Raw genomic sequence first — 144179 nt, forward strand, 5'->3', positions numbered from 1 at the left:
CTTACCCATCCATGTAAATTCTGCAAATAACTACCGTATATACTCGCAAGCAAGCCGACCCGCATGTAAGCCGACCCCCCCACTTTTACCCCAAAAAACAGGAAAAAATGATTGACCCTCATATAAGCCGGGGGTAGGAAACGCTGGCCGCGTGATCCCCCCAGTATAGCTAGTATAGTGCCCAGTATGGGTAGGTAGTGCCTCAGTATAGCTAGTATAGTGCCCAGTATAGCTAGTATAGTGCCCAATATAGGTAGGTAGTGCTCAGTATAGCTAGTAAAATGCCCCAGTATAGCTAGTATAGTGCTCAGTATAGCTAGTATAGTGCTCAGTATAGCTAGTGAAGTGCCCCAGTTTAGCTAGTATAGTGCTCAGTATAGCCAGTATAGTGCTCAGTATAGTGCTCAGTATAGCCAGTATAGTGCTCAGTATAGCTAGTATAGTGCTCAGTATAGCTAGTGAAGTGCCCCAGTTTAGCTAGTATAGTGCTCAGTATAGCCAGTATAGTGCTCAGTATAGCTAGTATAGTGCTCAGTATAGCTAGTATAGTGCTCAGTATAGCTAGTGAAGTGCCCCAGTTTAGCTAGTATAGTGCTCAGTATAGCCAGTATAGTGCTCAGTATAGCTAGTATAGTGCTCAGTATAGCTAGTATAGTGCTCAGTATAGCTAGTGAAGTGCCCCAGTTTAGCTAGTATAGTGCTCAGTATAGCTAGTATAGTGCTCAGTATAGCTAGTATAGTGCTCAGTATAGCTAGTGAAGTGCCCCAGTTTAGCTAGTATAGTGCTCAGTATAGCCAGTATAGTGCTCAGTATAGCCAGTATAGTGCTCAGTATAGCCAGTATAGTGCTCAGTATAGCCAGTATAGTGCTCAGTATAGCTAGTATAGTGCTCAGTATAGCTAGTGAAGTGCCCCAGTTTAGCTAGTATAGTGCTCAGTATAGCTAGTATAGTGCTCAGTATAGCTAGTATAGTGCCCCATTATAGCTAGTATAGTGCCCCATTATAGCTTGTATAGTGCCCCAGTATAGCTTGTATAGTGCCCCAGTATAGCTAGCATAGTGCCCCAGTATGGGTGGGTGGGTGTGTAGGTGCTGTCCCTCCCCACTCCCCCCGCGGCTGCCGCTGCTATTACCTTAGGCGGCGCCGCTTCCACTATCCCCGTCCTCCTCCGGTAACTATTTAATTCACAGCAGCGTGCCCCTCGCTGCTGTGATGACGCAGGAAACCATAGAGAGCGGTTCCCATAGTAACGGCCGCTCTCTATGGTTTCCTCCGTCATCACAGCAGCGAGGGGCGCGCTGCTGTGAATTAGTTACCGGAGGAGGACGGGGATAGTGGAAGCGGCGCCGCCTAAGGTAATAGCAGCGGCAGCCGCGGGGGGAGCGGGGAGGGACAGCACCTACACACCCACCCACCCACCCATGACTCGCAAGCAAGCAGACCCCCCAACTTTTGGCCCACCTTTGGGGGGTCAAAAATTCGGCTTGCTTGCGAGTATATACGGTAATCACTTTTCTCATGTAAAGTTCCTGTGCCTTACGTCCTCAATGTATCCAGTGGCTGTTCATATGACCCTCCTAACCACAGTTCTAACTAGACCTGTCTCACAACTGTCTGCTGTCAGGTTTATTTTGCACAGTACTATATTAAGTTTGCTACAAGATAGAGGCACCTTCTTTATATCACCATTTAACATAAAAATGGGGGGGGGGGGGGGGGTTAGTGCCCCTAAGGTACTTACCTCAGGAGATGGGAGCCTCTGCCCTCACCAAAAGGAATTCAGTGTTGGGACCACCAAAGATTCCGCTGACATCGGCTTGTAAGCGGTGCACGCAGGCGTAGTAGCTGCTTTCTGATGGGCTCCTGCAGAAATAGAGCCAGTTCAGGTCCTCTTTAATACACAGGCACAGCCAGTTCATGCATGTGCAGTAGAGCGAACCCGACTGAAATTAACTATTGGAGGAAGCTACTAATGTGCCTGAGTGCACCACTAAAAAGTAAATATTGTGGTCAGTGTCACTGCAGGGGGGCCAACGCTGGAATGAGCTGTCTGAGGAAGACATGGGAAGCCTCATTAGGATTCAGAGGCTTCCACCTCCTGAGGCAAGTACCCCCAGGGGCCCTTTGATCCCTGCAGGTTTACTTTAAAGTTCAGCTCCAGGCAGAAATAACATATTGGCAGCACTTTGCGTGCGCTTGCTAATCACCAGCAATTGCTGTAGAACCCAATGAGGATGATCCCACTAAAGCATTTGAAGAAATTACAAAAGCGATGCTTGCAGCATTTACAATGCAACTGCGATTAAAAGGAATGCAGGACAAAAAAAAAATCCCATACCTTTAAACTGCTACTAAAATGTTTAACAAATGTTTGTGGTTCCAAGCCTTTTGATTATGAGATCTGCATCTGTCAGAGGTGCCGAGTGTTGTTTGTTTTGCTAGATGCTGTAACTCCTTTTTCTATTGCCTGAGGAAGCAGGCACTGACCCGTGAAACGTGTTGCTTTGTTTTATCTGGAGTTCGTTAATAAATAGACTAAATGTACAGTCGTGTTGTGTCTGCTTGGAGGAGGTAAGTCCACCACTGCCTCCTAATTTCCAAATTTTTGGCTTTTAAGCTCATTTAAAACCCCTTATATCCTTTTAGCGCCTCTGTTCTCTCCTATATAATATCAAGATCAGTGTTTCAGGTAGACTGAGAAAGAGAGGAATGTGTTCTACCTGATGGACCACACCTTTCCTGATTCAGACCCATCAGATAATTTGAGCTGTGCCAAAAATGTGTGAGGACCTTGGCCCTGGAAGGACCGGTCTGACATCCCTGCTTTATGGTCACTGGTTTGGAGTGTCCCAACACAATCATCCATACATCACTCTCCCCATAAAACCATCTAGTTGTAATTAATTGGTTTTCATCTCCTATTTTCTATAATTGCTTCAATAACTGAATTTTGCAACAGTATTTTCATGCTGCAAGAATGTGCTTAAAATAAGTTTAAAAATTTTAACTAAGAATTATTTGCATCTCATTGACTATCCCTACAGGACAGAGATGGACAATTGGATGCAAGTGATTCCATACAAAATTGTATGCTACCTAAAAATGGACCATTCAAGATCAACAGGAAGTTATGGTCCAGTTACAAGCTGCATGAAATTTGAATGCAAGATGGATTTTCAGATCACTGACCATCTCTGAGGCTAAAGTATTTTAAAATCTAAAATGTACTCAAGCCAATTAATTTGAAAGCAAAGATGAGCTCCGTAAGCCACCCCCTACATACCTTTAACATGTTTTCTTTTTTTCGTTAAGTAGAACAAAATTTACTCAGATGAACAGATGTCAATCTAGCCAATATATTTTAACACTTTTGCAATTACAAAGTTTGCAATTGTTCAAAATAAAAGGTTTACTCTAAAATAATTAAACAGTGGAGAAGAAAAAAGCTGCACAGTATTAATCTCAAAAGAAATCAGAAACACATAGAATCAACACAAACATTTAAAGTATCTCAGTCACTAGCTTAAGGTCTAGTAGTGACAGGGTTAAATACAATGAGAGGAACAGCTGCAACAGACTCCTCTGACACTGCATTGAATGAAAAGCTTGACAACACTTCACAGGGAGGTTACATTAAGTTTGAAGATAGATTGAATTTAAAGGATACCAGAGCCCAACCGCCTGTTAAAAGAAAAAAACATTGTGCTGGTGGGAGGGGGTTTGTTGTCACTTACCGCTCCCTCTGTTCGCTGCTGCATGCCTCCGTTCTCCCCATTCCCAGGCCCGTTCAGGTCAGGAGCCAGAATGGGCCCAGGAATGGGGAGAACGGAGGCACGCATCGGTGAACAGAGGCAGTGGTAAGTGACAACGAACCACCTCCCACCAACACAATATTGTTTGGGCTCTGGTATCCTTTATGGATACTTTAACACTATACCCGTTGCATTGCACAACCTGAAAAATACAAGTACAACAACAGTGATGAAAAGTCATGCTGCTGGTGCGATGTGACATATGATGGAGCATACGTAGACCTTTGCGTGCCCTGTAATTTGGGCACAAAGCATACTGCACGTTTATTCACTTGCCGACCGCGCACTCATACCGCGCGTCGGCAAAGTGGCAGCCGCAGGAACAGCGACGCAGTTCTGCATCGCTGGCTGCAGGCCAATTAATCAGGAAGCTCGCGCGAGCGGCTGCTTCCTGTCAATTTACGGCGGGGGACTCCGTGAATAGCCTGCGGGCCGCCGATCACGGCTCGCAGGCTAAATGTAAACACAAGCGGAAATAATCCGCTTTGTTTACATTCGTACAACACTGCTAACAGTAGCAGCGTTGTACCAGATCAGCGATCCCCGGCCAATCAGCGGCCGGGGATCGCTGTCACATGACAGGCAGGAGCCTGTTAGAGGCTGCACAGGACAGATCCATTCCTGTGCAGCCTCGGATTTCCGGGGAAGGGAGGGAGGAGAGGGAAGGGGGCTTTGAGGTGCCCCCCCCCGCAACACCCAGGCAGGCAGGAGCGATCAGACCCCCCCAGCACATCATCTCCCTAGTGGGGAAAAAAGGGGGGCGATCTGGTCGCTCTGCCTGCACCCTGATCTGTGCTGGGGGCTGCACAGCCCACCCAGCACAGATCAGCTAAAACAGCGCTGGTCCTTAACCACTTGAGGACCCACCCTTTACCCCCCCTTAAGGACCAGCGCTGTTTGAAGGGATCTGTGCTGGGTGGGCTCTACAGCCCCCAGCACAGATCAGAGGGCACGCAGAGCGATCAGATCGCCCCCCTTTTTTCCCCCCTATGGGGATGATGTGCAGGGGGGGTCTGATCGCTCCTGCGTGCAGGCTAGTTGCGGGGGGGGGGGCACCTCAAAGCCCCCCTCCGCGGCGACATTCACCCCCCTCCCTCTCCTACCTCTCCCTCCCGGTGATCCGGGCTGCACAGGACGCTATCCGTCCTGTGCAGCCAGTGACAGGACGTCCCCTGTCACATGGAGGCGATCCCCGGCCGCTGATTGGCCGGGGATCGCCGATCTGCCTTACGGCGCTGCTGCGCAGCAGCGCCGTACAATGTAAACAAAGCGGATTATTTCCGCTTGTGTTTACATTTAGCCTGCGAGCCGCCATCGGCGGCCCGCAGGCTATTCACGGAGCCCCCCGCCGTGATTTGACAGGAAGCAGCCGCTCGCGCGAGCGGCTGCTTCCTAATTAATCAGCCTGCAGCTGGCGACGCAGTACTGCGTCGCTGGTCCTGCAGCTGCCACTTTGCCGACGCACGGTATAAGCGTGCGGTCGGCAAGTGGTTAAGGGGGGGGGGGTAAAGGGTGGGTCCTCAAGTGGTTAATTTCTGCTCCAGCAGAAATTGTTGCACTGCAAATGCACTTGTGTGGAAGCACCATTGGAATATAATTACATCGCGTTTTGTGAAAGGACTAATCCAAACTGGCTGTGTTTGCATTTTTAAAAGCTCATGTCTCATTCTCTTGAATGCGAATAGCGGGAAATCTCTGCCATTGATTTTGCAGCAATTTTTCTAAATACGCTTTTAAAAACAAAAACATAGCCAGTGTGGATCAGCCATGAGAGTTTTAAAGTTCTGCAGCCTCCATGTACTGATTGCGGTGAGAGAGCTCTATAGCAGTCAGTCTTCTCACTGTGTTAACCTAGTCACTAGTACCTTAATGAAGTGACAAGTGCTTTAAAAAGCAGATTCTGACTTAAGGTGTGTGCACACATCCAATCTTGATTGGTCACCTCCATGTAGTAGGCGAATCAACAGATTTTTTGAATACTTTGAACAGGCTGTGTGGTTTAGCACTCATCCTACATGGAATTGGTAAAATTGGCCAATTATGATTGAATGTGTTTACTCATCTTTAGGGGTGACAGTTTAAATAATCAGACAGTCGCTCGTTGATTTCCTAGAGTCTTGTTGGTATACACCTACACCATGCAAAAATGACCAGTCTTAAAACTGTGTTTCATTTGTCATGTTGCAACAGAATAAAAAAAATTGTGTTAATCACAGACAAATCTGATTAAAAATGTGGCTTGTGTGGCATCAACTCTTCTTCCAAATTTGTCAATCCTGTGATAGAAACAAAGGAAGTAGTTAATATTTTTTGAAACTTTGTCCTGTGCATGTTTCACAGCATAACATACGTTCCATGACAGTGTGGTTGCATTTAATAAGGTCTGTACCTTCACCTCTAAGGGCCCTTTTACACTTAATCAGTTGGTGTGCGTTAGTACGTGTTGGTACGCATTTTTTCCATAGCGGTGCATTGTGAAAAAGATTTCAGTTAAAACGTGTTAAGTGTGAAAGGTGCCATAGGAAAAAATGGGCATTACCTTGAAAATCAGTTTTCTTTCAGTTATAACTGAGAGCAACTGATTAAGTGTAAAAGGGCCCTAAAACTAATTAAGCATGTCCCTTCTCAATGTTTCTCAAACGTTTGCCAGAACTTCTGAATGATTTTGGTTACAGATCAAGATTATGATAGTATGACAGAACAATTTAACTAATAACACAATCCTATCTATGCAAAACACAGCTATAAATTGAAGGTTGCTAGACCCTTTACACAAGTGACTTATTCATGCAAAATGTATATTGATAAGAAAACATTGTTTGTATAGATACAGTACATATAAAAGTATCATCAAATACTTTTTGTGATCACAAATCATTTGCTCAGAACAGGAATTTTGTTCAAAGTAAACAGTAGTGGGGTAGTGAGCAACTAAATAAGCCGTCCAACAACTTAGGTATACATTTCCGACACAGGATCGATTTTGGGACGGTATCATCGAAAAACTGATCCAGTTTTCAAATCGGGAGCAGTTTGGACATATAAACACAAAGCAACTTTGTCAAGTTATTTGTCAATTTGACAGTAGATTGCATGGTGGGTGCCCAGCATTAGAAAGCAAGGGGATATAACAAACGGTGACTAATAAGAACGGGTCTCTAAAGGATAAATCCGAGCTTAAAAAAAGAAAAAGAGATCCACTTACCTGGGGCTTCCTCCAGACCGTGGCAGCCGTCCTGTGCCCTCGCCGCAGCTCCGGTGGTTCCCGGACTTCCCTGCTGGCGCAGCCGCCCTCGCCAGGTCGGGTTCCAGGTCGGCTTCTTCTGCGCTCCACCACGCGGGTCACGTGGTCTCTCCGACGTCATCAGGACGTTACTGCGCAGGCTCAGAACTACTGCGCCTGCGTAGTACCGTCCTGATGAGGTCGGAGAGACCACGTGACTCCCCTTAAACTACAGCAATTTTCACATATCACCCACCTTCCCATTAATTCGCCAATAACTTTATCACACCGATATGATCTATCCATTTAGCCACAGACTAGGCTTTCTTTGGGTGCTACTTTTTGCTAAGAATGGTTTTATTTTATATGCATTTTAAAGAGAATAATTAGACAAAAACCATTATCTTAGTATTCAGCTTTATAGATTTAAAATAAAATGTGCCACTATCGATAAAACTCACATTTTCTTTGCCCATTTGTCCCGATTCTTACAACATTGAAATTCTGTTCCTAGTATTTTATTTGGAAATGAAGGTATATTTTTTCAGTTTTTCATTTCTTTATACTATATCAATAATTACAAGCCCTTATTTGCAACAATAACAGTAATATACCCTCATTTCATACATATTAAAAGCTGAGATTCTGTGGTAATGTATTTTTTTAATGCGGTCTTTTTTTTTTTTTTTTTTACAAGTGTTTTATTTTGGTAACTGTGAGGGAGGGGGTAGAAAGGGTTAATAACTAATGGGGGATTTATTTTTTAATGTATGTTAATGTTTTTACATGTACTTTTACTTTTTGACCACTAGATGTCCCCACACGTAATCCTGTGTACTGAATAGTACACAAGAAATGGTGTTAATGGATGTGATTACTTTTACTTTGTAAATGACCACAAGCATGTCGCTAATGCCGGCGATCATTCGTTACTTTGATTAGCTTTGGGAACACGTTCCCATTCAACTATCGCGGGACAGCGACAAGAACACGTGCGGCGGTAAAAACGCGTAAGTATGTATATATACAGTCTATGTAAGTGTCATTCGGGCTCTTTTTCACTTTGGAATTTACAATAGAGGTCCACTAAAAACTGCAGTTATTAGACTGAATGAGAAAATTCATTAAGTCCATGTTGCTACATTACATTCAGTTGCACACTTTTTACAATGTACACAATAGCAGATACCTAATTATGCCAATAATCCCAAGGCACCTTCACTCCTTACCTTTTCCTCTCTGAGTCTATCCTCCAACAGTTCATCTTCCTCTTCTAGTATACCATCTCCTTGGTATTTGTCATGTGTCCATTTTGGGCTGTTACCAGACTTCTTAAAAGGGAAACGTCCCCTTCCACGCTGGAAATTTCCACGACCTCTTGCTCTCCTTCCCCAGTAATCCACTCCGTCATCTCTATCGTCGTGCTAGATAAAGAGCAATCAAGATTATGCTACAGGCTAAAACAAGGCACACAATAGAACATCAACCACAACAATGTATATTATGACCACAAACTAACACTCATGTAACAATGAACAATGGTAACAATAACAATGGTACCAAATAGGGGAATCAAGGAGATGCTAACAATTCCAACTTCCATGCACATTTAATGCATATTATATACTGCCTGGAGATGAACCAATTAAAATCATCAGGAAGTGCAACTGATTGGCCCAATTCCAAGATGCATAAAATGATGATTAAATTTGCATGTAAGCTGAAATTACCGACATCTCATTGGCTGTTGTAACAATTGCCTTTACAGCACTAATAAAATAAGCACTATTCTTACAATGTCCTTGTCCAATCGCAAGTAAGCTACAAATCTAATACCACTGGGAATAACAAATGATCTCTTTTCCTCATGCTTTGTCTGTCGGGGTTCCTCAAGGCTCTGTCCTTGGTCCCCTCTTTTCCATCTACATGCCCGGCCTTGGTAACTTAGGGCTCGTTTCCACTATCGCGAATCTGCATGCGTCCAACGCATGCGGATTCGCACATGTAATGCAAGTGGATGGGCCTGTTTCCACTGTAGCGTTGTTGAGGTGCGTTTTTTTCAGCGGTGAAAAAACGCACAAAAGAGCCACAGAATTTGCCTGCGAGTGGAATGCATGCGAATCGCATGCAATGTATTTAATAGGGAAATCGCATGCGTTTTCCCCATGCGTTTTTTGCCACGAATTCGCATAGGTACCAATGTAAATTCACACAGGCAGTGACATGGTTAAAATCGCATATACCCTCACCTATGCGAATTCGCGGCAAAAACGCATGCGGAATCGCATCCGCATGCGATTTCATCAGCGGTGGAATCCAGGCGATTCCGCACCGCAATAGTGGAAACGATCCCTCAATTCATTCGGGTTTCAATATCACCTGTATGCAGACGATACACAACTGTACCTCTCGGACCCAGACCTTAACTCCCGTATCAAACGTGTTCCTGACTGCTCGTCTGCTATATCCTCCATATCCTCTCGCTTCCTAAAACTTAATAGGAGTAAAACAGAACTAATAATTTTTCCACCGTCTCTGGTCACCTCTCTGCCTGAAGTAACTATAAATGTTAATAACACTCCCATAACTTCAGTTCCCAAAGCACGGTGCTTGGGGGTAATATTCGACTCATCTCTCTCTTTTATTCCTCATCTTAACTCCATAACCAGCTCCTGCCATCTCCAACTCAAAAATATATCTCGCATCCGTCACTTTCTCACTCAAGACACAACCAAAATGTTAATACATACTCTTATAATTTATCGTCTGGACTACTGCAACATACTACTTTGTGGACTACCTTCTAACAGACTGGCCCCTCTCCAGTCAGTACTGAACTCAACTGCTCATCTCATTCATCTTTCTTCTCGATCTTCCTCTGCTGACCCTCTCTGTCAAGCTCTTCACTGGCTGCCAATTAACCAGAGGATCCAGTTCAAACTCCTAACCCTAACCTACAAAGCTCTCCACAATCTCTCTCCCCGGTACATGTCCTCACCAATTTCCAGATACAAACCCAATCGCAATCTCAGATCTGCATACAATCTTCTGTTGTCCTCTAGAATTACCTCCTCACATTCACGCTTACAAGATTTTGCACGCGCTTCACCCCTTCTCTGGAATGCCCTCCCCCAACACATCCGTCACTCGCCAACATTTGTTACCTTTAAACGCTCTCTAAAAACGTATTTGTTCCGACAAGTATATGCGCTACCTTAGGCCAGACTGCACTCCTACTAGGTATCCTAATTTAAACACACTGCCTTTATATATTTTATCGTATACTACCCCTCCTCTCATCCCCCCCCCCCCCATTCCCTTTAGATTGTAAGCTCGCAAGGGCAGGGCTCTCTCCCCCTTTTGTGTCTTGGAAATCATTATACATTTTATGCATCATGTTACTTTTATCACTGTCATTAACAATTCTGTATTTTATATTCTGTATGTTGTATCATTTTTTTTTATTTTGTCACTAATTCTGTATCTTGTATATTAGTGTACACCATTGTCTGTATTATGTGCCCCATGTTTGTTTCTTACTTTGCACAGCGCCACGGAATATGTTGGCGCTTTATAAATCAATAATAATAATAATAATAATAATAATAATAATAATGTACCTCTAGGCCCAAGCCACTGACTAACATCAACTGAATGCTTTGCATAATGTACTTCATCTTAAAGAGAACCCGAGGTGGGGTTCTAAGAATGATATCCGCACACAGAGGCTGGGTCTGCCTATACAGCCCAGCCTCTGTTGCTATGTAGTGTCCCCCCAGGTCCCCCCCCCCTGCGCTCTATGCCCCCATAAATCACAGCCGCACTGTCGACACGCAGCGTGTCGCAAAGGGCTGTGTTTACCTATGTAGTGTCACTCTCGCCACTCCCCCCGCCTCCTGCATAGCTCCGGTCCCCACCCGCGTCCCTTCCCTCCAATCAGCGGACAGGGAAGGGACACGGGCGGGGACCGGAGCTATGCAGGAGGTGGGGGGGAGTGGCGAGAATGACACTACATAGGTAAACACAGCCCTTTGCGACACGCTGCGTGTCGACAGCGCGGCTGTGATTTATGGGGGCATAGAGCGCAGGGGGGCCTGGGCGAACACTACATAGCAACAGAGGCTGGGCTGTATAGGCAGACCCAGCCTCTGTGTGCGGATATCATTCTTCGAACCCCACCTTGGGTTCTCTTTAATGCTGGACCCCCAGTGCAGAATGTCTGCTGCAGTATTTTATTTGTAATTGTAAAAATGTGGTGCTCTGTAATGAACAGTCATCACTGGCCATCATTATCAATATTGGTTATTAGTTTTTGACACAGTAACAGAGCCAATTATACTGCAAATATAACTGTACAATATAATCTTGTTCTAGTAAATGCTGATATAGTAAAACTTTGGGTATAGAAAACGAAATCTCCATGTCCCAGCCAAGCTCCATTATAAGTATATTGGAGTAACCCCCTGTATAGTACACCCAGATAAAATATAACTTCTATTATCATAAATCTGCTTTTTGGCCCCTGCGGTATTCTGTATCCAGCTATAGTGAAAAGAGGACGGATGCATATGTCATACATAGACCCATGAGCCGTGGTCGGTAGGCAGACTGGCAGCCACTTGAAGCCTGCTCGCTATCTGCACACAAGTCTAGGCCTCCATGGATTACCTTAAAGGGAACCTAAACTGAGAAGGGTATGGATTTTTCCTTTTAAAATGATACCAGTTGCCTGACTCTCCTGCTGATCCTGTGTCTCTAATACTTTTAGCCACAGCCCCTCAACAAGCATGCAGATCAGGTGCTCTGACTGAAGTCAGACTGGATTAGCTGCATGCTTGTTTCAGGTGTGTGATTCAGCCACTACTGCAGCAAGAGAGATCAGCAGGAATGCCAGGCAACTGGTATTAGAGCTGAACGATTTTAGATAACGATTGAAATGCTTGATTTTTGTCAGAAATCGCGATTTCGATTTGCTTCATGATTATTTTTTTTTAAATCAAGCTTTAGCACAAAAAAAAAAAATCACAATGTGCAGACTCAGTATAGGTAGGTAGACAGCCAGGTATAGGTCCCCCCAATATAGGAAGTCAGGTGTAGGTGATGTGGATGGCCTGGCACGGTGGATTAACAACTTTGAGGCGACAATGAGTTGAGCTGCAAAGTAGACATAGCATGCATGTGTAGGGCGCGAAGCCTGCTGAACACTGTGTTGACTGCGGAGCCTACAAGTCTCACCTATGAGGGTGGATCAGTTTAGACCAGCCTCACAGCTTCCTTCTGCCAATCGCTGGCTCTACTTTGTATAACGACGGCAGTAGGCGGCACCATATTGAGCAGCGCAGCTTCTGCCAATCACTGGATCCTCCTCTTGTATGGTGGCGTCGGTGAAAACCACAGCTAGTGACAATCACTAGATCGTCTTAACTGGTATCGCAGTTTCGATTTAAAACCACAAAACCGTTCAGCCCTAACTGGTATTGTTTAAAAGGAAACATCCATATCCCTCTCAGTTAAAGAGACTGTAACACATTTTTGAGCCTTATTTCTTCTGTCCTATAAGTTCCTATTACTGTTCTAATGTGGTCTGTCTTACTGCAGCCTTTCCTACTTGCACCGTCTCTGTAATAAATCTTATCTCCTTTCCTCTGTAGTGTCTGTCGGGCTGAGGCTGGAATGTGTGGAATCCGCAGAACTGCTTGTCATTGGCAGAAGCTTTACACACACTCTCCAAGCTCTGCATGAGTCACACAGTAAGCTAGTTCTCAGCCTATGATACTCTGGTTAGAAGCCAGTCTTGTTTGTAAACACTGCCTAAAACTGTTAATTACAAACCAGGATTGCACAGAGGGGCACAGGAGAACATAAGGAATAGAATGGTATGCTTTTTATTGAAAGAATTTTTAGAGTACAGAGTCTCTTTAACCACTTCCCGACCGCCCACTACACAGGGGCGGCGGGGAAGTGGAGCCCTGCAGGACGGCCTCACCCACAGAGGCGGCGGTCCATTTAAGGGCATGGGCGGAGCGATCGCGTCATCCGTGACGCGATCCTCCGCCGGCGCCTGTCACCGTTCGCTCGCCGCAACATCCCGCCGGCTATACGGAAGCGCCGGCGGGATGTTAACCCCGCGATCGCCGCATACAAAGTGTATAATACACTTTGTAATGTTTACAAAGTGTATTATACATGCTGCCTCCTGCCCTGGTGGTCCCAGTGTCCGAGGGACCACCAGGGCAGGCTGCAGCCACCCTAGTCTGCACCCAAGCACACTGATTTCTCCCCCCCCTGCCCCAGATCGCCCACAGCACCCATCAGACCCCCCCCCTGCCCACCCCCCAGACCCCTGTTTGCACCCAATCACCCCCCTAATCACCCATCAATCACTCCCTGTCACTATCTGTCAACGCTATTTTTTTTTTATCCCCCCCCCCTGCTCCCTGCCCCCTCCTGATCACCCCCCACCCCTCAGATTCTCCCCAGACCCCCCCCCCCAGACCACCCCCCCCTGTTTACTGTATGCATCTATCCCCCTGATCACCTGTCAATCACCTGTCAATCACCTGTCAATCACCCGTCAATCACCCATCAATCACCCGTCAATCACCCCCTGTCACTGCCACCCATCAATCAGCCCCTAACCTGCCCCTTGCGGGCAATCTGATCACCCCCCCACACCAATAGATCGCCCACAGATCCGACATCAGATCACCTCCCAAATCCATTGTTTACATCTATTCTCTCCTCTAAACACCCACTAATTACCCATCAATCACCCATCAATCACCCCCTATCACCACTTGTCACTTTTACCTATCAGATCAGACCCTAATCTGCCCCTTGCGGGCACCCAATCACCCGCCCACACGCTCAGATTGCCCTCTGACCCCCCCTTATCAATTCACCAGTGCATTAATTACATCTGTTCTTCCCTGTAATAACCCACTGATCACCTGTCAATCACCTGCCAATCACCTATCACCCATCAATCACCCCCTGTCACTGCCACCCATCAATCAGCCCCTAACCTGCCCCTTGCGGGCAATCTGATCACCCACCCACACCATTAGATCGCCCGCAAACCCGCCGTCAGATTACCTCCCAAATGTATCGTTTACATCTGTTATCTTCTCTAAACACCCACTAATTACCCATCAATCACCCCCTATCACCACCTGTCACTGTTACCTATCAGATCAGACCCTAATCTGCCCCTTGCGGGCACCCAATCACCCGCCCACACGCTCAGATTGCCCTCAGACCCCCCCCCCCTTATCAATTCGCCAGTGCATTAATTACATCTGTCCTTCCCTGTAATAACCCACTGATCACCTGTCAATCACCTGCCAATCACCTATCACCCATCAATCACCCCCTGTCACTGCCACCCAACAATCAGCCCCTAACCTGCCCCTTGCGGGCAATCTGATCACCCACCCACACCAATAGATCGCCCGCAGATCCGACATCAGATCACCACCCAAGCGCAGTGTTTCCATCTATTCTCTCCTCTAAACACCCACTAATTACCCATCAATCACTCCCTATCACCACCTGTCACTGTTACCTATCAGATCAGACCCTAATCTGCCCCTTGCGGGCACCCAATCGCCCGCCTACACGCTCAGATTGCCCTCAGACCCCCCCTTATCAATTCGCCAGTGCAATATTTACATCTGTTCTCCCCTGTAATAACCCACTGATTACCTGTCAATCACCTATCAATCACCCATCAATCACCCCCTGTCACTGCCACCCATCAATCACCCCCTGTCACTGCCACCCATCAATCACCCCCTGTCACTGCCACCCATCAATCAGCCCCTAACCTGCCCCTTGCGGGCAAACTGATCACCCACCCACACCAATAGATCGCCCGCAGATCCGACATCAGATCACCACCCAAGCGCAGTGTTTCCATCTATTCTCTACCCTAAACACCCACTAATTACCCATCAATCACCCCCTGTCACTGCTACCTATCAGATTAGACCCCTATCTGCCCCTAGGGCACTCAATCACCCGCCCACACCCTCAGAATGCCCTCAGACCCCAGCCCTGATCACCTCGCCAGTGCATTGCTTGCATCCATTCCCCCCTCTAATCACACCTTGAGACACCCATCAATCACCTCCTGTCACCCCCTAGCACACCTACCCATCAGATCAGGCCCCAATTTGCCCCGTGTGGGCTCCTGATCACTCGGCCAAACCCTCAGACCCCCTTCCGATCACCTCCCCAGTGCATGGATTGCATCTATTTTCCCCTCTAACCACCCCCTGAGACACCCATCAATCACCTCCTGTCACCCCCCTAGCACTCCTATCCATCAGATCAGGCCTAATACAACCTGTCATCTAAAAGGCCACCCTGCTTATGACCGGTTCCACAAAATTCGCCCCCTCAGACCACCTGTCATCAAAATTTGCAGATGCTTATACCCCTGAACAGTCATTTTGAGACATTTGGTTTCCAGACTACTCACGGTTTTGGGCCTGTAAAATGCCAGGGCGGTATAGGAACCCCACAAGTGACCCCATTTTAGAAAAAAAAGACACCCCAAGGTATTATGTTAGGTGTATGACGAGTTCATAGAAGATTTAATTTTTTGTCAAAAGTTAGCGGAAATTAATTTTTATTGGTTTTTTTTCACAAAGTGTCATTTTTCACTAACTTGTGACAAAAAATAAAATCTTCTATGAACTCGCCATACACCTAACGGAATACCTTGGGGTGTCTTCTTTCTAAAATGGGGTCACTTGTGGGGTTCCTATACTGCCCTGGCATTTTAGGGGCCCTAAACCGCGAGGAGTAGTCTAGAAAACAAATGCTTCAAAATGACCTGTGAATAGGACGTTGGGCCCCTTAGCGCACCTAGGCTGCAAAAAAGTGTCACACATGTGGTACCGCCGTACTCAGGAAAAGTAGTATAATGTGTTTTGGGGTGTATTTTTACACATACCCATGCTGGGTGGGAGAAATTTCTATGTAAATGGACAATTGTGTGTAAAAAAATCAAACAATTGTCATTTACAGAGATATTTCTCCCACTTAGCATGGGTATGTGTAAAAATACACCCCAAAACGCATTATACTACTTCTCCTGAGTACAGCGGTACCACATGTGTGGCACTTTTTTACACCCTAAGTACGCTAAGGGGCCCAAAGTCCAATGAGTACCTTTAGGATTTCACAGGTCATTTTGCGACATTTGGTTTCAAGACTACTCCTCACGGTTTAGGGCCCCTAAAATGCCAGGGCAGTATAGGAACCCCACAAATGACCCCATTCTAGAAAGAAGACACCCAAAGGTATTCCGTACGGAGTATGGTGAGTTCATAGAAGATTTTATTTTTTGTCACAAGTTAGCGGAAAATGACACTTTGTGAAAAAAAACTATTAAAATCAATTTCCGCTAACTTGTGACAAAAAAATAAAAACTTCTATGAACTCACCATACTCCTAACGGAATACCTTGGGGTGTCTTCTTTCTAAAATGGGGTCATTAGTGGGGTTCCTATACTGCCCTGGCATTTTAGGGGCCCTAAACCGTGAGGAGTAGTCTTGAAACAAAAATGACCTGTGAAATCCTAAAGGTACTCATTGGACTTTGGGCCCCTTAGTGCAGTTAGGGTGCAAAAAAGTGCCACACATGTGGTATCGCCGTACTCGGGAGAAGTAGTACAATGTGTTTTGGGGTGTATTTTTACACATACCCATGCTGGGTGGGAGAAATACCTCTGTAAATGACAATCTTTTGATTTTTTTTACACACAATTGTCCATTTACAGAGGTATTTCTCCCACCCAGCATGGGTATGTGTAAAAATACACCCCAAAACACATTGTACTACTTCTCCCGAGTATGGCGATACCACATGTGTGGCACTTTTTTGCACCCTAACTGCGCTAAAGGGCCCAAAGTCCAATGAGTACCTTTAGGATTTCACAGGTCATTTTGCGACATTTGGTTTCAAGACTACTCCTCACGGTTTAGGGCCCCTAAAATGCCAGGGCAGTATAGGAACCCCACAAATGACCCCATTTTAGAAAGAAGACACCCCAAGGTATTCCGTTAGGAGTATGGTGAGTTCATAGAAGATTTTATTTTTTGTCAAAAGTTAGCGGAAATTGATTTTAATTGTGTTTTTTCACAAAGTGTCATTTTCCGCTAACTTGTGACAAAAAATAAAATCTTCTATGAACTCGCCATACTACTAACGGAATACCTTGGGGTGTCTTCTTTCTAAAATGGGGTCATTTGTGGGGTTCCTATACTGCCCTGGCATTTTAGGGGCCCTAAACCGTGAGGAGTAGTCTTGAAACGAAATTTCTCAAAATGACCTGTGAAATCCTAAAGGTACTCATTGGACTTTGGGCCCTTTAGCGCAGTTAGGGTGCAAAAAAGTGCCACACATGTGGTATCGCCGCACTCAGGAGAAGTAGTATAATGTGTTTTGTGGTGTATTTTTACACATACCCATGCTGAGTGGGAGAAATATCTCTGTAAATGGACAATTGTGTGTAAAAAAAATTAACAAATTGTCATTTACAGAGATATTTCTCCCACCCAGCATGGGTATGTGTAAAAATACACCCCAAAACACATTATACTACTTCTCCTGAGTACGGCAATACCACATGTGTGGCACTTTTTTGCAGCCTAACTGCGCTAAGGGGTCCAAAGTCCAATGAGCACCTTTAGGCTTTACAGGGGTGCTTACAATTTAGCACCCCCCAAAATGTCAGGACAGTAAACACACCCCACAAATGATCCATTTTGGAAAGTAGACCCTTCAAGGTATTCAGAGAGGGGCATGGTGAGTCCGTGGCAGATTTCATTTTTTTTTGTCGCAAGTTAGAAGAAATGGAAACTTTTTTTTTTTTTTTTTTTCCTCACAAAGTGTCATTTTCCGCTTACTTGTGACAAAAAATAATATCTTCTATGAACTCACTATGCCTCTCAGTGAATACTTTGGGATGTCTTCTTTCCAAAATGGGGTCATTTGGGGGGTATTTATACTATCCTGGAATTCTAGCCCCTCATGAAACATGACAGGGGGTCAGAAAAGTCAGAGATGCTTGAAAATGGGAAAATTCACTTTTGGCACCATAGTTTGTAAACGCTATAACTTTTACCCAAACCAATAAATATACACTGAATGGTTTTTTTTTTATCAAAAACATGTTTGTCCACATTTTTCGCGCTGCATGTATACAGAAATTTTACTTTATTTGAAAACTGTCAGCACAGAAAGTTAAAAAAATCATTTTTTTGCCAAAATTCATGTCTTTTTTGATGAATATAATAAAAAGTAAAAATCGCAGGAGCAATCAAATAGCATCAAAAGAAAGCTTTATTAGTGACAAGAAAAGGAGCCAAAATTCATTTAGGTGGTAGGTTGTATGAGCGAGCAATAAACCGTGAAAGCTGCAGTGGTCTGAATGGAAAAAAAGTGGCCGGTCCTTAAGGGGGGTAAAGCCCTAGGTCCTCAAGTGGTTAAGGTTCCCTTTAAAAGCACCAGTGGGTGAGACCTATGCTTCCTGCGTAAGCTGCTGCCTGATTACTCAAGGAATTGCCTGACATCTGTGATTTGCTTGATCATGGCTGCAACATTACAGCATCATCCAGACTCCAAAGACTTCGGAGGAGCCCTGAAGACACAACATTTCAATGGGGACAGAGTTGAGGATCGGGAAAGCTCTATTTTTCTCTTAAGTTTTCGCCTATGTGATATTTATTATTAAGAATAAAATGCCCTTTAAGCCACCAGCAAGCAAGAAAATACTTGGAATAATTTTTACAGCACTTTTTCATATACGGTACTTTTTGATATTCTTTCAAATGCAGAGTGCAAACGTTATTTCAAGCAGAAGATGAAAAATGATCTCCTAGAAGAAAACATGAATTGAACCAGGACCTTTTTGTTTTATCTCAAATCAGGTTTGCTTTAAAACCCTCTATTTAGCTAACTGATAATACTGCAAACCTAGACCTGTACTTAAAGGGACCCTGAACAGTACCGTATAATCAAAAATGTCACTTACCTGGGGCTTACTTCAGCCCTCCATAGGCTGTAAGGCCCCCCAGCGTCCTCCTGGCTCCTGTCCGTGTCCCTCCGGCGGATCAGTTACCGGCGACACCCGGATCAGGTGTCGGGCCAGCTCTTCCTGGTTCTTGACACTCCGCGTCATCACACTGGCCGGTACACGTCATTGCACGGTTTTGAGTTTAAAAACCGCACATGCGCAGGACTGTCACACCGGCCTCCGTGATGACGTGTAGCGGCCGGCGTCATGACGTCGAGCGACAGGAACCAGGAAGAGCTGCCCCGGGTGTCGCCGGTAACGGATCAGCCGGAGGGAAAGGGACAGGAGGACGCCGGGGGACCTTGCAGCCTACGGTGGGCTGGAAGAAGCCCCAGGTAAGTGAAATTTTTGATTATACGGTACTGCTTAGGGTCCCTTTAAACAGGCACCGCAATGACACATAGTAAAAAGTAATTATTCAGGATATCCATTATTACATTAATTCTCCCGGTTTCAGAAACACTTCCTATATGTATATATTGCTGTATATTGGTATGTACGGTAATCCCACCCTCCCAGTGATGTTTTAGCCTAAGATAAGATGTCAGCATTGTGTTCCAGTGGACTCTGGGAGACCAGATGTTTCTGCTCCTTCAATAAACAAACATCCTACAGTGATGCTCTTTGCCAGCAGTTAAGATGTTGCCACCTGTGATACATTTAAAAATATCAGGATGAGGAGAGATTTTGCAATGGAAAAACATTGACTAAATAATTTGTAACGAAATACTGTAATAAAAAAAAATTATGAGATGAGTAGCTTTCTGAGCTTATCCATCAATAAAATTACAGTGCAGGGACTATAGCTTGTGTCCATTTTAAGTTTGCAATTGCCAAACTTCAAGCAGATGTTAGATATGAGGGGGCTCTTATTATGGTTTAAGTTAAAGGATACTCGAGGCAAGGGGGGGGGGGGGGGGGGTTACTTAAAATTGGAGCTTCTTCCAGCCCCCCGCAGTCTATTAGCTCACTCAGAGTCCTTCCACTCCACTCCATTGTCCTGATGCCCCCCGCTGAACGATTGACTGCCCATGCATGGCTTCGACACTTCCTCGATCGTGCGCAGTTTAAGTCTTTACAAACTGCACATGCATAGAATGCAATTGAGAAGGCTTACAGCATGTGCAGCAGACCGTGGCTATTCTAGTAAGTGAGCTTTTGGATGAAGACAGTGGCACAACAGAAGGAACCAGGAGGAAAACAGAGGGTCATAATAGACTAGGGGGGCAGGAAGACGCCCCAGTTGTAAGTAAAGCTCTACTTTTCTCCCCTGCCTCAGGTATCCTTTAAAGCAGAGCTCCCCAACCTTGGCCTCGATTCATAAAGCATTCCCGCATGCGGAAATGCTGAAAACAGCTCACTTTACCGACCACATAGCAAAATCTGTATTCATAAAGGCTTTTTCCGCATGGAAAGCCGACATTCGCGAGCAGAGTGATAAATCACTGCCTTGCGCGGTGATTATCTTAACAAAAGTAACAAATGTCAATTCATAAAGATTAGAGGAAGTGGTATGCAGACGGGGATTGCCGCTACCTCTGATGTGGCGAGAAGCATGCGGAATACATTGCAGTGAATGGGACAGACCTCCCAAGCAGCAGCAGAGAGAACACCGCATGGAGGGACTCGGCCAGCTTCTCCTGTTTCCGCATGCGTACTGACAGCCTAACGCCAGCCTACAGCGGAATTTCTCCGCACTCCTATCACAACTAGAAACATTTTTATGAATGACCACCCAGAAGGCTGAAATACCGACAGCGGTGTTTCCCCGCTCGAATTGACCTTACCGACAACACTTTTATGAATCGAGGCCCTTGTCCTCAAGGCCCACCAACAGTACATGTTTTGCAGTGAACCACAAACATACACAGGTGAGGCAATTAGTGTCTCAGCAGAGCTGATTAACTACTGCTGTGGATTTCCACAAAACGTGCACCGTTGGTGGGCCTTTAGGACAGGTTTGGGAAACGCTGCTTTAAAGGACAACAAGTGAGAGCTATATGGAGGCTGCAAGGTTTATTTCCCGTTAAGCAATACCAGTTGCCTGGCAGCCCTGTTGATCTATTTGGCTGCAAAAGTGTCTGAATACCACCAGAAACAAGCATGCAGCTAATCTTGTCAGATCTGACAACGTTGGCCTCAATTCACTAAGCTTTACTCCTGTCTTTAATAACTCTTCTGAGCTGTTTTACAGTTATCACAATTATATCACCATGGTGATAACTGTAAAACAGCTCAGAAGAGCTATTAAAGATAGGAGTAAACCTTAGTGAATTGAGGCCATGGTCAGAAACACCTGATCTGCTGCACACTTTTTCAGGTGCTATAGCTAAAAGGATTACAGGCAGAGGATCGGCAGGACAGCCATGTAACTGGTATTGCTTAAAAGGAAATACATATGGCAGCCTCCATATCCATCTCACTTCAGATTTCCCTCACATCTAACATCTGCTTGAAGTTTGGCAATTGCATATTTTGTTTTTAAAATGGACAAAAGCTATTTATCCATCAATAAAGTTACTGCATTGTAATTTTATTGATGGATAAACTGAAAAAAGATACTCATCTCAGAATGTATGTAGTTGTGGGTACTCTGCTCATGCAAAGGTAAAACCTTGAACACCCACCAGGAAATATTTCTTGCTTTTAGGGGTATATTCTGGATCCCACTCCTCCTCTTTTAGGCGCTTTTGGAAGCCTGGTGCTGTATTGACAGGGGTAGCACTTGTTCCAGCAAATACTCCTCGTGCACGACCTCTGCCTCTAATTCGGAACTGCTAAACAATTAGTTTAATTGGTGGAGTGTTCAGTGCAGGCAAAGAAAAGATTAACACTCAGTTGACTCAATCATGACAAGCTATTTCATTAAAAAGAGAAGGAAAGACAATTTCATAGATTTTTAGGGAATTTAGGCCTATCAGATGGAAGGGGCCATATGTTATTCTGCAACAAATGGCACACACAAATACAAGATACCATTCATTCATTCATACCAATCATATTGTTTCCTTTGCATATTTAATTCGGTACTTATCCTCTGGTACTTATCCGTTAGCCGGGCGCATCCGGCAGGTGGCGCTAATTACTATTCCCCCTCCAGGCCGACATGGATAGTAGGGAAAGATGTAACTCTGGTGGAGTTTTGTCGCCACCTAGAGGATGCGCCCGGCTAACGGATAAGTACCTTTAATTCTACATACTGTTTCCACAACAAGTGATATGAAATGAGTAATGCCCTGTACAGAAATTCAATCATTTTTGCAGAAAATGATAGCTAATGTACAATATCGAGTAGCAGCATGAGGTTTGCAGGAGCATCTCTATCTCTATAACGGATCCTACTCCAGAATATTGACATTGACCACAGATTTCCTTCAGTAGAATAGCAATGTATTCTCCCACATCTGGAGACAACCTGCTTACTCCACAGTACAGGTCACTTTGGCAAGTCACATGTTCATGAATGTTTGATTGTACTAAATGCTCATGAAGGTTTGTCAAGATCTGGGCGCAATTAGATAAAAGCTGGTTCATACTTACATGTATAAAAAAAATTATGTATTCAAAAAATTAAACATCAGTATTACATCTACGCTGGAAAAACTTCAACACTATCTCCTCAAATGAGTCACTTACAGGACATTTTGGACTCTGCCTACAGGGAGGTAGCAACATGCATATTACACAATACTCTGGTAAGAAATTTGTAATACAATATAAGCCAACTACAGTTTTGTTAAGGTTTCATGAAAATCATTCTCTTCATGAGGAGGGCATTAAATCAAATATAACATATTGACTGAAGGCCAAACTAGCATACCTGGCCCAGTACATTCACAGTATAAGCATGAGGTCCTCAAAGAAGAATAGTTATTTCTAACTGAAATTATCGATTGCTAAAATAAAGTTTGTTCTAAGGGGTGCCCAAGAGCAGCAGCAGAGATTTGCAACCATGCTCAGAGAAGAAAAAGAGAAGCTTTCAAAAAGAAACACAAACCACCGCTACTGTGAATATGGAGGATTTTCAGTTGAAAGGAAACTTGAAGTGAGAGGTATATGAAGGCTGCCATATTTATTTCCTTTTAAGCAATACCAGTTGCCTGGCTATCATGCTGATCCTCTGCCTCTGATACTTTTAGCCATACACCCTGAACAAGCATGCAGCAGATCATGACATTTTGGTAAAATCTGACAAGATTAGCTGCATGCTTGTTTCAGGTGTGATTCAGACACTACTGCAGCCAAATAGGTCAGCAGGACTGCCAGGCAATTGGTTTAAAGAGAATCTGTATTGTTAAAAAGTCGCACAAAAGTAAACATACCAGTGCGTTAGGGGACATCTCCTATTACCCTCTGTCACAATTTCGCCGCTCCTCGCCGCATTAAAAGTGGTTAAAAACAGTTTTAAAAAGTTTGTTTATAAACAAACAAAATGGCCACCAAAACAGGAAGTAGGTTGATGTACGGTATGTTCACACATAGAAAATACATTAATACACAAGCAGGCTGTATACACCCTTCCTTTTGAATCTCAAGAGATCATTTGTGTGTTTCTTTCCCCCTGCAGCTATCTTCCACTGAAGTGTCAGGCTGTTTCTTCCTGCAGAGTGCAGACAGCTCTGCCTGTATGTAATTCCTCAGTATGTGAAAGCCCAGCCAGCTCAGAGGAGGATTTATCCAGCTTGTAAAAGATAAGAGAAGAGAGAAGCTGCCCTAATCTAAATAATACACAAGCAGTGTGCAGAGAGGGGCCTGGAGGGGGGAGATGCATCACAGAACCACAACACTGAAGAACTTGGCAGCCTTCCAGACACAGGCTGACAAGTCTGACAAGAGAGAGATAAGTTGATTTATTACAGAGATGGTGATAGTAGAACGTGCTGCAGTAAGCCAGAACACATTAGAATAGCTTTTGGAACTTGTAGGATGATAAAAAAACAGGATGCAATTTTTGTTACGGAGTCTCTTTAAAAGGAAATAAATATGGCAGCTCCCATAGCCCTCTTAGTTCAGGTCCTTTAAAGGGAATCTAAACGGAGTAGGATATGGATTTTTCCTTTTAAAATAATACCAGTTGCCTGACTCTCCTGCTGATCCTGTGTCTCTAATACATTTAGCCACAGCCCCTGACCAAGCATGCAGATCAGGTGCTCTGACTGAAGTTAGACTGGATTAGCTGCATGCTTGTTTCAGGTGTGTGATTCAGCCACCACTGCAGCCACAGTGGTCATCAGGACTGCCAGGCAACTGGTATTGTTCAAAAGGAAACATCCATATCCCTCTCAGTTTAGGTTCCATTTAAGGCATACTTTGCTGAATCTTGCAGGTGATAATGAAATCTCAAGACTACAAACACAATCCGTAGTGAAACACACTGCCCAGTATCAAATAGCTCAAACTGCCACAGTTCCCACAAGATAATGACCCAAATCCACAACTAAAAGAGAATGACCAAGAACGACCAAGAACAAAATATTGGTGTATTCTGAAGTGGCCTTCTATAGCCCAAGATCTCAATCCTGTCAAATATGTATAGAAGGCACTTAAATATGCAGTATAGAAAATGCACCCTTCAAATCTGCACACGTGCAGAATTCTCCGCATAATACTTTGTTGAATCAAAACTAATTGGCAAAGTGCCAGTTACTTGTCATTTTCAGTAATTTCAAAGATTATTGGGGGGGTTGTTTTTTTTATTTAGGCGATACAGGCTACTTTGCAAATGCAAGGTTCTCTCTCTATTGTTTCCTGTAACTGCTGTATGTTTTGTGAGACTCATATTCTATTAGTCACTGAAACACTTATGGTGTTTATCACCTAGGTTCATGTGTTTCTTAAAGGGACACTTAAGTCAAACAAAAAAAATGAGTTTTACTCACCTAGGGCTTCCAATAGCCCCCTGCAGCTGTCCGGTGCCCTCGCCGTCTCCCTCCGATCCTCCTGGCCCCGCCGGCAGCCACTTCCTGTTTCAGTGACAGGAGCTGACAGGCTGGGGACGCGAGTGATTCTTTGCGTTCCCAGACACATTAGCACCCTCTATGCTGCTATATGGTATATGATATATGCTATAGCAGCATAGATGGCGCTATTGTGGCCAGGAACATGAAGAATCACTCGCGTCCCCAGCCTGTCAGCTCCTGTCACCGAAACAGGAAGTGGCTGCCAGCGGGGCCAGGTGGATCGGAGGGAGACGGCGAGGGCACCGGACAGCTGCAGGGGGCTATTGGAAGTCCCAGGTGAGTAAAACTTATTTTTTTTTGTTTGACTTAAGTGTCCCTTTAAGTGATACAGCACCATGAAGGGTGATGGTGCAAACGGAAACCTACCCATTTCCCAAAAATTAAGCAAAGCAGTTAAACAGCTAGTAATAGGTGAATGAATATAAATACTGCAAATTACCAAAATTTGGTCTTGTAAAACTATGAAATGCTCTCTGGCATGTAGGGACCATGAAAATGTTATTCCTTGTTTATAAAACGCAAGAAATGCTGCATTTAGACATCTGAAAAGCGTTTGCAATGAGATCTATTTAGGCTCAGTTCCCATTTGGAATGGAACAAAGCAGCCTGTTCGGATCAGAGCAGCCCAGTTTCACTGTCTGCTCCGTTCTGCTTTCTCCTCCTATTCGAGCCTGGAACAGATACATTTCCACCACAGGTTTGTATGGGAAACGTATCTGCTCTTCAGTAAAAAAAAAAAATGCAGCAGGATAAGACTTTGGATTCAGTTTACTGCAGAACACATACTGAGCAGGTGCATTTTCTGTGCAAGTGGGAACTGAGCCTAATACAAAAAATACACTTCTCAACTGACCCCATGAGCAAAACAAAGTAAATGGTACTCTATTTGGAGTATGCTGTCTGAATAAAACCCAAGTGGGTCCTGCTGCTAGTAAGCAACTATAGCATATATCCATATAGACATGTTCTATAATTGTTGCGGAAGTGTGGCTTTCAACAGAGCATGGCTGCTACTGTCTCTACCGCACAGCATCACTATAGGGATACAGCAGTTCCTCCACCTCCATTTTTCAAAAGAGTAGCAGGCATAGCCTATGGGATGTTGGTTAGCAGAAGTCATTGGGGCTCAAAGAATAAGTGCACGTGTTAAACATGAATCAATAAGTCTGGCCATATCTCAGGTTATTTGTATATTTTCAATTTTTTTTCTGTAGTCCCTACATCGGCACCTCTGGAAAACCAAATTGTGCAGAGATATCTATACAGACAATAGTATCCATCTAGGTAGACAACATCTAGCTAGATAACATAATACTCGGGGGCACTTTTTACTTAAAACGTACATGAAGTTTGGTGGTCAATCTGTTAATCTGGATGATTAGACAGTCAAAGTACATAGGATTTTATTGCATAGATAAGCTTAGGAGCATTGACATTTTTTTGGGGAAAATGACAGCTGGAGATGAAATTCCTGTGTCATTCATGACAGGTAGGCATAAGTGTCCAAGTAAGCCAAGAATGGATGGCACCAATCAATCAATCAAGTGTCTTAAGAATGGCCAGCACACAGGACAGTAATTAAAGCATTTTATTCTACCACTATGGACTAACTTAATTATTTCGGGGTCAATAGCTGTACCCCTTTTCCAAGAAGGCATGTCACAAAGGACAATACCTTGACAAAGGGGTACAGCTATTGACTCCTAAACATTTTTTTGGATAAATCAAAGTGGACAAATAAAATGGCTTGAATTACTGTCTGGTGTGCTGGCCATTCTTTGGACACTTGATTGATAGGACGGTGCCATCCATTCTTGGCTTCAGCACCCCTTGCTACAGTGAGAGGTGTGCCGATACTCATCGACTTCATACACAATACAGTGCTTCAAATAAATGTGTATAAACCCAAAAACAAGCTGGTCAAATAAATATCTGTGCTCTATACACTCATTTACAAAAGAGGAATATATTCTTTACATCACCTCTTAGTAATATATTACAGTTTCTGCATAACTTACAAATGTGCCTCGGGGCCTACTTCCTGGAAAACCTGTATATTCTTTGGGCTCCAAAGGGCCTTTGAATTCTTCATCCCTGCTTTCCTTCTTACTGTCTTTATCGTCATCTGACAGAGAAGGAGAGGGTTCATGATCTTTTCTTTTTTTGCTGCAAAAGAAAATCAAACACACATACAAATACAACTCTTTAAAGAAAAACAAAAACTTACAACCACACAAATGTCATTCTATAGTCATATCAAGCATTCTCTAAAACAACTCATACTCTGAAACAGGAATAAATATAAAAATGCTAAATTACCTCTAACTTTAATGAAAATATATACAAGTTTGAAATATATAAAAATATATACAGTGTCTCTAGCAACGTCCATTCTAATGTGGGGGACAAACGTAGCCGCTAATATTCTGGACGGTATTTTTCACTCCCTCCCCGTGAGGTTGAGATAGGAATCTCCTACCTTGTACTGCATCCCTGTGCTGCTGGCTGAAGGTGTGGCTCTCCAAGGCTCCCTGCAGTGTTGCAGGCACAGCCCTGGAAACCTAATATAGTCCATTGCTCTGGCTATGAGCTGGCTCTGCTCCTTGGTCCTTGTGTGTGCCGGGGGCCTCGGAGATCAATGTAGCTCATAGAGTCTTTAGCCAGCAGCACATGGATGCGGTATGAGGTAGGAGATGCTCATCTCAGCCTCAGCGGGGAGGGAGTGAAAAATATTGTCCAGCATATTGTCTGCTACAGCTGTCCCCCATATTAGAATGGACAGTGCTAGAGAAACGTTAGTAACTTAGCTAGTGATGTGGTTCTCGCTCTTGCTGTCATGTCAGTGTACAGATCAGCTTTGACCAGCCAATTTGTATTAAAACTTGCTCAAATCATTTATTGCATTAACTGAAAACACTGAATTTGCAATAGTGCCCCATAAAAGAATAACTGCAGGATTTTAGGAAAATTGTTACATTTCCTAAACGGCCATCTGTTTTAGTACTGGTAACAATGACTATGGGACCTGTTCTGCTACTTTAAAGGACACCCAAGCCGAAAATAAATGAATTAAATAAATGATTGCATCTATCTTCCTTCTCCTAAAAATGACTAAGATAGTGCACAGTTTTATTTTATGTTTAAATCTACTTTTTAAGTTGTAACTGTTTTGTTTTTGGTCAATGACACATTCATTGAAGTGAGCCAGAGCTAAAATCTATGAACTATTGACCCCTTTTATCTCTTTCCTGCTCTCAGAAGCCATTTTCTGCTAGGAAAGTGTTTTATAGTTGGAATTTCTTATCAGTGAGGGTCACACTGTAGTCACTTCCTGTCTGACTCAGGACTGAGAGTCAGCCACTTACATGCCTGATATTTAACTCTTTCAGGAAGAGAAAGAAAAAAAGGAAAACAGCATAGTTATTTGTGTGTTAGGCACTGTACATACACATGTCTATCTCATCATGTCACCTCGGGTATCCTTTATCCACTTCACAACGGAGGGGTTTTACCCCTGAAGCACCAGCGCGATTTGTACATTGCAGCGCTGCTTCCATTGATTTTTTACTGTGATATGATTGGTTATTGGGGACTGGGGTCCCCATAACCAATCATTGCACTGCAGAGCGGGGGTGTGTGCGCGCACGCGCGGGTCGCGGGGGCGCGCGCTGCACGTTTGTTTACATTTCTTTGTTATCAATGGAGACTGCTTCTGTTTGAAGCAGTCTCCATTGTGTCCGCAATCGGCGCGTCTAATTGGATTTAGGAACGCTTGTTCCTAACATCCAATTAGTCACCTGCTGTGCTGGCTGGCTGGAGTGTGCGCGCGAGGTCCCCGCCCACTCCCAGCCAGTAAACAAACAAGTGCGCCTTTCTCCGTCCCTGGGGGTGAAGCGGTGCGCAGAGGGACGGAGAAATTTAGCACTGGGGGGGTAAAGTGGTTAAAGATGAACTGTCGCAAAAATCTTAAAATTTAAAACACATACAAATAAGAAGTACGTTTCTTCCTGAGTAAAATGAGCCATAAATTACTTTTATCCTATGTTGCTGTTGCTTACAGTAAGTAGTAGAAATCTGACATTACCGACAGGTTTTGGGCTAGTTCATCTCTCTATAGGGGATTCTCAGCATGGCCTTTATTCTTTATAAAGACACTTCTTGAAAAAGATTTATACAAAGATACTGGCCAGCCTCCCTGCTCACCGTACACTCATTTGGCAGTTGGACGGAGCAACTGCCATTCACTACGTGTATTTTAAAAATAAAGAAAACCCTGTGAACCCCCCCATGAGGAGATGGGCTCTTAATTGTATATGTTTACATTTTAAGATTTTCGTGAGAGGTCCTTTAAGTGTACAGAAAATGCTTCTGATCACAGTTCCCAAATGTGTTATTTAGGAATACCAATCAGAAGTGTAACATCAAACACAGTCATTACTTCCCCCCTAAGAAACAGTGTTCTAGCTGCAAAGAAAATTCCAAGCCATTGTATTGTGCAAGTTTTTAAAAAGAGTACATGGAACATGGATGCACAAAAAGTATTCTGATCTGCATGTCTACTCATGGAAAGATACACATAGGGCTATCTCCTATTACCTTTTCTCCCGAGATTTCTCCTAGGAGAGATTATCTAACCTTAAAATACTTTTAAAGCTGCTCCCAAGGAAGAAATGACTCAAAGTAAGCTGAAAAGTTATTTTTTAGATAAGATGTAAAATGATCTCCATGGTGACAAGTTAATAGGTCATGGCCCAAAGTAGTATAACTAGAAGATTATCTGAAAACACTATAAACTAATTGAACCATAAAATGTACTAAGGGTTCTCCAAATAATTTCATTTCAGCAGTGTCAGGAAAGTAATATAAAGAGAGATTTCACTCGGCCTCAAATAGAGATTGTCAATGAGGTGCAAATAGTTTCAGCCTGAAGGCTAAAAATTCATACAAACTGCATGCAGCTTGGATTTAGCCAGTCAAACCTGATCGCAAAGGAATGTTGGCCTGAAACATGTTGTGTGCTTAATACTCCAATATACTTGCTCTATATAGCATAAGCCAGAGGTGTGCCATCTGCATGATTGTGGATGTATCTATAGACCTGACTGGTGTACCAGGTTAGCTGATAGGCACCAGCAGCACCTACCTGTGAGTAGAGGGTGGTTTATGCATACATTGGAGGGACTCTATAGCCTTAAAAACTGGCAAAAGGTTCATTTCATTTGCCCAATTCCTAGCTGCATATAATCTGTATTAAAGGACAATTGAAGGAAGAGGGCTATGGGGGGGCTGCCATATTTATTTCCTTTTAAGCAATACTAGTTGGCTGCCTATTCTTTGCCTCTAATACTTTTAGCCGCAGACCCTGAACAAGCATGCAGCCGGTTGGGTGTTTGACATTATTGTCAGATCTGACAAGCTTAGCTGCGTGCTTGTTTCTGGTGTTGTTCAGAAGCTACTGCTGCTAAATATATTAGCAGGGCTGCCAGGCAACTGGTATTGTTTCAAAGAAAATAAATACGGCAGCCTCCATATTCTTCTCACTACAGTTTTCCTTTAAATCTCATCTCATTGGCCATCTCGGCCCTGAACTGTCACCCGAGGGATCGGCTCCCGATCTTGTATGTGTGTATGAGGCTTTCAGCTGATCTTGGGATTGGGCTGAACAAACATCAGAAGCCAAGTAGGCAAGTACCTGTCATAGGTGCTTTAACAAATACAAACTCTTGCTGTAATCTAGACCTACTGTATGATAGGAACTGCAAGAACTGGACTGAAAAAGCTTCTCTAGTAAAAATAGTAAACAAATTTAATCAATTCTCCTAAAGGCATTATACAGCAGAGGTTGAGTGCTATTGCTTATGGACACTGAACTATAAATGTGCATAAGCTCAAAATAGAGGACTAATCTGTCTGGCTGGCTTGCAGTGCTTACTTATGACAGCCCTTTTTCCCTCTCTAAATCACATATTTTAAGGCTACCTTTAAGCTATGTTCACAGTGCAATGCGTTGTGTCAGCAAATATAATCACATTGCTAATGCGATGCAATTCTATTGTACAATCACATCAGCGTGTAAGTAGTGAATTATGGTGGAGCATAACGCAGTGGAGTACCGCATAATGTGTGTTTAACAGGTGCAGAGAGGCATATTTTGTAAGTACAGTATATGCTTCACTGCATGCAATGCAACTTTTCCCCTCTGTGACAATCCTGCTTTTGTGTGACAAGCACTGCAGAGCCCCACTGTGAACGTAGCCTTACTTGGAGCTGTACCTATGCAACTCACAGCTAGTACTGTGTATGTTCCAGGCTGCGGTGTAAAAACGAATAGCACAGTGTGTACTAAGCCAATAGGGTGCGCTCTATAGGCAGTAGCAGTATTAGGGAGTCTTGCCAAAGGTCTCCTGCTGAATAGGTGTTGGATTACTGAACAGGAAGAGCTGAGCTTTGAACCCAGGTCTCCTGTGTCAGAGACAGAGCCCTTAACCAGTACACTATCCAGTCATGTTGTTGATGATGATAATGATGAACAAATCCTCACAGGGGACATAAATAAGCCCAAAAGCAGTCAATATATTTTGAGTAAATGCATATTATATTACACGTCCTCAGCTATATGGCAATATATTTTCACAATCGTAGTCTGTTAATAATTAAATAATCTTTAGAGGTCATAGATGCTTCAAATGACTTGCAGCTGGCACAAAGAAGGATGTACTGCTGAAAACAATTTTAACAACTAAGCACACAGAGACATCAATGTGTTTGCTTTCTTTGTAGAAAATATAACTGGCTCCCAACAAGCTGTCTTCCAGTACGATCCTACTCAGCAAAGTGCATACTGTTCAGACAAGACTTCATTTTCACTGTCAGTTGAAGCTGTACTGACAATGATTTTAATTTGTATTATACAAGTACTGACTCAAAACAAGTACAGCTTTTCTAAACAAGCATAACAAGTCAAAATGCTAAGGAAAAATACAAAGCTGAATGTAAGCTCATTTTTTATATTGACACTGAAATTCTTGCTGGAATATGCAGCTGTAATCTTTCCAAGAACACATCACAAACACGAAGCTACATGACCTGTGTGTTTCTTTCCTTGTAAAATTTACACTTATTTTTCAAATATTGTATTTAGGAACATTGCCAACTGCTTATTTGTATTGTGGTGTCATGAGTGGAAAAAGTGCGGAATCAAGCATAACGAACCAGAGGTCTTACACAAACGAGTTCTAGAAATGCACAGCATTGAAGTCCAACTTCCTGATGTAGCCTGGACAAGAGGACACAATAATTTGTCATTTTTTTTCAGTTAGCTTGCTATTCCAAAGTTTTTGTCCTCATCCACCATTAGTCGTGTAAAAGACAAATACAATATTGCTGCAAAACAAACAATTGTGGTTGTTTATGTTAAAAAATCTTTATGAATATAGCAACAACAAAAGAAACATTCACACATTTTTTTGTATGAAATACAGTTTACTTACCCTTCTTCCTTGAAGGTCTTGAATTCTTTTAAGTCTTTCTGGGCCTTTTCTCTCTTGCGGGAATCACTTGATTCCCGAGAGAATTTTGTTTCACCGCGCTCTTTGCTGTGCTCCTTTCTTCGGTGGCTCTTCACCTCAGTGGAGCTGTCATTTCTCCTCTGCTTTTTTTCCACCTGTAGGTATTGCAAAGATTTTATTTAAACCACAGCTAAAAGATAGTTTTCACACTGAAGATTTATATTACAACTGTAACATATACATATATAAACAGATGGTCAAACTGACAGATTACAGCAGATTCTAAAGTGCAAATGTATAAGGAGCAAAATTATATAGCCGACACCACCTGTACTTTGAACTGAATTTAACCAATGAGGCTATTTAATGTGGTTCTTGGTTTCATCATCAGTGCTGGTAACGAAGGTAATCAGGGGATTGGTTATAAGTACGACACTTATCTAGGTGTCAGGTATATTGAGCGGCAGGAGAGCAGTCATTTCCAAAAGTTGATACGTTTTGAAAGGAAAAAAATTAGCAAACATTAGGATCTGAGTAACTCTTAAAGGGGCACTACAGCGAAAAAACTCTTAAGATGTCCCTGTGAGGACTGGATGTGTGGGTCACAGCATCTTCCAAATAGTAATACATACCAAAACTAGATAGGAAGTACGACTAGTGAACTAGAGATGGGGGTCATGGATGCCCATTGCCCAAGGATCACTGATGCATATCAGGAGCTAAAGCAAGTCCACCTGGACTGATCTCACTACTGTAGCACAAAACTTAATGCTGGCGTAAGGCATCAGAACACAACGTGCACTGCAGTTTTCTGTATTGGTGCAGACCAATCAAAACTCTCATACTCACCCAAGTCCAGTGCTAAAAGAGCCTACAATGGGTACATGAGTGCCATAAATGGGCCTTGGAGCAATGAAAGAAGGTGGCTTAGACTGATTAATTATGGATTTTTTTGGCCTCAAGTTTTTCCACATCGTATGCAACTTGGAACTAGGCTAATCGGAAACATTTCTGCTAAATCTGTTTGGCCTAATTCTAAAGATCCGTACACATGCTCTATAAAGGTCTCCCTGAACAACTAATGTTGTGAAAATGACTTTACCGGCAACCAAACCAAAATGACTAGTCTTTCCGACTAAGTTTTCCGCACACCAACATTGTAAACCACCAATTGATTTTAACATTGTTCATGCAAGTTGAAGCGACCATGCCAGTACTGTGTAGTCCAACGATGTTCAAATGGCATTGTACACTCACAGCTGACTGCATGATATCTGCCCAACAGTTGCCTGAGTTGATCTGCCGGATGGATCAGGCAAAAATCACAGATATTGGTCACATTTTTTCACACTGTCGTCCAATTCTACGAAATCTGTAATTTGACGCATGTTTTAAATGACTTGTTGTGTGTGTACGACCCTTAATCTGCATACAATTTGCATTTATGCCTGAATTATTAGCATCCTATTGACCATCAGTATTCTCCATAATCTGGATCCAAAGAATCATGTTAGGAATAAGTCTAATCTTTTTCTTTTTGCAAAGCTATTTAAAGCATCTGCTGCTTAGGTCATAGTGCCAGATACCAGAGGTCTTGTGGAATCCATGCCTCTGTGGGTCAGACTTATTTTAGCAGTACAAGGGAGACGTACGCAAAGAACTCTTCCTCAGACACACATGATCCTGCTACACCAGCGTACATTTTTATAAAATGTCCATTACATGTCTATTTGGGACAAGTGAAGTTTGCATTTTCAACATTTCCTTTAACTACTCAAAGACCGCGTCATGCCAATGGGCGTGACCGCAGCGGCAGCCTCAGAACCGACTAACACCAATTGGCGTCAAGTCCTGGGGCTGGCTTTTGCAGGCGATCGCGCGCATGGATGCATCTCCGCTAGGTAGGCGGAGCGGAGGTCTCCCATCAACGATTGCCGCTCGGAGACTGTTTCGCCGTCTAAAAACATAGTACAGCGCTGCAATCCACAGCAGTGCTGTACTGGCGACAGCCGTGTGACACCGCTGTCTCCCTGGGACACAAGAGAGCGATCGGTTCTCATAGGCAGAAGCCTATGACAGCCAATCGCCATAATTGGCTGGCTGGGGGGAGGGAGATAGGGGAAGGAAAAAAAAAGAAGAAAATAGGTATATTACAAAAATAATAAAAATATTATTAAAAAAAATAAACAAACATCTGGGGGGCCATCAGACCCCACCAACAGAGAGCTCTGTTGGTGGGGAGAAAATCACTTGTGTGCTGAGTTGTGCGGCCCTGCAGTGAGGCTTTAAAGCTGCAGTGGCCAATTTAAAGAAAAATGGTCTTTAGGAGGGTTTAACACTGCGGTCCTCAAATTAAAGAAGTCTAAATTCCATTGCAGTAAAACACTTCACTTTTTTCTTAAGACGTCTAAGGGAATAAATTGCTTAATGCACAGCAGCAATGTAATTTTTACACAGGCTTTGTTTTTTAGTCAATCCAACCTTTACTGGTTCCACAGTGCCAAAGTCGTCACTAAGCCAGAGCCAAAAAGATCCACATCAGAATGTGGTTTGGGAACAGGGTCATGGTGATATAGACCATTATGAATAATGCGGCAGCAAGGCAGTGAGGTGGATAGAATTGCTAAAGTAAACAACTATATATAAAAGGTGCAGTAGTTCTGGGCACAAGTCCATGACAATTTCAGAGTTACCATGGTCTACGATGTTAAGAACAATGACTACATAGTGAGGTAATTTATCAAAATGGAAGCAGTTGTCCTAAAATAATAATAAATGGCAGCAGGACTGTGAGACAAATGGAAATGACTCAGTATAGTAGTCCTGTCATTTAGGAAAAGTTGCTACTGTATTATGCACCGATTTATGTGGTAAAGGGCTAAAACACAGACCTCTTAAAGGGTGATCCACCTCACCCACTTCAACACCTATTTCTTTAGAAAAAATACTATGATACAATCTTGCAGTAGAAAAATCTTTGTAAAAACTTTATTGGCACATGTACAAAAATCTTGTTAAAAAAACTTTTTAAATCCACAAAATCGGTCTTCACAAAGTACAGCCAAAAAATTATTCATAAAACCAACAGGTACTGTGGTCTGGCTTGGCTTGATGAATGGTTGTAAGTTTACAGGCGTACGTTTAAAGGCAACAACACATGTCAATTTTGGGCTTTTTATATGCCCTTCATCAGGCCGTAATACACAATTCTGTATGGCCCAACCAGAAACAAGAGCCAGAAAAACATGGAGAGAGAAAAGGGGGCATCTGCACCAACCAGACCTACACAGAGGCTATCCCCACAGCATTTAGAATTAGTCATGCAGCTATCCAGGGAGTATGTACCACATAGCCAGACCACAGTACCTGTCGGTTTTATGAATAGTTTCTTGGATGTACTATTGTTCTTTGTGAAGACCGATTTTGTGGATTTAGAAAGTTTTTAACAAGATTTTTGTACTGCAAGATTGCATCATAGTATTTTGTATAAGTCCTTTTATCTAAAGAAAGGTTGTTTTTTTTCCCCAGACACTCCATGTTTGGTGGACAAAACATGCAAAGAGGGCACCCCTGGCAGCTTTGTGACAAGTTGCAGTGATATACTTTACAACCTTCTGCTTTGTATGCATTTGTTTGCTTCAGTTTCAGATCTTCCCTCAGTTCCTTACACAGGCCTGTGGCTGTGTTGTGACAGCCCACAATTTGGAGTATCAGAATCTTGAAAACTCTGCAGTTGTCAAATGTCAACTTCCAATGGATAATACGGCCTTTCAAAGTAATTAAGTCAAGGACAACCCAGAAAAAAGTAAGTCTCATCACTGGATGAAGGGAGTCAAAACTTGCAAATGCCACAATAAATGTTTGCTTTCTTCCTAGGTCTTAAAAGTTGACAATCAGGCTAGGTTCAACACCTGTTTATTGGATATGTGCCAATATGAGATATCCAACTTGTGTCCGGCGTCTATAAAAATCGTGCAGGTTGAGACATTGCATTCCGTCACTACAACATATGGAGCATACACTGTAGAGATCAGACATGTCCAAACAAAACCCAGCAATTGTAGTGAAAAGAATACAATAAATAGAATTTTTTTTAAAACAAAAATAATTTGAATCCCCAATGAGCAGGACCTTCTTCGAGCACATCTGCGACACTAACCCACAAGCACCGGGAGTAATTTCAGCTATATATAGGGAACTAACTCTTACACACTCTCAAAACAAACCGGACTACATACTTAAATGGGAAAAGGAACTGGGCCTCCAAATAGATTATACTGATATGTGTGACATTTGGGAAAATATTCCTAGAATATCTATAAATGCTGACTTAGTCGAGATAAACTATAAGCTATTATTTAGATGGTACCTGGTCCCCCAGAGGGTGGCCAAATACAATAAACAATGCTCGGGAGACTGTTTCAGAGGGTGCAAAATGATGGGTTCCTTTGCCCACATATGGTGGAACTGTAAAAAAGTACGTAGATTATGGATTAGAGTTTGTAATTGGGCTTCATCCCTGATTAATGCCCCAGACCCACGGGAATCCCCTCCATGTTCTCCTAGGCTGTCCTTATCCATCACTATCTCCCGCTCAAAATGCTCTCATTAATTATATTTTCACAGTAACCAAAATTAAAATAGCGGCAGCCTGGAATACTCAATCTCTTTCGTTTGAGGCGGTCAAGAATAGGCTTGGCAATATTCTGTTTTTTGAGAAATTGAGAGCCCGTATGAACGATAATATGAAAAAATTTCACAATATCTGGGACCCACTAATAACCTACTTATTAACCTCTGAACAAATAGCGATGGTGCATAATCAATGATCATGTCATGGTCGCTTCTCATAGGCAACGATACCATACTAGCTTCAATATCCCTCGTCCCTGGAACTACTCAATCTTTTCACCGTCCCTTCTCTCTTCTTTTCTAACTTTACTTTTCTATACTTTCTAAAACCTATTATTTAGCTTTTTTATCCTCCTATTTATCTCCATTTATAACAATACTGTGGCTGTAAGGACGCTAGATTTCTACACTATATAGATACTACGATAACTGTTATATTTGAACGTTTAATCTTTTCCAGTACATACTTTATTACTTTTGTTGCAGTTAGTACCTAACTGAGTCGTTCCAAGCTTATGCTAGACAACTAGCAAAACCTGACCTCGCTGGAGGTTAGGTTTCATAGCTACAGGTACTAGATAAGATACTGTAGGCTAGTCCTCTCCCGACCCCTTAGGGGTTAAAGATGGTTGATGGACTATCCGATACGACAGCGGATTAGAAATTTTCGTCCGACTATGCACTGTAATCGTTGTTCAACTCACAGTTATGTGTAATACAACAACTAGTGTCATATCTTACTTGCTTAAGTTATGATTAGCTCATTGTCAACTGACTATTCTGTTCCTGTTTACTAATGTTGATATAAGATTTTGTTGGAAAATTGTTCTGTATTCTTTGCAAAGCTTTTCAATAAAAACGATTGATACAAAAAACAAAAATAATTTATAAATTATTTAGTCAGAGTTTGCACATTGTAAACTCTTTCCTTACCCCGATTTACATTCTTAAATTTATCATAGGTGGCCATATCTTTAGTCCTGTTAGGTGATCTCTGCAGAATGTTTGTGTACTTTGAGTTCCAAAGCCAGTACAAAAAAATACCTGGTGAAGTAGTATACAATATGTATTCCTAGAGGCAGTGTGTTTTTAGTTTATATTACGTAAGTACAACTTGGACAGAGGCTGAAGGTGTATGGTCTGAGTTAGAGCATATGCTTGACAGTAAAAGCGAGCTTTGAGGGAGCACTTAAAGATTTCAAAGGCTGAAGAGTAGCGGGTGTGTTTTTGAAGGAGATTCCAGTTGAGGGGTGAGGCATGTAAGAAATCTTGTTTCCACACAGCCTATGCCAATCACTGGAAGAGCAGGGTTCCATACCAATCTACAACAATACATAGAAATAGGAAGTGTTCCTGATGCTGAAACCAGGATAATTAAAACACAAAAGAGATATCCTGAATAATTCACTACATTCAACTAGATTTCAGTACAGTGTTTGTTTGTTTTTTACTACAGGATCCATTGACATGTCTGTTGGTCCTTTCTGTGAAATGGACCAATTTGGCTCATAGTGTAAACCACCTTAAAACAACGGTGCATTAACATATTCAGTAATTGTTTATTGTTAAAGGGACTCCGAGCTCTGAAAAAAAAGGAAAGTTGTACTCACCAGGGGCTTTTTCCAGCCCAGTGCTGGTCGGGAGGTCCCACGCCGGCGTCCTGGCTCCTCTCCTTCACCCCGCTCCGGAATGGCTGGCAGGCCGCAGCCCGGGCGACACTCTCCCGAGTGTCGGGCTGCTTCTTCCGCATATGACGCGGATTACGTCACACGCACTGGGCTGGAAAAAGCCCCTGGTGAGTACAACTTTCCTTTTTTTTCAGAGCTCGGAGTCCCTTTAACAACAAAATTGAATAGTACCTAAGGTAAAAATGATAGAGCTCTGTCTTAATGAGGAAAGTGTGTGTGTGTGTGTGTGTGTGTGTGTGTGTGTGTGTGTGTGTGTGTGTGTGTGTGTGTGTGTGTGTGTGTGTGTGTGTGTGTGTGTGTGTGTGTGCGTGTGCGTGTGCGTGTGCGTGTGCGTGTGCGTGTGCGTGTGCGTGTGCGTGTGCGTGTGCGTGTGCGTGTGTGTGTGTGCATGAATACTTATCGGTAGGTCACAGGTGATGCTTCGCCCCCCCCACCCCTTCTCGGCAGTGCAGTTGCGGCCATGGTTTTTGAAGACTGCCAAAGCTCTTTGAAACCTCTGGGTCCTGAGCTGGGGGTGAGCTGGAGCAACACAGATGGGTGGGCCAGGGCCTCAGCCATTTAACCACTTCTCAACCACAGGGTTTTTCACCTAAAAACCACAGCAATTTTCACATTTAAGGGTGGCAAGGGTTAATGGGCTTAATGGGGGTATAATTTATTTAAAAAAAACACCTCACTGATGCTGAACACTCACTAATGCTGTATTAGTTATCTGAGATCCTCTCACAAGTGATCTCAGTAACTGTAACAGCATAGTGACTGATTCAATGTTTACACACATTCTGAATGAATGAGCACTGAAGATAAAGTTGAATCCGGCACCATCAATTATATGCTCTTTAACTTTATTGACAGATAACTGACAATATGTACAACGTTTCGGAGGACGAACCTCCTTTCTCAAGTTCAGTCAGCATCTAACATATACAACAGTCACATCTCCTTATATATTCACTTGATTCAAGCATGACCAATCAGCTGAGCTTGTCGCATTTTAGCAACCAATCCCCTACCATCCGCCAAGCGGACCTTATGGGGAACTTCTCATTTATATGCATCAAGCTGTGTCTCCAATCGGAGAACTGTAGGAGCGGCTATACGCGTCAAGACAAGGAGCCGCCCCGCTCAGTCACCCCTCCGAGCGCCGACCAATAGGGAGAGAATGAATGAGCACTGTCATTGGCTTTGTCAGTGCTCATTCAAACTTGCAAGCACTTTGATTGGCTTTGTGCACACATGTTCACATCAGCCAATCACGGACCAACGGGTGCCCGACGCGTACGCGCATCCACGTGCACCCGAACGCGATCGCACACAGCAGGAAAATAAACAAGAGTTGCTTATCTACGCCCCTGTGACTCAGGTGAATTTTAAAGGGGCGTAGATAAGCGTGGCAAAGGTTGCCAAGTGGTTAAATAAAAAAATCACCAGAGCCCATTCTCTAAGGGGAGCAGAGCAATCACCTCCCTGGAGGGATGACGCCAGAACAGGTAAGTACTTTACCCACAACCCCTCCCCAGTCATGACAGGCTCTGTCACTTTTAATCTACTCTTTAACCAAATATATGACATGGTTGGGGTGACAGGCAGGCAGGCAAACACACACTGGAAAATGATGCAGTGTGTAACGGGAAAGGATGGTCACACCATATACATTAAAACCCTCTATTATCTGGCACCAACGGGGATTGGCTGATGCCGGCTAAGTTTAGTTTCTGGTTGCTTGAGAGTCGGTGTTAAAAATAGTCCTAGCTAAGAAAACAGTACTATACTCCACATCATATACTTGCCTTTAACTCAGTATAAATGTTGATATACAGTAATTAAAAATAAAGACAAAGGACAGACTTTACTTAGAGAGATTCAGAGCCAAGTAAAATAATAGATTTATACATACCTGGGGCTTCCTCTGAAGTTACGAGACCGGGTACCGGCGATAGAGAATGTGGAGGACGGCGGCGGCGGAGCGATCCATGTGGATGAGGCTGGAGGAAGCCCCAGGTATGTATAAATCTATTATATTTACTCAGCTCTGAGTCTCTTTAAGGTAACATGGGTATATTAATGTATAAAGAAGTGTAAAAGTAACTTTATGCATCATGCAATGTCAGGATTTTTCTTATTTTTTGGGTTGCTTGAGACTTCTGGTTAACTGAATTCCGGATAACGGGGGTTTTACTGTGATGATCTACCTCTTCATTAATTTATGTATTTTGTAGGTGGTTCACAAATAAAGCTGCTCATTGCAGTACTCTGAAAGCATCCTTTCTTTGCAGCATGTTTCCACAAGTGCATTTATCTTTTGCACAGTTCTATAATAGTGGTAAGCAAATATTCTCCTAGCCTGCATATCTCCAATGACACAGAGGGAATTAAATTGAGTGAAAGTTTCTAACTACTGGCTAGGCCTGTTTCACATCTAACAACGCGTGCAGGAGCCGTTCTCCTGCACGCGTTCTACTAGCCTGCGGCTGTCAGGAATCTGCGGTGCGACGCTGAGTCGCAGCGGTAGTATCAATTAACCAGACTGGGAAACGCCGATTCCGGACGGTAAAATGCGCCTGGGTGCGTCGTACCGCTACGCATTTTTTTGGGTTGCTTGAAAGTCTATGGACTTTCCTTTTACCTTGGTTAACACAAAGTATAGACTTTGCGTTAAAACGCTGAAAAAGGGCTCTGGTGTGAAAGAGCCCTTAACCAACTGCTAAAAGCTGAATAGGAACTGCTTGCTGTGACCGATTCAATTTTATAGGGTCATGCAAAATTTGGATGTTAGGAGAATCTCTATTTTTTTGCTAATATTTTGCACAGACACGTTAAACAAAATTTAATAAATGCATACCTTTACTGGTTCTTCCTTCTCAACCAGGATCTGTTCTTCAATCTGAACAAAAGTATGTCTTTTCCGGAATTTAGGAGATAAATCAATTCTCCTGCATCGACATAAACAGACACATTAAAGATCAATGGACCTATATTAAAGTTCTCAAGGACTGGAGATCTTAGGCAATTGTGATCCTGAAACTTGGCCAGAATACATATTTGTAATTGTCTGCAACCCTCAGCTTGGTCATATTAAGGCAAAAGTGAGATGTTTTGAAATTTTAGTAACGAAAACACAACTGCTTAGGAATATATGCAGACTATCCAGGATTTCTTGATATAAAAACAGACAAAAGGTTCTGCTGCATATGCATGCATGTGGTCGCACAACTGCAGAAATGCCCATGTGCTAACCTTTCAGCACAGTCACTATAGTGTAATAGCACTCAAGTAGGGGTTGGAAACTTGTGTCATAAATATTAACCAATTCTGAGCAAGGCCAGGTTTAAGTATCACTTTTGGTCTCCAATGGTCCACAGCCCAGAAAATGAGAATTTCAAGTCATCTGTACACAAAAAAATATTCCCCTGCCCAATATCTAACTCAATTCTTCCATTTCAGCAAATTAACATTTGAGTGGACTAACCACTTGACTAAACAATATTTTAACAAATCAAATGCCTTGTGTACGCTTGCATTTTGAGTGTAATGTAGCACTCCTAAGACTATTAATCAATTTCAGCCACAGACAACATGATCAGTCCATTTTCCTTGTGTCTGTGTGAATTCCCTCCAAGTATTTGAATATCTTATCACTTACTAGATGGCTTGCTGCCTACCAGCCATATTAGACAGTAATACCTCAGCGCACCAACGGACAATAAAGATGGCTTTTCTTACAAGTATGCCGCCGCTCCAACGAGCCAGGCCAGCCAATGGAATATGTAAAAGGAGCAATACAGTACCTCTTCCGGCCGTGCGGGTGGTTGTTAGTACCTCTCTCTATGCAAACAAAATCTTGCTGTAATCCCGATATCCAGGAGCACGATGCCGCTCAGCTCTGCGTGGATGGAGTCTGACCATGTGATCCCCGGGTCAGCTGATACCCGAACTTCCTGTAGCTGGCTTCCTTGCGTTCCAACAGTGGCTCCGTCCCAATAGCAGTGAAGGCAGCAGCGGCGCTTCCTGGCTGGGGGACAAAATGAGCAGACAATAGTGTACACTGTGCGCTTAAAGGAGCCACGCAGGGGGTTTCCACTTACTGGATAAAAGCTTGTTTATTTGCACATAATCTGCAGCCTCACTTGAGGCTGCAGATTGTTATGTGCAAATAAACAAGCTTTTGTCTGCTTATTTTGTCCCCCAGCCAGGAAGCGCCGCTGCTGCCTTCACTGCTATTGGGACGGAGCCACTGTTGGAACGCAAGGAAGCCAGCTACAGGAAGTTCGGGTATCAGCTGACCAGGGGATCACATGGTCAGACTCCATCCATGCAGAGCTGAGCGGCATCGCGCTCCTGGATATCGGGATTACAGCAAGATTTTGTTTGCATTGAGAGAGGTACTAACAACCACCCGCACGGCCGGAAGAGGTACTGTATTGCTCCTTTTACATATTCCATTGGCTGGCCTGGCTCGTTGGAGCGGCGGTATACTTGTAAGAAAAGCCATCTTTATTGTCCGTTGGTGCGCTGAGGTATTACTGTCTTTCATCCTTCCACTTGGGGCTTGGGACTCGCCCCCACCTCTTAGCGGCACATCAGTCTCAATTTTGCGCTGTGTCCTACTGCTACAATTTACCAGCCATATTAACCGTGGTCTAAAGGCCAGTACACAAGCTAGAATGTTCTCAGCCAAGACGGTCGATTGGGGCAATGTAGAATGTGTACAGCCACCCCTAATGTGTTGTGGAGAGATAATGGAGTCCTGAATCATTTTGGCTGAATGCAGGGTTCCATTCCTTAGACCGCCCTCCAGAAGCCACTCAGTCATTGGCTTTACCATTGTCCCTTCTCCTTCCTCCAACGCAACAGAAGTTAATGGGAGCTGTGCAGACAGAATTGTTATTATTCATTTAAAGAGAAAAAATAAAAAAAAAATTTAAAAAAAATCCGTTTTACTCACCTGGGGCTTCTACCAGCCCCCTGCAGTCATCCCGTGCCCTCGCAGTCACTCACGTATGCTCCGGTCCCCCGCTGCCAGCTAGTTTCGTTCCTGCTTACAGGCCTGGCCTGCGCAGGACGCTATCGCAGACTGGAATGGAAAGAAGGAGACGCTTGGCCATGCCTGCTCAAGCATAGAGAGCCTGTCCGCCGGAAATGAAACTAGCTGGCGACGGGGGACTGGAGGATCTGAGAGTGACTGCGAAGGTGCAGGACGGCTGCAGGGGGCTAGTAAAAGCCCCAGGTGAGTAAAACTAATTTTTTATGCAAGGCTTAAGTATCCCTTTAAATAGCACCAGCATCTTCCATGGTGCTTGAAATCTAGTTGTCCTGATGGATTATGGCAGCTTTCATGTCCCGTTTGAGGGCCCTAGTTTTCTGTTCTCTCTCCATATTCAGTGCACAAGGCTCACAAGACTTTTCCGAAATATAACCACCACGTATGTGGCCGTATTCAGCTCTGCTAAAACATTGCATGGATAGAATTACCATGGTGTGTCCCAGTCACATACATTGCATGTGAGTCTCCATAGTAACAATGCTTAGAAGAGCAATGAACAGTGCAGGCGTGCAATCGGTATAGGAGAGAGAGAGAGAGAGAGAGAGAGAGAGAGAGAGAGAGAGAGAGAGAGAGAGAGAGAGAGAGAGAGAGAGAGAGAGAGAGAGAAGGCTGCATGAGGTGGAGGTAAGCCTTGCTTCTCTATGCATGTCAAACTGAACTCAGCAGGAAGACAGAGATAAAGAGAGGAAGATATGTCACAAAGGAGGTAACTACAGACTACACTTTAGCACTGCAAAAGCTGCAGAATGTTCTATTTCTTAAAGTGAACCCGAGGTGAAAATAAACTGATGAGATAAACAGACATCCCAGGATTTTATTTTATATTTCAACATTTAGAAAGTAGATAGAATGTTTTGTTGTCTCTGCTCAGTTAGTTTATTAAGTGCCTCTAAATTAAAATACATACACTATATTGACCCTTTCTCTCTCAGAAATATGTAGAAAAATGTATTCTGCCAGAAAAGAGATTTTATGGCTGTAATTTGCTTATCAGTGATGTTTACTATATTCCTGACAAGCTACTGACAAGACAAAAACTGTCACTCCCATCCTTAAAAATTAACTATTTATAACTATTTCAGCAAAATAAAACAAGTAACACACCCTGGTTATTAATAGGTTTAGTACTTTACATACACATGTTTATCTCATTATGTCACCTCGCGTACGCTTTAAAGCGGGATTGTCATCCATAAAATGAAATCCAATTTACCCACGGCTCTGTGTTTACTATGCATTCTACAAACTGACCGTGCATTGCAAGCATCCCCAATATAATCATACATGTTTCTGATGTAATAAATCTCATCTCAGTCAGCCTGGTTCTATTTGGTACATTGCTGAGGATAGGGAAGCTTGGAATCTCCCCTCCCACATTCCTGCTCCTCACCGATTGGTTGAGGGCAGAGGTCAGTGTGAAGCTGCTGAAATACCATCTTTGCTGTGCTCACGTGTTTACAAAGCAAGCTAGATATGACAGTGCAGTTTCAGGGATTAAAAAAAAAAAGTCTAAGGGAGAAAATGACTTCAGGATTGGCTTCAGTCAGAGGATGTAAAGATGGAAAATGCCTGAAAGTTTTCACTTTATTTACTATATAGAATTCACTGAAGTCAAAATGTGGACAGTACAATACATTTGTTAAGTAGAATAATTATTTATCTACTTATATATGTGTTTTTTTCCCTGGGATAGTACAGCAGTCCCGGCTGCTTTAAATAATAATCCTCCTAATACTAAAATTGTATAGCGCTTTTCTCCTGTTGGACTCAAAGTGCTCAAGCGCTACAGCCACTAAGGGTGCGCTCAAGGGACCACCCTGACCCTAGCCATGTCAAAGGCAGAGCCCTTAACCAGTACACTATCCAGCCACTAAATAAATAATTTATTAGTTCGGTTTCATTTCTAGCACTAAACAACTTTGCCTGTTGTAATTTAAAATGTGTTACCATTAAAATCAAGCATTTACAGTATTTTTCATAAGACATGTTTCAGTTTCAACTTCTGACTGGTCCTGCTTGAGCAATTTTGACGTTAAATATGCTTAAGGGCTCGTTTCCCCTGTTGTGGTGCGGAATCGCCTGGATTCCACCGCAGAAGAAATCGCATGCGGCTGCGTCTCCGCATGCGGATTTAGCCGCGATTTCGCATGCGATTTCGCATGGCAAGGAGCCAGGCGAATTTAACCATGTCACTGCCTGAGTAAAGCTCCATAGCAAACCATGCGAAATCGCACGCAAAATCGCAGGGAAATCCGCATGACAAAGCCGCATGCGATTTCCCTATTAAATGCATTAGCGGCGATTCGCCCGCATTCCTCCCGCACGCGAAATCTGACGGCTCTGCCGTGCAGATTTCTGCCGCACCGAAAAACGCTCCCGCCGTACTCCTATACTGTCATTGATTTGTAATATCTACACTGCCTGACCTTGTATCATATTACAATGATCTGTACAATATGATACAAGCGGCATACAGGTCACATTTAGCCAAATAAAATGATGTCAATAATAATATATATTTATTCCGTACTGGAAATAGTCCTCACTATCTCATCCATGCCCACAGCTACCAACAAAACGTACCTGTGTATCTCAGGACTTTTTACATGGCCTGCTTGTTCCGCAGTGGGATTCTGATATTGTGCAAACCTCTCATGGAGAGTCTTTCCTTCACCTTTAAAGTAATGCTCTGTTGGTTATAGAAGAGAAACACAGACTGGTTAGTTTAACTCTCAAATACAAATTCACTTTCTATACAATGGGGTAGGCACAGTTTGTCCAATGTTGCATCCTAATAAATAAAACAGTCTGTATGCATGTTGGATTATTGGCTCTGTATATATTAAACAAGATGACACATCATTGCATTCCAGCGGATCTGGAGTGGTGTTTAGCTTCCAGGGACAACAATGGATGATTTGCATATTCAGCAGTGATGCACTGGGAGACATCTCAAAACTCACTCCAACCTGAATAATTGCAAATACTTTGTTTTAAGAAATCAAACTTTTGTTTTCCAATAAATAAAAAAGATAAAAATTATCTAGAAATGTTCTTCATTCTTTTTACACCTAAAGTATTGAACTGTGATTTGTCAAACAAGTATTTAAACTTTAAAAGTCCTTTTACACTATATCAGTTGTATCTCAAAGGAAAACGGATGTGCAGTCCAGTGTCCAGTTTTCCCTATGGCCTCTTTCTCACTATATGGTAAAAAACAAACTTTTACACCAGGCTCTGCCATGGAAAAATTGGACGCATTAAAGGGACTCCGAGCAGTGCAGAAACTATGGAAAGATGCATATCATTTTAAAGCTCTCTTTCTCCTCTTTCCAATGATATATAAATCGCCGCCCTACGCCTTTTAGTTTTTGCTATTTTTGCGATTGAAATTGCCTCGGCCGTGATTTTGATAGCGAAAATAGAGAAAACTAAAAGGCGTAGTGTGACGATTTAGGGGTCATGAGAAAGAGCTTTAAAATCTTATCCATCTTTCCATAGTTACATTGTATTACACAGGGCGACTTTTTCCTAAAGTCAGCAGTCCATTCTGCTGAATTGCACTGGGATCAAATCTGCTGTCACATCGTTCACGCTACACGCAAAATTTCGATCTATTTCGATCCGTGCGGGAAATTACCGTCGATTGCCCACGGGTAGGGAGCACGTCGCTAGCGTCGTTCGCGTGCCCGAAGACCGACGCAATACAGCTGCAACACATTACCTGCTCCGCCGGCGCGACTCCCCAGGTCTCCGCTGTCTTCTCCGCTCTGGTCTGGTCTCCGGCATGCTTCACTTCTTCCTGTCCCGGCAGGAAGTTTAAACAGTAGAGGGCGCTCTACTGTTTAAACTTCCCCCAGGCAGGGGGAAGTGAAGCATGCCGGACCTGGAGACCAGACCAGAGAAGACAGCGGAGACCTAGGAAGTCGCGCCGGCGGAGCAGGTAATGTATGTATGTTGGGGGGACAGCGGCGGCATCACCACCGAAACCACCACCACCACCACAGATTGTGAACGGTTTCATGCTGAAATCGATTCACAATCTGTTTGCAGTAAAGGCAGCCATACGATCACACTCTGATCAGATTCGATCAGAGAGGGATCTATCTGTTGGTCGAATCTGATGGCAAATCGACCAGTGTATGGCTACCTTAAAGATTCCCTTTAATGGTGCAATGCAAAAATTGCCAGATGTATGGCCACCTTTTATCACTACCTGAAATACCTAAACTCAGGATCACAATAGAATCAGTGTAACTGATTTGATCATCATTAGAAGAACCTGTCTTATCTAGACTTCAGAAGCAGGGTTTGAATTTCTCTTTGTTGTAGAGCATGAGTTGTATAATCAGGTTTGCCTGTCTAAAGAGAAGAAACTTGCATGACACATGCTCACACAAGCCCCACTGCAGGTAGTATGTGTTCCTTTATCTGCAGAGACTCCATTGTCAACCTTTTTGTATGTGCCCACGCTCCCCAATCAGTCAATGTTGAATAAATCGCATTTAGGGCCCTTTTCCACTAGAGTCGATTGCTGAAACGTAAAATCGCAAATCGCTAAGATTAGATTCTTACAAAAGCGTGATCGCTCCGCAGAGCGATCATTGCCGCGATTTTGCTATGCCATGCAGTGCATACAGTGGCGTAGCAATAGGGGTTGCAGAGGTAGCCACTGCATCGGGGCCCTTGAGTCAGAGGGGCCCTCCCTCAAGCACAATATTAGCTCACTATTGGCCCTGAGCTGTTAATAATCACTTCTATAGATGCTTTAGATAGTAATCATTAACAAACTGTTTCCCATCCCCTACTTGCACCTCTGACACTGTGGAAATCCCTGACAGGTTTTGGTGCGCCGTATCAATTGTTATGTATAGAGTGCTTGGGGGGCCCCATGTAAAACGTGCACCAGGGCCCATAGCTCCTTAGCTACGCCATTGAGTGCATAGCAAAATCGCAATTGCCGGGAAAGACTGCTGAATCACAAACGCTAGCGATTGCTAGTGGAAAAGGGCCCTTAGGCAGGGTTCACACCTGGCAAATTTGCAAACATTTTTCTGCAACGTGACAAGGCATTATATTCAGAGCCCATGAAACTCAACAGGCTTTTCACATCTGGTGCAAACTTTTACACGTGGGAAAAACCCAACAGCCTGTTTCTTTCTTCTTGTTGCTCTACTTTTTACATTAGCTGCTGTGGGAAAATTAAGACATGTTCGCACTGCAAACATGCATTGTGTCCGTTTGGACAACGTGCATGTATTTTCACACGTTTTCCCAAACAAGTGTGAGCCCTGCCTTATAGTACGAGTTTAGGAACTTAGGCACTAACCACTTTCTGCATCACAGACTGTCAGTGCTATAGGCTGCAATCTACTCAGAGAGCTAGATGCATTGGATATGTATTCTGGTTATGTGATCAAATTTTCAAGCTAAACAACTGAGCACTGACTACAAAACTATTACTATTAAAAAAAAAAAAAAAAAAAAAAAAAAAAAAAAGGAGCCTGGAGATGGGCTAAAAGTGTACCTGAGATAAACTTGGAAGAATTTTTTTTTTTTATCTGGGGCATCCTCCAGAGCCCACTACTCCATCAGCTCCCTTGCTTTCTTCCTGGTCCCTTGGTTGTGCTGCTGTCAGCGCTGTAAAGGAGGAGGATGTGCGCAGCCTGGAAGGGCACATGCAGTGGCCCACAATTCAGATGGACCGTGGACTTCACAGGCGCACACTGGATGGTACCGGAAGGACATTGAGGAAGCTGATGGACTGCAAGGGGGTGGAGGAAGCCCCAGGTAAGTAAATGTCCATTTCTCCCATTCATCTCAGGTTTACTTTAAGAATAATCAATGTAGACTGTACAGCCAAGATCTCATTATTCAAGACGGTCAACAAGATGCAAATTATTCCAGCAGCATACAAATTTAATGCAACCTGTATGCATCCTTGACCAGGGCCAATCAACGGCACTTCCTGACATTTCAAAGCTACATAAAATTTGCATTGAATCACAATACCCATCTTTACTCACTACTACTGCACAAACTGTAACTGGAATTACTATAATTATGCTTGCCAGTAATTACCTGAAATTCCCTTCTCTGAGTCAGTGCCACAAAGTAATTATGTACATAAGAAGCACAGGTTGGAAAGAAAAGACACAAGTTTCTATGCTACCTTAGAAAATTGGTCACCTAATTCTGCTCCATGAATTTAAAATAGAGGTCAACCTGAGCTAAAAATGAAATGAGAAGTTATTTTGTCCACGGTTGTGGAGTCAGAGAATCAAATCAGTTTCTGGGTACCTGGAGTCAGAGTCAGAAAATGCACCGACTGACTACTAATACATTTAAACTGTAATTCAAAAAATATTTCTCAGATATCAGTTATCATAAATAACTTACAGAACATATAAAGTGTTTCTGCAATAAAGCAGGTATCATATTTTCAAAGTTAGATATACATAGCAGATTGTGACTGTATTTCTAATGTGTACAAAGGAATCTTTTATATATAATAAATAACCTCTCCTGGCCAGGAGCTTTTTGTTCCCAAAAGCAGATGCCTTTTTAAAGTGAACCTAAAAAATAAAGCTAGATTAAAAAAAAAAAAAAAGTTTAAAGGGAACCAGAGACCTTGGAGGAAAGCTTTTATACATACCTGGGTCTTCCTCCAGCCCCATATGCACGGATCGCTCCCACGCCGCCGTCTTTCGCTGCCTGTATCCGCTGGTACTGGGTATCGTCATTACCGCCAGTCGGCCAGGGCCAAGTGTCCGCATCACAGGGGCTCTCTCCATATACGTACGCGTGCGGCGGCATACTGCGCAGCCACATGCGTAAGGGTATGGAGGGAGCCTCTGTGATGCAGACAATTGGCCACGTCCGCCGCAAGTGACGGGACCCGGGACCGGCGATAGAGGAAGCAGAGGATGGCGGCATGGGCGCGATCCAGGCTTATGGGGCTGGAAGAAGCCCCAGGTATGTATAAAAGCTTTTTCTATTTTTAATCATCGTTCCTCTCTGGTTCCCTTTAACTTACCTCTGGCTTCTACCGGCCCCCAGCAGTCGCCATGTGCCAGTCCTGGACAAACCGATCCAGGGAACATAGCATGTCTCCAGCATTTTCCAGAGATGAACTACACTAAGTAACTGATTACAGGTTATAGGCTACTGAATGCAAGACCAGTCAATTGAAAGCTGTAGAGTCATTTCTGTGACCAGACATGCACTTTAAAGTCAATGGGAACCGTGGGATAAAAAAAAAAAAAAAAGCCAGATACTTACCTAAGGTGGGGGAAGGCTCTGGGTCCTAATGAGCCTTCCCTCGCCTCTCCTGTGCCCTCGGTGCAGTGCTAGCTCCCGTATTTGAATATCCCCCCCCTCCGCAGGGGACTTCGTAAGTCTTCTGTAGCCAAGTCCTCCCAAAGACAGGTGGCTCCACACAGCGCTCACGGGTGCGCAGGATGGAGCTGCCCGTCTTCGAAAGCACTCTGGCTCCCAAAGACTTTCCGAAGCCTCCATCTGCAGCAGAGCGAGCAGAATTTGAATGAATTGATCGAATACTGCTCCCAGGGACAGCGTTGCAACCAGGGCATCGGAAGAGGAGAAGGAAGGCTCATTAGGACCCAGAGTCTTCCCTCCTTAGGTAAGTATCTGGCTTTTTTTTTACTCTATGGTTCCCATTGACTTTAAAGGCAGCCCATTCACACTAGAAGCGCTTTTCTGAGCGTTTTGCGATTAGCGGTTTTTAAAATTGTTCCCATTCACTTTCATTAAAATTGCGGTAAAAATCGCGGAAACAACCTGTAGCGACTAACAGATGAGATAAACTGTATCTACAGTATAGTCCTAAATAAGACTTTCCTAGAATCCCATAGGGTTATTTTTAATTTAAACGACAAAATCCATGGTTAAAAGTTTAAAATGTCTCTGGCCTGGAACCCACTAGAGCCTTTTTTTAAGTGTTTAGCGAGCGCTTTAAATCACTACTGATTTCCCTAAACTCTCTGCCAATGTAAATAAATGGGAAAGATTCCACTACAGCGATTGTGGTTAAGTAAATCGCTATCGCAGGACATGCAGCATTTTGGTAGCGTTTCCATTCTAATGAATTGTATAGGAGCAGGGAATTCGCTCCCAAAATAGATTGCAAAACGCTCTCACAAATCGCTAGAAATTGCGCTTTGCGCTTTCTAGTGGCTTCCAGGCTTCAGGTGTATGACTACAGTTTTTTAATGTTATTCAGCTTCCATACAGACAAATCCTGAACTAGTGGACTTGGCATCTGTTCCCTGCAGTCAGACATATCTTGTATGGCTAAGAAAGTTTTACAACTTGGATTAGTTATCGGTAAAAAGAATATGCAGTTCCCACTGCAGAGAAACTATTAGAGACCTGTATTCTTAACCCTTACAGCAAGGGAAAAAAAAAAAGAAAAAAAAAAAGGAGGAAAACAGGATAGTTCTATGTATCAATGGGACTGTACATAAACGTTTATTACTTCATGTTACATGTCACTTCAGACACCCTTCCAGGGTACTTGCAAGCTTATTTTTACGTTTAAAAGTGAGCCCATTCTGGAGAAAACTCAGAAATGTGCATGGAAAATTTGCTGAATACCCAGAATTAACAAAACAAAACAAAAAAATGTAAGAAAAGCAGAATCAGAATAGGTTTACTAGCATGCTGCATGCATCAGTCTGATCAACTGTATTGGTCAGCGGTAAGCACTAGTATTCACAGATATCATACTAGAGTCCCAATGTGCCTTTATTCAGACCCTAAAGGGAACCTAAACTAACTGTACAAAAAAAGAATTTCACTTACCTGTAAGCTTCTACCAGCCCACTGCAGGCATCCTGTGCCGACACCAGTACTCAACGATCCTCCGATTCCCCGCCAAGTTCCATTTTTGAGTCAGCAGGTCACTGTGCCTAAGTGGCGGGGCGGCGCGTTCTGGTTTGCGCTCTCATCAGATATTTTCTCATACTGTACCTGCGCAGGTTGCTCCCGGAAACAAGGGGACGCGCATGGCCAGTGTCCCCACTTAGCTGCGGCAGGGAACCGGAGGTTTCGGTGATTATCGGCACAGGCACAGGATGGCTTCAGGGTGCTGGTAGAAGCCCCAGGTAAATTAAATTCGTTTTTTTTTTACAGTTAGTTTAGGTTCCCTTTAAGTGTATTTAAATGAAAACATAGTTCACAGTGAAATCTTTTTAGGAGCATGCAGGAAAACCAGGGAGTTAATTTACTACAGTTTATTGCCATTTGTCTTTATCTACTTTTCTTAGAAACTCAAGTGTGGGTAGATTGTTCTTGTCCTTTAAAGTGGTCTTCAGATCAGCATTTACAGGAGATACTTTGAAAAGATTTGTACAGTAATAGGTTAAATGTGTGCTTTTGCTTCATCCCCATATTGTGACAGGTCAACATTACCACCCGATTGCTAGTAGAAATTCTTAAGGACCTGACATCCCAGTAAGGTGCCATCCTGTCATTGCTCGTTTAGTACTTCTACTGACTATAAGATTAACACATTTTAAGCATTTGAAAACTGTAAAAGAAGGTCTGCACAAAGTTCTGTTTTTATTAAACACAAATCTTCACTACTTAAGGCAGTTGCAGAGTGCCAAGGAGAAAATAAGAACCTGTGAATTCATGCAGCAAGTATTTTCTTTATTAATTTTTAAAAAAGGGACTTTTTTATAATCCTTTTTATGCTTCACTCATATGTAAAGCAATGTTCTATATAAAAAATAATTATATAAAAACAGTTTGCTTAAGCTGGGACAAAAGGAACCCCTATACAGAGCACCAATTGTTCCTTGACCTTTTCAAAAGAACACAACTAAACCTGCCAAAAAGTTAATGAAAAAAAATTATCCTGAACAGCACTTCTTGAAGAACATTACAGGGCTAAATTCAAAGCCCCGTAATGTTCTTCTTGCATATTGAATTGATGTTTTTGAAGCAAAGGAATGCTTCAAGCGTTGGCAGGTCCATGAAGATTTGACCAGGTTCCAACAGTTGGCTAGCCCACCCAGGGCTGTGGAGTCGGAGTTAGAGCAATTTTGGGCACCCGGTGTCGGAGTCGTTAATTTCTTAAACTGAGGAGTCGGGAGTCGGATGATTTTTGTACAAAATCCACAGCACTGTTAATTATTAGTCTAAGGAGTGGGAGCCATTTTGGGTACCCAGAGTCGGAGTCGTGGTTTCATAAACTGAGGAGTCGGAAGATTTTTGTACCGCCTCCACAGCCCTGAGCCCACCTTCTACCCATGCATAGGTGAAGTGGTCAGACAACAGGCTGTATGACTCTAGTGGCCACCCTTTATGTAGGCCTGCTGGGAGAGAGGGAGGGGGAGGGAGAGAGAGAGAGTGAAAGTGAGTAAGTGTGTGTGTCAAGTTTGTATTCTTTTTGAATTCTAAAGGTGTTTTAAATGCATACTGTACATTGGTATCACTTCATGAGAGTGTACAAAACAAAAATACATACAATGGCATGAATCTGTGGGCATCAATAGCACACTGCAATTTACAAATGCCTGCTTCCATTCTGAGAACTAGGTTTCTAGTAATGTCCGTAGCATGGCTGCAAAGAGTGGCAGTCTGGTGGTCAGGAACAGAAGTATATAATTTCAAGCTGTACCCCAGGAATCTTAAAGGGGAACTGAAGAGAGAGTTATATGGAGGCTGCCATGTATTTCCTTTTAAGCAATACCAGTTGCCTGGCAGCCCTGCTGATCCTCTGCCTCTAATACTATTAGCCATAGCCCCTGAACAAGCATGCAGCAGATCAGGTGTTTCAGACTTTAAAGCCAGATCTGACAAGACTAGCTGCATGCTTGTTTCTGGTGTTATTCAGATACTACTGCAGAGAAATAGACCAGCAGGGCTGCCAGGCAACTGGTATTGATTAAAAGGAAATAAATATGGCAGCCTCCGTATACCTCTTACTTCAGTTCCCCTTTAAAAGTTCAACTGACAAGTAGAGAATTTACTTTGTATAGCGCAATGGAAAAGGGAAGAAAAAAAAATAAGTAGAAAAAAAATAATTCCCTAAAATAAAAACTTGAGCTAGATGAATTATAAAAAAAAAAAAACTAAAAAAAAAAAAACTAAAATATCAGTGATCACTTGGTAGCATCTTTTCACTTCTGTTCATCAAGCCTGCTTGCCACTGGTGGGAAGGGAGTGATAGCTGTCTCCTCTGACAGAAGGGGCTGAGAGAGGAGGAGAGCAGTGGTCTTGAGACTGATGCTATCAAACAAATGTAGGTACTTATCTTGTGCTATAAATTGACACCCTTCGTTACTTCAGGGCATTGGGGACCGTTTACTTTCAACCATATAACAGGAATTCAAGAGTACCTAAAGTAAAAAAAGACAGAGCCTGTCATGACAGACTATGCCTTAATAATACAGGACTGGTGGGTTTAAGGGTCAAATACTTACCTGATCAGCCAAACTTCATCCAGGCAGGTTGGTTGCTCTCAAATCTCTGTCAGGCCTCTGGCCCCACCAACCAGCATTCCCACGGCCCGCCCCCAGCTCTACAGGTGCAGCCTAATTGGTAGCTGCTGAGCTGGGGATGGGTTGCGGTAACGCAGGTGGAGGTCACTGAAGAGCTTTGTCAGACTTCGGAAACATAACCGTAACTGCATTCCTGAGGAGGGTGGTGGAGCGCCACTAAATGCCGATGGCATTGGCTCAGGTAAGTATTTAAACCGCGGGAACTCCCCCCCCCCCCCATTCCTGCAGCATTAAGACAGAGCCTGTCACAACAGGCTCTGTCTTTTTTACTGAATGTACTCAACATAAACATTGTATAGTCACTATATGCATCCTTGCACTTGTTTTTGGGCTACTTTATATATTGAAACAGGATTTTAAAACCACTGAAAGCTAAACAGCAACTGTATAGAAAAGTTACTCAAGTAAGAAGACATAACATAATGAGCTGTGACAATCATTCTGTGAAGAAAGCTTTCCGCTGAGAAAATACAAACCACTGTTTCCACTTACCGCCCAGCATCCAGCAAAAAGTGTCATTATCAAGAAATACACCTGGAAAAAGCCACTAAAAGGCTAGCACTTCAAGCTTAATTCCAGCATACCAAGGGAATTTTTGGAGCTAGCAAGTCATAATTTCAGGCCACTTTGCAAATGTTTTTTGCATCAGCAACAGAAAACTTTATTTGGTTATATTGGTTTTGCCATGTCAAAATATTTTCCAGGACCTAGTCATAATGAAAAAGAAATCAACACTAGGCAATACTAAAATCAGATTCAACAAACACTGTCAAACAACTCCACAATCGTAACAAAAAAATGAATTCACTAGAATACCATCCCCTTTAGTAACTGCGCACCTAGAAAAGGCCAGAAATAATCAGTAAATATTGATTGTAGCATACTAAAATGCCTCCAAGGTACTATGTTAATTTGTACTCAACAGTATAGACTAAAATGCTATGCACTCTACATGCAATACTTCTGTGGTGCAGTAATTGACAGAAGCAGCAAAATGGCAAGCAGGTACTAAAGAAGACTGATCCAAAGTGACAGAAATTTACCTACATCCAGATAAAATGCATGTAAACAATTCTAAACCTGGAGAGATCTAGAAGAAAAAGCAATTTGTAGGGGAAATAGAAAAAAAATGTACACTGCTGAGGGAAATGCGGCTTACAAGTTAAAGAGCTGCTTCAACATAAATCCGAGTTCCCCAACTCTGTCCTCAAGGCCCACCAACAGTACATATGTTGCAGAAAACCACAAACATGCACAGGTGAGGTAATTAGTGTCTCAGCAGAGCTCATGAACTACCACAAAACATGCACTGTTGATGGGCCTTGAGGACAAAGTTGGGAAACACTGAAATAAATGATACATTTCATTGGCAATCTTCTAATATAAAAAGTTAAAAAGGTTCACCCGTTGAAAAACAGGCACTATACCTCGGCCATGTCTTGACCCCCCCCCAAAGGCACGCACTGCACGTTTGCCATCTGCACGTGCCCACCCATCCCCCTGCCCCATCCTGTTCAAAACCCGTTTGCGTGCCGCCAGGACACAGAAGTACGCCGCGACAGGGCAATTATTCTATAGGATAACCACATGCCGAGTCTCTTTCTCCGGAATCACTCCCAGAGCCCTGTGTTGGCCGGCTTCCAGCATGCAGCCCTACCCCTTCCAGAAAAGTGCCATAGAGCTTCCATGGCACTTCTTAGATAAAGAACACGGAATTCCAGTGAGATGAAGAACCAGCAGGCATTTATAACTTTATATTAGAAGATGATCAATGAATTTATGGTGAACGGTGCTCTTTAAGTTTTATAAAACTGCATTTAACAGTAATGAAATCATTGCAAATTGTGCTTATATTTTCACAAAAACCTGTATTTTTTTGACATCTCTAAATTCACAAGTAATTGGCTCCACATGCTGCCAGGTTTTTGACGTTTAGGGAGGAGAAGGACAAGTGGATGCAGGCTGTTGGTGGTGAAGAGCTCACCGCTTGTAATTCATTGCGGCATATACTTGGCAGATATTAACCTCCCTGGCGGTACACAGTTTCTGAGGCTGTGTCCACGGGAGGGATTTTTTTGAATTAAATTTGCTTTAGCCTTTGTAGCTAGCACTAGGCTAGTTACCATTGTCCACCAAGTCCCCCACACCCTTCTGACCCCCCGATCGCAGCCGTTATACGTTACCTAGCCGCGATCACGCGAGAGCCGCGGCCTCCCCAATGAGCTTCAGTCGTCGCTATGGCGACGATCGGACATGATGTCTGATGTCATCAACATCATGTGCAATCCCGATCCTCCCCATAGCAAAGCCTGGAGCTGATTGGAGAGGCTGCGCCATCGCGGGATGGGGGGGGGGTTGTGTGGTACGTATAACGGCGGCGATCGGGGGCAAACAAAAGAGTGCAGAGGGACTTGGGGGACAATGGTAGCTAGCGAAGTGCTAGCTACAAAGGCTAAAGCAAATTTAGTTTAAAAAATCCCTCCCGGGGCAGAGAAATCCTCCACCAGGGAGGTTAAAGCATTTGGAACCTTTTATATGCATACTTTTCAGTTGAATGCAGATATTAAAATTGAGGTGATCTAAGTTTTTAATTGACATACTAATAAATCATCAACATATTCCAGTTTTCAACTTCAAATGGAAGCTACAGACAAAAGCCAATTCCCAAACCCAAGTTCAACCTCTGACATGGGCCCCACCCCACCATTCTGGGTTTTTTCTGCGGTACCTCAGTGGAGTAAAAAGCCTTCTGGAAAGAGGCACACGTGGGGACAACCTCATAGGTTGAACCAAAAAAGTAAGGATTCTGAGCATATAGCTTGCCCCTTGAATCAGAGTAATCCCTGGGAAAGAACATTGGAATTATCAAGTATCCTGCAATTACTACAAGATTTTGCCATGTAGCATTAGTTTTTCAGTTTCTGCTCTGCTGACAGAGCTGTAGACAAAAACTTTATAAACTTTTGAAGTAAAATTCCACCTTCACTTCAGCTGTGCATATTGTTATGATAAATGAGAGATACTATTCCAGATTTCTTACAAAGCACAAATGAGATCAAATGCTCAGTTACTTCACACAATTTGCAACAGAATGTCAAAACCAGTTAAATCAGAGCTTGCAGCCAGTCAGTTTGTGCAGCTGTGGAAAACAAAACAAAAAATAGCTTTTGCTGCACTAGTCAGCTAATTACTAATGCTGGATGGGTAAAGCCCCGTTCTGTCTGTACTGAAAACAGAGAGTAAAGATTCCAGGCTAGAAAAGTAATGCAAGTTGGGCTTACAGTTCTGAAAATTCATAATGCAAAGGTACATTTTAATATCTTTAAATTGCAAAAATAAACATTTCTGAAGGGCAGATAAATGTGTATGTTCGTACTTGCGTACATACATATATTTTGGTTTTTTTGCAAGAGTGGAATTTTACTTAAAATGACAACTGAAGTGAGAGGGACATGGACACTGTCGTATTTATTTCCTTTTTAAATAGTTCAAATTGTCTGGCTGCCCTGCAGATTCTTCATCTTTTAGCCATAGACTCTGGACAAGCATGCAGATCAGATGTTTCTGACTGAAGTCTCGCTGCATATGCTGCATGCTTGTTTCAGGGGTGAAAAATCAGCAGGATGCCAGGCAACCAGTGTTGTTTAAAAGGAAATAAGTATGGCAGTCTCCATATCTCACTTCAGGTGTCCTTTAAAAAGAATGAGTAAAGTTGAGTAAAGTAGAACCTTTGTTGCATTTTCAGCCCTAGTTAAAGCTAAGAAAGTGAACCTAAAGGCAACCAAAAAAAAAAAAAAAAAGAGAAGAAGGATTAACTCACCTGGGGCTTCCCTCAGCCCCATGCAGACGATCGGTGCCCTCGCAGCCTGGCTCCGATGGCCCAGGACCCGCCGGCGAACACTTCCGGTTTGGCCGTCACCGGCCGACAGGCATGGGAACGCGAGTGATTGTTCGCGTTCCCAGCCTGTATATCGCCCCCTATGCTGCTATTGCGGCCAGGACGGCCAAACCGGAAGTGTTCGCCGGCGGGTCCTGGGCCATCGGAGCGGGGCTGCGAGGGCACCGATCGTCTGCAGGGGGCTGAGGGAAGCCCCAGGTGAGTTAATCCTTCTCTTTTTTTTTTTTTTTTTTTTTTACTTTAGGTTCTCTTTAATGCGTTGGTATGCGTTAGTACGCATTAGTATGCATTTTTTTCCATAGCAGTGCATTGTGAAAAAGCTTTCAGTTAAAACGCGTATAGTGTGAACTGTGCCATAGGAAAACATGGGCATTACTTTGAAAAATGTGTTTCTTTTAGTTATAACTGAGAGCAACTGATTAAGTGTAAAAGGGCCCTTAGTGTGTAGGGGCAGAGCTTTGTTCTTGGTGTTTAACCTCTAGTCAGAGCTATAGCCTAAACTGATACCCCTGTTTTCCCCAGTGAACAATAAAGAGAGCACATAATTATAGTAGACTCTAAATCCCAATAGTTATGTAAAACTTTTTTTATAAATAAAAAAAAAATAGTGCAGGAAAGGACAATTAGAGAAGGCACAGATTTCCAGTACAAGTTAAATTAGAAAAAAACATCTGGTTGAGCAGTATGCAAACTATATTCAGCAGGTACTAAACATACTGTTCTTCAATTCAGAAGAGACCCAACATTACTTAAAGTAAACCTGTAACTTTATTCACTAAAGTACACATGGAGTGCTCTAGAGCAGTGGTTCCCAACCTTTTCCGGGCCCAGTATAGCCAGTATAGTGCCCCAGTATAGCCAGTATAGTGCCCCAGTATAGCCAGTATAGTGCCCCAGTATAGCCAGAATAGTGCCCCAGTATAGCCAGAATAGTGCCCCAGTATAGCCAGAATAGTGCCCCAGTATAGCCAGAATAGTGCCCCATAGTGCCCCAGTATAGCCAGAATAGTGCCCCAGTATAGCCAGAATAGTGCCCCAGTATAGCCAGAATAGTGCCCCAGTATAGCCAGAATAGTGCCCCCAGTATAGTGCCCCAGTATAGCCAGAATAGTGCCCCAGTATAGCTAGTATAGTGCCCCCGTATAGTGCCCCAGTATAGTGCCCCCAGTATAGCCAGTATAGTGCCCCAGTATAGCCAGTATAGTGCCCCAGTATAGCCAGTATAGTGCCCCAGTATAGCCAGAATAGTGCCCCAGTATAGCCAGAATAGTGCCCCAGTATAGCCAGAATAGTGCCCCAGTATAGCCAGAATAGTGCCCCAGTATAGCCAGTATAGTGCCCCAGTATAGCCAGTATAGTGCCCCCAGTATAGTGCCCCAGTATAGCCAGAATAGTGCCCCCAGTATAGCCAGAATAGTGCCCCCAGTATAGCCAGAATAGTGCCCCCAGTATAGCCAGAATAGTGCCCCCAGTATAGCCAGAATAGTGCCCCCAGTATAGCCAGAATAGTGCCCCCAAGAATAGTGCCCCAGTATAGCCAGTAAAGTGCCCCCAGTATAGCCAGTATAGTGCCCCAGTATAGCCAGAATAGTGCCCCAGTATAGCCAGAATAGTGCCCCAGTATAGCCAGAATAGTGCCCCAGTATAGCCAGAATAGTGCCCCAGTATAGCTAGTATAGTGCCCCAGAATAGCCAGTATAGTGCCCTAGAATAGTGCCCCAGAATAGTGCCCCAGTATGGGTAGGTGGTGCCCCCCGCCCGTCCCCGCCGCTGTTATTACCTTAACAGCTGCCGCTCTCCCCTCTCCAGCGCATGTGTTTAAGGCAAGCAGCGTATCTCCCGGCTGCTCTGTGATGCGACAGGAAGCAGGGCAGCGGCTTCCTGTAGCGGCGATATGTATCGCCGTTACTATGGTAACCGAGCCCTGATTCCTGCGCATCACAGAGCAGCCGGGAGATACGCTGCTTGCCTTAAATAAACACATGCGCTGGAGAGGGGAGAGCGGCCGCTGCTAAGGTAATAGCAGCGGCGGCCGCGGGGACGTGCGGGAGGGGGGGGGGGGGGAAGAGGACGGCACACCAGGCAACATGCCGCGGCACACTGGATGAAAAACGCTGCTCTAGAGTATATTCACTACACAAATTAGATGTGCTTCCTATTTTAAATTTAACAGTCAGATATTTTAGATGAATAATCTCTTTGCAATGTCATCTCTAAAGCCAACTAATCACATCTGCTTTTTAAAGATTGTAGCGGTTTCTCCTTAGTAAGTTTCACATACTGTACATCTGAGATCTTCCTAAACTAAGCAACTACAAGAATGTGGTTTATTTCATGACTAGAGGGATAGAGAAAGCTGACCTACAGTTATTCCTTGGAGGTTCCTTTACAATCAGAACCACTCTATCACTACTGTATAGAGGAAATATCTCCAGGCACACAGAAATTACTGCTCTGTGCTCTACAGTTCCAAAATTCTTACTAACACCAACGGGGCTTGTATGATAAAATGTCAACATTATGCTCTTAGCCAATGGGTTCTGAGGGCTGGTTTACACTTAGAGCGCAAAATGCAAATTTATGGCATGAAATTTCTCAATTTTGCTGCAATTAGCGATTCCCTTTCAAGAGAACGAGAATCACATCACGATTGCCCCCAAAATGCTGCATGCAGCACATTAGCGATTTATGCAACTCTCAAACGCTGCAGAGAGGATAATCCCATAGGAATACATTTGTCACAGCGCGTTGCTGATTGCCGGCGAGCAGCAAAACATTGAAAAGCTCCCCAGTGCAGTATCAAAAATTACTGTAAGGATTGCAAAGGAAAGATATGTGTTAACAGTTGCCTTTACCTTTTCTATGCTAAACCTAAGTGGCTGTCTTTGAAGTTGATTTTAGTTATAGATGAGCTAGCAATTGCAAAATGAAAATACAGTGGAACAGAAATAATGAGATACAGTGAAAACAGATTTCAGAGCAGTTGCCAAGATTAACCACTGTGAATATTTGTTTCTTATAACAAACCTAACTGGTTTCTCTGCATTTGCTCCTGCTTTCTTAGGGCTGGTCTTGATGCATCAGTGCTAGCATGGAGGAAATGTCATAACAGCCAAAAGTTCCTAACCTCAGCCAGTCCAGTAATTCATTCACTGGAGAGAGGCTCTTATCAAGATATAATATGGCATAGAGAGAAGGTTTTGAGATGTATGGAAAAAACATTAAAAGGAACACATTCTTTGTGACTGTGCTGGATGAAACTTTACACAGAGCACAGATGAGAAGACTCAGCACCTTCACAACTAGTTTAATAGAGCATTTCCAAGTGCTGCTAATATATCAGCTGTGAATACAGGTATAAACACAACAGAATACTACATTATATCAGAGTTACAGAAATAAACTCTTATCTCCTTTTAGAGAACATCTGCACTGTTTTTAGCCAACACAACTTTTGCCTAGTACACACCATACAATTTTCTGTTACATTTTTCTGTTATGCTGGGAATACACAGCTGGATTCTGAGTCATTTAGATGGCTCGATAGATAATTTCCGACACATCCGATCTCCTGCCCGATCGTTTCGCCGCTTGATACTGCATTGAGGACAATGGAAAAAAGAAAAATGAGTGGAAGATAAGAGAATTGCCTGCAGAATCGAGCGGCAAAATTGAACCGTGTATGCCCAGCATTATGCTGGGCATACATGGCTAGATTCTTCCTTATCAATCGAGCCGCTGATGGCTCGATTGATAATATCCGACAGGTCCAATGACCCGCCGGATAGATTCCCCGCTCGATCCCCGCGGGCGCACAATAGCGGGGAATCGAGCGGCTGATAAGGAATACCCGCGGGGACGGGCGGGAATCGATCCGCGCGGACGAGCGGTGACGCACCGGCATCAAGCCGATGGCTCAATTCCGGCGCATTATCTATCCATGTATGCCCAGCATTAGATTTTTTTCTGTAAAAGTACTGGTAGAGACTGGTCATTATCTCTGGTGCATTGTCTTCTGGTTATCTCCTGCTGAGTAGAACAATGCCTAATTGCTAGGCAGATAGATGGTTAGATAGATAATTTCCAACATGTTGGAAATTATCTATCTGGCATGTAAATCTTATGCCTGGCATACACGGCTCGACTGCAGGCTTATCAATCGAGCCGCTGATGACTCGATTGATAATATCCGACAGGTCCGATGACCTGCCGGATAGAATCCCCGCTCGATCGTGCCGGCGGGGACGAGCAGCAATCGATCCGCGCGGACGAGCGGGGATGCGGCGGGAGTCGATCCGGCGGCTAATCGGCCGCCGGATTGACCTGTGTATGCCCAGCATAACAGAAAATCTAATGCTGGGCATACACGGGTGGATAGTGCACCGGTATCGAGCCAGCGGCACGTCACCGCTCGCCCACGCAGATCGATTCCCGCTCGTCCCCGCGGGCTCTTTCTAATCAGCGCTTCGTTTTTGCCTATTGTCCGCCCGCGGGGATCAAGCCGGGTATCCATCCACACGGTGATCGGACATGTCGGAAATTATGAATCGAGCCATCAGCAGCTCGATTGATAAGAAGAATCTGGGCCGTGCATGCCCAGCATTATGCTGGGCATACACGGCTCGATTTTTCCGCTCAATTCCGCGCTCGATTGTTTTCTGTGCTTGATTCTGCAGGCGATTCTCTTATCTCCCGCTCGATTCTCTTATCTTTTCCCATTGTCGTCCATGCAGACTCGAGCGTGGAAACAATCGGGCGGGAGATTGGACATGTTGGAAATTATCTATTGAGCCAGTGAAATGGCTCAGAATCGAGCACCGTGTATTCCCAGCATAACAGAAAATTGTATGGTGTGTACCTAGCATCACAGAGGCAGAAAAAAAAATATTTTTACAACAAATCTGTTAGACAAATCAATTGCATACTAAACAAATGACGATTGAAATGAACTGCTTACCTTTGACAAACTGCACTAAAGACACAATATGGTAGGTAAATGACTCAGGAGTTGTTTTGCTGGAGAAGGACACCTTCATGTGGTCAAAGATGGACCGGAAATCTTTCTGTCTCTTGACTGAATGTACAAGAGTACTGGCTAACAGACGGTCACTAGCCAGAGATGACGGCCTTTATCATAAGGCAAACACAGGAGATAATACTTAGCTTATAATTAACCAAGCAAATATTCATCTAGGTATAGTAATATTTATGGTTACCTGGTATCGTCGACGGGGACAGCAATCAACCTCAGTTTAGCTTCAGGATGCCGACATTCATTTGCCACCATTTTAATTCTAAGTGGGCTATCCTCTCTAAATACTATCTTTTCCTTTGTTTCATCACTTGGGGTCAATGGAAAATTGTACTTCAATGGGTCTTTTATCTTTTCAGATGTCACTGCTTCAGGAGATTTGGATTCTTTTTTACTCAAGAGTCTATTCATATCACGGTCATCATCTTTATGTTTGTCTTTAGCAGACACTTTATGCCCCTTACTTTCCCTACTTCTCTCTACTTCTTTAGTCACCTTTGTCTGAGTCTTCAACTTATATTTTGTCCCTTCCTCCTCAGGGACCCAGTGGGATGCTGAGGACATACCTTTCCCTTGATCTGCCAGCACAGCCTTTCTGAACTGCCTATAGTCCTCCACTTCCTCTGTGTCTTCATTGTCAGAACCAGCTTTGAACTGAGCTTTAACAGGCTCTTTTTCAAATAAATAGTCCAAAGTCTCACTACTGCTCCATCTCCTGCCAGTTTCTGCTTTATTCTTCTCCTTAACTCTTTCCTTTTGGCTTTCTTTCTCCCTAACACTAACCCGTTCAATGGGAAACAACCTATGCTCTTCTTCTGTATATCTGTTGAAGTAAAAATAGATCATATGCATCAAGTTTATGCCAAACAAAATCCCAAAACAACAAAGCAAACCATTTCAATCAAATCGTGTTTTTTTCTGTTATTAGTTTCCTTAATCCCCAGCACTTGATATATTCCTTCATATAAAAGAATCCCACTCTTACATTTGTGGCATAACCATGAATTGCTCACCTCTTCGGAAGCTTTGTACCCTTAGTAATCCCTTGTTCAACATCATCCGTAAACATTGAGTAGTGGGAACGTCCTTCATCATGTAAAGGATGCTGAGACTGCAGAGTCTTTGTTGGACTTTTCTGAGACGGGATATCAAGTGGACTGTTCTGTGAAGGGCTGTAGCGGGTTGACCCATTGCCCGCAGAACCTGAACCAGATCTTTCCGGACTATGTGCTAAGGAATGTGAATTTTGAGACAAAGTATCTTTACCAGAGTGAACCGCACTGAGAATTGGACCATCAGACTGAGAAGAACTTTGACTTGGTGGGGAAGCCACTTGTGATGGGCTACTTGGAGATCTCGGGCTGTTATCATAGGCAGATAATCCTGCCCAACTCTCTGCATGCAAATCCAATTCTTTGCCAAGTTCATCTAATGGCTCTGAGGGGTCAAATGCATCTTTATTCTCATCTCCTGATTTATCATTAGTGGGGCTTTCAGATTTATCACGCTCTTCACTTTTTTCTCTTGTTTTCTCTTGAGAAGCACGAGATTTTGTCACTGGTGATTTACTATAACGTGAGGAAGAATGGGAAGATGATGACCTTGGTGATTGTGAAGATTTATAAGATCTCTGAGATCGGCTTCTTGATCTTTGAGATCTTTGAGATGATGCAGACCTCCTCTTTGGACTTCTGGAGCGCGATCGGCCCCGTCGAGGACTTCGAGAATACCTACGGTTCCACATTGGTCTGTATCCACCACGAAAAAATCTGTTACCACCTCCTTGGTAATAACCTCTTACTCTTCCCCTAAAGCCATAGGGGCGCCTCATTCCTCTATTATTTCTGTAATCTCTACGGAAATCTCTGTTGTAAACTCTTTCTCTGCTGCGTGAACGGGAGTACGTTCTTGAACGAGATCTAGAGCTTGAAATTAAATAATGATTATTAGTATTAATTTATTTCGCATTCAAAATGCAACAAAACTGAGTAAAATTATATCTTTAAGACACAGACATACAGCCTTGAACATAATAAGTTTTAAAAGTTTTACTAAATCTTTAAAGGACAACTGAAGTGAGAGGTATGTTGAGGCTGCCATATTTATTGCCTTTTAAATACCAGTTGCTGGGCAGTCCTGCTGATCCTCTGGCTGTAATACTTTTTGCTATAGACCCTGAACAAACATGCAGCAGATCAGGCTTTTCTGAAATTGTCAGATCTAAGGCCACATACACACATCAGACCATAGTCTTTTGAAAATGAAAGATCACAGACCAATCTTACCACCCTTCATGTAGTATGAGAGCCATACTCTACACAGTCTTTTCTATGTAGCTGAACTCCCCATCAGACAGAAATCTTTGCAAGATGCTGCACACACAGATGCTGTACAGACACAAAAGATCAGTATCTGCAAAAGATCTGTTCCTGCCAAAAATCCATTCCTGCAAATTGCAATGATAGTCTATGAGATCTGCAGATCATCATACACACATGATTTAACTGACATTCATCTGCAGATCAAGCAATCATCCGCAGATCTGAAAACCCATCCTGGTGGATCTGATCTGCAGATGAATGTCAGTTAAATCATGTGTGTATGATGATCTGCAGATCTCATAGACTATCATTGCAAGGGCAGGCCAGGGAATCACTAGTATTCACTGCAGGTCCTTTAAATCATGCAACCACTGTGTGCAGCAATTACTAGGAGTTTAGCAATTGCGATTTGCACCAGTAAAAAGGTTTTACATACTCACCGACTGTTCTGATGAACTTCTATCTGTAGACCTGCTCCCCAGCAGAAGAGGTCATAGGTACTTCTCTAGGGCCAATCAGAGAAGCACTGGTGACCTCTTCTGCTAGGGGGCAGAGGCTATGGGCTGAAGCCAGACATTGGGACACTCAGCAAGTATAACTAACTTTATTTACAAAACAAAGACGTTCAGCCCCCAACCCCCCCCCCCCCCCCCCCCCTCCATCGCTGCAAAATCACATTGAAAATCTATTTTGCAGGGCTTCTAAACTGTGCACTGAGTGCCCAAAATGCTGCATGTCCTGTGATTGTGATTTTCAGACTCAATCGTACTAGTGGGTTCAACCCCACTGCACTACATTGGCAAATAATTTTTTGCTTTCTCACTGTACCCTAGCCTTTATTTGCAAAAACAGCAATAATATACTCTCATGACATACACACATTAACCTCCTTGGCGGTTAATTTTTTTTTTCCTAATTTAAAAAAATCTTTTTTTAAATTTTTTTTTTTTGTTTCATGTAAAGCTACCAGAGTGGTAGCTACATGAAACACCACTAGAGGGCGCATGTGGCCCTCTAGTCCGATCGTCGCCGGGATCTATAGCAAACAGGGAAACGCGTATATAACGCGTTCCCCTGTTTGGCTTCTCCTGTCGCCATGGCGACGATCGGGATGACGTCATGGACGTCAGCTGACGTCCTGACGTCAGGCACACCCGATCCAGCCCATAGCGCTGCCCGGAACTCATTGATCCGGGCAGCGCAGGGCTCTGGCGGGGGGGGGGGGGGGCCCTCTTCAGCCGCTGCGTGCGGCCGATCGCCGCAGAGCGGCGGCGATCAAGCTGTGCGTGCGGCTAGCAAAGTGCTGGCTGCGCGCACAGCAATTTACAGCGCACAAATCGCCCCACCAGGGGCTGAGATCTCCCCCTGCGCGGCATAGCCCGAGCTCAGCTCAGAGTCCCTAAGGCAACTATTTATGTATATAATTTTTTTTAAATTCTGTCACTGTTTTCATTGGTTTTATTTAATAAGTATTTTATTTTGGGGACGGGAGATAGAAGGGGCGAATAACTATAATACATTTATTTTTTAACATATTTTAATTGTAATTTTTGGCCACAAGATGGAGCTAATGTTTGATCATTTTTTTTACTATAATTTTTACTTTCATTTTTATGAATGAACATGGCTTCTGATTAAAGTCAAGATTATTAATACACAGGCACCTTGATTGGCTCAGGGAACATATGTTCCCATTCAACGATCCATGTGTAAGTTCCGTAGTGAACGAGCAGCGGGAGCATGCACGCACACATGCCACAGATTGACAGGACACACCTCTACATCATGATTGTGTTAGTGAGGCTCATACTTACCGTTCATATGCATCCAGTTTGTGCAAACTGGTTAAAATGACTATTTATGTTTTCTGGATGGATGAGACTGCATAATTATTTTCTCTTGAGACAGATAGCTACTTAATTCTTTTATCTGGAGGCGCATTCCTACTTAAAAATTGTATCTAGAAACATGCGACTACATTCTTTTATCTGGAGGCATGTGACTGCTTTATTATTTTTTTCTGGAAGCATGTCATTAATTCTTTACTCTTAAAGGAGTTATTAGGCAATACTATGTAAAATAAGGGCTACTTACCAGTGGCTTCGTCCAGCCCCAAGCTCCCAGCATGTCCCTCGCCGCAGCTCTACCCGCAGCCATTCACCGCCTCTGCCTCCCGGTCCGCGGTGAGGACGTCAGGCCGGGCCACCTGCGCAAGTGGCGCTGTCAATCACCGCTACGTGGACCGGAGCATACTGCAGTGGTGGTGATTGACAGCGCCGCTCGCGCAGGCGCAGTACAGGCCGGCCTCCAGGTCGGCCTGACGTCATCACCGCAAACGGGGAGCCAGAGGCAGCGAACGGCTGTGGGCCGAGCTGCGGCGAGGGACGTGCTGGGAACTTGGGGCTGGCCGAAGCCCCGGGTAAGTAGCCCTTATTTTACGTAGTATTGCTTGATAACTCCTTTAAGACACATGGCTTCTTTAAGGGGCAATATGGCAAACAAAATTGTAAAATTTTAAATATGTGCAAACAAGCGAATAAGAAGTCAGTTTTTTTCCAGAGTAAAAATGAGCCATAAATTACTTTTCTCCTATGTTGCTGTCACTTACAGTAGGTAGTAGAAATCTGACAGAAGCGACAGGTTTTGGACTAGTCCATCTCTTCATGGGGGAGGGGGGATTCTCAGGGATTTATTTATTTTCAAAAGCACTTAGTGAATGGCAGATGCTCTGTCCAACTGCCACAAAACTGTAGCAAGCAGGGAAGCTGGCCAGCATCATTGTTTAAATGCTTTTTAGGGAGTATTCTTTATAAAGAATAAAAGCCTTGCTGAGAATATGAAGAGATGGACTAGTCCAAAACCTGTCACTTCTGTCAGATTTCTACTGCCTACTGTAAGTGACAGCAACATAGGAGAAAAGTAATTTATTGCTCATTTTACTCTGGGAAAAAAAAAAAAGTACATCCTATTTGTCTGTGTTTGCAGATATTTGAAATTTTACAATTTTTCATCATAGTGCCCTTTTAAGTCTTGTATCTAGGGAAGCCATGGTTATTTAATGTCAGTACACAAGGTGAAGTAGTTATTACATTTTCAAGTGATCTAGGGAACCCAGCGGCTTAATTTTGCAATCTGGGCCCATACATCTCTCTGATAACAATAGTGTGGCCTGCATACAAAAGCTGGGCTGCTTCTATCGTATAATTAATTTAAGTCTCCCATTGCCTGTTTGATATGAACCTCCAACTTGCCCCAGCACCCTTTCAATAGAGGTAGAAGCTGCACATTTGTGCAATCTTTGGTGTGTTGAAGAACAGTAATTTTACTAAATGAACTTAAAATGTATTCATCAGGTTGGTAATAAAATCAGTTCACTTACATTGCATTTTTCCTCACTGCATTTGGGGTGCCAGTTTGCTCTTCCCCAAACATCCCCTCATTGTTCTGCCAGCATTTAGGATCTACTTTCGACCCACATGTAGACAAGGCGGAGGCGATAACTTCAGCAGGCAGAAGGGATCTGCCCAGTAACAATATCGTCTTCAGGCTACTCCCGCTCCCATGATTCCAAATATAGCCATAAAATAACAACAGTGAATATAGTTGTATATTGTGCTCCTCAGTAAAAGCTGCATTTCCTGCATTTCTAAGCAATTACAGGCTTAGAAATGCAAGGGAGGAAGCATCGGAATCATGTGAAGCTCAATGTGGAACACAGCTTTGTTACTCTCTCCACAAGTAATGGTGCTGAAGTGCTGTGCACGGCATTATCCGGGTTTCTGAATTAGGAAACCCAAATTTGAACAGCAACACTTGTAAATAACCAAATTTGTTTATCTTTACTAAAGGTGCATGCACAGGCACAATAACTGTTGCCTGCACAGGTTGGGGACTCGATCCCTCAAATGACAGTTCGGGGCTGATGTTGTACAGACAAGTTTCTGGCCTACAGGAGAAAGGGCAAAAGAACAGTGGATGATGGAGCAGCTTCTGGCGGACAGAGTGAGGAGGAGAACAATGCGGTTTGGGTTTGTTGTCGCTAAAGATTTGGCGTGGCGGTTCTATGTGTGGCGTAAGTATGCGTGCTAGATTTTGAAAGGCAGCCTCAACCAAAGGTTATCTAGCATGTATATCTGGCATCTGAGATTTTTATTCAAACTTTTCAGTTGTGACAAATATAAGGAATGAATATAGGAAGGCAAGTACCAGACTTGATATAGGTACCTTTATCCGCTAAGAAAATAGTCATGCTTATCCTTTGCAGCATGTTACTACTTGAGGATTAGTGGGAGTAGAGCGAGTACTTGTCTGGTGTCACAGTTCTCAGCAAGCCTGCAGATATGGAAAACTATTTACTGAATGTTTAATCAAATTTTGGGGGGGTGTATAAACCTGGTGTGAGCAGTCCTAGAACGCTCACTTTCTTCTAGATAACAGTAAATAGATATTTTGTAAAAACTTTAACAAAAAAATAAGCATTCTAACAATGCACAATGTAAAACAATATTTTGATGAGATTTTGCAAATCTGTTTAAAAGTTCTTCAGACAAGTCCATTGTAAAATGATCCTTAGAAAAACTCTACCGGATTGTGGGGAAACCCAGATTTTATTACCTGTATCTTTTTTTCCTGGAATGGGATCTAGATCGAGAAGTTGATGGCGACCTAGATTTTGATCTTGAAGAATGGGACCTTGAATTTGATCTTCCCATTTTTTTTTCCTTTTTTAATGTTGAAATTAACTGCAAAAAAAAACAAAACAAAAACCATACAAATTGAAGATAAATTCCATAGTTAAAAGATAAAGTGTAGCACAGCTTGCACAATTAACATATCGTAGCGAGAGTGAACAGTTGCAACAAATATGTAATAAAAAGGAGCTTTGTCCACATCCTAGTTGAAACTCGGCGGAGGCAGCAGATAACCTCCTCTGCCAAGAATCCAACGTGTGTACAGCAGCCACTGACCCGCCTCGGACAGCCTAGCAGATAACTTTGGCCGAGTGATGGCTAAGAGCATTGTTCACACCACTCAAGTGTGACACTTCACACTCATGCCACTTTGTTGGCACTCCCCCCCCCCCCCCCCCCCTTCAGCAACAGTATACTTCACTAGCCTGCTCGTTCACATTGCGTTCCGCTCAAGTTAGCACTCACGTTGGGGTTTTTTGTCTCAATTTTTTTTCCGATTCCTGACGCGTGGGTGTTCCGTTTTTGTGAAAAGTGCTTTTCCCTAGCGGTTTTTGACGCAAGTCAGAAACTGAACACTTTGACCCAGAAAAGAATAAATACAATTTATTCTTTAAAACGCGAACGCACGCACAACGATTTTGTGAGCGTTAAGCGCTCTTCCTATACCTTCCATTATAGCAAAATTGCCACAAATTGGTCCAGGCACCACTTTGCTGGATGACCAGCGCACGAACCGCGCTGATATGAACCTTCTCATAGAGATTCATTGCACAAACGTTTTGGGGGCGATTTTGAAAATCGCTTGCGCTCGAAAAAGGGCAAAAACGCCCCAAGTGTGAACGAGCCCTGAGAAACACAAATACGAAAAAGGATACTGGCCCATGTGTATTATTAGTTTGTCAGGCCTTAAACTAATATCTTTGCTAGCAGTCACCACAAATGGGAAATTTGTCAATTTTGTTTCCTAATGTTTCAATGGAGAAAGTGTTTTAGGTGACAGCTTAATGTGGCAGTGTGTCTATTCGGACTGTTTTCCATTTATATATGTTGTTTTAATGGAAGTGATGTGTACTATATATTTATGTTTTTATATAGTGCCAACATCTTTTGCAGTATATATGGCTCAGTGTTTGGCATTGGTGGATACACTAATGTAGTTACTACATTAATAAAGGTGTTACGGATTAGGTGCGTAATACCATTTCTACATATTTTGAACTGTATAACTGAATTATTTGTTTAGCATCATATGCCAAAGGAACTAATTTTGTAATTTATAATTTTTCTTTCTGCAGGTGCCATATAAATTAATAATAATAATAACCATAAATAAGTCTTCAGAACAACTGATCATTTTCAAAAACCACGCAGGAGCAACAAACAGTACAAGGAGTACAAGGAGTGGACAGAGCAGGGGCTACAGCAGCAGCACAGAGGGGAGCCCGGCCACACTATGGTGCCACCTAGTGTCTAATGACATGAAAGAATAAGAAAGTATGCATCATTTTTTAATTATTTCTCAACTCAAACTTTAAAAGCACTGAAAACATTACGATTGTATTTGTAAGTGTGCAGACATCTTCCCTCAAACAGATTAGGTATTATTTAACACGAAAACGACAAAACTAGTTGCGTAAAGGCATTAGTTGCATAAAGGCATAGAAGTATTCACATATATTTAAAATATAAAAAAAATTGCAACACACCTTTTACAACTTGACTTTTATACTGATATGTTGAAAATCATCTGTAAACATAAATATGGCAATTGGATATCAATCTTTCAATATTTCTACATGCAAATACATTTCCAAATCGTCTTTGTTTCCTGCAACAGGTAGTAGAAAATAGAAAAAAAATACATTTAGCATTCCAACTCTCAGTAATGGAAGCAATAACTTGAATATTTTCAAAGAAACTGGAAAAACATCTTCTCAAACTGATATTTCAAAGAAACATATTTGTTAAATAATGTGGTCAAGTAAAAAGTAGAGGCATTCACTGATCATTCCTGACACTATGAGCACCTGGCCAGCTATTCAGTGCTGAAGAATGAGGTGTGCTGAATGGCTCAGTGCACCCTTTGTGACAAGTCTTGTCAAGTTTAGGCCACAGCTGCCATATTCCTTTGTCATTGGTCCCTCTGGGAGAGCTGTGACAAAGGGAGAAGGCAATAAAGTTGAGTAATTCCCAATAAAAAAGTGTGCTCTATATTGAAATAGATCCATTGGCCCTTATGCAATTAAAAAAAGTCTGAAGCGAAGAAAAATGCATCTTTTTACCTTTGTACCGGGTACTCTTTAGTTTTTATTTGTTAGTCTACACCCATTGGAGGCTACATAAATATATATTTGCCTGACCTAGCTTTAGATGGTCCCTATATCATTAAGCTTTACCCAAAACCACACAGGGAACTAACCCATTGGTCCTCACTCTACCATGTGGCCATTCCACACACTTTGGTGTCTGTTACAACTACAAGACTTCCTTAGGGCCACAGTAAAACTTGTAGATTTATTGAAAGTAGGTTTAACCCACAGAAGCAGACTGATACTTGGGTTTTTATATGTACTTGTGCTGAAATGGTTTGTGTGCACGGCCGGGTGTACACACACACGTGTGGTATACATATAGTCATGTGTATATACTGTATAGGAGTAGAATTGTGTACTCACTCGCATGGCCCTACTAATATCAAGCTGTTTCTAAATACTCACCAATTGGGAATGGGGGGGGGGGGGGGGGGGAGAAACTTGCCGAGTCCACTTTTACTGTACTTATAGGTACATGTGTATTTTTATCTTTTTTATCTTATTTATGCGTCCCCCCTAAAAATTTGGTGGCCCACATCTGATTATTTGGCCCCCATTAGATCATCACAGGTGATTTTAGTAGTCATTATCTTTAGTGGTGTGCTAAAGTAGGAGTGCCTTTTCAATTTTATACCAAAATAAAAATTCCTCCATATTAGGTTCTGTTTTGATCTGCCTCCCGGTTACCTTTGTTAATATTATGGTTTATATATTACTTATTTAATATTTATATTTAATTTATTCCCCTATTCTCTATCTAATATTCATTTGTCCCCTAATAGGATAGATCGCAATGGGCTACATAAACATGGCCGCCATATGTACCTTCGAGCGGCGACCACGCCCACCGCTACCTAGGAAACAGTATCACAACATCCCAGTTGCCTAGGAGATGCGGCGTAGCGGGCACACGCTCCCCACATCAGGCATACGTTGACCACGTGGAGAGCGGGGTGACGTCAGAAGCCGCGCCGCTATGGAGGACAATGCGGATGTATTTTTTATTTTAAGTAGCGCATAGTAGCAGCGGCAGCATATGCGCTCTAGACTGGGTAACATTTCAAATACCGGTAGGTGGACCTCACTTTGTGCCATTTCGTCATGTAAATATATTTTTACTCCTTTGCCTCTCCTAACATTGGCGTTTCTTTCCCTCCCCATCCTTCTATTCCCTTCCCTACGCCAGCTGTATCTGGTCCCTCTCCCTCATTCATTGTGCTTGTCTCTCTCTTAGCAATAATGTTAACTGCTCCCCCAACAGATATGTATTAATATACCTGGAAGCTTTCACAATAGTTAAGTGTACCAATCACAGGCACATATTTAATTAATAAGATTGCATCATATTTGGGCCAGCACTAAGCTCAGCCAGCTTATTCTGCAGCTGGCTAACTAACCCCTCATTACCACGGATAGTTATATATATACATATATTGGTTATTCTTTGTTTTCAGTATGCATTATATCATGCCATATCGGGATTTTTTATGAGTTTTATATGAGATTTTTATGTGATTTATATGACTGTATACGTTTTTGTAGGCTGAAACGACATATATTCACCATTGAAATGTTTTTCTATGTACGGAATACGATGTTTTAAATGACTGTATTTTAACAGATAGCTTAATTTATAATGTTACCATATGTTTAGTGCCTTATCTGCTCTTCCTTTTAAAGGCACGGTACTCGACCTGATGAGGCGGTTTACGCCGCGAAACGCGTTGTCATTTTACGTGCCATAATAAAGTACGTATTAACAGATCTCGTGAATGACTACTCATTAAGGTAGGACATTTCCTTACCTCTATATACATATATATATTGGATTATAGTTACTTATAGTTCTATACGTGTCCTTCAATACCATTGAATATCTGATAAGTACCCACCAGGGCGCCGACCCCCCATCTTTTTACCTTGTAGTGCTCTTCTGCCGTATGAGCAAAGACAAATCGACACATCCGCGCGGCTGATGTTTTGAACATCCCCCCCCCCCCTCCCGAAATCCCCAATGAAAAATCCTCCAGTACTTCCTGTAGGAGGCAGAGCTTTGGGCAATGGCGCTGCCTCCATTCACGTCAATCTGCGCTGATCACTGCCTCTCAGTCTTCTTTCACTGAGAGGGGAGTGGAGAGGCAGCGATCAGAGCAGATTGACGTGAATGGAGGCAGAGCTACAGCGCAAAGCTCTGCCTCCCCCGGGCAGCTAAATACACAGCTTTGAAAGTCTTGGTATTTTGCCCTGGGATTTTGGAGAGTTAAATACATTGTTCTGATGGGCGGATGCGGCGATTCATCTTTGCGAATACTTCAGGCTCTCTTTAACTTCTCCTGAGTTTTCTCCAGGTGATGTTTTTAAACTTGTCAGTTAAATGTCTTTTACACCAACAAAAAGCAAAAAAAAAAAAATATTAAAAAAAATTAATATTGACAGTAATTTTTCACCTACTTTGATACTTTTTCAACTGCAAAGTGCTGGAAGGTTATACTAAATCGAAAATGAAAAATTATCTCCAAGAGAAAACTCAGGAGAAAAAGTTAATTGCATATGCCTCATTGGCCTCAATTCACTAAGCATTACTGCATTTGGTAAAGCAGAAAACAGCGGATTTTACCGATTACTCTGCCAAATGACAATTCACTAAACCGATTACTGCACTCAAAAGTAAAAATGACTGACTAGTGAGGTAAATACCTCAAGAAATTGCAATTCACCAAGATTAACACATTGGGTAAATCAAGTAAAAAGTGTTCGGTATTTATCTCCAGCACTGACCAGCGGTTACTCACAATCTCCATGCGGTAAAATTTAACAGATGTAACAGACAGCCAATAAGGAGAGCCACACAGCCCTGCTTCTCAACACATTTGATCCAATACTCTGGTGGGACGGACTTTAGAACAGCCGATCAGGAGCAGGAGACATTTAAAAAGGCTTTTCTGTATCCCTTTAGATGTGCATATCAGCATACCGACACACAAAAGAACTCTCTAGTTATAAGAGATGCTGGGAATGCACTGGACAGAAAATAGAACAGCTCATGTACAGACTTGTAAGAGAAGACTGATAGCTTCCTGCCTGACATGCTCCACAGCTGCTAAGACTACTGAACAGGGCTTAGTGCATTGAAGCATATTTCCAAACTTCTACCGCATGCGGGAAATTTTAGTGAATTTGGAAAAAAAAAAGTAAATACGTAATGTGGTGTTTTTCCGACCTAAATGATTTTACAAAACTGCCCTTGGTGAATTGAGGCCATTGTGTCATCTATTGGAAGGTAAGTCTACCACTGCCAGTTTTATGCTGTTTGTGTATTTTTTTCTTTTTGGAATCCCTGTTCATCATGTTTTCCCACAGGGGGAGGTTGTACAGCTGCATCTATCACAGCAATCACATTTGTCCCATCTGTATCTCCACTGCCCTATCAAAAATCGAAAAAAAGAGTAATATTGCTGAAAGATTCTGTGATACCACTCACTGGCCTCATTATTAGGTAAACCTTGCTAGTACTGTGTTGGACCGACCTTTGCCTTATTTCTTCATGACAAAGATTCAACAGCGTAAACATTCCTCAGAGACTTTGGTCCGTATTGCCATGATATTATACAGTTGCTGCAGATCTGTTGGCTACACATCCAAGATGTGAATCTCCTGTTCCATCACATCCCAATGTTGCTCTTCTGGATTGAGGAAAGGGCCCATAGAATTGTATGGGCAGTGAGTTGACATGCAGAGTAATTCTGCAACGCAATAGACGTAGTGTAAAAAGGAGCCTTAGGCCTGGTTCACACTGAACAGAGCAAAAACTGATCTGGAGAACGGATCAGTTTTTATTGGGCATCGGTTTTTGATCAGTTCCGTTATAGGGTTGCCACGGTATAACGATATGACAGTGCACCATGGTTTGATTGTGCATGGTTATCATACCATGCACAATCTCTGCTTACCAGTTTTCGGGGGGGGGGGGGGGGGGGGCGAGGAGGCACCTATCCCTGGCCACCTATGCTGCGGCTACCTACTATTGGGGGGGGGTCCAAATAAATGTATAGTACCGTGGGGTTTTTTTTGGCAGTTATACCATGGAATTTCATACTGTTGCAACCCTATTCAGTTAGCACGAAGGCAAAGCGACGCATCCATCACTCTAAAATTATCTCGGTCTCCCCAAAACTTGCATGCCATTTGGCGTAACGTGCCAAATAGGTCAGTTTTGACACCGCAATGTAAACTGATCCTTCAGTTGATTAACATAGGATCCATTCATCTCCATTAGGATCCGACCTAAACCGTTTTAGCATTATGCCTGGTACACAACATGAAATTTCCCATTAGCTAGATGGGTCGACAGATATTTTCCAACAGATCCGATCGGACTTACGATGATTTTTCTGATCACTTCTATGCAAATCGATCAGAAAAACGATCGGCAATCCGATCAGGCCTGTCAGAAATTATCTATTCGACTAGAAATTGCATGGTGTGTACCAGGCTTAACATGATCATGACCAAAAAAAAAAAAAAAAATTAAAGCCTTACAAATCCATCACCTGATCCAAGTGATCATTTAATTCTCTGATCATTACGCCAGAAGCTTGAGTAAAACAAAGGAAGATTCCATACTGCAGTTATTACTGAGAGCAGAAAAAGGGGCAACAACTAATGCTGCATACACACTTGAGATAAAAGTCTCTGGAAAAGGCAAGATCACAGACCAATTTTACCCCATTCCATGTAGTATGAGAGCCGTACTCTGCACAGTCTATTCTATGGAGCTGCACTCCCCATCAGATAAAATCTTTGCAAGATGCTGCACACAAAGATGCCCTTACACATTCAAAAGATCATTATCTGCAAAAGATCTCTTCCTGCAATAGATCCATTCCTGCAAAATGCATTCATAGTCTATGAGATCTGCAGATCCTCATACACACCTTGTTTAACAGACTTCATCTGCATATCTGGCAATCATCTGCAGATCTGAAAATCCATCCTGGTGGATCTGATCTGCAGATGATCTGCAGATGATTGCCTGCTAAACAAGGTGTGTATGATGATCTGCAGATCTCATAGACTATGAATGCATTTTGAAGGAATGGATCTATTGCAGGAAGAGATCTTTTGCAGATAATGATCTTTTGAATGTGTACGGGCAACTTTGTGTGCAGCATCTTGCAAAGATTTTATCTGATGGGGAGTGCAGCTCCATAGAATAGACTGTGAAGGTATGGCTCTCATACTACATGGAATGGGGTATAATTGGTCTGTGATCTTGCCTTTTCCAGAGACTTTTATCTCAAGTGTGTATGCAGCATAAGTCTTGTGCACACACTAAAGTACTAGCTGCTGCATTATGAGAGGAAAATTCAACAATTTAGATAAATAGTATAGGGAGCCTAGGTACCAATTAACACAACTAGTACAATTGTGTGTAAAGACTGCGAGTTACAATGAGCACCATCTTGTGGCCTTTTCTGAGAATGCAACTAGGTAACCTTTTCATAGAAACACTTTCAGATTCATATCACTATTTAAGCCGTGGGATTGCACAGAGTTACACTTGTAAATCCAAAGGGATTCCTTTCTCATCAAAGTCACCTCTCCTGGGACTAATGTTCAACTTAAATACCCATTGCCTTCAGATATTTAGGATCAAAGTTATGAACATCTTTAAACTGCATAGCAATCAGGCTTTTTCACATTTCACTTTAATATTCTTTACATGCTCCTGGATTCTAACGCTTAAAGGCCTATAGGTTTTTCCTATATAGATCTTGTTACAACTACATTGCAGCTGGTATATCACTTTTTCTGTTGCACAATCTATATAGTCTTTAATCTTAAACGTTAGCGTTGGCAGAAGGGTCGGCTGGGGTAACACTTCTGATGAATCGGAGGGTGAGTCCTCAGGTAAAGATAGTGCCAAATCTGGGAAATTAGAAATACTAAAAAAGAAAAAATCTAATAGGAAAAGAAGACCTAGAAGAAGGGGGAATAGAGAAGAGGATGATAATAATGATTTTTTTAGGGTTAAACAAAGGAGAAGAGGTAAACGAGGAAGAGGAGGAGTGCAGACCAGGGAGCAACAAGCAAGGAATGCCTCCAGTCGCTCCCCGTGGTAGATGGTGCCCACGAAAATGCTGATACATTGGATGTCATCAATTTGACAGATGTTGAATTGAGTGAATCCCAATTGTCTTTATTAAAACAAGGTTTAAGTTTTTGTCCTAAACAGCCTGGATGTGAGTTTGAAACATTCAAGGATGTGCAATTATTTTTGAAGAGAGTACTCCTCAAAAAATTGTACGCCAAAAACTCTCAGGACAGGAAAGATGACCCTGAACCAATTGATATCCATGATATTGACTTGGATGGCCTCCTCCATGACGTGGACCATAGTGAACCTGTGTTAAAACTTCATACTGATTTGCGCCCAAAGTCAAGATTGATGCCTGCCCTGAGTAGCAATAAGTACACTTCTATGTTTATATATCTTGTCGCAGAAGATCTTAAATTGATTGATTGGAATGTTAGGGGTCAGGATAATCTAAGTAAATCTGAAAGAAAGGCCCTCGCTATCTTTACACACAACGACCATGAATATGCAGATTGGTCATTTGCTACTATAAATAAGGACCTGACCTGTCTGCGTTACGCACGTCTGAAGAAGCAGATAGGTGAAACGCGTCACGTGTCATGACGTCATCACGCTGATCCTCGAGCACAGCCGGTAATAGTGCACAGTGCGACGATAACGACTCACCTGCTGCCCTGTAAACATCGCGCCAGGTGCAATGAAAACAGCGCATCAGGTGCCCCCAAAACAGCACATCAGTACACCGCTTCGGGGGCACCCAATGTGCCGCTTTTGTCGCACCTGGTGCGACTTTTACAGGGCAGCGGGTGCGCCGTTATCGTCGCACCGCGCACTATTCCCGGCTGCGTGCGCACTGCACGCGATGTATGGGCGCAAACCACTTAACTCTGTGGTTTGCGCCCACTGGGTCTTACAGCACACTAACCAGCTTAGCGCTGGTTAATGAATCAAGTCTGTATATGAACAATTCTATTCTATGTCTGTATATATTTAATTGCCATACCATGTGTACCAAAAACAATTCCGGGTACGTCATTCAGCGTACTTGGCGAATAAAGTGATTCAGACTTTACCTATCACCATATTTTTTTTCAAAAAGTCTACAAATTGAAATTGCACCCCCCCAAAAAACCATTTTCATGTACAGTACTTCCAAATCCCCAGACTTCTGACACCAGTAATTAATGGATGCAGTGTTTACTATAGCGGTGATCTTTGAGTTTATCCATCTATTTAACTGCAAGTCAACTGAAGTTACCAGTGTACATGAACCTTTGTCTTCAGTTTACTTTAGGCCTCTTTCACAGTGGGACATTGAGTTTGATGCGACGTTAAAGTCGCACAACGTGCCCCTAACGCAGCGCAAGTAGGTTGAGATTGGACGTTATTTTGCACTGCGTTGTGTCTCTTGGTGCGCCGTTTTCGTCGCATACTGATGGAACGAAAACTGAGCATTCGTTACATTTAAAAAAAAAACAAAAAACATTACTGAGCATGTGCAACACACAACGCAGCATATTTATTGCTAAAATGCACAGCATGCAGCACTTTCTAAATATTGCTACACGTTACACACAACGCAACATGTGCACTGTGAATGTCACAAGACTTTGTATTGCTGTGCGTTAGTCTGCGGTTTAATTTTTTGTAATGTGCGACTTTAACGTCACACCGTGAAAGAGGCCTTAAAGGATACCTTAGCCTTTGTAAGAATTCAAAAACAGGGGGAGCAGGCATGTGTAGGCTCTCCTCATACCCACCACTTCCCCTATTCTCCTCTGTCCCTCTCCGTCAATGCCTAATGTCCCCCCCCGAAGCTACTTACAGGTCGGGAGGGTCAGTGCGCACTGCGCAGGAAACGCCTGATGTCCCAACTACGTATTGCACATGCCCTGAGTCCACCCACGTTGCTGGGCAGCACATGCGCAGTACACACCGACCCTCCCAACCAAGAAATAGCTTTGGGGGGGGGGGGGTGCAGTAGGCATTAACCCTCCTGGCGGTCTATTAAAAACCGCCAGGGGGCAGCAGAGCAGTGTTTTAGTTTTTTTTAAATTATGTAGCGAGCGGTGGCTTTTTTAAATCATGTAGCGAGCGGCATCCTCCCTCCCCCCCCCCCCCTCTTCGATCGCCTCCGGCGATCTCCGATCAGGAAATCCCATTCAAAGAACGGGATTTCCTGGAGGGCTTCCCCGGTCGCAATGGCGACGGGCGTCATGTCACTGGGAGTCCCGATCTATCCCTCAGGGGTCTGGGGATGGGCAGCGCGGCGAGCGGTGGCTAATCGGCGGCGATCAGAATGCACACGCAGCTAGCAAAGTGCTAGCTGCGTGTAGCAAAAAAAATCATGCAAATCGGCCCAGCAGGGCCTGAGAAATCCTACTGCGCGGCATAGCCCGTGCTTATCATGGGCTTACCGCCAGGGAAGAGAGGTGGGCATCAGGAGGACCTACTACACATACCTGCTGCCCCCCAGCTTTCAAATTTTAACAAGGGCTAAGTTATCCTTTAAGGCTGGGTTAACACATAAAATGTGTACAATTCTGTTCCAGTCCTGTCAGTTTGCATCAGTTTTAACAGACAGGAAATACTTTGTATGTGGAAACCTCATAGGAAACAGTTCTCCAATCACAGCACCCTCTACAACTGGAAGTATTTTAGATGGGCAAATAGCGCAGGCATAGTTATTATAACCTATCCAAAACCTAAAATTTGCAGAGGGGGATTTTATTGGAGAAACAGCAACCAATATCATTAGTGGAAATTCCCTATGAGGTTTCACGCTGGGTCACCTAAACCATACTAATGGCATAGATGGTGCAAGGGTTTTACCAAGTGAAGGGTAAAGCCCAGTACACACCTCCAATTTTGACTGGTCATTTTTACCTCTAATATTTAGTATGAGGCCCAAAAGATTTAAAATATTTTGAACAGGTTATATAGGCAAGTTCTCTTAATACATATAGGTGGTAAATGTAACTACTCCTGCTTATTCTGTTAAAGAGAGTCTGAAGCCGAATTAAAAACAAAACAAAAAAAACAGGATACTTTTCTCAGGAGAGGGAAGACTCTGGGTCCACACGACACCGTTAGTCTACGACCGATTGGTCGTAGACTGCTCTCTTCCGCCTTGGCTGGTCTTCAGAAGTAAGCGGGCTCCCAAAGACAGGCGGCTCTGTACTGTACACTCATGAGCGCCCTCGTTTTTGCGCAGTACAGAGGTGCAGGTCTTTCGGATTCCGAAGCCTCTCATGGCAAGAGATTAAAATGGAGGAGCCTGCAGGGAAATGAAGACACCATGAGGAAACCGGGAAGGCTCTATAGGACCCAGAGCCTTCCCTCGCCTTAAGTATCCTTTTTTTTGGGGGGGGGGGGGGGGGTTTCCTTCAGACTTGCTTTGACATGGTGTATGTCCATACATTGTAGGTTTTGAATTAAACTCAACTATACTATCCCCAATCACATAACTGCACACACCACAGAATACCAAATCCATGATAACACACAGCTGCTTACAGTCCTCAATAGCATCTGTGCATAGCCTTCTGACTATCTGTAAACAGGATAATAGGAACAGTATAGAATTGCCAGTACATGTTCTGTAATGTCTGTACAGAAGGCATAGCATGGAATAGATAAGCTCTCCCACAGATAACAACCTGAGCCTGTCACACTCCGCAGGTGGGTGTGCATCGTACAGAGAGCAGGAGCTGCAGCCACACACGGGCAGTTTGCATCGTACAGAGAGCAGGGGCTGCAGCCACACACGGGCAGTGAGCACCGTACAGAGAGCAGGGGCTGCAGCCACACACTGGCAGTGTGCATCGTACAGAGAGCAGGGGCTGCAGCCACACACGGGCAGTGAGCACCGTACAGAGAGCAGGAGCTGCAGCCACACACGGGCAGTGTGCATCGTATAGAGAGCAGGAGCTGCAGCCACACACGGGCAGTGTGCACCGTACAGAGAGCAGGGGCTGCAGCCACACACGGGCAGTGTGCACCGTACAGAGAGCAGGGGCTGCAGCCACACACGGGCAGTGTGCACCGTACAGAGAGCAGGGGCTGCAGCCACACACGGGCAGTGTGCACCGTACAGAGAGCAGGGGCTGCAGCCACACACGGGCAGTGTGCACCGTACAGAGAGCAGGGGCTGCAGCCACACACGGGCAGTGTGCACGGTACAGAGAGCAGGGTCTGCAGCCACACACGGGCAGTGTGCACCGTACAGAGAGCAGGGGCTGCAGCCACACACGGGCAGTGTGCACCGTACAGAGAGCAGGGGCTGCAGCCACACACGGGCAGTGTGCACGGTACAGAGAGCAGGGGCTGCAGCCACACACGGGCAGTGTGCACCGTACAGAGAGCAGGGGCTGCAGCCTCACAGCCAGGCTCATGCATCAGCTGCGCCGTGTGAAGGTCATGCAGCAAGTCGGACACACGCAGGGTACGCACCTGCCAGAAGTGCGCAGCCTGCACCCACCGTCCACCATTCCTTCCTCCGCTCTTCTTTTCCTTTCTCACTAGCACGGCCCCGATAGGAAGCGCTGGATGGGAGAGGAAGTTACAGAAGCGGAAGCAGAACACGGGCTGAGGGAAGGGAGGGCCATAATACAATGTAGGCGTGATAGTAGGGCTGCTAGGAGAGGTAACTGGTTATTGTTCTTATCCAATCGCTGATACTATAACTTGATGACTGGATGGAAGGAGCTAAATAAAACAAACATGAATCGAAGTACAGAGGCGCCAGTAGGATAAAAGATACTAAAATGTTTAAAATTCTAGGTGGTGGTGGTGGACCAACCAACCCAAAACAGACACGATGCTGTCGATTAAAGTCAGCAAAAATTTATTTACATACTCCAAGGAACACTGTGACGCGTTTCACGGGCATAAACCCGTTTCTTCAGGCATTAAACAACAGGAGTATCACACTATATAAAGACAGAGACATAAACCATATCAGGGAGCTGTCACATGTGTATTTAAATAGTTAAGCACGTAGATGTATATTTATATACTGCGGGGGAATAGTCAGGTGGTAATCAGGTGTACCCTTAGTTAGTATGTGAGGGGTGAGAACCATTGTGATCCCTATATTTTGTAAGATGGAGTAGGGGGCAAATGAATGGGCCCAAAGTAGATAAGGGTCCGGGGGGAGGGGGGGGGGGGGGGGGGAAGGAGGAAACCATGGCACGTGCTAAGATGTGTCAATGAAAGGGGATGGGAGATGAACAAAATTGTGGTTGTGAAAAACAGGTTACACAAACGAGTGTCTAGTGATCCCAGTTTAAAACACTAGTTGCTGTTTAGGAAACGAAAGGGATAAACTCTTTATGAAAACGCATGTGCAAAATAGCACTTACCAGCTCAAGGTCCAGAACGGGTTTGGCACCTCTGTGCTCATCCGCCCGCTTGGAGCCTTTAAATAGAGATATACAATCCATTTGGACCCCATTACGAGGCCGTGACGAGAGGGAGTGGGCGTGGTTGAGGCTGGGTGGATGGACCTATAGTGTAAGCGAGGGGGAGTGGATAGGGGAGTAGACGTAATAGACGTAGTGGTGGAAGAGGGGAGGGCGGAGCGGTGCGCCAATAGCGTCATGCCGCTCACCGCTAGTACGCGTGCGTATGTGGCATAGTAGATCTTCTCCAGTACCTCATTGAGGCCATCTGGAGATAGTGTTTTAAGGATTTGTATCCAGTACATTTCTCTTTTTTTGAGGGAGTCAAAAGAGTCGGAATGGTGATGTGGAATTGATTCAATAAAAGTGATGCGGAAAAGTGCAGGGTCGCTGTTGTGATGTGTGGAGAAGTGGCGTGAGACACTGTGTAGGGGGTATTCTTTGATTATGTTCCGAACATGGCGGATCCTGCTTCCTGCGCAGGCGCACTATAGACCCCTCACTTCCCATAACTTTGTTTACACGTGGCATACTATGCCACATACGCACGCGTACTAGCGGTGAGCGGCATGACGCTATTGGCGCACCGCTCCGCCCTCCCCTCTTCCACCACTACGTCTATTACGTCTACTCCCCTATCCACTCCCCCTCGCTTACACTATAGGTCCATCCACCCAGCCTCAACCACGCCCACTCCCTCTCATCACGGCCTCGTAATGGGGTCCAAATAGATTGTATATCTCTATTTAAAGGCTCCAAGCGGGCGGATGAGCACAGAGGTGCCAAACCCGTTCTGGACCTTGAGCTGGTAAGTGCTATTTTTCACATGCGTTTTCATAAAGAGTTTATCCCTTTCGTTTCCTAAACAGCAACTAGTGTTTTAAACTGGGATCACTAGACACTCGTTTGTGTAATCTGTTTTTCACAACCACAATTTTGTTCATCTCCCATCCCCTTTCATTGACACATCTTAGCACGTGCCATGGTTTCCTCCTTTCCCCCCCCCCCCCCTCCTCCCGGACCCTTATCTACTTTGGGCCCATTCATTTGCCCCCTACTCCATCTTACAAAATATAGGGATCACAATGGTTCTCACCCCTCACATACTAACTAAGGGTACACCTGATTACCACCTGACTATTCCCCCGCAGTATATAAATATACATCTACGTGCTTAACTATTTAAATACACATGTGACAGCTCCCTGATATGGTTTATGTCTCTGTCTTTATATAGTGTGATACTCCTGTTGTTTAATGCCTGAAGAAGCGGGTTTATGCCCGTGAAACGCGTCGCAGTGTTCCTTGGAGTATGTAAATAAATTTTTGCTGACTTTAATCGACAGCATCGTGTCTGTTTTGGGTTGGTTGGTCCACCACCACCACCTAGAATTTTAAACATTTTAGTATCTTTAATCCTACTGGCGCCTCTGTACTTCGATTCATCCAGTGAACCACCCTTGGTGGAAGGGCGATATACCCTCTTTTCTTCTTTCACAGAGAGCGACATCTTAATCCTGAGTGGGGACAGGTTTATACTCCCCACCTGCCTATACAGTGGTTGCCTTAGCGGTAACCCATGTTTGTAAGTATAATACTTACCTTTCATTACGTTCATCCTGGGCTAAAACCTACTACACTATATCCGGGCTCTCGGTTTGTTTGTTTTTAAATAAAACAAACAGCTTTTGAATATGTAACTCCCGCAGCATTGTAAATACAAAGTACAACAATATTAACTTGCTTGAGGCTAGGTGCACACTTAGCAGAAATGCTACTGTTGCGGAAAATTAAGTTTTTGCCGCCAACAGAAAACTATGGGCCAAAAAACGGCATATAAAAAAACACATGCATTTTCTATGCGTGTGTTTTCAAAAACGCTGGTTTTGTTGCACTGTATGCAAAAATGCATCCATGCACATAATGGAAGTCAATGGAAGTGCAATTGTGTGCGGTTTTCATGCGTTTTTATATACGTTTTTGTAAAAAAAAAATTGTGATGAGCAGTGGTTTGCAATTGCAAAAGTATTTGGCCCCCTTGAAGTTTTCCACATTTTGTCATATTACTGCCACAAACATAAATCAATTTTATTGGAATTCCACGTGAAGGACCAATACAAAGTGGTGTACACGTGAGAAGTGGAACGAAAGATTCCAAACATTTTTTACAAATAAATAACTGCAATGTGGGGTGTGCATAATTATTCAGCCCCCTTTGGATGGAGTGCAGTCAGTAGACATAGCCTGATGAGTGCTAATGATTAAATAGAGTGCACCTGTGTGTAATCTAATGTCAGTACAAATACAGCTGCTCTGTGACGGCCTCAGAGGTTGTCTAAGAGAATATTGGGAGCAACAACACCGTGAAGTCCAAAGAACACACCAGACAGGTCAGGGATAAAGTTAATGAGAAATTTAAAGCAGGCTTAGGCTACAAAAAGATTTCCAAAGCCTTGAACATCCCACAGAGCACTGTTCAAGCGATCATTCAGAAATGGAAGGAGTATGGCACAACTATAAACCTACCAAGACAAGGCCGTCCACCTAAACTTACAGGCCGAAAAGGAGAGCGCTGATGAGAAATGCAGTCAAGAGGCCCATGGTGACTCTGGATGAGCTGCAGTGATCTACAGCTCAGGTGGGGGAATCTGTCCATAGGACAACTATTAATCGTGCACTCCACAAAGTTGACCTTTATGGACGAGTAGCAACAAGAAAGCCATTGTTAACAGAAAAGCATAAGAAGTCCCGTTTGCAGTTTGCCACAAGCCATGTGGGGGACACAGCAAACATGTGGAAGAAGGTGCTCTGGTCAGATGAGACCAAAATGGAACTTTTTGGCCAAAATGCAAAACGCTATGTGTGGCGGAAAACTAACACTGCACATCACTCTGAACACACCATCCCCACTGTCAAATGTGGTGGCAGCATAATGCTCTGGGGGTGCTTCTCTTCAGCAGGGACAGTGAAGCTGGTCAGAGTTGATGGGAAGATGGATGGAGCCAAATACAGGGCAATCTTGGTAGAAAACCTCTTGGAATCTGCAAAAGACTTGAGACTGGGGTGGAGGTTCACCTTCCAGCAGGACAACAACCCTAAACATAAAGCCAGGGCAACAATGGAATGGTTTAAAACAAAACACATCCGTGTGTTAAAATGGCCCAGTCAAAGTCCAGATCTAAATCCAATCGAGAATCTGTGGCAAGATTTGAAAACTGCTGTTCACAAACGCTGTCCATCTAATCTGACTGAGCTGGAGCTGTTTTGCAAAGAAGAATGGGCAAGGATTTCAGTCTCTAGATGTGCAAAGCTGGTAGAGACATACCCTAAAAGACTGGCAGCTGTAATTGCAGCAAAAGGTGGTTCTACAAAGTATTGACTCAGGGGGCTGAATAATTACGCACACCCCACTTTGCAGTTATTTTTTTTTTTAAATGTTTGGAATCATGTATGATTTTTGTTCTACTTCTCACGTGTACACCACTTTGTATTGGTCTTTCACGTGGAATTCCAATAAAATTGATTCATGTTTGTGGCAGTAATATGACAAAATGTGCAAAAAAAAAAGGGGGCCGAATACTTTTGCAAACCACTGTATTTCCGCTTCCTGTTGTCTTCCTAGCTATTTGCATAAAACGGAATTGTAAAACGCACATGTGTTTTGAGTATGCGCACTGCAAATGCATTAAAACGGATGCAAAAAGCTTGAAAACACATCTGCGGTAAAAAAAAAACAACCCGCTAACACACCAAAAATGCACACAATAAAAAAAGCACAAGACAAAACGCAGCCTTTTGTGTGTGCACCTACCCTGAGGGTCCTTTTACACTTAATCAGTTGCTCTCAATTATAACTGAAAGAAAACTGATTTTCAAAGTAATGCCATGTTTTCCCATGGCACCTTTCACACTTAACGCATTTTAACTGAAATCTTCTTCCCAATGCAATGCTATGGAAAAAATGCGTACCAACGCGTACAAACGCATACTGTCGCATACCAACTGATTAAATGTAAACGGGGCCTTAGGGAACCTGAGATGAGAGGGATATGGAGGCTGCCATATTTATTTCCTTGTAAACAATGCCAGTTGCTTGGCAGGCCTGTTGATCTTGTGGCATAACAAGTTCTAAGTCAAGACCTTTGAACAAGCATATGGCTAATCCAGTAAAACTGGAGTCAGCTGAGTCAGAGTACCTGATGTGCTGCATGCTTGTTCAGGGTCTATGGCTAAAGGTATTAGAGACCGGGGCCAATTTTAGACAGGCACATATGAGGGGGCAGTCAGAAATGTGAAGGGGGCATCTTGTGTACACAGAGGTGGCGGTGTCAAGAAATGCACCCTGTATGTATTTCGAGAGTTTAGCCTGTCTAAGGGCCGGTTCACACTTTTTAAAAAGCTTTAACATTAAAAAAAAAAAAAACGTATCTGTGGCTCCGTTTTGGGGCCTGGATCAAAACCGGAGCCACAGATAACAATGTTAAAAATAGTCTTCACTCTGTTCAAAAATGGATCCGCGGGCGATCCGGGGAATCCGTGCTGAAAAACTGAACATGGTCTGGATTTGCAGAGTTTTCACGGACCCTAATCGCTCCCGGATACACGGAGGGGTAGTGAAGGGCAATGCAAAAACAGATCTCCCTCTACACAGGCTATTCTTGCACACAGAAATGGAGGGAGATCCGCATTGCCTACTGCCTGCTCCTCCCCTTCACACTGTGCCCACTTAGATTATTATGTTGTCGCTTATCTTTTAGAGCAGAGAGGAAGTTTTGGTTCAGGACAGGTCAGGACAGGACGACAGGCAGAGTGGCAGACCAGAGGCGGTGGTGTGCCTGCAGTGTGACTGGCCATGTCAAAGGAGGGGACGATGGAATTTGGTGCCAGAACTGACACAATGATTGCACACAAGCACAAGCAGTGCTCTAAGCTCAGCCTCTGTCCATGTGCGCATGGAGGAGGAGGACATAGCGGTCATGTGACTGCTGTGCTGTCAGCTGACCCCCGGCCTGACGTCTCTCTGCGTGCGCTGTTGCTTTCCAAAAGGAAACCGGCGGCAGAGAGAGACAAATTGATAGAGACTCACTCACTGCAGTCGTGCGTGCCCCCAGATGATTGAGGGGGTAAGACATTTATTTGAGGGGGAGTTGCCCCCCGTAGAACCGGCCCGCTAGAGACGCAGGATCAGGAGGACTGCCAGGCACCTGGTATTGTTTTAAAGTGGATCCGAGATTAACTTTTACTCATTGCATAATTGTGTTCCTTACGTATAGTTTATACTATAGGGCATTCCTCAAGCCAAATACTTTTTTTCTTTTTGTTTTAATACTCTTATTCCCTATAAACTAAACAAGCCTTGCCCACAGCTTCTCCAAAACACCAAGGCACTCAGACCCATGTAGCAAGGGCTTATAGGAGCTCAGTCTGGGCAGGAGGAGGAGGAGGCTACTAGCCAGTGATTTCAGAGGCAGAGGGGAGGAGGGAGGAGGAGGAGGAAGTGAGCTGAGGGCTGGAGATGCAGTTGCAGATTACCTGTGTAATGATGACAAACAGAACATGGCCACTCTCATTGTAGACAAATAAGACAAGACAAATAACATTTATATTGCGCTTTTCTCCTTGCAGGCTCAAAGCGCCAGAGCAGAGCAGCAGCCACTAGGGCGCGCTCTATTGGCAGTAGCAGTGTAAGGGAGACTTGCCAAAGTCTCCTACTGAATTAGTGCTGGCTTACTGAACAGGCAGAGCCGAGATTCGAACCCTGGTCTCCTGTGTCAGAGGCAGAGCCCTTAACCATTACACCATCAGCCAACTGCATCACAGGAATAATTAATCATTAATTGTTGGAGCTGTGTGCAGCCAGATTTGCTGTGTAAACTATTTCAACTTTAGATAAGCTATATAGACAAATTACTTGTTATAGTTAGTTTTTCATCTCGGATCCGCTTTAAAGAGACTCTGTAACAAAATGTTGAGCCTTATTTCTTCTATCCTATAAGTTCCTATGACTGTTCTAATGTGGTCTGTCTTACTGCAGCTTTTTCTAGTTGCACTGTCTCTGTAATAAATCTTATCTTCTTTCCTCTGTTGGCTCTGTCGGGCTTAGGCTGGAATGTGTGGAATGTGCAGCACTGCTTGTCATTGGCAGAAGCTTTACACACCCTCTCCAAGCTCTGCATGAGTCACACAGTAAGCTGTTCTCAGCCTATCATACTCTGGTTAGAAGCCATTTCTTTTGTTTGTAAACACAGCCTAAAACTGTTAATTACAAGCCAGGATTGCAGCAGGGAGTGGCAGAAACAGCACAGAGGGGCACAGGAGAACATAAGGAATAGAATAGTATGCTTTTTATTGTAAGAATTTTAGAGTACAGATTGTCTTTAAAGGAAATAAATATGGCAACCTCCATATCCCCCTTGCCTCGGGTTCCCTTTAATGTCACCTACTTTGACAATTTCTGTTAAATGGGTTCCTGTATCAGTTTCAGGCTATAGGATTTTTTAGGGCTATTTCACACTGAAAAACACGAAAAATTGCAATAGGTAGCGATTAGATTTCTTATGGCGATTTCCCAATTCTTGTTGCTACATCTCTAAATGCTACATGCAGCGCCTTTAATGCTGCAGTCTAAATGTTCCCATAGGGAAACATTGCACTAACAATTTGCTAATTGCCGAGATCGCCGGTGTTCTTCAATCGCAGCATATACTGCAAAATAGTCTATAGTTTAGTGGAAGAGCTCAAAAAAGATCTTTCAAGCAAGCCTACAAGACTGGAGTCAGGTTTCAATCAAAACAGAAAAAATTTTGAAGACTTCTAGCAAGTTTCAGAAAATAATATTATTCCACAAACTTTGGGCCAATATGTAAAGGGTCCTTGGAAACTCCAGTATACAGAAACCAGAAGGTACTACTACTTATGTATTATGCCAGCGCTGTCCAACTGGCGGCCCGCGGGCCGCATCCGGCCCGCCAGGCCTCCAGCTGCGGCCCGCTCGTCTCCCTGAGTTGCAGGCATGGCTTCCGCTATAGGCGCCATGCCTGCAATCTCAAAACGCGCACTTTACCGTGTCCCCGCTGGCCTGCATCAGCGCTGTCCTCTCCCGTGTCCCCGCTGGCGCTGCCTTAGCTCAGACCTCACAGATCGCGGCGACTGAAGAGAGCAGAGTGCGCATGTGTAGTACCCGCATACACGGAGTACTTCACATGCGGACGTGACATCATTTGTCACTTCCGCATGTGAAGTTCCTCCGCGCGGGTGCTATGCGCACTCTGCTCTCTTCAGCCGCCGCGATCTGTGAGGTCTGAGCTGAGGCAGCGCCAGCGGGGACACGGGAGAGGACAGCGCTGATGACAGGTAACAGGGACTGGACACCTCGCTATCTAACTTGGGGGGCACCTGTCTCTAACTTGGGGGGCACATGTCACTATCTAGCTGGGGGGCACCTGTCACTATCTAACTTGGGGGGCACCTGTCTCTAACTTGGGGGGCACATGTCACTATCTAGCTGGGGGGCACCTGTCTCTAACTTGGGGGGCACCTGTCTCTAACTTGGGGGGCACATGTCACTATCTAGCTGGGGGGCACCTGCCACTATCTAACCTGGGGGGCACATGTCACTATCTAGCTGGGGGGCACCTGTCACTATCTAACTTGGGGGGCACCTGTCTCTAACTTGGGGGGCACATGTCACTATCTAGCTGGGGGGCACCTGTCACTATCTAACTTGGGGGGCACATGTCACTATCTAGCTGGGGGGCACCTGTCACTATCTAACTTGCAGGGCACCTGTCTCTAACTTGGGGGGTACCTGTCACTATCTAACTTGGGGGGCACCTGTCACTATCTAACTGGGGGGCACCTGTCACTACCTCAGCTGGGGGGACACCTGTCACTATCTAACTGGGAGGCACCTGTCACTACCTCAGCTGGGGGGACACTTGTCACTATCTAACTGAGGGGCACCTGTCACTACCTCAGCTGGCCACACCACAGCATCACCACCAGCCCGGCCACAGCATCACCGCAAGGCCTTTCAGCCCACACATCATCCCCAATCCAGCCAAAAACACTATTGCCAGGCACAGCAGCCAGTAGAGGAGAATTTAAAAGCCAGGTGAGAGGTGTCAACCATATTAAGGGGGCATTCTGCCTATTTATGTGAAATGCTGTCTATTTATGTGCCTCATGATTGCTGAATTTGTCTTCTTGGGTGCCTCATGATTTGTTGGGGGCATCATGATTGCTGAATTTGTCTTGTTGGGAGCCTCATGATTTGTTGGGGGCCTCATGATTGCTAAATTTGTCTTGTTGGGGGCATCATGATTGCTGTTGCCACTTTGCGATAAAGTGAGTTTTGGGTTGCAGTTTGGGCACTCGGCTTCCAAAAGGTTTGCCACCACTGTCCTGATCTAATGTCCCACATTGCTAACTTCATGTAAATTTGTCTCCACCCGTGGCCACACCCACATTCTGGTCCATGGCCACACCCATTTTTCGGCGCGGAACGGTACCCTTGTATTTCAGCGCGCGCAACTTCAATGACCTCTTGAATTGCATTTTGTGGGGATCTGCTGCCAATTGCATTGCATTTTGTGGAAAGTGCTGCCAATCTAATTGTCCTTTAATTGCATTTTTTTTACTGCGGGGGGGGGGGGGGGGGGGGGCTGCGTCTCCAGCAAGAACCTTCGGCCCTCCACCATGGGGGCAGAAAAAAAAATGGCCCTCCATGCCCATGAAGTTGGACAGCACTGTATTATGCCATCCAGGCATTTACACACTCAGGAAAAGTGTGAGGCCTCATTCATACTGGAGCGCTTTACTACCGCATTTCCCCCAAAATAAGTCTTATATTAATTTTTACTCCAAAAGATATGCTAGGGCTTATTTTCAGGGGATGTCATATTCCTTCCCCCCACATTCCTTCTCCACTATTCCCTGACTTATATTCCTTACCCACTGTACTGCCTCTTCCTCTGCTGGATCCGAAGGTGCCAGTATGCTACTGTACTGATCAGGCACCAGCCCTGTCATCTCTGCACACAGTTGATATCCTTGCTGTGTGCCAGCCTGACAGGACTAATGCCCAATCAGCTCTGCACCGTTGTGTACCCGCTGCTGGACGCTTCTCCCTCCTGTGCATTTTACTGTACTGGAGCTTGTATTGTATTGGAGCCGATGGTCTTGCGATCAGGACCACGGCTCTGTTATTGGGCCAATCACTGCACTCGCTGAGTAGTAGCGAGTGCAGTGAATCGCCCAATGACTGAGCCATGGCCCCGCCCACAGGACCATCGGCTCCAGTAGAAACACAAGTTGCCTGAAGTTGCGCTGGGGATACAGGCATGGAGCTGGGAGACATCAGAGGACACTGAGACAGCGCAGCAAAGAGGATGGACACGGGGACAGCGGAAGATATAGGGGACACCAGGACATGGGGGACAGGGAAGACAAGACACTGTGGAGGACAGGCTACAGTACGGTAATAACACAAGTTGCCATACATTTTCCCTTCAGTAACTAGTAGGGCTTATTTTCGGGGTAGGGCTTATATTTTGAGCATCCTCAAATTTCAGCTAGGGCTTATTTTCAGGGGATGTCTTACAGGGTAGTAATTATAGCCTGCCTGTGAATCACTAGCGCTTGAAAAGCACTATGCCAATGCACATCAGTGGTAGTGTTCACACTGTAGCAATCACCAGTGATTAGCAATTTACTGAAATCTCAAATTTGGTGCATGCAGCATTTTTGGAGCAATTGCATTTCAATGATAAAGAATCACAAAACGCAATCACTCTAAAATCACTTTCCTGTATAGTGAAAAAACACAGGAAAATCACTTTGCAAAACGCTAGTGATTTTTTTCTAGTCTTTTGCGATTCCCAGTGTGAATGGAGCCTAACAATGTTTCAATCTCGTCAGCACCTCAGATTACAGCCTGGAATCTCTTTCAACAGAGGGGTTGTGGCGCCTCTTAGTGGAAGAAATAAAGCATTCATATGAATTTACAGTCTATCAAATAAATGCAGAATGAACACATCTACTTACATAATAAATTAAAGGGCAGGTAGACAAGCAGTATACTGACACTGACAAATATAATGTGCACATTTTGGCTTGAGGATGATCGTCTATCACCCGAAACAGCTCGTACCCAGTGTCTGTTGCCAGTTTAGAAGACACGTGGATTGGATGCTATAAAATATAAATACTGGACTCTGTAGCAACCACTCTGCCTAACGCAGCGGTGGCGACCCTATGGCATGCGTGCCTGAGGCGGAAAGCAGAGCCGTCTCTGTGGGCACGCATGCTGCGTCCCATCGCCACCGCTGACAATCTGGCCACCACGGTATCCCAGAATGTTTGCGGCAGGGCAGGGCGCCCTGACCGGGAGCAGTGGCGGAGGGGGGGCGCCTTCTTGCTATATTCTCCTTGGGCCCCCTCCTGTCTCCATGCTTCTCCATAGCGCTGCCACTGCAAAAAAAATAGCTTCACACTCACCTTCCCTGGCTCCGGGCTCCATTAGACGCTAGAGCTCCAGGTCCACGCTGTCTCCTTTGCATTACCTCTCACACTACTTCCTAATTCAGTGTGAACGGCAATGCAGAAGAGACAGTGTGGTCGTGCAGCTCTAGCGTCTAATGGAGCCCGGAGCCAAGGAAGGTGAGTGTGAAGCTGTTTATTATGCAGCAGCATAATAAACACCAACCCTCCATAATAAATATTATGGAGGGTCGGTGACAGGAGTGGGGGCCGATGTAAGTTTTCTACCCCACAGCAGCCGCCAGCAGCAGCCCATGGAGGCCACTCACCCACCCCATAGCAGCCCGGCTGTGGGAGCCACCCACCCCACAGCAGCCCTGGGAGGCCACTTACCCATCCAATCCACAGCAGCCCAGGGAGGCCACTTACCCATCCACCCCACAGCAGCCCAGGGAGGCCACTTACCCATCCACTCCACAGCAGCCCAGGGAGGCCACTTACCCATCCACCCCACAGCAGCCCAGGGAGGGCACTTACCCATCCACCCCACAGCAGCCCAGAGAGGCCACTTACCCATCCACCCCACAGCAGCCCTTGGAGCCACCCTCCCTTCTACCCACCCCACCTCACAGAAGCCCTTGGAGTCACCCACCCCCCAGCAGCCCATGAAGTCACCCACCCCACAGCAGCCCTTGGAGTCACCGACCCACTCACCCACCCACCCCACAGCAGCCCTTGGAGCCACCCTCCCTTCTACCCACCCCACCTCACAGAAGCCCTTGGAGTCACCCACCCCACAGCAGCCCATGAAGTCACCCACCCACCCCACAGCAGCCCAGAGAGGCCACTTACCCATCCAACCCACAGCAGCCCTTGGAGCCACCCTCCCTTCTACCCACCCCACCTAACAGAAGCCCTTGGAGTCACCCACCCCACACCAGCCCATGAAGTCACCCACCCACCCCACAGCAGCCCTTGGAGTCACCGACCCACTCACCCACCCACCCCACAGCAGCCCTTGGAGTCACCGACCCACTCACCCACCCACCCCACAGCAGCCCTTGGAGCCACCCTCCCTTCTACCCACCCCACCTCACAGAAGCCCTTGGAGTCACCCACCCCACAGCAGCCCATGAAGTCACCCACCCCACAGCAGCCCTTGGAGTCACCGACCCACTCACCCACCCACCCCACAGCAGCCCTCGGAGTTACTCACCCACCCCACAGAAGCCCTTGGAGCTCCCTCCCACCCACCCCACAGCAGCCCTTGGAGTCACTCACCCACCCCACCGCAGCCCTTGGAGCTCCCTCCCACCCCACAGCAGCCCTTGGAGCTCCCTCCCACCCACCCCACAGCAGCCCTTGGAGCCCCCACCCACCTATCGCAGCCCTTGGAGCTTCCTCCCACCCACCCCACAGCAGCTCTTGGAGCTCCCACCCCATAGCAGCCCTTGGAGTCCCCCCCCACCCCACAGCAGCCCTTGGAGCCAACCCACCCCACAGCACCCCTTGGAGCCACCCTCGCACCCACCCCACAGCAGCCCTTGGAGACATTCTCCCACCCCACAGCAGCCCTTGGAGACATTCTCCCATCCACCCCACAGCAGCCCTTGGAGCCACCCTCCCCACCAGCAGCTTTTGGTGCCACCCCACAGCAGACCATGTAGCCACCCTCCCACCCACCCCACAGCAGACCATGTAAATACAGTAGCCCATGGAGCCCCCCACATCAGCCCATGGAGCCCCACTCACCCACCCCAATCTGTGATTAACTGTCAGGGGGGCACTTTGCGATAGACAGTCGACTTTTGGGCCGCAGTTTGGGCACCCGGTCCCCAAAAGGTTTGCCATCACTGGCCCAACATATCCAGTTAGGCTGGGCTTGCTTGGTAGACTTTGGTTGCCATTCATTTGGTGACTACCTTTTTTGCCATTTTTTGATTGTCACTGTCAAACTGCAATTGTTAAATTTTCTGAATTTAGTAAAAATTACTTATTCAGTATTGCTGTCTGGCGTGCGCTGGTCTTCACAGAGAAAAACGTTGCAGAAAACCACAAAAATTCACAGGTGAAGTAATTAGTCAGTATACACTGTTATATAAGCTGTACACTGACTTCTTTATATTGTATCAAAGTGTCAAAATCTTCAGTGTTGTTCCATGAAAAGATATAATAAAATGTATAAAAATGTGAGAGAAAAATTTGATAAATCCAGGATAGCTTGGATTAATAAAAAAATATTCTTAACATGGGCTGCATGGGCTGTGTGCATATGATTGCAGGCTCGCAACAGTTAACCCCCCTGGCGGTATGAAAAATTCCACCAGGGGGCAGCGCAGCAGGTTTTTTTTTTTTGCTTTTTTTTTTAATCATGTAGCGAGCCCAGGGCTCGCTACATGATAGCCGCTGCTCAGCGGCATCCCCCCGCCCGCTTTGATCGCCTTCAGCGATCTCTGATCAGGAAATCCCGTTCAAAGAACGGGACGTCATTGGGAGTCCCGATCCACCCCTCGGCGCTGCCTGGCACTGATTGGCCAGGCAGCGCACGGGGTCTGGGGGGGGCCGCGCGCCACAACAGATAGCGGCGATCGGGCGCGGGCCGGCGGCGATCAGTGTGCTGGCGCAGCTAGCAAAGTGCTAGCTGCGTCCAGCAAAAAAAAAATTATGTAAATCGGCCCAGCAGGGCCTGAGCGGCACCCTCCGGCGGCTTACCCTGTGTCCAGCACGGGGTTACCGCTAAGGAGGTTAATTTACTAATGTTTTATTAGACTGATTATATTCTGATATGACATACAATCAGGTCCATAAATATTGGGACATCAACACAATTCTAACATTTTTGGCTCTATACACAACCACAATTGATGTGAAATGAAATGAACAGGATGGGCTTTAACTGCAGACTGTCAACTTTAATTTGAGAGTATTTACATCCGTATCAGGTGAACGGTGTAGGAATTACAACAGTTTGCATAGGCCCCTCCCACTGTTAAGGGACCAAAAATAATGGGACAGAATAATAATCATAAATCAAACTTTCATTATTTAATACTTGGTTGCAAATCCTTTGCAGTCAATTACAGCATGAAGTCTGGAATGCAGAGACATCACCAGATACTGGGTGTTATCCCTGGTGATGCTCTGCCAGGCCTCTACTGCAACTGTCTTCAGTTTTTACTTCTTCTTGGGGCATATTCCCTTCCGTTTTGTCTTCAGCAAGTCAAATGCATGCTCAGTCAGATTCAGGTCAGGTAATTGACCTGAAATTCCTCTTCTTTCCCTTCAAAAACTCTTTGGTTGCTTTTGCAGTTGCTTTGGGTCACTGTCCATCTGCACTGTGAAGCGCCGTCCAATGAGTTCTGAAGCATTTGGCTGAATATGAGCAGATAATATTGCCTGAAACACTTCTGAATTCATCCTGCTGCTTTTGTCAGCAATCACATCATTAATAGATACAAGAGAACCAGTTCCGTTGGCAGCCATACATGCCCACGCCATGACACTACCACCACCATGCTTCAGTGATGAGGTGGTATGCTTAGGATCATGAGCAGTTCCTTTCCTTCTACATACCATATTTCCTGCCGTATAAGACGCACTTTTTCTCCCCAAAAAATGGGAAATAAAAGTCCCTGCGTCTTATACGGCAAGGGCAGGGAATTTCCAACTTGCGAACGCCTGCCGATATGAACCGCCGCCATTGGGGATTCCCTGCCTGTATTTGGGCTCGCTGTGCCTGGCTCCGCTGCGTGGTTAAGTTCTCCCCCTCCAATTTCCTTCTGCTCCCTCCATGTGTGCGTCTCCCCGGTCCCCCCCCCCCATCCTTCCCCCCTCCGGGTCTGCAGCTGCAGCGGCTTACCTGATACATGCTGCCGCGAAGACGGCAGACACCTGGCTACCCCATGTGTTTCCTCTACTGTGCGTCTTGTACTGATTGCGTCATCAGTAGCTGAGCAGTAGAGGAAATACATGGAGTAGTCGGGTGTCTGCAGTCTTCGCTTTGGCATGTATCAGGTAAGCCGCTGCAACTGCAGAACCGGAGGGGAGAGGATTTACATCGGAGATATCGGAGACACGCGGAGGGATGGGGGAGACGCACACATGGAGGGGGCAGAAGGAAATTAGAGGGGGAGAACTTAAGCACGCAGGGGAGCCAGGCACAGGACACATGGGGGAAACAGGACTGATGGGGAGAGGGACACAGCAGGACACATGGGGAGACGGACACAGGAGGACACATGGGGAGACGGACACAGGAGGACACATGGGGAGACTGATACAGGAGGACACATGGGGAGACAGACACAGGAGGACACATGGGGAGAAGGGGCAGTCAGGACATATGTGGGAGACAGGACACATGGGGAGACAGGCAGACAAGGTGCACATGGGGGAGACAGGCACACATGGGGAGAAGGGACACAGAGGAAACATGAGGGAGACAGGACACATGTGGAGACGGACACAGGAGGACATATGGGGGAGAAGGGGCAGTCAGGACACATGGGGGAAACAGGGCACAGAGGGAGACAGGCAGACAGGGTACACATGGGGGAGAAGGGGCACACAGGACACACGAGGGAGACATGGGGCACAAAGAAAAACACATGTTGCATACAACAGGACAGATGGGGCACACAGGAGGAGACATGAGGTACACAGGAGCACACAACATGTACAAGACGCTCCTGGAACATGGACGCACCAGGTTTAGTATTTTTTTTCCCTGGTTTTTGCCCTCTAAACTTGAGTGCATCTTATATTCCGGAGCGTCTTATACGGCGTAAAATACGGGTACTTTTCTCTTTCCATCACTGGCACAAGTTGATCTTGGTCTCATCTCAAAGGATGTTGTTCCCGACCTTTGAAGGCTTTTTAGATGTCGTTTGGCAAACTGTAATCTGACCTTCCTGTTTTTGAGGCTCACCAATGGTTTACATCTTGTGGTAAATCCTTTGTATTCACTCTGGTGAGGTCTTCTCTTTATTGTTGACTTTGACAAAAGCAGCAGCACTAGTTCAGAAGTGTTTCAGGCAATATTATCTGCTCATATTCAGCCAAATGCTTCAGAACTCAATGGATGGCGTTTCACAGTGCAGGTGCAACCAAAGAGTTTTTGAAGGGAAAGAAGTGGAATGGTATGCAATGGCCAAGTCAATCATCTCACCTGAATCCAACTGAGCATGCATTTTACTTGCTGAAGACAAAACGGAAGGGAAAATGCCTCAAGAACAAGCAGGAACTGAAGACAGTTGCAGTAGAGAGCTGGCAGAGCATCACCAGGGATGAAACCCAGCGTCTAGTGATGTCTGTACGTTCCAGACTTCAGGCTGTAATTGACTGCAAAGGATTTGCAACCTAGTATTAAAAAGTGAAAGTTTGATTTAAGATTATTATTCTGTACCATTACTTTTGGGACCTTAGTAAGTGGGAGGCACATATGCAAACTGTTGTATTTCCTACACCGTTCACCTGATTTGGATGTAAATACCTTTAAATTAAAGCTGTCAGTCTGAAGTTAAAGCACATCCTGTTTGTTTCATTTCAAATCTATTGTGGTTGTGTATAGAGCCAAAAATGTTAGAATTGTGTCAATGTCGCATATTTATGGACCTGACTGTAGGTTAGGGTGGAAAATGATGGTCACTTTTATAGAAGAGCACTTTGAAAATCACAGTCCAGTTTTACTAGATTTATTCTACTTAACACTTTCTACTACCTCATTTGATCAATCTTATAAGCTTGCCTGGATTTTTAAAGATCCCAACTACAGGAAAAGCTTAAAAAAACATGTACACTAAATCAGAAGTGGTGATCTACCCTCCAGACTGCTCACTCCATATCCTACTAACTTCTACAAATGTGATTAGGTGGGAGGGGTGTGTCCTGGACTTCCATTACTGTCATTATATGGAGGTCTGAGATTTGCAGGTTGCTGGAAATAATGCTGGGCTTACACGACTCGATTTTGCCGCTTGATTCTCCTGTTCAATCGATTCCCCGCTCAATTCCGCAAGGCGATTCTCTTATCTTCCGTTTTTTCTTATCATTTTGCACTGTCTTCAACAGGGCCGGATTTCTGGGAAGGTCACAGAGGCCAAGGCCTAGGGCGATAAAAATCAGCAGGGCGCAGGACTTGGAGAGATAAGAGGTCACATGTCAAAGTAAATCACCTCTCCTGCTTTGCTCTGGTCTGCCTGAATTCCAGAGATCCCTGCATCTCTCTTTCTTGTGCAAAGTGTGTGTTATGGCAGTCAGCATCTGCTGTTACCTGTATAATAAGAGGGGACAAACAATCTGCTGTGAGAAGAAAATTATATGGGCTCAAGTAGCAGAACTCTTGAGTTCCGATTCGTTTTTTCTCATTCAGCACGCATTCACGGGCAGGAATTAGCAGCTCTCCCCCTCCCTGACTGATGTTAGTTTATTACTAGTAGGTCAGTGCTGTTAAAGACCTCAGACCTGTCAAATTTATGGCTTTTTCTTTCCTCCTAGAGAATGACAACAACATTCTTTGTCCTGCAGTTTAACTCTTTCCTGGCATTTTTTGCCAGCAAAGTACTGTGTTGACCATCAGTGAAAGCAGGATGTTTTGAAACAGAATGACAACTGTTACATTTATTTACATTTACAAAACAATCAATGGATCTCCTGCTGACTGTATATATAGCTGTGTGCCTAACATCTTGTACACAGTAAAAGTCTGAAGACGTCTCTCACTGTTTTTCTTTTGGTTAGCCAATAAAAAGTGTTATTCTGTTACAAAACTTCCTGCTGACTGATTTTAAGATCTATCTTAAGTGCAAAATTGTCACTGTGTAAAGTACACCTGAGCTTATGCTGGGTACACACAATGCAATTTTCTGACAGATTTACTGTCACATCGACTATTTCCAACATGTCCGATATGCTTTCCAATCAATTTTCTGAATGTTTTTTCATAGAAGTGAACAGCAAATTGATCGAAAAATTGAAATTAGATCAGACATGATGGAAATAATCGACCTGACAGTAAGTCTGTCAGAAAATTGCATCATGTGTACCTAGCATTACACTACATCTATGCCAGTGTGTGTAGTGTCAGAACCTTCTACTTACCTGGTCTCTGTTTTAGATGGGCTTCTCTCCATTGCACTGCTCTGTTCAGTTTGTGGCTCTGACTGCAGCTAGTCGCACAGAGGACAAAGAAGCAGCGCTGTCCACTGGGGCTCCTTGTGATTTTGCGCTCCTGTATGCATGTGCACAGGAGCCGAGGGAGTGTTATGGGTATGTGTACTTGACAAGTGCTGCTGAGTGCTCATACATGAGCATCATTTCTGAAGTATGCAAGCCCAGAACACTATCGCCTGCTGTGCATGCAGACAGGTGCGCAAAATTACATGGAGTGGACAGAGCATGCACTGTTCTTTGTTGAACGGGGCAAAGCAGCAAAACAGAGGGGGGGGCGTTCAAACTAGTCAGAGTTGGACAGAATGAGGGGGGGGGGCCGTTGGTGACAGCCGGCCTAGGGCGCTGGAAAGTACAAATCCGGCCCTGGTCTTCAATGTGGAACCGAGCGGCGAAACAATCAGGCTGGAGATCGAACATGTCGGAAATTATCTATTAAGCTATCTAAAAGGCTCAGAATCGAGTCGTGTATTCCCAGCATAAGACAAAAAAAATAGCAGTTAATGCTTATAATACTTGGAATCTTTATTACTATTACTTATCTATATATATATATATATATATATATATATATATATATATATATATATATAATATGCTACGTGCTTCAACCTTGGAGCAAAAAGAAGTAGCGCCCTGCACCCAGGGCCGGTCCTAGACTTTTCGCCGCCCCAGTGGTGAGGGTCGGACCCCCCTCCCTCACCTGGGTCCCCCCATCTGCGCTCCCCCTCAAGGTTAAATTCAGAGACAGCGGTCGGGGATGACTGCAGCTGAATTTAAGCTTGACGGGGAGCGCAGATGGGGGGACCCAGGTGAGGGGGGGGGGGAGTCCAACCCCCCTCCCCGCTGCTGTGCCCAATACCCCCCTTCCTGCCCGCTACCCCCTCCAGCTCGGCGGCCCCCAACCACGGCTGGGGCGGGGGCGGCGAAAAGTGTAGGACCAGCCCTGGGTGCAGGCGTCTATCAGGAAGTCTTCACGCATTAATAATTATGCGGCGTATGCTATGCCGCAGGCCGGCTAGTCAGATATATTTTATTAGGGTCCCACTGTATACATTTTCTTGTTGTGTTCTTCTCATCCATAGAGCTGGTACAGCGCTCACCCAGAAAATAACTCAGTTGCTTCAGAAGCCTTCACAGTCCAATTCATGTACTTTAACATTCACAATACCAACTTGCCAGACTTCCTTGAATAAGGAAATTTTCTCCACTCTAAGGTGAGTTCCTGTTCACTTTAATCCCCTTGTTGCCATTTCATCTGTAAGACCTCGTTCACACTATACATGTTGCCATGCACATTCCAACAACGTGTATGGTGTGTGATACACAAGAACATCAGCACTACATAGAAGTACATGTTTCATGGTCACACTTTATGCGCTGCGAATGCTGTGCATTGCAATAGCACACTGCTGCACACATTTTGGCAAAATGCAGTACTGACCCATTCACTGTAGAGAATAGGATTAGCAGCACAACACGGCAATGCAAATGGCATGCGATTGTGTGAGTTGCGCTCTGAATGCAAGATACAAAATATCAACAGCCATAGCCAAGCAGACTATATTTCTGACAAAGGGAGAGGGATGGGAGATATCTGTGAATATCAGCTTGCTCTCAGCTTCCCTTGCACACAATCTGAAGTGCAGTAAAAGTATCCTGTCCATTGTCTATCATGCTGCAGAAGGGGAGAAGTCAAAACTAAGTAGACGAGGATATTGTAAATCAGTAACTCTTCTGCCAAAAGATAGGGTCGAAGGCAAATTTGCAGAGCATATTTTCCTGCAGTGTCATAAGTCACGTACTGTAAATGAGCATATATCTATAACATTTTTCAGATGTAGAGTTTAAAGCTGGAGGGCTATTAACCATATGGGAAAACACTTGCTCCCTTTGAGTAAAAAGAAGAAGAGCCTTTCACTCTATCACCCCGTACTTGAGCTTTGCAATCTAGGCTATTTGTACAGATTACAGAGCCCCTCCTCAACCCGTTTGCTCCAGGTGACCAGGTCCTGCTGTCTGTGCTCTGTAAAGCAGTGGAACTTAGAAATCAAAATAAGTTAATGTGTCCATTTTGATCGAGCGAGTGGAGGAAACACAGAGATACATGTGTCCTAAATGGGTAGTGGGAGGACTTAAGGGTAATAAATATCACATGACTTTGTTCCCTTGAAAATGCGTTACCTATCCACTTTATAGATATACCAGCACAATGACATGCTGTCATGCCATCCAGAGACAATCTTTTGCATAAAATAACCTACCCAGGGATAGAAACTAATGGGTCCTTCAACCCTTGAAAACAAAAAGAAAACTAACTAATGTTCTGCACAGGGCTAGATAAAATAAAATGACCCATTTTTCTCAATGTACCAGATCTGGTGCAGCCATTAGTACCATTTTATATGTATGCATTTACTGGTAAAATGGAAAAGTTCATTTTGTAGTACAACAAAGTGCAGCTAAAGTGTTTGTACTATATAAAAGTCAAAGAGCAAGTTTAAAATCGGGAGAGTTTAATTGAAAGTAATAAGTATTATACTACACGTGTCGCAGAAATAATTCAACAGTAAGGCAAAATTCTGATGACTACAGCTTTCCAGAGGCGCACCACAGCACAAGGACAGCTCCTGGAGTAATCCTTGGTAAAATCACACAGGGCATTGAATCTTCAAAGAGCGGTTCTCAAACTGCAGTGGTGCACATGTGGGACCCCTGGAAGAGATGATGTCCTCCACCCAGCTCCTCAATTATGGATGCGTTGGTCATTGGGGCAGGGATCAACTTGCAGTGTTCTCCGTTGTTCCTCGGGTACCAAGAGGATATGGCGCTGGATCACTTCCTAGGATACTATCATGGTAGTAGGCAAAGGTAAGCGTTTATGGTTAATTAAGATCATTAAAGGACTTTTTTCATGGTTTTGTTTTTATTCCATTTTAACTCTTTGCGGAAATGGGTAAGGGATACATTATTACCACTATACTCATTTCACCTGGGGAGGTGGCGATTATCTGGGGTTCCCCTTCTTAACCACTTAAGGACCACAGTCTTTTCGCCCCTTAAGGACCAGAGCCTTTTTCTCCATTCAGACCACTGCAGCTTTCACGGTTTATTGCTCGGTCATACAACCTACCACCTAAAGGAATTTTACCTCCTTTTCTTGTCACTAATACAGCTTTCTTTTGCTGCAATTTGATTGCTGCTGCGAGTTTTAGTTTTTATTATATTCATCAAAAAAGACATGAATTTTGGCAAAAAATGACTTTTTTAACTTGCTGTGCTGACATTTTTCAAATAAAGTAAAATTTCCTATACATTTGAGCGCGAAAGTTATTCTGCTACATGTCTTTGATAAAAAAAAAAAAACCATTCAGTGTATATTTATTGGATTGGGTAAAAGTTATAGCGTTTACAAACTATGGTGCCAAAAGTGAATTTTCCCATTTTCAAGCATCTCTGACTTTTCTGCGCACCTGTCAGGTTTCATGAGGGGCTAAAATTCCAGGATAGTACAAATACCCCCCAAATGACCCCATTTTGGAAAGAAGACATCCCAAAGTATTCAGTGAGAGGCATGGTGAGTTCATAGAAGATTTTATTTTTTGTCACAAGTTAGCGGAAAATTACACTTTTTGACAAAAAAAACAAAAAAAAAAAGTTTCCATTTCTTCTAACTTGCGACAAAAAAAAATGAAATCTGCCACGGACTCACTATGCTCCTCTCTGAATACCTTGAAGTGTCTACTTTCCAAAATGGGGTCATTTGTGGGGTGTGTTCACTGACCTGGCATTTTGGGGGGTGCCTAATTGTAAGCACCCCTGTAAAGCCTAAAGATGCTCATTGGACTTTTGGCCCCTTAGCGCAATTAGGCTGCAAAAAAGTGCCACACATGTGGTATTGCCGTACTCAGGAGAAGTAGTATAATGTGTTTTGGGGTGTATTTTTACACATACCCATGCTGGGTGGGAGAAATATCTCCGTAAATGACAATTGTTTTATTTTTTTTACACACAATTGTCTATTTATAGAGATATTTCTCCCACTCAGCATGGGTATGTGAAAAAATACACCCCAAAACACATTATACTACTTCTCCTGAGTACGGCGATACCACATGTGTGGCACTTTTTTGCACCCTAACTGCGCTAAGGGGCCCAAAGTTCAATGAGTACCTTTAGGATTTCACAGGTCATTTTGAGAAATTTCGTTTCAAAACTACTCCTCACGGTTTAGGGCCCCTAAAATGCCAGGACAGTATAGGAACCCCACAAATTACCCCATTTTAGAAAGAAGACACCCCAAGGTATTCCGTTAGGAGGATGGTGAGTTCATAGAAGATTTTTTTTTTGTCACAAGTTAGCGGAAATTGATTTTAATTGTTTTTTTTCACAAAGTGTCATTTTCCGCTAACTTGTGACAAAAAATAAAATGTTCTATGAACTCACCATACTCCTAACGGAATACCTTGGGGTGTCTTCTTTCTAAAATGGGGTCATTTGTGGGGTTCCTATACTGCCCTGGCATTTTAGGGGCCCTAAACCGTGAGGAGTAGTCTTGAAACCAAATGTCGCAAAATGACCTGTGAAATCCTAAAGGTACTCATTGGACTTTGGGCCTCTTAGCGCACTTAGGGTGCAAAAAAGTGCCACACATGTGGTACCGCCGTATTCAGGAGAAGTAGTATAATGTGTTTTGGGGTGTATTTTTACACATACCCATGCTGGGTGGGAGAAATATCTCTGTAAATGACAATTGTTTGATTTTTTTTACACACAATTGTCCATTTACAGAGAGATTTCTCCCACCCAGCATGGGTATGTGTAAAAATACACCCCAAAACACAATATACTACTTCTTCTGAGTACGGCGATACCACATGTGTGACACTTTTTTGCAACCTAGGTGCGCTAAGGGGCCTAACGTCCTATTCACAGGTCATTTTGAGGCATTTGGATTCTAGACTACTGCTCACGGTTTATGGCCCCTAAAATGCCAGGGCAGTATAGGAACCCCACAAGTGACCCCATTTTAGAAAGAAGACACCCCAAGGTATTCTGTTAGGAGTATGGTGAGTTCATAGAAGATTTTTTTTTTGTCACAAGTTAGCGGAAAATGACACTTTGTGAAAAAAAAAACAATACATATCAATTTCCGCTAACTTGTGACAAAAAATAAAATCTTCTATGAACTCATCATACACCTAACAGAATACCTTGGGGTGTCTTCTTTCTAAAATGGGGTAACTTGTGGGTTTCCTATACTGCCCTGGCATTTTAGGGGCCCTAAACCGTGAGGAGTAGTCTTGAACCCAAATGTCTTAAAATGACCTGTGAAATCCTAAAGGTACTCATTGGACTTTGGGCCCCTTAGCACAGTTAGGCTGCAAAAAAGTGTCACACATGTGGTATCGCCGTACTCAGAAGAAGTAGTATAATGTGTTTTGTGGTGTATTTTTACATATAACCATGCTGGGTGGGAGAAATATCTCTGTAAATGACACATTTTTGTTTTTTTTTTTACACACAATTGTCCATTTACAGAGAGATTTCTCCCACCCAGCATGGGTATGTGTAAAAATACACCACAAAACACATTATACTACTTCTCCTGAGTATGGGGATACCACATGTGTGACACTTTTTTGCAGCCTAGGTGCGCTAAGGGGCCCAACGTCCTATTCACAGGTCATTTTAAGGCATTTGTTTTCTAGACTACTCCTCACGTTTTAGGGCCCCTAAAATGCCAGGGCAGTATAGGAACCCCACAAGTGACCCCATTTTAGAAAGAAGACACCCCAAGGTATTCCGTTAGGGGTATGGTGAGTTCATAGAAGATTTTATTTTTTGTCACAAGTTAGTGAAAAATGACACTTTGTGAAAAAAACAATAAAAATCCAATTTCCGCTAACTTTTGACAAAAAATAAAATCTTCTATGAACTCATCATACACCTAACAGAATACCTTGGGGTGTCTTCTTTCTAAAATGGGGTCACTTGTGGGGTTCCTATACTGCCCTGGCATTTTACGGGCCCAAAACTGTGAGTAGTCTGGAAACCAAATTTCTCAAAATGACTGTTCAGGGGTATAAGCATCTGCAAATTTTGATGACAGGTGGTCTATGAGGGGGCAAATTTTGTGGAACCGGTCATAAGCAGGGTGGCCTCTTAGATGACAGGATGTTTTGGGCCTGATCTGATGGATAGGAGTGCTAGGGGGGTGACAGGAGGTGATTGATGGGTGTCTCAGGGGGCGGTTAGAGGGGAAAATAGATGCAATCAATGCACTGGGGAGGTGATCGGAAGGGGGATCTGAGGGTTTGGCCGAGTGATCAGGAGCCCCCACGGGGCAAATTAGGGCCTGATCTGATGGGTAGGTGTGCTAGGGGGTGACAGGAGGTGATTGATGGGTGTCTCAAGGTGTGATTAGAGGGGGGAAATAGATGCAAGCAATGCACTAGCGAGGTGATCAGGGCTGGGGTCTGAGGACGTTCTGAGGTGTGGGCGGGTGATTGGGTGCCCGCAAGGGGCAGATTAGGGTCTAATCTGATGGGTAACTGTGACAGGTGGTGATAGGGGGTGATTGATGGGTAATTAGTGGGTGTTTAGAGGAGAGAAGAGATGTAAACACTGCACTTGGGAGGTGATCTGATGTCGGATCTGCGGGTGATCTATTGGTGTGGGTGGGTGATCAGATTGCCCGCAAGGGGCAGGTTAGGGGCTGATTGATGGGTGGCAGTGACAGGGGGTGATTGATAGGTGATTGACAGGTGATCAGTGGGTTATTACAGGGAATAACAGATGTAAATATTGCACTGGCGAATTGATAAGGGGGGTCTGAGGGCAATCTGAGCGTGTGGGCGGGTGATTGGGTGCCCGCAAGGGGCAGATTAGGGTCTAATCTGATGGGTAACAGTGACAGGTGGTGATAGGGGGTGATTGATGGGTAATTAGTGGGTGTTTAGAGGAGAGAAGAGATGTAAACACTGCACTTGGGAGGTGATCTGATGTCGGATCTGCGGGCGATCTATTGGTGTGGGTGGGTGATCAGATTGCCCGCAAGGGGCAGGTTAGGGGCTGATTGATGGGTGGCAGTGACAGGGGGTGATTGATGGGTGGCAGTGACAGGGGGTGATTGACAGGTGATCAGTGGGTTATTACAGGGAATAACAGATGTAAATATTGCACTGGCGAATTGATAAGGGGGGGTCTAAGGGCAATCTGAGCGTGTGGGCGGGTGATTGGGTGCCCGCAAGGGGCAGATTAGGGTCTAATCTGATGGGTAACAGTGACAGGTGGTGATAGGGGGTGATTGATGGGTGATTGATGGGTAATTAGTGGGTGTTTAGAGGAGAGAAGAGATGTAAACACTGCACTTGGGAGGTGATCTGATGTCGGATCTGCGGGCGATCTATTGGTGTGGGTGGGTGATCAGATTGCCCGCAAGGGGCAGGTTAGGGGCTGATTGATGGGTGGCAGTGACAGTGGGTGATTGATGGGTGGCAGTGACAGGGGGTGATTGATAGGTGATTGACAGGTGATCAGTGGGTTATTACAGGTAATAACAGATGTAAATATTGCACTGGCGAATTGATAAGGGGGGGTCTGAGGGCAATCTGAGCGTGTGGGCGGGTGATTGGGTGCCCCCAAGGGGTAGATTAGGGTCTAATCTGATGGGTAACAGTGACAGGTGGTGATAGGGGGTGATTGATGGGTGATTGATGGGTAATTAGTGGGTGTTTAGAGGAGAGAAGAGATGTAAACACTGCACTTGGGAGGTGATCTGATGTCGGATCTGCGGGCGATCTATTGGTGTGGGTGGGTGATCAGATTGCCCGCAAGGGGCAGGTTAGGGGCTGATTGATGGGTAGCAGTGACAGGGGGTGATTGACGGGTGATTGACAGGTGATCAGGGGGGATAGATGCATACAGTACACGGGGGGGGGGTCTGGGGAGAATCTGAGGGGTGGGGGGGTGATCAGGAGGGGGCAGTGGGCAGCGGGGGGGGGATAAAAAAAAATAGCGTTGACAGATAGTGACAGGGAGTGATTGATGGGTGATTAGGGGGGTGACTGGGTGCAAACAGTGGTCTGGGGGGTGGGCAGGGGGGGGTCTGAGGGGTGCTGTGGGCGATCAGGGGGCAGGGGGGGGAATCAGTGTGCTTGGGTGCAGACTAGGGTGGCTGCAGCCTGCCCTGGTGGTCCCTCGGACACTGGGACCACCAGGGCAGGAGGCAGCCAGTATAATAGGCTTTGTATACATTACAAAGCCTATTATACATATGTGCAGCGGCGATCCGGGTGCTAGTAACCCGCCGGCGCTTCCGAACGGCCGGCGGGTTACTACGAGCGGTGGGCGGAGCGAGTCCCCGGCGGCTGATCGCGTCACCAATGACGCGATCGCCGCATAGCCACTCCCGCAGCCGCCCCCGCCGATGGGCGTATTGCGGTCGTTTGGGCCCGGACTTTGCCGCCGCCCATCGGCTGGGGGCGGTCCTCAAGTGGTTAAAGAGGGACTCCCACATTCCATCATGAACCCCCATCCACAGGGCGTCGACACCCCCACCTCCTCCTCAGCACTGGAGGTGGAGAAGAGACCCTTATCCCTCGATTGGACAAGGGCTCTGGTGGAGAGGAAGAGGCTTGTCTGCCCCTCTCTTCCAGAGCACCCCTTACCATGGACCTTGTGGGCTGGTATAGCTCAGGCTGCAGAGTCCCACACAGTCTGAGCTCTGCAGTTTGGCTATCCCAGTCTGCATGAGTGACAAGGGGTTAAAGAAGCTCAGGAGGGGGGACTCCACATGATTTTTTTTTAATGTAACGGATGTGGTGTGTCCCCTCCCAAGCCTCTTTCACCCTTTGTCACCCATGCAGGCTGGGATAGCCAGATTGCGGAGCCATGGCCACATGGGGCTCCGCAGCCTGAGCTATACCAACACACATGGTCCATGATATGGGGGAGGGCTCTGGGAGAAAGGGGCAGCCAAGCCTTCCCCAGAGCCCTTGTCCAATCCATGGACAATGGGCTCTTCTCCACCTCTGGTGCCCAGGAGCAGGTGGGTGCGTCAACACCAGGGGTAGGGGTTCATGATGGCACCTTTGAGTCCCCTGTAAGAATGGGATCCCGATATTCCTGTCCCCTACCATGGTGTAATGAGTATGGGGGTACTGACATACCCCTTACCCTTTTCCAAAATATATCTATAGGTGTACAGCTCTATAAAATCCATTTTAAAAAGCGTTTGCATAAAATACGTATTTTTTGCTGAATATTTTGCCTTAGATTCCCCTTTGACATGCCACTGTCTGCGGTTTTGGACTCTTTGTACATCTTTTTAAAATATATTGTGGCTGCAAAGATGTCCTTGAAGGTTTCAGAAGTTGGGCTGCCATTAATGTCGATGGGTCTCACCATAAACAATCGTTTTGCGATGTTTGGACATCCCTAATCACAGGCAATATCTGTTACTGAGAGCTAGATGGTCGGCACTAAATGCTTGGTTGACAGATAAACGCTGTTCACCAATGCCTCAAGGCTGTGCTCAAATGTAGACTTTTCAGTGTATAACAGGAGATACAAGACGGAGCACCAATCCTTGCTGTTCGGGTTTATTGAAGATGAATCAGTACAGGTATACCAGATAGGACAATAGGCAAAGATACCGGCCTTACAGCCGTTTCATGGTGTTACTGCTTCCTCAGAGAGCAATAGGGTACTAAAGCCGAATAGCAAGGACTGGTGCACCGTTTTGTATATACTGTTAACAGTGTTTTGTAACACTTATAGCCAGTACATTTCCAACACTGAACACAAGTGTCTGATAGGCATTGAATTACCCTAGAAACATTTCCCGCACTCAGCATATTGGGCTTTTCACCAGTGTGACATCTCTCTGTATGACAAGGTTTAAAGCGGAACTGAAATGTCCTAAAAAAAATAATAGTTTCACTTACCTGCGGCTTCTGCCAGTCTCCTGCAGCCGACCTGTGCCCGCGAAGTGACATACCGATCTTCGGTTCCCCTGCCGCAGCTCACTTTCATGTCTTACAGGCGGTGTTCACTGTGCCTGCATGGCCCTGGCCACACGCATCCTTGTTCACGCTACTGTTGCCGAGTGAGCTGCGACAGGGGAATGGATTATCAGTATGTCACGGCATGGGCACATTTCAGCTGCAGGGGGCTGGCAGAAGCCCCAGGTAAAGTGAAATTCTTATTTTTTCAGGACATTTCAGTTCCACTTTAATGTATGACCAAATTAATAGGGCTTCTCACCAGTGTGTGACCTCTCATGTGTGACAAGAACTGATTTCTGTGCAAAACATTGCCCACACTCACCACATGAATAGGGCTTCTCACCAGTGTGAGATTTCTCATGTCTGACAAGCAGTGATTTATGCCCAACACATTTCGCACACTCACAGTTTGAATATGGCTTATTTCCAGTGTGAAAGCTGCCATGTAAAGCAAGCACTGATTTCTATGTAAAACATTTCCCATACTCAGCACATGAAAAGGCATTCTTGCCAGTGTGAGATCTCTCGGGCCTGGCAGGCTGTGATTTCTGTGTCAAAACATTTCCCACACTCAGCACATAAAGGTGGTTTCTCACCAGTGTGAGTTCTCTCATTTTTGACAAGGCTTCCTTTATCGCCAAAATATTTACCACGCTCGGAACATTTCCACAAAGACTTAAAGCGGACCCAAACCAAACATTTTTTTAATTCAAAATATTTAGCTGCACCACTCTGACACATACAAAGATAAATAAACACTCTTTCAAGCCTATGAGCATTTCAGTGCATGCTTTTCACCCTTCTCTTTCCATAACTAGAGTTATACAGGTGGCAGCCATTAGCAATTCTTCCTTTGCCGGACACCACCTACTCCACCAGTCTGCCGGATTCTGTCGCGGCAATATGGAAGGAAGGGAGGGGTTCCTCTAATAAATGTAAACTATTTTATATTTGTCACCATGCAGCTGAAAAGAAGGCTGCTATTTATTATTATAATTTAGAAAATAGATTTTATTTCTGAAATCTTGTATTTTTATTTTGGGTCAACTTTAAAATGAAATAAAAAAGCAACCACGTAAAAAGTCCTTTAACCACTTAAGGACTGCAGTCATAAAACCCCTTAAGGACCAGAGCCTTTTTTTCCATTCGGACCACTGCAGCTTTCACGGTTTATTGCTCGGTCATACAACCTACCACCTAAATGAATTTTACCTCCTTTTCTTGTCACTAATACAGCTTTCTTTCGGTGCTATTTGATTGCTGCTGCGAGTTTTACTTTTTATTATATTCATCAAAAAAGACATGAATTTTGTCAAAAAAATGACTTTTTTAACTTTCTGTTCTGACATTTTTCAAATAAAGTAAAATTTCCTATACATTTGAGCGCGAAAGTTATTCTGCTACATGTCTTTGATAAAAAAAAAAACCATTCAGTGTATATTTATTGGATTGGGTAAAAGTTATAGCGTTTACAAACTATGGTGCCAAAAGTGAATTTTCCCATTTTCAAGCATCTCTGACTTTTCTGCGCACCTGTCAGGTTTCATGAGGGGCTAAAATTCCAGGATAGTACAAATACCCCCCAAATGACCCCATTTTGGAAAGAAGACATCCCAAAGTATTCAGTGAGAGGCATGGTGAGTTCATAGAAGATTTTATTTTTTGTCACAAGTTAGCGGAAAATGACACTTTGTAACAAAAAAAACAAAAAAAAAAGTTTCCATTTCTTCTAACTTGCGACAAAAAAAATGAAATCTGCCACGGACTCACTATGCTCCTCTCTGAATACCTTGAAGTGTCTACTTTCCAAAATGGGGTCATTTGTGGGGTGTGTTCACTGTCCTGGCATTTTGGGGGGTGCCTAATTGTAAGCACCTCTGTAAAGCCTAAAGATGCTCATTGGACTTTTGGCCCCTTAGCGCAGTTAGGCTGCAAAAAAGTGCCACACATGTAGTATTGCCGTACTCAGGAGAAGTAGTATAATGTGTTTTGGGGTGTATTTTTACACATACCCATGCTGGGTGGGAGAAATATCTCCGTAAATGACAATTTTTTTATTTTTTTTACACACAATTGTCAATTTATAGAGATATTTCTCCCACTCAGCATGGGTATGTGGAAAAATACACCCCAAAACACATTATACTACTTCTCCTGAGTACGGCGATACCACGTGTGGCACTTTTTTGCACCCTAACTGCGCTAAGGGGCCCAAAGTCCAATGAGTACCTTTAGGATTTCACAGGTCATTTTGAGAAATTTCGTTTCAAGACTGCTCCTCACGGTTTAGGGCCCCTAAAATGCCAGGACAGTATAGGAATCCCACAAATTACCCCATTTTAGAAAGAAGACACCCCAAGGTATTTCATTAGGAGTATGGTGAGTTCATAGAAGATTTTTTTTTTGTCACAAGTTAGCGGAAATTGATTTTAATAGTTTTTTTTCACAAAGTGTCATTTTCCGCTAACTTGTGACAAAAATAAAATCTTCTATGAACTCACCATACTCCTAACGGAATACCTTGGGGTGTCTTCTTTCTAAAATGGGGTCATTTGTGGGGTTCCTATACTGCCCTGGCATTTTAGGGGCCCTAAACCGTGAGGAGTAGTCTTGAAACCAAATGTCGCAAAATGACCTGTGAAATCCTAAAGGTACTCATTGGACTTTGGGCCCCTTAGCGCACTTAGGGTGCAGAAAAGTGCCACACATGTGGTACCGCCGTACTCAGGAGAAGTAGTATAATGTGTTTTGGGGTGTATTTTTACACATACAGATGCTAGGTGGGAGAAATATCTCTGTAAATGACAATTATTTGATTTTTTTTTACACACAATTGTCCATTTACAGAGAGATTTCTCCCACCCAGCATGGGTATGTATAAAAATACACCCCAAAACACATTATACTACTTCTTCTGAGTACGGCGATACCACATGTGTGACACTTTTTTGCAACCTAGGTGCGCTAAGGGGCCTAACGTCCTATTCACAGGTCATTTTGAGGCATTTGGATTCTAGACTACTCCTCACGGTTTAGGGCCCCTAAAATGCCAGGGCAGTATAGGAACCCCACAAGTGACCCCATTTTAGAAAGAAGACACCCCAAGGTATTCCGTTAGGGGTATGGTGAGTTCATAGAAGATTTTTTTTTTGTCACAAGTTAGCGGAAAATGACACTTTGTGAAAAAAAAAACAATACATATCAATTTCCGCTAACTTGTGACAAAAAATAAAATCTTCTATGAACTCACCATACTCCTAACGGAATACCTTGGGGTGTCTTCTTTCTAGAATGGGGTCATTTGTGAGGTTCCAATACTGCCCTGGCATTTTAGGGGCCCTAAACCGTGAGGAGTAGTCTTGAACCCAAATGTCTCAAAATGACCTGTGAAATCCTAAAGGTACTCATTGGACTTTGGGCCCCTTAGCACAGTTAGGCTGCAAAAAAGTGTCACACATGTGGTATCGCCGTACTCAGAAGAAGTAGTATAATGTGTTTTGTGGTGTATTTTTACATATAACCATGCTGGGTGAGAGAAATATCTCTGTAAATGACACATTTTTGATTTTTTTTACACACAATTGTCCATTTACAGAGAGATTTCTCCCACCCAGCATGGGTATGTGTAAGAATACACCACAAAACACATTATACTACTTCTCCTGAGTATGGCGATACTACATGTGTGACACTTTTTTGCAGCCTAGGTGCGCTAAGGGGCCCAACGTCCTATTCACAGGTCATTTTGAGGCATTTGTTTTCTAGACTACTCCTCACGGTTTAGGGCCCCTAAAATGCCAGGGCAGTATAGGAACCCCACAAGTGACCCCATTTTAGAAAGAAGACACCCCAAGGTATTCCGTTAGGGGTATGGTGAGTTCATAGAAGATTTTATTTTTTGTCACAAGTTAGTGAAAAATGACACTTTGTGAAAAAAAACAATAAAAATCCAATTTCCGCTAACTTTTGACAAAAAATAAAATCTTCTATGAACTCATCATACACCTAACAGAATACCTTGGGGTGTCTTCTTTCTAAAATGGGGTCACTTGTGGGGTTCCTATACTGCCCTGGCATTTTACGGGCCCAAAACTGTGAGTAGTCTGGAAACCAAATTTCTCAAAATGACTGTTCAGGGGTATAAGCATCTGCAAATTTTGATGACAGGTGGTCTATGAGGGGGCAAATTTTGTGGAAACGGTCATAAGCAGGGTGGCCTCTTAGATGACAGGATGTATTGGGCCTGATCTGATGGATAGGAGTGCTAGGGGGGTGACAGGAGGTGATTGATGGGTGTCTCAGGGGGCGGTTAGAGGGGAAAATAGATGCAATCAATGCACTGGGGAGGTGATCGGAAGGGGGTCTGAGGGGGATCTGAGGGTTTGGCCGAGTGATCAGGAGCCCACACGGGGCAAATTAGGGCCTGATCTGATGGGTAGGTGTGCTAGGGGGTGACAGGAGGTGATTTATGGGTGTCTCAAGGTGTGATTAGAGGGGGGAAATAGATGCAAGCAATGCACTAGCGAGGTGATCAGGGCTGGGGTCTGAGGGCGTTCTGAGGTGTGGGCGGGTGATTGGGTGCCCGCAAGGGGCAGATTAGGGTCTAATCTGATGGGTAACAGTGATAGGGGGTGATTGATGGGTAATTAGTGGGTGTTTAGAGGAGAGAAGAGATGTAAACACTGCACTTGGGAGGTGATCTGATGTCGGATCTGCGGGCGATCTATTGGTGTGGGTGGGTGATCAGATTGCCCGCAAGGGGCAGGTTAGGGGCTGATTGATGGGTGGCAGTGACAGGGGGTGATTGATGGGTGGCAGTGACAGGGGGTGATTGATGGGTGATTGACAGGTGATCAGTGGGTTATTACAGGGAATAACAGATGTAAATATTGCACTGGCGAATTGATAAGGGGGGGTCTGAGGGCAATCTGAGCGTGTGGGCGGGTGATTGGGTGCCCGCAAGGGGCAGATAAGGGTCTAATCTGATGGGTAACAGTGACAGGTGGTGATAGGGGGTGATTGATGGGTAATTAGTGGGTGTTTAGAGGAGAGAATAGATGTAAACACTGCGCTTGGGAGGTGATCTGATGTCGGATCTGCGGGCGATCTATTGGTGTGGGTGGGTGATCAGATTGCCCGCAAGGGGCAGGTTAGGGGCTGATTGATGGGTGCCAGTGACAGGGGGTGATTGATGGGTGGCAGTGACAGGGGGTGATTGACAGGTGATCAGTGGGTATTACAGGGAAGAACGGATGTAAATAATGCACTGGCGAATCGATAAGGGGGGGTTTGAGGGCAATCTGAGCGTGTGGGCGGGTAATTGGGTGCCCGCAAGGGTCTAATCTGATGGGTAACAGTGACAGGTGGTGATAGGGGGTGATTGATGGGTGATTGATGGGTAATTAGTGGGTGTTTAGAGGAGAGAAGAGATGTAAACGATGGATTTGGGAGGTGATCTGATGTCGGATCTGCGGGCGATCTATTGGTGTGGGTGGGTGATTAGATTGCCCGCAAGGGGCAGGTTAGGGGCTGATTGATGGGTGGCAGTGACAGGGGGTGATTGACGGGTGATTGACGGGTGATTGACAGGTGATTGACAGGTGATCAGGGGGGGTAGATGCATACAGTACACAGGGGGGGGAGGGTCTGGGGGGGTCTGGGGAGAGTCTGAGGGGTGGGGGGGGGGTGATCAGGAGGGAGTAGGGGGCAGTTTAGGGACTAAAAAAAAAATAGCGTTGACAGATAGTGACAGGGAGTGATTGATGGGTGATTAGGGGGGTGATTGTGTGCAAACGGTGGTCTGGGGGGTGGGCAGGGGGGAGTCTGAGGGGTACTGTGGGCGATCAGGGGGCAGGGGGGGGCAGATCAGTGTGTTTGGGTGCAGACTAGGGTGGCTGCAGCCTGCCCTGGTGGTCCCTCGGACACTGGGACCACCAGGGCAGGAGGCAGCCTGTATAATACACTTTGTAAACATTACAAAGCGTATTATACGCTTCCTATCTGGCGATCGTCGGGTTAACAACCCGCCGGCGCTTCCGATTGGCCGGCGGGTTGACGTCGCGGGTGGGCGGAGCCTATTGCCGGCGGATGCGCGCGCATCCCAGCGCGCGATCCCCGGCCAAAGAGTGCCCCAGGACCTGACGCCATTCTGCGTTACGTGGTCCTGGGGCTGCCACTTTGCCGCCGCCAATATGAAGTAGGCGGTCGGCAAGTGGTTAATGATCTTAATTAACCATAAATAATAACCTTTCGTTACTCCCAAAACACCATATCCTCTTGATACCCAACGAAAGATGGAGAACGCCACACGCTTGATCCCTGCCCCGACAAACAGCGCCGCACACGTCATTCCCATTCTCAGCCTTGGAGTTGCTATACTAAGTTTAGCAAGCCTTATAGCAATGGCATTCTGAATTCTCTTCCAGAATGTCATTTTCGGGACTTTAAGAAACATTTTCCCTTCGAAATATTCAAAATCGTCTGTTTGTTTCGCGGACACATGGATTGGGCATTTTGAATTACTGGACTCATTGGCAACCACATACAATTTGCTCATTATATCCAGTGAGGATTTGGCTCAATTGTTGGACTGTGAGTTACCTTTTTGGTGACTATCTTTTTGCTGATTTACCTCCTGGATTGTTACTAAAAGAAATTGCAATTGTAAACTTTACTGGGTGATATAAAACTACTATTCAATGAATTCTGCTTGTGCTGGTGTTTACAACAAATATGAGTCTTTCTCAAATAGGGTGTTGCAAGGCATTTTGGGTGCTGACGCTCTCACGTCAGGTTAATAGATCACAATCTTCGTATGGAATGTAGAGCCACTGCGAAACCAATTTGCTCCGGGGGACCATGTCCTGCTGGCTGTTCTCCGTAAAGTGTTACACCTTCTTCCCATCTTTACAGTCATGCTTAAGAAATCAGATGGGACAGCAGAGAAGGGTATTTAGCCTTATGGGGTGGGGTTGAACTGACATAGAAATCAAAATAAGTTCATTGGTCCATTTTGACAAAGCCTGTGTAACGATTTGTGTAGCAAACAGAAGTCTGATTATTGTGTGATCTGCAGTATCACCAATAAATCAGACACTATACCTGATTATATGGTGATCTGCAGAATCACCAATAATGCAAGTATAGCAAACAAGGTAATAGCAAGTGTACAGTGCTTGGTGCAACAGTAATACTGATAAGTTTTGGCAGAACCTCACCAGAGGAGCTGGTGGGTTTTATCAGTAAGGAACCTCACCAGTGACAAGGGCTCACTAGTGAGTAGAGTGGTCAGACAGATCGGTTCCGCAACAGACAGGAGGATACAGTACAGAATTGGCAAGCAGAAGGATAGAGGTATTTCAGGCAGAGTCAGCAACAGGATCAGATGGGCGAAAGTACAGAATCTTATAGCGTAGGAGTAGTCAGAAGAGAGCCAGAGTCATACACAAATAATCAAGCAATAATAACAGTAGTAATATCAATTCCTAGTCTTGTGTGAAATCCCTGGTTTCCTCCCAGATCAAAGCACACCGGAACTAACTAAGGTCTGAGTGCTCACACGAAGCATTCGCAACAGCAGACAGTTTGCAAGTGATTCTCTGAGGCTTAAGAAGTGGAGGAGACCCCTTGGCCACGCCCATCAGCCAATCCGAGCTGCCGAGCGTATCCTCTGACGTCAGCCGACCGCATAAAGGTCCCGTCTGTGCGCGTGCAGCTGCATCTCCACAGAATGTTACAGCGTGTCGAAGAAACACAAAGATACATATCTTGGTCCATTTTGACAAAGCGAGTCAAGGAAACACAAAGATACATATCCACCCCATGAGGCTAAATACCCTTCTCTGCTGTCCCATCTGATTGCTTAAGCATGGCTGTAAAGATGGGAAGAAGGTGTAACACTTTACAGAGCAAAGACAGCAGGACCTGGTCCCCCGGAGCAAACGGGTTGAGCAGTGGATCTGCATACCATACGAAGATTGCGATCTATTAACCTGACGTGAGAGTGTCAGCACCCAAAATGCCTTGCATCACCCTACTTGAGAAAGACTCATATTTGTTGTAAATACTAGCACAAGCAGAATTCAATGAATAGTAGTTTTACATCACACAATAAAGTTTACAATTGCAATTTCTTATAGTGACAATCCAGGAGGTAAATTACAGTAGCAAAAAGATAGTTACCAAAAAGGTAACCCACAGTCCAACAATTGAGCCAAATCCTCACTTGATATAATAAGCAAATTGTATTTGGTTGCCAATGAGTCCAGTATTTCAAAACGCCCAATCCATGTGTCCGCGAAACAAACAGATGATTTTGAATACTTCGAAGAGAAAATGTTTTTTAACCACTTAAGCCCACAAGATTGTTTATTTTCTGCATCAGAGCAACTTTCACCTCCCATTCATTTGCCAATAACTTTATCACTACTCATCACAATGAATTGATCTATATGCTGTTTTTTTCCGCTACCAATTAGGTTTTCTTTGGGTGATACATTTTGCGAAGAATTAATTTATTCTAAATCCATTTTAACAGGAATATTAAGAAAGAAATGGAAAAAAATCATTATTTCTCAGTTTTTGGCCATTATAGTTTGAAATTAATACATGCTACCGTAATTAAAACCCATGTATTTTATTTGCCCATTTGTCCCGCTTATTACACCATTTAAACTATGTCCATATCACAATGTATGGCGCCGATATTTTATTTGGAAATAAAGGTGCATTTTTTCAATTTGTGTACATCACTATTTACAAGCCCATAATTTAAAAAAATATATTAAAGTGGACCCAAATTAAAAATACAAGATTTCAGAAATAAAATCTATTTTCTAAATTATAATAATAAATAGCAGCCTTTTTTCAGCTGCATGATGACAAATATAAAATATTTTACATTTATTGGAGGAACCCCTCCCTTCCTTTCATATTGCCGGGACAAAATCCGGCAAATTGCTGGAGTAGATGGTGTCCGGCAATGGAGGAATTGCTAATGGCTGCCACCTGTATAACTCTAGTTATGAAAAGAGATGGGTGAAAAGCATGCATTGAAATGCTCATAGGCTTGAAGGAGTGTTTATTTATCTTTGTATGTGTCAGAGTGGTGCAACTAAATATTTTGAATTTAAAAAAAAATGTGTGGTTTGGGTCCGCTTTAACATACTCCTTTGACATGCATATTTAAAAAGTTCAGACCCTTAAGTAACTATTTATGTTTTTTTTGTGTTTTTTTTATTGTATTTTTTTTTTATTAAAAATTTTAGTTGGGTAATTTTTGGTGTGGGAAGTAAACAGCTAATTTTTTATGTAAAAAAATGTATTTAGTTAATAAAAAATGGATGTGGGTGTAGTTTTACTATTTGGCCACAAGATGGCCACAGTCAAAAATTCCTGGAAGTGTGATTGTACTGTCAGAAACAGTTTGGTTACCTCTGCAGCGGGAAGCGGCACAGCCGCCGCTTCTGCGCCTGACGTCACTACGGCTACGGCCGCGTCCTCACGGGCGCCTTTCGCTCCTTCTGGCAGAACTGGTCTCTCTCCACTGCATCGGTGCAGATCAGCACGCGTGCGCACCAAGCGGCAAGATCTTTATGCGCTTAGGAGACAGGTCAGCTGATCTGCCGGTCAGCTGACTTCTGCTCGCCGTTCCTCCTTGCTGATTGGCTGACTCGCTTAGGGCGGGTCATTGGAGGGGAGGTATATGCGGCGCGCGCCATGGGCGTGGCCATGAGGTGAGTGGGCGTGGCCATGGGTGGGGCCAAATGTACATGAACTTAGCAGCGGTGTAAGCTACAGATAACGGGCCTGCCCATCGAAATATTGGATGGAGCCCCCTGTCCTTTATTTAGATAATTTACAATCAGTATCGGCATAGATCAAAGATGTATACGCACATACAATTTTGATTGGTCAATCACTGACCCCCAATTTTACCACCCGCGTGCAGTAAGTAGGCCAACAGACAATGAATTTTATGAACAGAGCTAAAATTGACTAATCAAAATTGTATGTGTGCACCAGGCTTTACAGCTAATACTGTACATACTGAAAGTGGCAGGGATCAGCATACAATACAGCTGGTTTATAATCAGTAAAGGCACAGAGTAACATCTTACACTGTACACACTGGAGGTAAATCAGCACACAGTGCAGGCACTAGAGAACAGCGTATACTGTACATACTGTAGGCAGCAGAATTCAGCACACTGCAGCTAGCGTGCCAAAAATATGAGGATCACGTTGTGCGGCGTGCTTATCGCGCCGCACCGAAAAATGGGTGGGCCATGGACCAGAATATAGGTGTGGTAACGGGTGGAGACAGATTTACATGAACCTAGCAATGGTGGGACATTAGATTATGACAGTGGTGGCGAACCTTTTGTAGGCCGAGTGCCCAAACTGCAACCCAAAAGTCACTTATCTATCGCAAAGTGGCAACAGCAATTTAAACTAAATACTGTACAAACGTTTTAACTCATACATGAACATTATGGAAAATCCAAGTTGAAAATAAACTGTGAAGATAAACAATTTCATCCATCCTACTCCTGAAAAATGTATTCAATTTTTAGAACCTCCCAGTTTTATTTTCTGTTTTAAAAAGCTAAAAAAGTAGGTTTAATGCTATTGTCTCATATGATAAAGATTCAGCTTTTCCCATAGTCTCGCAGTTAGCAATCATGTGACCCCCAACAAGACAAATTCAGCAATCATGAGGCCCCCGACAAGACAAATTCAGCAATCGTGTGGGCCCCGACATGACAAATTCAGCAATCGTGAGGCCCCGGACATGACAAATTCAGCAATCGTGAGGCCCCCGACATGACAAATTCAGTAATCATGAGGCCCCCAACATGACAAATTCAGCAATCGTGAGGCCCCCAACATGACAAATTCAGCAATCATGAGGCCCCCAACAAATCATGAGGCCCCCAACAAGACAAACTCACCAATCATGAGGCCTCCAACAAATCATGAGGCCCCCAACAAGACAAATTCAGCAATCATGAGGCCTCCAACAAATCATGAGGCCGCCAACAAGACAAATATAGCAATCTTGAGGCCCCCAACAAATCATAAGGCTCCCAACAAGACAAATTCAGCAGTCATGAGGCACATAAATAGACAGCATTTCACATAAATAGGCAGAATGCCCCCTTAATATGGTAGCCCCCCAAGTTAGGTAGTGAGTGACAGGGACCCCCAGGTTAGCTAGTGAGTGACAGGCGCCTCCAGTTAGGTAGTGAGTGACAGGGACCCCGATAGTAAGTGACAGGGAGCCCCTTTAGGTAGTGAGTGAGTGACAGGGAGCCCCTTTAGGTAGTGAGTGAGTGACAGGGAGCCCCTTTAGGCAGTGAATGAGTGCCAGGGAGCCCCTTTAGGTAGTGAGTGAGTGCCAGGGAGCCCCTTTAGGTAGTGAGTGAGTGCCAGGGAGCCCCTTTAGGTAGTGAGTGAGTGCCAGGGTTAGGTAGTGAGTGAGTGCCAGGGAGCCCCTTTAGGTAGTGAGTGAGTGCCAGGGAGCCCCTTTAGGTAGTGAGTGAGTGCCAGGGAGCCCCTTTAGGTAGTAAGTGAGTGCCAGGGAGCCCCTTTAGGTAGTTAGTGAGTGCCAGGGAGCCCCTTTAGGTAGTGAGTGAGTGACAGGGAGCCCCCGCCGCCGCCGCTCCCCCCTTACCTCGCACTCGCAGACCTCAGGATCAGCGACGACCCGACCAATACGAGCGGGCGCCGGACGCACCCGCTCTATATGCGGCAGTGATGTCACTTTCGCATATCAGTGCGGGCGCTGGGTCCAAGCGCCCGCACGATTGGTCGCCACCTGATCGAGGTCTGAGTGAAGTGGCGGCGGCTGGAGGGAGCCGCGGACAGAGGGGGTGAGCGGCGGCCGGGCAGCCTGGGTGCAATGCACCCGCCCAGGTGCGGCCCTGCGGGCACCCCTGGGGAAGAGATCCGTGGCACCCCAGGACAGATTGGGGGCACGTGCCCCCCCCCAAAATAGGGCTAGCGACGCCCCTGTATTGAATATTACTGTGTATGACCTTTTGCCTGTATCTCTGATTACTCTCTGCCTTACGATTCTGTACCTCTGCCAATCTGATCTGTTGCCGACTTCTGCCTGAACACTCACTCTGATTTAGCCTTACGACTCTGTACCTTTGCCACTCTGATCTGTTGCCGACTACTGCCTGAAATACTCACTCCGATTTTTGCCTGACGATTCTGTACTTCTGACTGACCGATCTGTTACTGACTTTGCCTGTACGACCACTCTTTGTGAGTGATAGCCCCTGTCACTCAGGGCTATCACTCTTCAGTGCTCCTGTTATTTACTGTGCACCCAATCACGTGTGATCACACTTTTGAATAAAATACTGACTATTGTGCTGATAGAGCTTGTTCTGACCATCAGATACATCACTGATCATTACATAACAACAGACCGATCTCATTATGGAGGCCTTATGCGCGCAGGTTCAGGCTTTAACTACAGCTGTCGAGCAGTTAAACAATACTGTTACATCACAACAGGCTCAGCTAAATCTCCTGTCTGATGCTGTACGCAACTCGCAGGGATCTGCATCATCATTGCCTCCCTGTGGTGTAATTGAACCTAAAATGGCGCTCCCAGAGAAATTTTCAGGTCTTAGGTCAGATTTTAGAAACTTCAAAAACAGGTGCATGTCTTATTTTGAAATGAGACCCCCTATTGTCAGGCACTGAATTACAGAGGGTAACCCTCATTAAAACCTTATTACACTGGGATTCTCAAACCTGGGCCTATAATCTGCCTGGCGGTCACGAGGCCTTGTCGTCCGTGCAGGCATTTTTTAAGGCTATTGCAGTCATTTATGATGATTCAGACATTGCCGCCACTGCAGAGAGAAAGTTGAAAAACCTCTGTCAGGGTCATGGTACAGTGGAAGATTATGCCTCTGAATTTAGGAAGTGGGCAGTCTATTTTAGGTGGGAGCATTTTGCTTTGTTATATCGTTTTCTCACAGGGTTATCAGAGTCAGTATCAGATGTCATGATTAGCGACCCAGAACCAAAATCATTAGATGAGGCTATCACGTTGGCTATCAAGATCGATCGTAGGATTCTATACCATAAACAGCGCAGATCACGTGCTTCTCATAAGATTGTTTTTTCTACCTCCTCGGTCACGGCTAGCTCTGATGAACCGATGCAAATAGGTCACTCCAAACTATCTGTGTCTGAGAAAAAAAGGAGAAAGAAAGAGGGTCTTTGCTTATACTGTGGGGAGAAGGGTCATCTTGTCCAAAATTGTTGTAAGAAGTCATAAAACTTCTCCGCCTAGGTGTAGTAGGAGGTACTACCCTAGGCGAACCTGTTTTACCTCCAAAGAATGCTAAGGTGTTATTACCCTGTTCACTTACGTGGGAAAATCAAGTTTACTGCACTCAAGCCTTTATTGACTCAGGCTCTGCAGCAAACTTTATTGATCTGGATCTAGCCTTAAATTGGAATATTCCCATTCTTCCCATGGAAAGGCAGATCTACGTAACCGCCATCGATGACTCTCCCCTACAGAACAAGCAACCTCTCTCGCAGACCCCTCTTCTCACTTGTCATGTGGGGGTTCTGCATAGAGAGGAAATACAATTTTATGTTCTGAACATGTCCTCCTTGACCATAGTCTTGGGTCTCCCTTGGTTGCGTAAACATTATCTTCAAATTGATTGGAACACAGGGCAATTGCTGGCATGGTCCCCAGCCTGCCAAAAAATCTGTTTGGAGAGAATTGCCATGTGTTCTACTGAAATTCATGTTGAGGGTATTCCTCCTCAGTATGTCACATATTCAGTTGTGTTTTGCCCTCGCTCTGCTGACAAACTTCCCCCTCACAGGGAGTTTGATTGTCCCATAGACTTAAGACCCGGTTCCATGCCCCCAGGGGTCATTTATACAACCTCTCAGGTCCAGAACAAGTGGCCATGAAAGATTATATCAAGGAAAACCTTGAGAAAGGTTTCATCCGTCCCTCTAAATGACCAGCAGGGGCAGGATTCTTTTTTGTTCAAAAGAAAGACGGTGGACTCCGTCCTTGCATTGATTATAGAGCTTTGAACAAAATTACCATGCAGAATCGCTACCCCCTGCCGTTAATCGAGGATTTGTTTTCACAAGTTTCTGGGGCCCAACCAGGGGAGGACTGGGACCTTTTGGCCTGGGGGGACAACACAAACTAGAGGCCCGTTTCACGGCATCCCCAGCCCAAAGCTTTATCTTTCTTGTGTGCAAATCTTCAAATTGTGATGACTAACAGCCCCAGCCACACACACACACACACACACACACACACTATCTACCTGATGCCTAACCCTATTTCTCCGCACAATCTACCTGTCTGTGTCTGATGCCTAACCTTAAAGGAGTTATCAGGCTTTTTTTTTTTATGAAAATAAGTGCTACTTACCCAGGGCTCGTCCAGCCCCAAGCTCCCAGCATGTCCCTTGCCGCAGCTCTGCAGTCAGCTGTTCGCTGCCGCTGCCTCCCAACCCCCTCCAACTACCTGTTTGACAGTGCCTAACTGCCTGCCTCCCCCCTCCCCTGCCGCCAATCACACCACAAGAAGAAAAAACGTTCCCCCTCAGGCCAGGGTCAGAATGGGGATGATTATCACACAAAAAAAAACTCAGAGGGCACTGGCCTGGGCAGAGAATTGAATTTGACAGCAGTAGCAGGCAGGCAGCAAAGTGTGAGTAACTCAGTGACAAGAAGGGAGAAGAAGTACAGAAACAAAATTTATAAAAACCACCTTCTCCTCTGGCAACCTGGACCCGACCTCCTCTATCCTCCTGTCTCCTCAGTCCTACACCTGCTCTTCCTCCACAGCAGCAAGCAGCTAAATACTTATAATGTCCTTAACTTGTAATATTCACACTGTCTGTCCTTGTATTGTTTTTTGTTTGTGTTTGTTAAGCAACTGCCAAGACAAATTCCTTGTAGGTGCAAACTTACTTGGCGAAAATAAATTGATTCTGATTCTGATTCTATAGGTGGCATCTCCGACTCCCAGCCCCCAGAGTGTCCGACTCCTCCAGCCAGGACAGCCAGCCAGCCACTCGTAGCCGCAGCTCCAGGCCTCCAGCCCCCCCAGCACAGAAAGCTGAAGAGTGAGACAGCTCACTCCGAGGACACCTCAGGCACAGCAGCACAGGGGAGGACTGTGTCCGACTCCTCCAGCCAGCCACTCGTAGCCACAGCTCCAGGCCCCCAGCCCCCCAGCACAGAAAGCTGAAGAGTTAGACAGCTCACTCCGATGACACCGCATGCACAGCAGCACGTTGCGGGCGGCAATGGCTCCAGGCTGGGGGAGGAGTCAAGCAGGGTCAACCCACCGGGCCGGAGAGGACCTATGCTATTTGTGTCCTTGTGCCGCTCACACCCACCGCAGGCTCAGCCACGCACAAGGGCACACCACGGCCGGCCGCCTCAGCCCCTTCTTTGATTGGATACTTCAACTTGCCGGGAAATATCGCGCGAGGTTGCGATCCCCACTGCGAACCTGTCACCTGTGGTATGTCTGCGGCCGCTGCGTATAGCAGCGGCTGGCCCTAATTACTTAAGATTCGGGCGGCCCGGGGGGCCCCCCTGGGCCAGTCCTCCCCTGGGCCCAACTGTTCTCCAAGTTAGACCTGAGAGGGGCTTATAACTTGATACGCATCCGACAGGGGGATGAGTGGAAAACAGCCTTCAACACACCCGATGGGCATTACGAATACTTGGTGATGCCCTTCAAGCTGTGCAATGTCCCTGCCGTGTTCCAGGAATTTGTTAATGAAATCTTCAGGTAGGTACTGGGAAGTTTCGTTGTGGTGTATTTGGATGACATTTTGATTTTTTCTAAAAACCTCAAGGAACACCGAGAACATGTTAAATATGTGTTGAACAAACTTAGACAGAACTGTCTGTATGCTAAGCTTGAAAAATGCTTGTTTGAAGTTTCAGAAGTATCATTCTTGGGGTACATCATATCCACCAATGGTCTATCCATGGACCCCAAAAAGGTCTCAGCGGTGTTGGAGTGGCCTCAACCCTCTGGCTTGAAGGCACTCCAAAGGTTTTTAGGATTTGCTAACTATTATAGGAAATTGATTTAGGGGTTCTCCTCAGTGGTCACCCTCTCACTGATCTAACCAAGAAAGGGGCAGATACCTACAATTGGTCTGCGGAAGCCAGCGCAGCTTTCTCTCAGTTAAAACCCTTTTTTGTTCTGCTCCTATTCTGCGACATGTGGATGTGACACGTCCTTTCGTTGTGGAGGTGGATGCCTCTGAGATAGGGGTGGGGGCTGTTCTGTCTCAACATTCAGGGCTTCAGGGACGGTTGCATCCGTGTGCACTCTTTTCACGCAAATTTTCACCAGCAGAAAAGAATTATGATATTGGCAACAGGGAATTGTTAGCCATCAAGATGGCTAACATCCGTGTGCACTCTTTTCACGCAAATTTTCACCAGCAGAAAAGAATTATGATATTGGCAACAGGGAATTGTTAGCCATCAAGATGGCTTTTGAAGAGTGGCGTCATTGGTTGGAGGGGGCGGAACATGTGATCACGGTATACACCGATCATAAAAGTCTGGAGTATATTGAAGGGGCAAAGAGGCTTAATCCGAGGCAAGCTCGTTGGGCACTCTTTTTCTCCAGATTCCGGTTTATAATAACATACAAACCTGGTAATAAAAACACTAAAGCAGATGCATTATCCCGTTGCTTTGAACCAGAGACAGTCCAGCCCTCATCTCCTGTTAACATACTGCCTGCGCATGTTGTGGTGGCCGCTACAGAACCCATGGAGGATCTGGCAACCACCCTGCAGCCGTTTCAGCATGATACTCCAGGGGGGAAATCAGAGGGTCTTCTGTTCGTACCGTTACATCTGCGCCTCCGAATCATACAGATGTTTCACGGCCATAAAAATATGGCACATCCTGGCATAACCAGAACACAAGAATTGTTGTCCCGTTGTGTGTGGTGGCCTTCACTTAAAAACGATTGTAAAGAGTTTGTGATGTCTTGTACGGTCTGTGCCCGGAGCAAACCTTTCCGGCAAGCTCCTGCAGGGACTTTGCAGCCTTTGCCTGTACCCACAGAAACATGGACTCACATTTCCATGGATTTTGTGGGGGAACTTCCTATGTCAGAAGGAAAGACTGTGATTTGGGTGGTAGTAGACCATTTTAGCAAAATGGTTCACTTTGTAACCCTAGGAAAACTCCCCTCTGCTCAAGAATTAGCAGATCTCTTTGTCACCCACATCTTTCGACTGCATTGGATACCAGAGAACATAGTTTCTGACAGGGGAGTGCGATTTGCCTCAAAATTTTGGCGAGCTTTCTGTCAGCAGTTGGGGTTGACCTTGTCCTTTTCCTCAGGATATCATCCCCAAATGAATGGTCAAATGGAGAAGATGAACCAGTCTCTAGTTTCTCCGTTGCTACGTAGCAGACTCCCAGCATGAATGGGTGAAATTCCTTTCTTTTGCGGAATTTGCCCATAACAATCTCAGGAATGCTTCCTCTAGGTTTTCCCCATTTCAAGTGGTCACAGGGAGGTCACCGAAGTTTTCTCCATTACCCGTGGCTAATTCTCCCTTTCCTACATTAGAAGGGTGGCAGGACTCTTTTAAAAGAATCTGGGCTTTGGTAAAAATCAACCTGGAAAAAGCTTTTGAAGTACAGAAGAGTCATGCGGATAGGAAGCGTTCTCCTGAGTGGGATTTTGCCCCAGGAGATATGGTATGGGTCTCCACCCGTCATATTGCTCTGAGACAACCCTCTGCTAAGTTGGGGCATAAGTATATCGGTCCATATCCCATTACTGAAAAGATTAATGAGGTGGCATATAGAGTTGCTCTGCCAGCCACAATGAGGGGTGTAAATGTCAGAAACAGTTTGGTTACCTCTGCAGCGGGAAGCGGCACAGCCGCCGCTTCCACGTCTGACGTCACTACGGCTGCGGCCGCGTCCTCACGGGCGCCTTTCGCTCCTTCTGGCAAAACTGGTCTCTCTCCACTGCATCAGCGCAGATCAGCACACGTGCACACCAAGCGGCAAGATATTTATGCGCTGAGGAGACGGGTCAGCTGATCTGCCGGTCAGCTGACCTCTGCTCGCCGTTCCTCCTTGCTGATTGGCTGACTCGCTTAGGGCGGGTCATTTGGATCTGCTTGTCGGTATTTAAGCTTAGAGCTGTCAGTGGCTCATTGTCTGTTGTTGCTGAAACTTCGCAGTAAAAGCTCTCAGACCTTAGTCAGATCCTTGTGTGCTTGAACCGGCAGGACCCCGGGGATTCGCACTTAGCTTAGGATTATTATTATTATTGTGTATTGAATATTACTGTGTATGACCTTTTGCCTGTATCTCTGATTACTCTCTGCCTTACGATTCTGTACCTCTGCCAATCTTATCTGTTGCTGACTTCTGCCTGAAATACTCACTCCGATTTTTGCCTGACGATTCTGTACTTCTGACTGACCGATCTGTTACCGACTTTGCCTGTACGACCACTCTTTGTAAGTGATAGCCTCTGTCACTTAGGGCTATCACTCTCCAGTGCTCCTGTTATTTACTGTGCACCCAATCACGTGTGATCACACTTTTGAATAAAATACTGACTATTGTGCTGATAGAGCTTGTTCTGACCATCAGATACATCACTGATCATTACATAACAACAGACCGATCTCATTATGGAGGCCTTATGCGCGCAGGTTCAGGCTTTAACTACAGCTGTCGAGCAGTTAAACAATACTGTTACGTCACAACAGGCTCAGCTAAATCTCCTGTCTGATGTTGTACGCAACTCGCAGGGATCTGCATCATCATTGCCTCCCTGTGGTGTAATTGAACCTAAAATGGCGCTCCCAGAGAAATTTTCAGGTCTTAGGTCAGATTTTAGAAACTTCAAAAACAGGTGCATGTCTTATTTTGAAATGAGACCCCTATCGTCAGGCACTGAATTACAGAGGGTAACCCTCATTAAAACCTTATTACACGGGGATTCTCAAACCTGGGCCTAAAATCTGCCTGGCGGTCACGAGGCCTTGCCGTCCATGCAGGCATTTTTTAAGGCTATTGCAGTCATTTATGACGATCCAGACATTGCCGCCACTGCAGAGAGAAAGTTGAAAAACCTCTGTCAGGGTCATGGTACAGTGGAAGATTATGCCTCTGAATTTAGGAAGTGGGCAGTCTCTTCTAGGTGGAAGCATTTCTCTTTGTTAGATCGTTTTCTCACAGGTTTATCAGAGTCAGTATCAGATGTCATGATTAGCCACCCAGAACCAAAATCATTAGATGAGGCTATCACGTTGGCTATCAAGATCGATCGTAGGATTCTATACCATTAACAGGGCAGATCACGTGCTTCTCATAAGATTGTTTTTTCTACCTCTTCGGTCACGGCTAGCTCTGATGAACCGATGCAAATAGGTCACTCCAAACTATCTGAGTCTGAGAAAACCAAGAGAAAGAAAGAGGGCCTTTGCTTATACTGTGGGGAGAAGGGTCATCTTGTCCAAAATTGTTGTAAGAAGTCAGAAAACTTCTCCGCTTAGGTGTAGTACATGTACGCTTCCAGGAAGCATTAGGAGGACAGGAAACTTTTTGTGACTCAGAAAACCAGCAGCCTATGATAAGAGGCTGTCGTGTTTTCTGTGGGGGTATCACACTGGTGCGTGATGAGATAGCGTTTAGGTACGTGAGGTAGCATACAGGTAAATACAACAATAGTACAAAGCGTAGTCAAATTCTGACTAAGGTCAAGTACAGGTCAGAGATATCTAGGTACAAAGTACTTAAGCTAAATCGTAGTCAAATATTTGAGGAGGGTCATACGCGTGAATCAGATGTCATTCGTATTGCAAGGATCAGGCAATAACAGAGTCAGAGACAGGCCAAGTCGGTAACGTAAATCAGATGGCAGCGGTACAGAAGGACTAGACAAGAGCGAGGTCAGGAGGCAAGCGAGAAGTCGGTACACAGAAATTATACAATATGATGTTACAATAATATTACGAGAAAATATATGAAAATAACAAAGACTGACTAACTGGAGTACATATACTGTATATTGTGCGTCTACACAATATATTAATGTAGCGCAAAGTAGCTAGCTATTCCTAGAACCAGCGAACTGATTAGTATCAAGGTCAGCAAGAACTGAATGCTCTGGCCTTAAATACCAAAAGCACTCAACCAGTAGCCACTCCCATCTGGTGATGTCATCTAGTGACATCACCTGTTATCCTAAATCCTCCTCCTGAGCCTATAAGGCTCACTCAAACTCGCGCGCAACCCAAAGCTCGCATCACGCACGCACGAGTCAGAAGACACCGCCGGAGGGACACTGGGGATGCCGCCAGAAGACTCCAGCGCAGAAGCCCCGCCGCTCGCCCGGACCACGCCGGAGACGCCGCGGGACCTGCCGCAGGTAAGCACATTACATTACACTTCCCCCTTGAGGAGTGGTCTCTGAACGCTCTCCTCCAGGCTTATCAGGAAATTCTAGATGAAAATCCTGAAGTAACTGATCAGCGTGGATCTGACGGGCTGGAACCCAACACCTTTCCTCTGGCCCATACCCTTTCCAATCCACTAAGTACTGTACAGAACAACGAACTTTCCTGGAGTCTAAAATGTTCTCAATTTCATATTCCGGTTCACCATCCACCTCTATTGGCGGAGGAGGGGCTGAGGATAAAATTGTGTTGGCTGCTGGTTTTAGGAGAGAAACATTAAATGAATTGACTCCTCTACAGAGCAGGGACAAGGTCCTCCAGCACCCAAGGCTGAGACACCAAAGTGCGCCCCTCCATCCCTCCCACCCCAGCTGTCACACACTGATTGCTATTAGACTAAGAGGGCCACAGGGCCCACAACCTCCCCAACACCTTAATATCTAGTTATCTGGCGTGTAGTCACTGCTATGTATCCCCTTTTATTATTTCTTTCTGCTTCATACACAATTGGGAATGACAGCTGAATGAATTGTGCGCCCCCTCCTACACTGCGCCCTGAGGCTGGAGCCTCTCCAGCCTATGCCTCGGCCCGGCCCTGCTCCTCTAATAGACTGAGGTAATGTCACCCTGTAAACCACATCGTTAATCTCCTGAATGGGATAAGGACCAATAAACCTAGGACCCAATTTCACAGAGGGTTGACGTAAAGGGAAGTTTCGGGTGGAAACCCATACAAAATCCCCCGAGGAAAATTCAAATTCAGGTTAATGTCTGACATCAGCATATTTTTTCTGTCGAGACACAGCATTCTGTAAATTTCGGTAGCATCTTGGAATGTCTCAGGTTCAAAAGTTCTTGATAAGGCATCAGCCTTTATATTTTTAGACCCAGGTTTGCTCGTTATTAGAAAATTAAAATGAGAATAGAACAGTGCCCATCGGGCTTGTCTGGGGTTAAGTCTCTTAGCACCTTCAATATATTCTAAATTTTTGTGGTCTGTGTACACTGTTATAGGATGAACTGCTCCTTCTAACCAGTGCCTCCACTCCTCGAAGGCCATTTTTACTGCTAAGAGTTCTCAGTTGCCTACATCGTAATGACGTTCAGCAGAGGAGAACTTCTTAGAAAAGAATGCACAAGGATGTAATCGCTCTGGGCGGCCTGAAAACTGGGAGAGTACGGCTCCAACTCCTAGGTCAGAAGCATCCACCTCGACTATGAAAGGTAGATTTACATTGGCATGGGTGAGGATAGAAGCTGAGCAAAATGCATTCTTAAGATCCGAAAATGCTTTATAGGCCTGAGGTGACCAATTGACTGGGTCTGCATCCTTTTCGGTTAAATCGGTCAACAATGCAACCAAAGCGGAAACATTTTTAATGAACCTGTGATAATAATTAGCAAATCCTATGAATCGTTGAATGGCCTTGAGGCCCTTGGGAGGTGGCCAATCCTGGATTGCTGATAATTTCTTTTCATCCATGGACAGACCGGTATCGGAAAAGACATAGCCAAGGAAAGGAACCTGTGTAACTTCAAATAGACATTTCCCAAATTTAGCAAATAATGAGTTCTCTCTTAGTTTTTGTAACACAAATCTCACATGTCACCGATGTTCAGATAAAGAATCAGAATATATTAGAATGTCGTCCAAATAAACGACCACAAATATTCCTAATACATCCCTAAAGACATCATTTACAAAGTCCTGAAAAACAGCTGGTGCGTTACATAACCGGAAAGGCATTACAAGATATTCGTAATGCCCGTCTTGGGAAGGCTGTCTTCCACTCATCTCCGTGACGAATTCTAATCAGGTTATATGCCCCTCGCAAATCTAACTTAAGGGGCCCATACACATAATGATTTTCCCACCGACATACAGCAGATTCAATCACGGTGATCGAATCTGCTGTGAAATCTTTGCGCAAACGTTGACCGAATGATCGATTTCCGACCGAAATTGACCGTTCCCGTCGATTCCCATCGTTCCTGCCCGTGCGGAAGATTTCGCTCGATCGCCGGTGGGTCGGGAGTGCTTCAATAGCAGCGTTCTAATGTCCGACGACCGATGCAATACAGTAGCAATTCATTACCTGATCTGGCCGGCGCGTGTCCCCACTCTCCCCGCTGCTCCTTCCCCGCTGGGCTCCGAGTCTGGCAGGCCCTCTACTGTTTAAACTTCCCCGGACAGGAAAGGACGCTGGAGCCCTGAAACCGAGCGCAGAGAAGAAGACAGCGGAGACCGGGGGACTCAGATGGTAATCTTATTCTGTCCCCTGTAATCGATACAGGGGCGCAACCCTCCATCTTTTTTTCCACAAAGAAAAAGCCGGCGCCGGCTGGTGAAGTGGATGGGCTAATAAACCCCTTCTCTAAGTTTTCTTTAATGTATTCTTTCATAGAAAGTTTCTCAGGCCCTGTGAGGTTGTAAAGGTGACTCGTGGAGGCATAGTACCGGGCAACAAATCAATGAAATGCAAATACCAAGTTGATACAAATTGTATGTTCATTTCTAAGCAAATATGTGAAGCCTGAAATTGGAACACACACACACTTCTATAAATATAGGGCAATCACATATTTAATCATAAATTACATTTTTATAGAATAAAGTATTAGAACAGGAGATGTATGTTTGCCCAGTACAAGTGTTGCCTTTGCCTCTGAGAGACTGATGTTTTGTGCTACATGCCCATTGCTTCACTTTACCCATACTCAACACAAATGTCCAACAAGCAGAGATATATCCCCCAAATTTTCCAACCCTCAGCACATAAACAAAGCCTCTCAATAGTGTGATATCTCTCATGTGTGACAAGGTTTACTTAACCTCCACAATATTTCCCACACTCAGTACAAATATGACTAGTCATCAGTGTGAGATTACGCGTGACAAAATGTAATTTCCATACAAAACGTTTCCCACGCTCAGCACATGAATATGGCAGTGCTATGTGTCATGAGACATCCAATGCTGGTGTCCTACAAACACACAACACCACCGCTAGGACTAGTGAGCCCAATCGCATTCTGACTGGTGCAACCTGTCAATGAAGACACTGGGATATGAGAGGCGCGGCCTTCTCAACTGGGGGCGTGATTACTTGTAATGCACTTTGGGAGAACATTGTTCACACCCTATCCCATAGAGCTATATCAATCCATACCATGCACTGAGAAGGACCAAAAAGTATGAAACAGGCTTGCTTGTATGTTGGGTTGATGTGGCTCTGTAAACTGTATAAACTATAAGCTTGCTTTACACCAGTGGTTCTGGATGTGCAGCCTTGCTTTCAGGGGCATAAAAAGACGATCTGCATATTCAGGAGTGATGCATCATGGGAAACCACAGTTGCTCACTTACAGCTTAGTTATTGAAAATGCAATGGGGTTGATTCACTATAACAAATAGCAAGCGTTATCGCCTGTAATGCTCTCTATCTCCTTTTTCTCCCCTTACTGCATGCTTAGTGTGCCTTATCAGAGTTAATGTGCCTTATCAGAGTTAGCGTGCCTTATCAGAGTAGCGTAGTGAGCGCTACAAACGTATGCCTGCTAATTGGCAATGACGAGAACTCCAATCCCTTTAAAGAACATTATCCCCGCACTTTGATTGGCCCAATAGGCTGCCTGTCACTTGACAGGAAACTTGACAGGCAGCCTATTGGGCCAATTAAAGTGCGGGGATAATGTTCTTTAAAGGGTTTGGAGTTCTCGGACCCGCAGGGGCTCAGGGGAGGATGAGTGGAGCTCTCGTCATTGCCAATTAGCAGGCATAAGTTTGTAGCGCTCACTATGCTACTCTGATAAGGCACGCTAACTCTGATAAGACACGCTAAGCGTGCAGTAAGGGGAGCAAAAGGAGATAGCGTGCATTACAGGAGGTAACGCTCACTATTTGTTATAGTGAATCAACCCCCTTATGATTTAAGAAGGCGGCATTACATTATTCATGAAAAATAAATCAAGTCCCTATAAAATATAAAAACATTTTATTTAAGAATTCCCCTGTGCTTTTCTTGCTGATAAAATCCTCTAATATGTTTATGCTTTACAGTAGAATATTTTCTATTTTATAATGTTTTGTCTTTTCTCTGTCTTCTAGTGCGAAATTCCACCTGCAGTGATTTTAAGCACGGCACAGCTGTGCACATCGCTGCTTCCAACCTTTACCTCAGAGTTGTCAAATGTTTGCGGGAACACGGACCAGCAGAACACGGACCACAGAGCCAGCCCATCAGTTAGGGTAAGGAAGTCAATCATGGCTGTATTCAGCATCTGTGCTGCCACATACTCACACTGATCATACATCATTTTCTGCAACATCCCCCTGCAAGTTGTGTGATTCCAGTTGTGATATTTAATATTTCATGCAAAGAGTTATTCACTAGTACTATATAATATTGTTTGCCTTTGTGTCTCTGATGCCTATTCCGATTCATCGAGTTTCTTGTATGGCGGCTATCTGTATCTTGTCTTTTTTATAGGGATGGGACAGCGAATCCCTCGAATATTGGGAAATATTCGGGATTCATGGATTCAAATCCCGACGCCATTTACCTCTCGCCGAATCCCTACGCTGCGTCCCCGCGCATCCGGCGCTTGCCATTGTCCTCCTCCACCCCCCCCCCCCCCCCCCCGCTTGCCCCCTGCATAGTTGAAGTATCTGCTCACCTATACAGAGCAGAGCGGCAGACCTCACGCTGACTTCCTTGTTCCCTCTAGTGACCGACTTCAACTATTGCGTCATCAGTAAAAGCCGATCCGGCCACTAGGGGGAGCCAGGAACTAAGGAAGAGGTCGGCCGCTCTGCGCTCCACGGGGAAGGAAAGCGAGTGCTTATTTATTCAGGGCAGGGGGGGCAAGCAGAGGAAGCCACGGGGGGGACGGAAGCACGGGGCTACCAATATTGAAGGACCCTATACCTGGCTACCAATACTGAAGGACCCTATGCCCTGCTACCAATACTGAAGGACCCTATGCCCTGCTACCAATACTGAAGGACCTTATACCCTGCTACCTATACTGAAGGCCCCTATACCCTGCCACCTATACTGAAGCCACATATACCTTGCTAACTATACTGAAGGACCCTATACCCTGCTACCTATACTGAAGGCCCTTATACCCTGCTACCTATACTGAAGCCACATATACCTTGCTAACTATACTGAAGCCACATATACCTTGCTAACTATACTGAAGTCACCTATACCCTGCTACCTATACTGAAGCCACATATACCTTGCTAACTATACTGAAGGACCCTATATCCTGCTACCTATACTGAAGGCCCTTATACCCTGCTACCTATACTGAAGCCACATATACCTTGCTAACTATACTGAAGGACCCTATACCCTGTTAACTATACTGAAGCCACATATACCTTGCTACCTATACTGAAAGACCCTATACCCTGCTACCAATACGGAAGGCCCCTATACCCTGCTACCAATACTGAAGGCCCCTATACCCTGCTACCTATACTGAAAGACCCTATACCCTGCTACCAATACGGAAGGCCCCTATACCCTGCTACCAATACTGAAGGCCCCTATACCCTGCTACCTATACTGAAGGCACATATACCTTGCTACCTTTACTGAAGGCACATATACCTTGCTACCTATACTGAAGGCACCTATACCGAAGGCACATATACCTTGCTACCTATACTGAAGGCACATATACCTTGCTACCTATACTAAATGCCCCTATACCCTGCTACCTATACTGAAGGCACATATACCTTGCTACCTATACTGAAGGCACATATACCTTGCTACCTATACTGAAGGCACCTATACTTAGCTAGCTATACATACTGAAGGCTCCTGAACCTAGCTAGCTATACTGAAGGCACCTATACATTGCTAGCTATACTGAAGGCACCTATACCTTGCTAGCTATACTGAAGGCACCTATACCTTGCTAGCTATACTGAAGGCATCTATACCTAGCTAGCAATACTGAAGGCACCTATACTTAGCCAGCTATACTGAAGGCACCCATACCTAGCTAGCTATATGGAAGGCATCTATACTTAGCTAGCTATACTGAAGGCACCTTTACCTAGCTACCTATACTGTGGGCACCTATGCCTGGCTACCTATACTGTGGACAACTATACCATAGATCGCACAATTCTTTGGTGCAGGATTCGTAAGATTCGTGATTCGAAAGGTTTGAGATATTCGAGAACCTTTTTAGATTCGGATTCGAAGAAATTGTGGATTTGTCTCATCCCTACGTTTTTATGTTCTTTCAGTAGATTTGTCTCTGCTCCGGTGGCGAATAATGTTCTTACATTCCATTCCTTAGTCGACTTCTCTTATTCTTTTTTGATTTCTGGGGCTTCACAGAATGGTTTTTTAACAATTAGGTTTTACGGGAACAGGAAGTTGGCCTATTGCCCAACCCCCAGACTTGGAGGACCAGGGTATCCTATTTAGTCTGGAACATCACCTTTGACCAGTCCAGCTAGCTAGGGAGACCCTACTAGTAGCTAGGCTACTGCCGCCATAGCTCTCAGGTTCATTTGTTCACGCAAGCCCCACCACTGCGACAAAGTAAGGATAAGCTTGCCCCCATACAATAGCTCTTATTGTATTGGGTCCCCTTATAGTGGCATTTTTACCCCAGGTGGTCTAGTGGTCCCCCTTATAGTTTTTGTTGTCAACCTCCCTGGCGGTAACCCCGACCTGAGCTCGTGGTAGGAAAAATGAGCTGCAAGCGGTAAGCCCGAACTCAGGTGGGGGTAGCCGATTCCCTGCTTTGCAATGCAGTTTTGGAGTCCCACGTGCGATCGGCACTGCGCAGCGGGATTCCAGCCTCTCTGCCCAGCTATTTGCCACTTTCGGCAGCTTCTCTGGCCGCCAGGATCCCCATACCCTCGCTCTTGTTCCAGAGACCCGGCGGCCAATCAGAGCGGAGGAGCGGCGTGACATCATGAGATGAGAAGAGATGAGAGAGAGAGAGAGAGAGAGAGAGTGAGAGAGAGAGAGAGAGAGAGAGAGAGAGAGAGAGAGAGAGGAGCATTTCCCTATGTTTTCCTTTTACACTGTACAATAGAGAGCTTGCATGAGATACAATATAGAGAAGCTGCATGTATATAGAGAATCTAGCGTGTCTAATTCCTCCTCATTTGTCTCTAATCACAAGTTGTAATTTGATCTCTCCCCTGTGTCACCTGACTGCCATGACAGATAAGCTCATTTGAAACCACAGGATGTTAACAGTATAGCCATTTGGTTCCCAACTGCTTCTGCCTTACTGTTACTGATGTCTGCAGGGATTTTGCCTGCTCTCTGCCTGCCACCTGCACCAAAGTCTGCTTGGATTTTGACTACTCTCTGCCTGCCGCCTGCACCGACCTCTGCCTGGATTTTGACTACTTTCTGCCTGCCGCCTGCATCGACCTCTGCCTGGATTTTGACTATTCTCTGCCTGCCGCCTGCACCAACTTCTGCCTGGACTTTGACTACTATCTGTCTGCCTTATTTGTACAGTTTCACAATTTTTTAAGTTTATTCATAAATGTAATGAATTCAACAATTTTGTATTCTAGTTTTTTATTTCTATACAGAATTTCTACCAGACTTCAATTCTGACATATTTTGATGAGTTATGACTTAAGAATTGGAGGCCTAAAATTCTTTAAAAAATGTATGGCTTTTGACTCATAATTCGAGAAAGAAATGCACGGCCAGGGAGGTTAATCTAGTGCCCTAATCTTTCTTATAGATTTTGCTGGTGGTCTAGCCATTTGTATGTGGTCTGGTGTTAGTCATTGAGAACATTCAAATAAATCTTGTATTGTTAGTCATTGAAGGTTTTACCTATACAACTTTTATTATGTCCTGGTGGTCTAGTGCAGGACTTTTCAACCTGTGGTACGCGTACCACCAGTGGTACTTTGCTGTTGGCCAGGTGGTACAAACCAGGTTTGCCTGCCACTTTATTTGACCACCTGCCACTTGTCCTGGTCCTGTCCTGCTTCCACAAAGTTTGGCTCCCCCTCCCTCTCTCCTAGCTGTGCTGCTCTGTGGCATACTTCAGACCTCAGATCAGTTGGGAAGAGACAGCCAGGCAAACGGTGCAGTGGTGTACCCTGGGGGTACTTACCTTGGGGAGGGGGAGGCACTTGGATCCTAAAGAGGCTTCCCCCTTCCTCCTCATTAGAGGGGATCAAGCACTGGGAGCCCAAGTTCTTCTTGTTGGTGTGTGCGCACGCACAGTACCTGCTCTCCGTTGAGGCTCCAGGGAGAAACAGCTAAGCCTGATTGCGTCCATCTACTGCGCATGCACACTGGTGGTACTTGAAAATGTTCAGGCGATAAAAGTGGTACAATTAGTGAAAAGGATGAAAAGCCCTGGTCTAGTGGTCTTTCCTCCTCTATAGGCAGAAATTAGCAGTTGGAATCATGGTGGGTAGGTATTTGCTCACCTCTCTCTATGCCAGTGATGATCAGTGCTCCACTACCTGTATTACAGACAGCTGCCTTCAGCCACATGTACTGGTTGATGATGTGTACTGGGTGATAATGTGTACTGGCTTGGTGATGTCATCAGGCTGGAACTCAGCAACATAAAGAAAGCCAGCTGCAGTGCAGCACACAGGTCGGCTGCATTCATTGGTAGAAAGAGGGAGACATAAGATCATACTTACCTTTGCATCCCTCTTATTTGCCTAAGACTATAGGCGGAAGGGGGTCATTCTCATAAATGCCTCCTTAAAAGATAATATTTTATAGAGTAAAGCTGGGCATTCATGTAACACTTTTTGCTTTCAGTCCCCAGCCAATTCAATTACTTGGATTGAATATTCTGGTCATCTATTGGCCCAATAAATCTGGCCGATACCTTTTTGATTAATTGTAATCAGTCTATCGATCAAAAGTTTAATCGGACATGTTGTAAAATGTCTATGTGATGTATGGGGGGGATGCTGTTGGATTGATAGTCCACAGTCCAGTCTGTGTTCAATATCTTTCTGCTGAAATCTATTGAGACTGAGGGTGCCATGTAGGGAAGGTACAAACAGTGTTGGACCTACCATGAAGCCATCTGAATCTTCAGGCAGCAAAATGTAGGGGGTGGTGCCAGAGACATCTATATGCTGAGTGACTGCAGCGGAAGCAATTACCTGACCCATCCTGTCCTCACTTGCACTGTACCTCAAGCCCCGTTTCTATGGGTGTGCAAATAATGCAATCACCCGGGGCACCAGATTGAGCAGCAGGAGAGGAGCGCAGCGGCGGTGGGAGCAGGCATAGTAGTTACAACTCACCTTTCGCCGCAGATCCCCCGCAGCCTCTATCTTCTTCCTCTCTCAGGCACCCATCGCGTTGGTAACAGTGCCCCTTGTGATGATGTGACCGCATGTTATCACTCCGCGCGATGTCCTGGTGTCTCCGGGCGGTATTCCATATGCGCTACTGGCGCCTAGCATCTGACATCAGCGTGTATGGATAGCTATATAATAGCAAAGCAGATAATAAATGGCCTCAAGCTCCATTTTATCCTGGTTCAAACAATGATAACTTTATTGCACAAACATAGATCAAGTCACAGGAAGGCTCCTTTAAGGAACCAATGCACAAGTATTAATTAAAAAACTATTTTCTGTGCAGAAAGTTTTTACATTAAAAACCACAAGAGCCTGCCCACATTGCCCCTCTATAGATGCTAGGTTTGCGTGCATGGAGTCTGTCCGCAGACTTCTATGCTCCATGCACTCAAGCCCAGACCACCTAACTGTCATCCAACAGCGCACCACCAAGCACACAGCAGCTGCCTCCCCCTAATGGGGATAAGTCCTTTCAGGATATAAAGCACAAAGCTGCAGCAAAATTGTATTAGCCGGCTTAAGCACAAAAAAGCAGGTTAGTAGACTTAGCAAGCCACATAGAGACAATGCTGCCCATACATCATTCCTCCAGCGTTAATCATAAATGGTTATACTTACGTTAGTTAGTCCACAGGGTATGGCTTCTCCCAACTGGATACCAGAGCGCTTTTTTCATCAGATGATCTGTAGCTGTCACTGTTAAAGGCAGTCACATATCAGATGTCTTCCTTATATGGGAGCTCAATTTTCTCCTAGTGCTTCCCAATGTTTCACCCCAGTGCCACCGCATACAGTATCTCCCTGTTTCTGGGTTGTTTGCACTCGGCTGCCATCACCCTGTCAGACCTTGCGATCAGTACTTGTTCCTGCCGGCTGGCTGTGTCAGCATAAGGTGGCAGGGGACGCTAGTACAGCGTGGTGTGAGATCAGGCTCCTCCCACCGACTAGTTTCGCGTCACATGACGCTTCATCAGGGCGTATGAAAATGTGACGCAAAACTGATGGTGGGAGGAGCCTGGTATCCAGTTGGGAGAAGCCATACCCTGTGGACTAACACAAGTATAACCATTTATGATTAACGCTGGAGGAAAGATGTCTGGGAAGCATTGTCTCTATGTGGCTTGCTAAGTCTACTAACCTGCTTTTTTGTGCTTAAGCCGGCTAATACAATTTTGCTGCAGCTTTGTGCTTTATATCCTGAAAGGACTTATCCCCATTAGAGGGAGGCAGCTGCTGTGTGCTTGGTGGTGCGCTGTTGGATGACAGTTAGGTGGTCTGGGCTTGAGTGCATGGAGCATAGAAGTCTGCGGACAGACTCCATGCACGCAAACCTAGCATCTATAGAGGGGCAATGTGGGCAGGCTCTTGTGGTTTTTAATGTAAAAACTTTCTGCACAGAAAATAGTTTTTGAATTAATACTTGTGCATTGGTTCCTTAAAGGAGCC

The 144179-nt window shown here is 44.6% G+C and overlaps 1 protein-coding gene and 1 long non-coding RNA gene across 8 annotated transcripts; one reads left to right on the forward strand and one right to left on the reverse strand.

The window, feature by feature from the left end:
• Positions 1-5963: 5963 nt before the first annotated feature.
• Positions 5964-84400, reverse strand: BCLAF1 (BCL2 associated transcription factor 1). 7 transcript variants are annotated; one of them, XM_068231639.1, is made up of 13 exons: positions 84287-84399; positions 73132-73172; positions 71349-71476; positions 65427-66338; positions 64598-65236; positions 64339-64508; positions 46539-46644; positions 41754-41844; positions 32574-32746; positions 27102-27249; positions 21751-21897; positions 8267-8461; positions 5964-6090 (listed from the first exon to the last, which is right to left on the reverse strand). In XM_068231639.1, exons 3-13 carry the CDS (start codon positions 71444-71446, stop codon positions 6085-6087), a joined length of 2685 nt encoding a protein of 894 aa, XP_068087740.1. In that variant the 5' UTR covers positions 71447-71476; positions 73132-73172; positions 84287-84399; the 3' UTR covers positions 5964-6084. The 7 variants fall into 7 exon arrangements, 5 of the variants coding, with proteins under 5 accessions (XP_068087740.1, XP_068087737.1, XP_068087738.1 ...); XM_068231636.1 differs by having other exon boundaries at positions 21751-21900; XM_068231637.1 differs by having other exon boundaries at positions 21751-21900; positions 73132-73253.
• Positions 84401-103971: 19571 nt separating this feature from the next.
• LOC137503917 (uncharacterized) lies at positions 103972-140807 on the forward strand. Its single transcript, XR_011019376.1, has 3 exons — positions 103972-104099; positions 137487-137627; positions 140590-140807. It is a non-coding gene; the product is annotated as an uncharacterized lncRNA (long non-coding RNA).
• Positions 140808-144179: the final 3372 nt, after the last annotated feature.

The sequence above is a fragment of the Hyperolius riggenbachi genome, chromosome 4 (assembly GCF_040937935.1).
Source record: "Hyperolius riggenbachi isolate aHypRig1 chromosome 4, aHypRig1.pri, whole genome shotgun sequence".
NCBI classification, from domain to species: Eukaryota; Metazoa; Chordata; class Amphibia; order Anura; family Hyperoliidae; genus Hyperolius; species Hyperolius riggenbachi.

Excerpts from the sequence above, each read along its gene's own strand:
- BCLAF1 (XM_068231638.1), bottom strand. The coding sequence starts at position 71,446 with ATGGGAAGATCAAATTCAAGGTCCCATTCTTCAAGATCAAAATCTAGG. Across the intron at positions 66,339-71,348 it reads TCCAGGAAAAAAAGATACAG|CTCTAGATCTCGTTCAAGAA; the intron begins GTAATAAAATCT and ends TTTAATTTCAAG. Across the intron at positions 27,250-32,573 it reads AAGACCTTCAAGGAAGAAGG|CAAAAAAAGAAAAGATCATG; the intron begins GTAAGTAAACTG and ends TTTCTTTTGCAG.